At 41.2% G+C, this 144,179-nt stretch overlaps 3 protein-coding genes and 1 long non-coding RNA gene across 4 annotated transcripts in view; 3 read left to right on the top strand and 1 right to left on the bottom strand.

Annotated features, from left to right (window-relative positions):
- Positions 1-37,156: 37,156 nt before the first annotated feature.
- Positions 37,157-100,859, top strand: LHFPL2 (LHFPL tetraspan subfamily member 2). The gene is made up of 3 exons (XM_081213227.1): positions 37,157-37,215; positions 85,391-86,164; positions 95,824-100,859. The coding sequence occupies exons 2-3, from the start codon at positions 85,735-85,737 to the stop codon at positions 96,078-96,080; spliced, it is 687 nt and encodes a 228-aa protein (XP_081069353.1). The 5' UTR covers positions 37,157-37,215; positions 85,391-85,734; the 3' UTR covers positions 96,081-100,859.
- A 1,820-nt stretch (positions 100,860-102,679) lies between these two features.
- Positions 102,680-133,916, bottom strand: SCAMP1 (secretory carrier membrane protein 1). The gene is made up of 9 exons (XM_081213155.1): positions 133,703-133,916; positions 121,613-121,690; positions 115,389-115,487; positions 115,181-115,292; positions 114,110-114,238; positions 110,982-111,141; positions 109,566-109,667; positions 107,904-108,021; positions 102,680-106,235 (listed from the first exon to the last, which is right to left on the bottom strand). Exons 1-9 carry the CDS (start codon positions 133,757-133,759, stop codon positions 106,071-106,073), a joined length of 1,020 nt encoding a protein of 339 aa, XP_081069281.1. The 5' UTR covers positions 133,760-133,916; the 3' UTR covers positions 102,680-106,070.
- On the top strand, positions 116,808-129,547 carry LOC308597436. The gene is made up of 5 exons (XR_014012982.1): positions 116,808-117,000; positions 119,160-119,237; positions 120,410-120,599; positions 120,711-120,824; positions 129,270-129,547. It is a non-coding gene; the product is annotated as an uncharacterized lncRNA (long non-coding RNA).
- Positions 133,917-135,986: 2,070 nt separating the features above from the next.
- AP3B1 (adaptor related protein complex 3 subunit beta 1) overlaps positions 135,987-144,179 on the top strand; it is a 161,606-nt gene continuing 153,413 nt past the window's right edge. The window contains exon 1 of the mRNA XM_081212701.1: positions 135,987-136,005. The gene's annotated coding sequence lies outside the window, so the exon portion shown is untranslated. The remainder of the gene's footprint in view (positions 136,006-144,179) is intronic.

Below are 144,179 nucleotides of genomic sequence, written 5' to 3'. Positions count from 1 at the left end.
ACAGGTTGAATACACGTAAAGGAGGACAGAGCTAAAGTATAGCATATGTCCATAAGAGGGGATTTGGTAGGTGTAGCTTGTTTTGCAGAGATGTTAAAAGTTTGATGAAATTTCCTTTGCTATAATGAAAACACAGGTTTTGTTCTGGTTCCCTTATGGCTATGTGCTCCTGTGATTAAAAAAGGGCCAACAGACAAGCCATCCTGCTTTTTGCCTTATTTTTATTTTGGAATGGAATTCTGTGGTTTGTACCAGACTATGGGAAGTGGTAGCATTCTTGGCTGCTCTTTCTACCTGTGCAGTTCCTCTTTTCAATTTGCATGAAAAAACACCTGATCCTCACAAGGCACACATGCTTTGAGCTACTCTTCTGCTAGCACCTTGTGAGTCTGCGCAGTAAGGCATAAATGTTGTGCACTGATGCCATCTACCTACCTACCTACCTACCTACCTACCTACCTACCTAATGTGTGCTTTTAAATAATAAACATTGGGGAAATATACACATTTTTCTTATTTTGCATAATTCTCCAGCATTTGCCATTTTGCACAATATGTTTTGATTTTGCTCAATGTGGGTGGTCAATGTAGCGCTCTAAAGTGATATTCACAACTACTGTTTAAGTCACCCAGCGGCGGAGCCACCCATAGGGGCGAGAGCGGGGTGCACCGTGGGGCCTCCGGAGTCTGCCTGCCTCCTCCCACTCAGCTGCCCTACAGCTGGAGGGGAGGTAGCGGGTGGACTGTTTGGACAGCGCCGAGGCTGCACACACCCAAACCACCGCGTCTCTCCCAGGAGAGATGAGTGGCTCAGGTGCGCTGCAGGCCCTGCATTGAGTGCTGCCCGGCATTTTGTCGCCCCCCTCAGTGGTGACACCCGGGGTGGTCCACACCCACCGCACCCCCTTCTTCCACCCCTGAAGTCACCCTCTCTGGCTTCTGAGATTTCAATAGGCATTTGCCTGCACACTTTTCATTCATGTTTTTATAGTAGCATGAGTTAAAGTAGGGATAATCATTTTCATTTTCTTCCATTTTCTTAGGAGTAATATTGGTGGAGGTGGGGCTTCAAACTCCTAGGGGACAGGGATAGATGGGACTGGAAGGAGGTGACTTCTCACCATTTGCTTCAGGCAACAAAATGCCTTGGGCCAGCCTTGGATGGGACCTCAGTCAAAAGTGGATGGGGCACTCCCTATTCTGCACTAGTAAGCAGTGCTATTTTTCTAGAAAAAGAGATGCTGGAAACCACCACAAACGTCTCCCTTGTTCTCATATAATGGTAATGGCGCCCACCTGAGAGGTGCTGGAACTGCGTTTGGGTAAGTTCTGGCTGAAAAAAAGCCCTGCTAGTAAGGAACTGTGATATACACACATCCATGAGGATTATGAACCAACTTAATGCAATGACCCAAGTCACAATTAGGGCATTCGTTTTCCCTGCATATTTCATCTCTGCCTGCCTTCAAGGTGTGATGTCACAATTTTCACTAGGCACAAAAATGCTTCAAGAGCAGAATAGCTTCCCATGAGGATATAATCTTTGTTTGGTAGGAAGTGCCGTGATTTCTAGTAATCCTTTGTCACTGTTGGAGATAAATCCAGAAAAACAGGAAAACTTTATCAAAGTTCAGTTGAAGGGCGACTGTGTGTAGCATTACAAACATTAATTATTAACATTCATAGCATTATTAATATTCATTGATGTGTGAAATTCCAGCTACAACACAGGAGGCAATATGTATACAGAGGAAGATGTATATTTATTGAACACTCCTTTCATATTTACTCATTGCATCTTTTCATTTCACAACACAAAATGTCCCAGGAATGAATTACAGGTGTAAGTTACACCTTTAACATTGATGAGCCTCAAATAAGTATAGTTCATTTTAACTTTAATTTTGACTTTCAACAGCAATTATATTGTAACATCTTCACAAAAATGGCCCATTCGGAAGTTTACTGCAGTTTATCCCAGTTTTTCATTGTGGCCATAATTAGGACAGGTGTAGTGAAAACCTTTTTCTAGTCTGAAATGTAGCTGAAATGGTTACTTTGTATGTTGATCTGGTGAATATGCCTTAATGTAATCATAGCCATGCCTTCTGTAAATTAACAGAACTGGTTTCATTCAGCCTTAAGTAGACAGCTGTAGGTGACCCATTCCTTAACAGCCGTGCCGCTTCTTGCAGTATCACTGAATGCATATGAATTTTCCTTTTGGTTAATTCATTAAGGGGTATGCTAGCATATAAGATTTGGTATGTCATACCTATCTAGAAACAAATCAAGAGGCTTTTGGAAGAGCAAGCAGGGGGAAACAGCCTCTCAGTTTTATGGGGAAGTGAATTGTAAAACACATGCTTTTATTATCTGTGTCTTCCTCCAGTTGCATATGGCCAGAAGGTGGAGATAAGTGTGAGATATTATTGACTCTGTATTTACTTCCTTTTATCCTTTTTGGGTCGCTTGAAGGGTGTACTGCTTTATTCTTGTGCCAAATTCTCATTACTTTCTTGACACAGTTAACACAGAATAGAGTGTTTGTGATGAATGGCTGGAACCTGCTTGGTGCTTGCTTTATTGAGACTCGTAGCGATCCTCATAGTCAAAGACTCTAGAACATTTTGAACACAACAGATGCAGAAACCACTGGCAGGGACTGACATTCACATCCAGGTCCTAGGACGTGGTTTGAAGGCACATGGAGCCACTACCTTGCTGAAGCTAAGCAGCTTGGGGTGTAGTCATTGCTTGAGAGGGTGACAATTGGAGAACCACACGTACACCACCTTGCTTCCATGATGGAAGAAAGGCGGAATGTAAATGTAAATAAATAAAAACAGCTGAAGAGGAATGTCTGCAAACATGAGGTCCAAAAAAGGACATGGAGTTTGGATCAAGGTAGTGGTTAACTTAGAAAGAGATTCATCCGTTGAAGAAACACATGTGAAGATTTATTGGAAACCAAGACAGGACTCAGGAATAAAAAAAATATGGCATGCAAAGAAAAAGCCAGAACTTGAAAAGTCACAATTAAAAAGTGATACCATAGCAATGTACTTTCCTGTGCACTGTTGCACAGATAAGGCAACCATCTAATATACATAAGAAGTGCAGTCAGTCAAGAGTTAATGTTCTTGGTAGCCAATAAAACCTAGTGGCAAGAAACTGAATCTCATTTGTTTCTAGAAGACATGAACATTCTCCATGTAGCTGTAAGTAGCTAATTCACTGGCAAATTGGGAGCTTGCATCTGCACCATGGTATCCCTTGGGAACCAAGTTTTTCAAGCCCTTGAGAATCAAGAAACTAATGCTTGTGGTATGGATATGGTCTAGGTCAGATCCACATAAGACCTGTTGGTGGCATTTAGTGAGAAATTCTAAACCCAGCCAGGGCAGTTGGCTCCAGGATAGCGTACATGCCAAATTGCAGCACCTGAACATATCACAGTGTTCTTCTACCCTGGTTCTATGCTCCCCAATTACAGAACAAAATTACTAGCCAAAACCAAGACTGGAGCATGAATAAAAAGCTTGAGATATGGCTACCAGGAGCTCTGTGGAAGTTACACAGGCAATCTGCCAGCCTGACTGAAAGCATTTTTAGACACTATAACATTGTTGAAAGAAGATCCATGACATCTGGATCCACTTCTAGAACTTTGATCTACATGTTTGGCTCTTGGAAAAAGCTATGTGATGTACTTCCCCATGTTTCATTTTCATGGCACTTAAGATTGTTTCTATGCAGAAAGCAGATCTAAGCAGCTCCAAGCCTAAGGAACAAGGTAAGAGGAAGTATGGGATGCAGCCACCAGCGAACTGTTGCAGTTGTACAGCCAGTGTTCAGAATGACCATTTTTAGGAACTAGCATAGTCTTCCTATATAACTGAGAAAATGCAATTCCTTCAAGATAGGTCCAATGACCAAAATTTTGTTGTAGTTCCAGAATGAGTTCATTACAAGCAGCGGCTCTACGACCACGAAAGACAGCGCTTGTTACGTCATACTCTGAGATCCTGTTCTCCTGAGGCCTTAGGTATTACAACACCCTACAGAATCTGTGCCAAATATCTAAAGGATCTACTACTCCCTTCCCACTGAAGAGCCTTTATGCTCGTGAGATTAAATGCTTTCCCTTCTGCAGTGACCAAAGGTAGATTCTCATATACCTCATATCAAGCCTGTCTGTGTGCCTGCAACCAAGAAGTACCTGATTCAATGGACCACATTCTCTTAGATTGCTCTCTACACAGTAGACCTCACCAACTGATGCTGAGCAAAATGTTGGACCTCTGGCCTAAAACTCTGAGAAGAAGTCAAATGAGGTTTCTCCTGGCAGATCAGGAGAAAGATATCACTGCTTTAGAAGCTTCCTTATTAGCCACAATTTTACCCAAAAAGGTTCCCAACAAACCATCCTTTCAGGGAACTGACAGGGCGAAGCAAAATATCTAAGTGCACACGATCACAGTGTGACCTTATGTCCTCAACAGCTTCACTCTTGTCCTTTTAATTATCCCAGTGACCTGAAAAGTTTTATACTGTGATGCCAATAAAGGGATTTGATTTGATTTGACAAGTTTTTGATTTGTTTCCTGCTTGGCAGGGGGTTGGACTCGATGGCCCTTGTGGTCTCTTCCAACTCTATGATTCTAAGTTATACCTGGCCAGAAAACAGTGGTCTTCTAGTTGCTCCATTGTGAAGATGAATCCATCATTGTTACAGCTCCTCTGGAGAGAATAATCTAGCCTGGTTAGCTGGGAACAGTTTAGCTAGATGGAATTAATTTCAGCCTGAGAATGTGGATGAGGTTTTAGGAGAGGTTCAGCTTACCACCAATATTCTTGAGCCTTTCCTATCTTGGCAACTTTTGTCAAGCTGAAGTGAAATAATTAGATAAGTCCAGGATGTGACCAATGCCTCTTTAAGAGAGAAAATGGTTCAGGCCGTTCTGAAGGAGGCAGCGGTGAGCCCAATCCTGAAGAAACACTTACTTGACTCTGTAGAATGCAACAACCGTTACCTAGTTGCAAATACACCTTTTGGGATGAATACCTTGAGAATTGATTGTCTGTACCCATTTCAGTCTGGCTCCAGGCTAGGGTTTGACACTAAAACAATATTGGATGCATTGATTGCTTACCTTCTTTAATGAAGAAAGGCAAGAGGAGTGAGACTCAGATTATTTTGATACCATTGATTGTCATGAGACACATTGTTATGGTGGTTTTGCTCATATTGGAGGGCTGGGTCAAGCACTTTTACAGGTGTTGTGCATCATAGGTTGAATTATGTTTCATAAAACTGCAATACAGATTCACCCACCATGTGGAATGATCTACAAACCTTCTGTTACTGAAAAAGTGAATTCTTACATAGTTTCTTCAGAAGAGAATTCTGAGAGCTTTTGTGAGTTCCAAGTTGGAACAAGTGCTAACTTCCTGTTGATCAATGCAAGTTGATGCAATACATTGTGCTGAAGAAATGCCTTTTCTTTTTGTATATCTAAGTTGCAGAAATTGCAAAGATGCCTCTGAAGAGCTAGTGATTTACTCAGAGATATACACACATTTTCGGATTTACTGAGCCAAAAGCCTTCAATTTGTTTTCTTTGTAGTTTTAAGCTCCTGTTAGTCAATGTCTGCTGAAAATTACAATGTTTTCTTTTTAGAAATCCCAAAGACAGCTAAATTAGATCATGAAAATAGTATTGTGTTGAGCCATGATCATTGTCATCCTGATGTGATTGCATCTTTGATTTTCTCTCTTATTGAAGGCTTACTACTTACCTAAAATGACCCCCTTCTTACTATTTACAGTGGTACCTCGGGTTAAGTACTTAATTCGTTCCGGAGGTCCGTACTTAACCTGAAACTGTTCTTAACCTGAAGCACCACTTTAGCTAATGGGGCCTCCTGCTGCCGCCGCACTGCCAGAGCATGATTTCTGTTCTTATCCTGAAGCAAAGTTCTTAACCTGAAGCACTATTTCTGGCTTAGTGGAGTGTGTAACCTGAAGCGTATGTAACCCAAGGTACCACTGTGTTCTGTTTTTCATGAAGAGCATAGCTGAGTTTCAAGGGGGAAGTTAAGAAGGTTGCAAAGTTTCTTTTAACCATTGTTTGTTGAACAATCCATGGTCAGTCTTTCAGATGAGCAGTCCTGGTTTGCTTGCACCACACCTACTCTTCCAGGCAAGGGAGACAATGGAATGCTGTTGCATATTATTTGCATGCACGTTCTTCTTTGTAGAGCAGGGGTGGAGGACTGCATTTGTCTGGTTAGTCAGAACAAAACTCCCGCCCACCTCACCACAGGCAACTGTTGACAGGTGGGCAGGTCTATCACCCAAAGTCATTTGATGCCTGGTGAATCTGGGCCTGCTGGAAAGTGGCAGGGCTTACATTTAATGCTGACTCTAGACATTTGTGAATGCAAGCCCAGCTATAAAACAATAAACTCCTTTTGGAGTCATGAAAAAGTGCAGAGATAGGCTGGATATAGTATAAGACCATACATTTGCCATGTTCCACTTAATGTTTAGTCATAGTTGGTTGAACAAGCTATGAACAGTTTTGCAGATGAGCAGAGGAACAGTGGTAATTTCATTGTGGTTTCCTTTTAGGCTTTTCTAGCATTCCTGTACAGTTATTGCCACACTGTATTACCAGCTCCCTTATTATTGGCAGACTGTACAAATAGTGTGAGGAATTGTCCTCAGAGATTTTCAGTTTCCCTCTATCTCCTGCACAGACATACCCAACAGTGTCTTGAGATCAGAAATTCTTAAACTTTTCCCTCTACCGCAGTGGAATAAAATATTTTTTGTCTGTAGGACTCCTGCCTGAATCTCCATTTTTTTTTTTTGAAAAAACAAGTTATTTGCTGATCAAAATGTTGAATTTGTGGAATCAACAGGATAGCTCTCCCACTCATTGTTGCACAGTTAAGTGAAGTGTCTTGCACTCACAGGTTAAAATTTCCCAACAGTAGACCAGGGAGAATAACTTAAATATGAAACGTCAATAAGCAAGTATAACAATCAGAGTAGCTAGCTAAGTGTTAAGTTAGTTATGCTTTCAAAATTCCACCCTGCAGAATTTTTCATAAGGTAGCAGAGAGGCTCCTTTAAATGTCTTCTCCCTATAAAACAGCTGTGAAACTAGGTGAGGTAGCTTGAGAAGAAGGGCTTCCCATGGAAGAGTTGGGTGGTGGGGAAAGTCTCTTGTTTTTGGTTTGTTTGGTTTTTTTTGTTACATTTTGAGATTTATTTTAGTGAGTTAAATAAGAAAAAGAAAGAGTATACATAAAAACATTTTAAAAAACAGCACATTTTCCTCTGTTGTCAGTCAGAATGTGAAGAAATTACTCCCATCTATACAAAAACATCACCAATAGTTGTTTAGCCATGCTTCCATTTTCCAGGTGCTTTCGTCTTATACCTCTGTGCTATAAAGTGGCTGGGGTGCTGATACAAACCAAAATTAAACAGGAGTTCTGGGACTGGATATAATGGCATATTACTTTTAAAACAAGCTAAGATTTGTAAGCAAGCAAGCAACCAACCAACCATAGTTTCAATTTGTGATTAGTTGCCCGAAAATAAAAATGATTCTGTTAAGTTGTGGGCGAACATAGCAGATGACACAGTGATTTCTCCAGAGAAGCTCTTTATTGAAGCTGGACAGAACTGAACAGCAAACAGCTCAGCCGGCCTGCTTTTATAGGCAGCCGGCTATCAACATTGTAGCAACAACAACCCAGGGTTTCCCGCCTAAAATAACTGACGTGGACCTGAGTGAAAACTATCTACACTATCCCCCTGCTGGCCCAGGGTGAGAACTTTAGTACATAACAGATTCGTTGCCTGGGGCAGGTGTGATGTTAACATATGAGAGTGCTGGAGGTGAAATAGTTAAACAGGTTACCCAATCAGGACCCGGGGGGGTGGAGTCAGAGGGATTATAAAACCAGCTCTGGGAGGGGCAAAGGGGAGAGTTCATTGAAGAGTTTGTTGGGTGGGTGGTTGGAGTGGGAGTGAATTGGGATAGAGTTTGTGGGTAGGTTGGGTTAGTGTAGCAAAATAAGCTGAGTCAGGAACAGTTAGGGGCTAGGAAGACAAGTAAATATCTGAGAGGTGGTTTAGTGAGTGAGAGCAGGTAGCGGAAGTTATAGGTCTGGATAGGCCCCCCATGAATGTAATTGACCGATACCGTTTATGAAACCACACGCTTGTTAAACTGCAATAAATAAACAGAAGTTTATGTTCCAATTTAACCCTGACTGGACTCAATATTGTACTAGGTAGGGCTTGGGTGGTGGCAGTGAGAAATAAAGTGGTGGTACAGGGATCGATAGACAGTGAAACGTCAAGGGACCCTTGTGTGATCGTCACAGAAGGTTCAGATATTCAAAACCATAACAGGGTTAAATGAACCATGCCCTGAGGGTTGGGTGTGATCACAGCCATTAATTTGTCCTGGTGAAAGACAATGAAAAGTGGATGAGACAACTACTTACTTCCATTTAAACATGATTCATAAGCAATGTTCTGGGATATCTACAAAATAGATGAAAACAACATTTAAACATTTTGCACTTTTCCCATGGTAGCATATACTAATTCTACATCCAGAATTTTAAACAGTTAATCATTTGCTGTTAATTTCATACAGAATTTCCTGAAGATGGCAGTAGCTCCCTTAAATTATTAAGAAGTTCTTGGACACATATTTTGGCACTGGAAATATATAAGATATGATTATTCCCTTGGGTTTCTTTATTTTTTGCTGTTAAAAACCCTTATTATAATTTCAGATAACCAAGTTTACAGGTATTTAGGTAACTCCTACTGTATTTTTAATCTAGCATACTTTTTGTTTTTTATTTAATTTGCATGTAAGAATACTTATTTAATTTGCACACAAGTTATTCCATCAAAACACTGCAATAGTGTTTACCAAGCAAGTGAAAGATAAACATATATATATATATATATATATATATATATATATATATATATGGAGAGAGAGAGAGAGAGAGAGAGAGATATGTACCTTGTGTGGGTATTTTTATGGGCAATTAATTACAATTTTTTGTTTCACTGTCACCACTGCTTCCTTTTCACCTGTAAAAAAATCACCCCATTCCACTCTCAATGTACATTGCAAATGCACCAGTTGCTGTAATGTTCTGTGTCTAGAGTTAATTCTTGCTGTGACATGCCTAGTGAATCTGGGTTTTGACTTTTGCCACCAGCTCTTTAGTTTCCTGCGATCCTGTTAAATTGGGCATAAAGCATAATTAATCCAATGGGGAGTGAGTGTTCACTGGAGACAATGGATAAGGAAAGGTATTTGGAAACTAATGATGATGGCTGGATGAATTTGAATGGAACCATTCTGTTGGTGCATGTGTGATGGACAGCTGAGCTAGACTAGAGTCCAGTGATGCAATGCCTCAGAATTCCACCAATGTGCTGGAGCCTCTCTCCCTGATGGGCTACCAAGGCAGCTAGCTAGAGAGTGTGTGGGTGTGGGTAAAGACAGCACTTTGGGAGGGAAAATAAAAGGGAGCAGTTTCTGAGAGAGTATTCAGATGGTTTTAAGATGGTTTGAGAGAGAGCTGGAGGGAGAGCACTGAATGAGTTGGTTCTGTGTGTAACATCTACCGTACTTTGAGGAAAATATCTGCAGCTAGAGTCTCTGAGCTTGGATGCAAAGATGGTGTAGTGCCTTCTGAGTATTCGAACAGGGGTCAACTGGAGGGCTGAGTTTGAGCAAGGAGAAGCAGAGCTGTGAGGAGCCAGTGATCTAGCAAGAGAAGAATCTGAAACCAGTTAAGAGGGGGTGTGGTGATCCCCTGGTTCCATTACACCGCTAGAAGTACCTCAGGGGTGTGACTGTTAGAAGGTGGGGAAACTGCCGGAAAGTACCACCTTGTTTGAGAACCAATGTATTAGTTATTGAGGTGTTACAGTTTAATACTTAAGTTTAAGAAACTGAAGTAATAACTCAAAATAAACTAAGCATTTACCAACTAGTCCTGTAACATCTAACTGAAGAGTAATAACTAAATAAGCAACTGAAATTTACAAGAAGCTGTGTGTTTACTACCATGTTATAGAAGCCTGTAACAACCACTGGATTTAATACAATTATTAATTAGTTACCTGTTTCCTAAAATATCTATCTCTTGACACATCATTTGTTTTACCAACTTTGTTCTGTCAAATGAATCTTTTGTATTTGCTCAACTTTTGCCTGAGTATCCAAATATCAAAGTTTTATCTCACACAAAACCCCACAAGTTAACCTGTGGTAGTTTTAGAGTATAGAGTTATACAGTAGTGGGAACTGCCTCAGCATGATTTTGTCAAATCTGTTACAGCTGCTTCTGTAGAATCAATTGCTTTAGGCTGCAATTCTGTTCCCACTTACTTGGAAGTAAGCCTCATTGAACTTGGTGGCAGTTATTTCTGAGGAGACGTGTGTAGATTGTATTGTCAGACACCTTTGGATGTGATTAATCACTATGATGTCAAAAGGAGTACTGTCCTGTACTTTAAACATTGCTGTTGAACTACAATACAGTATTGTACTAGATTTTGTGGTTCATAAACTAGATTTTAACATAGATTGCCCAGTATTCTTTAAAATATTTTAGAATGTTTGGCTGCATTTTCCAAGCATGCTGACAGTTTTTGAAAAACAATATTTCTGTGTCTCCGTGTAGAATCATAAAATTGTAGTGTTGGAAAGGATCCCATATGTCATCTAGTCCAACCCTCTGCAATGTAGGATATGTTATATGCAAGTCTAAAATGAATAGATCTGTAAAAAGAGTATGCCTCATAATATATCATAAAGGAAGATTCTGTGGTTGAAGAATACAGTTCATAAACATTCCAAAACCTCTGCACATATCTGTGGCACTTCTCAGATATCCTTCAGTGCTTCATTTTGCATTTTGGATTTGTCTGAATATGACACACTTCTCAGAAATACACAAGTGGCTGTCATCATTCACTAGTTTAGTATAACCCTGAGTTTTCAGAGACTTAGAAAATTGGTCTAGAACTGTAAATATTGACATAATGGTTGACATTCACCAAATGTTGAACATATCAGACTCTGTAACATATACAAGCCTTCTCTACAACAGGCTCATCTTTGTGGTTCCAAATAATTTGTTTAACTGATTTCATCCTTGGATTTAATTAAATATCCAGTGTTTATATCTCTTAGTTCCCAAGTCCAAGCATTTTAATGTAAAAATACCTTTCTGAAAGCATGAATCTACTCAAGGTAACTTCAGGGTAGAAACTTCTAACTTTTCTGTTCTAATGTTTACTGACATCTATGAATACCTGTCATCAATTCAAAATAAAACGAATGTCAGATTTATGCTCTCTCACTCATCCTTTGACCTGGAAATGCATGTCTCTTGGTACAGCTCCCTGACTCAGAAGTCTGTTATCCTGACAGTTTGAAACTTTAGTTGTTCATCTTCACAAAAAAACTGATATATGTTTCTTTACAAATACCATTTTAAGAAATGCGGGCTTGCTGTTCTCTGTGATATTTCAGTTTACCAGTTAAAACATATTATGAGTCAGTAGAAGCAATCTCATTGGGCTCATTAGCTGCTGTGTTTGATGCTCAGCTTTATTGTACGTAATGATGATCTTTCTGAAATGAGGTGTTTTCCTTGTAGAGGACATTTTAAACATCAAGTTACCCTATTAAACAAGTATACTGTTTTTCCACTCATGAAAAAATATTAGCTCTAAAGGAGCAAAATTTGGAATTAGCCATGGTACCTCTGGTTACGAACTTAATTTGTTCCAGAGGTCTGCTCTTAAGCTGAAACCGTTCTTATCCTGAGACACGCTTTTGCTAATGGGGTCTCCGGCGCACAATTTCTGTTCACATCCTGGGGCAAAGTTCGCAACCAGGAGCATCTACTTCTGCATTAGCAGAGCTCGTAACCTGAAGTGTTCATAACCAGAAGCGTTCATAACCAGAAGCGTTCATAACCAGAAGTACCACTGTACTGGGTTTTTGAAGGTACTATTCCATCTTATAATCTGTGGGTGGAAAAAGTATAGGTCTATGGTAGTGGATATGTTTTCCCATTATAGAAAGTAAAAAAAAATAAAGTTAGATTTTTATGTTAACGTGGCCAGGCATCAATCACACCAATACAGTGGATTGCATCAGACCGCTATAGGCAAACACTCTTGCTTGCTGGGAAAGCGGACCAGGTAGGGGCCAGGTGTTGCAATGAGCCCCTCCCTGCAGAGTTCTCTGTAGGTCTACTCCCAACCCAGGCTCTGCTCTGCTTACTGTCTGATAGATCTGAAAGGAGGTGAAAAAAGAAAATAAGCAAATGCAAGTACCAGTTCTTGCATGATCATTATAATGACCAAATGGAATGTCACTGAAGGTGTCAGTTCTGGAAAAGTAAGAACCAAACTGCAATTGGCCTCAGCTTGGGTCGTTGTGGGGCATCACAATATGTCTCCTCGCCACATGGATGCCTTAGATGTGGATCAACCAGTCTTAGTGACCAAATGGAGACAGTTTGGTGCTACCACCCCACACCTTTCCTCACACCAGTTGCATCATTTCTGCTTTCTTAATACTTCACAAGTTCACCATTTGCTCAGGCATACCTCTTAAAACAAACCCAAAGAAAAAATAGGTAATGGTGGTTCAATTTTAAGCTCATATGCAGCCTGCCCTTTGAAGATAATTGCTTGATTACTGTCAGCAGAATCTACATACCTCATTGTTGACAATTTCAATCACCATTTGACCTCTTAAGGAACTTCTAAAAAATCAAAAATCTATCTCTCAATGCAAATTACATCCTCCCCAGTTGAATTGAAGTTCAGATTTGTGTGTGTGTGTTTTGTGGGGGTGAGGAAGTTGTTGGTGCATTTTGTAGAATATTTCTCAAAAATGAAACTGCCAGTAGGAAGAAGCACCACTGACTTCAAAATGTTTAAAAATTAAGTGCCGGAGTCTGCAAATGTTAATGATTAAACTCCATGCCAGAGAGTTTCCAGTGACTTTTTCCCCCAGACCGTTTAAATATTTTACCAATTAAGAAGCTATGGAGAGATTTTATCTGGTCCTCTTGAGAGAGGGAGCTGTTAAAATGCGGTCATTTGTAGGTTACATATGCTGCGAAGAGCCTGATTTCTTTATTCTAATAACAGGACCTTTTCTGATTCCTACTATACTTAAAGACATCTGATTTTATACCTAAATTCTGCTAAAATTATTTTTCTTTGTACTTATTAGCACACTGTATCATTGAATATTTGAAAATGTATAGTCTGCTCTTCAACCATTTTAATTTTAAATGCCTATGAAGTTTCACTCAAGATGCAATGTGATGCTATGTTTGTCACCCCTTTTTATCTAATGTCATCTGATTAAACATTTCTTTTTTATGTCAGGTACAGTTTTCAGGAGACGAAAATTATTATGTGCTTTTATTGTTACTTTAATTTGGTAAAGAGTGCATATAAATACCTGTATGATCATTGTTATGTATTGAATTTCTCACCCTGGCCACCAGGAGTATTGTGTATGTAGTTTTCACTCAGGTCCACGTCAGTTATTTTAGGCGGGAAACCCTGGGTTGTTGCTACAATGTTGACAGCCAGCTGCCTATAAAAGCAGGCCGGCTGAGCTGTTTGCTGTTCAGTTCTGATCCAGCTTACAAATAAAGAGCTGCTTTGGAGAAATCGCTGTGTCATCTGCTATGTCTACCCACTATTCAACAATCATGGGTGCTGCTGCTATTCTCTGATGTTAGAACTGCACATGCTTGCTGATTTCATCCCCTTAATTTCTTCTCTAATGCTCTGCTCTGATATATCCTCTTAGGTTGGCAGGAATACACCAATATATCATGAATCCATCTTTCTCTTTTGCATATTTCATTCTCTGGTATCTTTCCTTACTCTCAGCTGATCCTGCCTGAGTTTATCTCCAGTATTTGTTCTCTTTAAGTTTAAAGACAGATAATTGAATAGGTTTGTTTGAAGTAGAAGATGCAACATGGATGATTCATGAAACCGATTTGTAAAAAAAAAAAAAGTTACATGGGGGGAAATATGAGAGAGAGACATTGCACATACCTTTGTAAAGAAAATCTTTGATTTTTTTAAAAATTATTAATCTCAACTGATTGATTGATTGATTGATTGATTGATTGGATTGCAGGATGGCACTAGACAGAGAGAAACTCTTAAAGCAGTGAAACTCTTAAACAGTGTGTTGCTTAGGATGCCTAGAAATTTGAGGCAGTTGCATTGGATGAAACATTTTATTACAGATATGGCTTCCCTTATATTCATGGCTTACGACTTGATCAGTATGTTGGTTGCAAGTTCCAAGTAAATCGCTTTTTATTGTTGTGGTAGCATTTTTCATCCACCTTTACCTGAGAGACCAAGCTTTCTTTTCCACTTCCATCTAATACTTTCAGTTAACTAGAGGCTGTATCTCTTTGTTAACATTTTAGAAGAGATAAAAAGCTAGCAGTCAGGGCAGAAGGTGGAAGATTGTGAAACTAGGTCTGTCCTGCGGAATTTGCCTTTCCTTTGATCCACCAAGTCTGGATTTGTCAACTTTCAGTTCCAGGATTCTTAAGAGAAGTGTACGGGAAGGTCAAGAGGAAATCTTATGCAGTGGTGTTCTGCTGAGCAAAGGTATCTGACCTTCTGGCCACCTGCCTGGGCTATAACTGGAAATCTTATTGTACAATTGAATGGGGGCAGGAAGTCCAGAGTTTGGGATGGGAGAACGTTAGCCAAACAAGATAGGAAAGTCTGCCCAGTGGGTCTTAAGTCTGGCATGCTCCTGCATTGTCTCAAGGCTTAGGTTAGCACATTTTCAACATATTTCTGTTCAACTGTTTAAAGTGGAGAGGTGAAAACTGCAGGATAGATTCCCCCATACACTGAAGTGCAAAGGCAGTAAATGTCATTTTAGGCTTTCTAGATTGTTAAATCACTTTTTACAAAATATTATTTATTACACTAATATTTTGCTGTTACATGGGGCTCTTAGTGGTCTCCCATGAAATCAATCAGGTTCACACCCCGAAAGTCAGTTGCACTATATTATTTTCCATTCAGCAGCCTAACAGCCCACAGATAGAAACTGTTTTTAGCCTGTTGGTATGACTGATTATACTTCTATATCTCCTGCCTGAGGGTAGAAGATTAAAGAGGTGCTGGCCGGGGTGTGAATCGTCCCTGAGAATTTTTCTCGCTCTCCTAAGGCAATGATCCCTTGCGATGTCATCTAGCGGGCTCAGGGGACAGCCCATGATATCATGGGCTGTGTTCACTATCCTCTGTAAAGACTTTCTGTCCGTGTCTGTCAAGCCAACGTACCACACTGTGATACAATATGAGAGGACACTTTCTATTGTGGACCAGTAGAAGGAGGTCATCAATTGTTGTTTAACATTGTTCTTTCACAAGGTGGGAAGGGGAGGAAGAGTTGGGCAGCTGATTGCAATGGAGGCGTTGTCAGCAGCCAAGTCCTCTGCCTCGCTGGGCAGCCCCCGGCTCCCCCTGAACCGCTCCAACCCACCCATGATGACCATGTGATGGAAGTGGTGAAGACCCTGGATGAGCACAAGGGGGCCTCTGTTGTGGCCATAAAGTGCTACATCCTGAGCAGCTACCCCGGGGTGGACCCCATCCGCCTGAAGTACGGCCTGAAGATGGCCCTGGCCAGAGGCCTGCAAAGGGGCTGCCTCATCCGGCCACAAAACTCTTCCGCACTGGGGGCCACAGGGAGATTCAAGCTGGGCACAGAGGAAGCCAAGGGAAAGAAGAGCCAGGAAAAGCATTCGGATGGAAAAACAGCACCCACACCGAATAAAGCAGCCAAGAATCCCAAGGCAAAGGTTCCTGTGGAGAAACCGAGGCTGGGAGCAATCGCAGAAGGGGTGGAGGAGGAGGCGGCTTCCAGCAAGAGTACCAAGGCGAAAGCTAGCAAGCATCCAGGCAAACCTCCAGCGAAGCCCAAGGCAAAGAAGTCCCCCCCCCCGGGGGGGGGGGAGAAAGAGGCCCAAATCCTGAAGAAACAGAGCTCTTCCAAGGCCTTCCTGGCAAACACACCTGGTGCCTGCCAGAAAGCTGTGTCTAAGGAAAGCAAGACGGGGGGCCAACGACGAGGGCCCCCCCAGGCAGAGGCCAAGGCACCTGCAGCGGCCAAGAAAACCAAAGAGGCAAAGGGAGAGAAAGCCAAGGGGCGCAAAGAGGCACAAACAGAGTTCAGGGGCGCATCGTCAGCCAGGCAAAGACCCCCAAGGAGGGAGCGGCCTGGAGAGCTACGAGGATCTAAGAAGCAAGGTGGACAGCCAGCTATCTCAACACCCAAGCTGACCTCAATTCCACAAAATATTAAACACTGTGCGAGGAAAGAAACTGGTCTATGGCACACGGGAAGAAAAGAATGATGAAGGGCTTGGCAAAAAGAGAAAGGAAACCAAGGAGGAGAGAGATGATCAAGCCTACATTACGGACACAGGTTTTCACTTCCCTAAAAATACAATCTTTACAAATTTCGATTTGCTTTTGGCAACAATATCAGGATCTGGCAAATAAGAACAAGGAATTGGAGAAAGGATTCAAAAGCACAAAACACCTGTGTGGCAGGCATTCAACAATCTCCCCCCCCCCCCCAACAAGCTTAAAATGCATTTATTTCAGAGGTGGTTTTTCTTTTTTGAGAAGAAAAAAACATTGTTCTTTCACAAGACCCTGAGAAAATGGAGTCTCTGTTGGGCCTTCCTAACCACCTGAGTTTTATTGTTTTTCCAAGTGAGGTCTTCACTAAGGTAAACTCCCAGGAATTTAAAGGAAGAGACTGTCGCCACACAACCCCCCCCCCAATATACAACGGGGCTTGTTCCCCTCTTCTTCCGAAAGTCCAACACCATCTCATTTGTCTTGCTAATATTTAGGTGCAAGTTATTCTCTAGGCACCATGTAGATACCTTTTGAACCTCCCCCCTGTACGCTTATTCATCTCCACCTGTATTTAAACCCATTGTGGTAGTATCATCTGCAAACTTAATAATTGCAGTGGATGGATCAGATGAAATACAGTCATATGTATACAACGAGTACAGGTAGAGACTCAGCACACATCTCTGTGGGGTGCCAGTGCTGAGCTTCAGGGAGGTAGATGTAACAGGCCCAATCCTCACTGTTTGTGTCCGATCCCTCAGAAAGACTTTAATCCAGTCACAGACGGTAGAAGAAAGGTCTAGTTCCGTTAGGTTTTATATAAGAATGTCCAGAAGGATGGTATTAAATGCCGAGCTATAATCAGTAAACAACATTCTAACATAATTCCCCGGTCTCTCCAGATGACTCGCTGCAAGGTGGAAAGGCTGTAGCTATGGCATCATCTGTTGACCTGTTTCTCCTATAGGCAAACTGATGTTTATCAAAATCTGGTGGGAAACATGTCCTAAGGTGTTGAAGGACCAATCTCTTGAAGCATTTCATCACTACAGATGTTAATGCAATAGGTCTGTAGTCATTTAGGCAGTTAGTTGCTGTTTTATCTTGGGACTGGGACAATGGTGGCTGCTTTCAAACATGGTGGAACACAAGCCGTTTGCAGAGAGATGTTAAAAATCCTTGTCAGGACCCCTGCTAGTTGATCGGCACAGTTTTTTACCACTATCCCCAGCACCCCATCTGGACCAGCAGCTTTACTGGTATTCACGGTCCTCAATTCAGCTTTCACTTGATGGTCATATAGAATAAGTGGCTGAGAATTTGTAGGCTGGCAAGCAGGAGCTATGATACCTGATCTTTTTACCTCATAGCAGGCGAAGAAGATGTTCAGCTCTTCTGCCAACAAATCATCAGCCTTAACAGTGTTCCTCATATTACCCTTGTAGTTAGTTAGATGCTGCAGTCCCTGCCACACTTGTTTCGTGTTGTTATAGGCTAGGCAATTCTCCACCTTAAGCTTATATTGTTGTTTTGCCGCCTTAATGCCTTTCCTGAGCTTTGTTCTTGCCCCTCTGTATATATCTATATTCCCTGCCTTGAAGGCAGTATCCCGAGCTTTCAGGAGTGACCTTACTTCAGCAGTCATCCAGGGTTTGCAGTTCCCATAGACTCTAATGCACCTCTCCGTTGTTACATTATCGGTGCACACTTTATTATAAGAAAGTACAGCGTGTATCTGTGCAGATCTTGATGTTCAAACATGCGCCAATCAGTACTTTCAAAACAGTCCTGGAGCTGACTGAAAGCGCCCTCTGGCCAGATTCTAACTGTTTTTATAACTGGCGGAAGAGGACACTGCCTTTAATATATGGCACATAGGAATCTGGTGAAATCTGCTGAAACAATGAACATGGTATCACCCAATGCCTACAATTGTCCTTACACATGATTTCTTAAATTTCTTTGTAAATTATATATACACTTGGAAGAATGGGGAGGTGGGAGGGAGGAATAGGGTATTCCTTTGAGCAAGGCAGTTTATTTGTATTTATTACTGAAATGCATAAATAAAGTCTATGCAAAAAATATAAATAAAGACATGGATGTTGACAGCGGAATAAGTAAATAAAATTCAAACTGTACAGAAATATATGTATTTGCTTACTAAGTTAGTGAGGAAAATTTATCTTATTATTCTGATCTACTCTGTGTAACCTTGAGCTAGTCTCTTTGTCTACTTGTTCATTCCCAACTTTAAAATGTAAACAAAATATGGCTTGCATGCATTGTTGTCTCTGAAGGATTTGGGCAGTGTAAGTGGCATTGAGAATCCTGATGATAAAGATTGTAAAGCAGTCTGAAGAATGTTGTTTAAGCTTTTTATTCCCCATAGAAGCTTCAGATCTGTAAAGAACATGGTTCTGTTTGTGTATTTCAGGCAAATAATTATATCTGCTGTCAGTAGCTCAAAAGAGTTTAGTAACAAGAAAGCAAAATTTGATCCACTTGTTCAGCATGGGAAATTTGCCTATGCTAAGCAAAAAAGAATAGTGACCTAACACAGCAAAATTACCATTGGCAATAGGGGGTTTGTGTGAACTATTTATCTGTGATGTGGCTGGTTTTGTTCTCCTGCTGTGAAAATGACAGATATAAGAGTTCCTTGTGAAAGGTCAAGGGGTGTGTGTTTACTATTGCCCAGTTCGTGCCTTTAGAATTGATTTAAACGAAGTAGCTCTAGTAATTAAAAAGACTATGCAAAATCTGTTGGGAGTCAGCTGAATTATGAAAACAATCATAGTGATGTCTTCTCAGAAGACTTGTAAGACTTAGGTTTATGAGAAAGATTGCAGAATAACTGTTTCATTCTTTTAATTTTTGGGGGGAAACTATGTGTCATTTCCAGAATGGTAGGATAAAGATATACTGTATATTGGAAGTCAGTGAAGTTGGAGGATTATTCAAAACCAGCATTTGCCAACTTTATGCCCTCCAGGTGTTGATGGGCGCCACAACCCCATAGTCACCTTTGACCGGACTTAACCATCCAGGGGTCCTTTACCTAATAGCAGTAGCATCCCAAAATATTCATCCATCCATTCCTTTTATTTGTATGCTCCTGTTCCACAAAAAAGTCGTGTTCAAAGTGGATTACAACAAAGAAATAGGAGTGCATTTCAAGCAAAAACTACAATATCATAATAACCTGGCAAAACAAAAATACAACAACATACACAAACCACATTTCAGTACTATAAATATAACAAGATTAGTTAAATGGCATGCAGGATCCAGTAGCAAAAATAACAAGGGAAATTCACAGTTTCACCTTAGTCCTAGAAACATCCTTCCCATGATGTTGCTTGCAGTCCTCCTCCTGCAGCAGCTTCCTATAAGGCCGGAGGGTACCAGGTTGATGAATGCTGACCAATATCTTTTCATAAAAACTTAACATATGCCTCACACTCTTGCATACGAACTGAAACTTGTGATCCACAACTTGCAGAGGTTGCTTAAGCAAAATTCCAAGGGTAATGTCCTAGAAGGTTCACTTGGGAAAGGCATTTTAGGGAGGGATTTTGTTTTGCCCTGGATCGCCAGGAATAATGCTGTATATTATGCCCGTTTATTTTCTGTGGACATAAACGGCTTGGAGAATATGGTATTAGTTTGTTCTGAGGCTGGCTAATTACACTCTTTCCTCCTTTGGTTCCGCATTTCTGTTCTTCTTGTTTACTCTTGTTATGTGACACTTAATGCAGTCTTCAAGGAAATAGCCATGGTTAGTCAGGTGTATGGAAGGAGCCTCATGCACTTCCCTCTTGCATACTCAGAGTAATTCATAAGTAATTATTGATTTTGGGCAAACCATACTTTGTCATTACATCTGAAGCGGTAAAACCATGTTTTGTGTTGGCCTGCAAACCAGGATAGTAAACCAGCATTTGATCCTACTGTTGAACCCAAATACTGGCTTCAGTGGGAGACAACTACGTTCCTTCCAAAATTATCTTTAGATAATTGTTTTATGACTCTTACTTAGTATGGGCTTTTGTACTGTAAGGACAGTCTTAAAGCAACAGATATAATCATGATGGAATGTCAGTCCATTTTAAATGATTCTGATGAACAGTTAGCTGTAGCCCAGAAATACAGTGAACATGTGTATTTGAGTTTTCCAAAAGTGGCTTTATTAGTCAGTAGCAGCAAACAAACAAAACCTCTTACTGTAAAAAGAACAGTATCTCCTCTCTTGCCATTACCTCATCACTACTACTTCATTTCCACTCATGGCACATTGCATCTGCCTATTATGCCTTCTGTCTCACACTCATAAATGCAACCTCTATATGCATGGGTAACATCCACACATTTAAAGCACTCCTTAGCAGTCATGGCTTCCCCCAAAGATACCAGGAATTGAAGTTTGTTAAGGGTGCTGACCCCACATCCCTGTAATTTCTAACACTCTTAATAAACTACAGTTCCCAGAATTCTCCATGACTGTTAAAGTGGTGCAAGAGTGCTTTAAATGTATACTATGAACATGACCTTGTTGCATTCCACTGTTGATACCATGACTTCCCCTCTGGCCCCCTTTTTCTTTCTTGTCTGTTGAGCCTTCTCTTCCTCTGTCTACTTTCAGCCTCTTAATTGTAAAGTGCTGGGTCTGCAATGTAGTGCTTAGTGGCTATGGCACCCTGTAGTTCTTCAGAGAACAGCTGAGGCTGTGAAAGAACCACTCATGGTGGCTGGCACACTGCTACTTCAAGCAGTGTACATCATGTGCTACTTCATGTGTATATGCCTTTAAAGCACATCCTTTGCTTCAAAAGAATTTTTGGTACTGTAGTTCCCTCCCACATAGCTACAGTTCCCAGCAACCCTTAACAAACTTCAGTGCCCTGAATTCTTTGAGGAAAATATTGTGCATTAAAAGCAGTGCTTTTTCCAGGGTGGGGTGGGGTACGCAGGGGTACACATACCACTAAACATTTTGTGAATTTTTGTACTTTGGTCAATGGACCAAATACCTTATTTATTTTCCATGATTTGAACTATAAAGTGGTGGTTTTCTTGAGTCAAAATGAGAGTAGCCCTAAACATTTTTTTTTAGAAAAAAAGCACTGATTAAAGGTATATGGTGGGATTCACCTAATGAACCCCATCAGCAGACGCCTTGTGCAAGGGCTTCCTCTTGTACAGTGGGACATCCCAGTGTCCTCCCCCACACCCACCAACATGGGCTCAGGGGTGGAGTGGGAAAACTTCCAGAAAAGTGGCCAGGAGGGGAGATTGTTCTGTCTGGTAAGTCAATGTGCTTGCACAGATGGAACATTTGTAATAGCATGACATTGAATTCCACCACCTCCCTTGTGTGTACACAGCCTAGGTGCTTCTGAGAGGGGCTGCCAGACTACATTCCTGTCCCTGTAGGTATCTGTAAGTTATGCATGCTGCCTTTCCTTGCCATTAGTTCTTCCTATGACTCACAAAAGCAACACTTTTAACATTTAAGAAAAGCAAAACAGCACTAGCATCACAGATACGTTGCAATACACTAGTTGAAAGACCTTTTGTCTAGGATACAGGCATGCTTTTGCTCTATACAACTGAAATTATTTGCACAACTACTTTCTTAGACTATAGTCCTAAAGGTTACATAGTAATGACTCTTGATTCTGCAGCATTTAGGATAATTTGCAGGGTATTTGTAGAGTAGTTAAGAGTTTTCTTGTATGCTGCTTTTGGGAGCTGCATGCTAGTGGTGGGTTGGAGCCAGAGGCAAAAAGTAGGTGCAACAACAGCCAGTAGGCTACATTCCAGCTATAGAATCTAGGCAAGCAAGAGGCATTATTCAGTGTCACATTCCACTTGGACAGAAGCACTTGAGAAGGTTGCAGAGGAGGACTAGTTGAATTGTGTGGCCTGGTGAGAGAAAGTATTGCCTCAGGAGAGCCCTGTGGCCTGTATAGAAATGCCTAGAGGGACACATTTGACCCCTGGGCCTCACATGCATGTATCACATCCAAGAGCCCCAACTCAATACATTCCCCCCCCCTTTTTTTAGTTTAGTCTCATGAGTGTTACAGGCAGCTGAGGGTGGGCTGTGACAACCACGTTGAAGTCACCCAGAACACTGACTGTTCCATTAAAACATTTGTTTATAAAGCATGAGACCTGCAACATCATAAACAGCTTCTTTTTTCTCTCTTCTTCAGACAATAGCTTCTTTTTATCAGCCATTAAGCACTCTAGTAATTCATTTCCTTATTAACAGTGCATAAAACTTGCATCCTGAAAAGCTGATGAAACACAGTGGGCTTTGTTGGGGAAAAGAAAAAAATGTTTTTTAAAAGTGTGAATAACACAATGTTTGACATTTCTTATTTCTTGGACTGGCTAGCAAGAGGAATAAACATAATTCTCAGTTGTAATCTGAGTAAATATCCTTTGTTCTGTTAAGCATTCCTTATTTGACTCAATTTTTTGGGGGGGGTAGATTATCCTTTCCTGTCATTGCATGACACATAAACATTTGACTCAATAAGCAGTGGACTGAGAGTTTTCTATATGCACTGCTGAAGGCTCTCCTGCAAGGTGCAGTCAAACAGCAATATTTGGGTGGGACTTTTCGGCACAGTACAGGTATTCATTTCATATGCCTAACACTAAGGCCTGGTTTAATAGCAACAATGGTGCCCCTAAAGACTTACTTGTGCAAAGCCCCACACTTTAAACTGAAGAATGGCCTGTGGATGTGAACTTACTCTGTAATGCAAAAGATTTTCCAAGTCTGTATAGGTGTCATGTGGATAACTGCATACAAGACTCAACACCTGTACATGTATTTGTCTTGGAAGACAACACTTTATGTTTGGCAGTCGTTTTTACCTTATGTAGGCACATGAGAAAATGCCTTCTTTGAGGTGTCACCCCACTTGTGGAATTCCCTGAGGTATGATTGACAAAAAATCACTTAATTTCGGCACCGACGTGGCTGTTTTTTCTGGCATTTGCAGGATATTAGTTGTCAATTCAGGTTGATGCAGGTAGTTTCTTTGCAGTTTATTGATGGCTGGTTGAATCTGCAGTTTTCTCTACTCTCTTAACTGTTATGCTGGAACTGTTGTTTTAAAATTGATCTTTATTGTACACCACCGTGGAATGGATATGATGAAAAGCATTAAATAAATAAAATGAAAAAAAATTCAAATGAGAAAAAAAGGACCGTATTTGTGTGCACCCCAAGCCATTTTTTTATGTAAGATTTTTTTAAAAAAAAATATCTAAGAGAAAGCTAGAAGTGATGGAGAAATATATAAGAAATACATCTTTAGGAGGGGGCTGAAGAAGTGTTTAATAGGACAATATTTTTATCCACCTACCCATTTTATGTGGTTCACCTTATACAGTTTGAAAGCCTCTAATAGGCAGTAGGTCTATGAAATGATTGTACTGTTGTGGTTAGGAGAGAGGAAAAGTGTGTGTGTGTAAGTCAGGCTGAGGGTAAAGCAGAGTTCTCTGACAATGCAGTACAGTTTTATGCTTTGGAGTTGAGTGCCATGTAGAATAAAACAAGTAGAACAATGGATTTACTGTTTATTGAAGACAGATTTGGAGGGGAAAAGGATCAGGAATTAAGTTTTTTTATTATTTTTATCTGCAGCAAAAATAGAGCACTCATCTTAAGTGCCATCATGCAAATGAAGCTAAAAGAAAAATGTAGATTGCTGAATAAACTTAAGGCACCAAACATCTCCATATCTTGAAAGGAGTTTTCAATGCTACTCACTAAAAAGCAGGGGGGCGGGGGGGGGAAATGCAGAGTAGTACTGAACTCTTTTGAAAAGGCAAACTACAATAAATGAAACAGTTCAAACTTTTCACTAAAGCTTTTATTTTGATTTTTATAAGTCTAGTAGTGTGTGTGTGCCAAAAGTGAGCATATTGTATTTTCCAAACAAACAGAATTCCATTTTTGCTCCCTATGCTCCCTCCTTCCCACCCCAAGGGAACATACAACCTAACCTGCAAAAAAAGTTACTTCTCTCTTTCTCATTGAAAAACAGTAGAAAAAGTACGGCAGAATAGTTAAGAAAAGATACTTGGTTACATAATAAGTATTTTTTTATAGTCTACTTCCACTGCGGGAGGCAATGGAAGACAGGAGTGCCTGGCGTGCTCTGGTCCATGGGGTCACGAAGAGTCGGACACGACTAAACGACTAAACAACAACAACAACTTTGAAACAACTGGCATTTGCTCATACATAATGTTATTGCGTAGTAAGAATAATAATAATTGCGTAAACAATACTAGAGGAGATTTCTGGGGCTGAAGGCAAAAACAATTTGAATAGAATGAAACATCTGGAGAAGCATTTATGGCCAAAGCCATGTTGCTTGGGGCGGGGGGGGGGGGGAGAGCTTTTTAAAACAAATTTACATTTTAAAAGCCTGATGATTGGCACCATAAGGGCAGTTCGTAACCATATTGTATTTGCCATTGAACTACCCTAAAGATTGGGAATCTAAAATATATTAATTTTATCTTAAAAGGAAGAACAATAAATACAATTCTATACTTAATTCCAATTCAGAATTAAGTTCCCTTGAATTAAGTGGGACTTACTCCCAGGTAAGTAAGCATTGAATTGAAGCCTAAATAAACTTCAGTTGACAATGGTGAAAGTAAAGCTGTCTATAGAATGGGACTCTTTGTGTATTATGTATATTTGTGTGTAAAAATGTTCTCTTCAGTTTGCAGTTCTTGTAGATCATAACTGCAACTCAGATGCTTGAGATCAAAGTTAAGGAGTTTATAATAGGCTGAACTACTAGGCGTTTAGGCTTTGTTGATTATCTATACTTGAGACTTCATCTTAAAATATTTGTGTAACTGACCTTATAAACTTGTTGACACATTATGGTTCATTCAAATGATTATCATATTATAAGCAAGCTTTCCTTTCCTTGATAAGCAACAAAAAACTATTGTACCTGATCCATGATAGCTATTTCTAAGAATCAGGGAACTAGGCAGAGGGCCTTCTCAGTACAGTGGTACCTCGGGTTACAGATGCTTCAGGTTACAGACACTTCAGGTTACAGATTCCACTAACCCAGAAATAGTACCTCGGGTTAAGAACTTTGCTTCAGGATGAGAATAGAAATCGTGCTCCGGCGGTGGCAGGAGGCCCCATCAGCTAAAGTGGTGCTTCAGGTTAAGAACGGTTTCAGGTTAAGAACAGACCTCCGGAATGAATTAAGTACTTAACCCGAGGTACCACTGTAGTGGCGCCCACCCTATGGAACACGGTCCAGGGATGGGGAAGATAAGGATCTGGCCTGCTTGCCATAAAAGGTTCCCCTTTCCCCTCTCTGTTTGAACAAGTAATTTGTTACAGGGCTATCTGGTTTAAAAATAAAGAACCATCCAGTAGACACACAGGCCGTCTGCTCATTATCCACCCCCCACGCCAGTTATGGTGAGATGTCTTGTATTTCTATTTATAGTAATTATTTATAAATTTGCATTTGTACATGTGCCCTCCTTTATTCTATTTTATGCTAGTGCATAACTGGCCACAATGTAGGGGGACCTGGGCAGAGGTAGATGGAGTATGCACAATTATAACATAACACGTGAACCTGCCCAAATAGGTATATCTTCTCAGTAGCTAAATGTGGATAAACTGTTGTGTTGTTGTTGCTGATTTTGTATAATAGTAATTTTAATGGTTGGTATGCAGAAGCCTACAGGTGCAAAAGTTTAAAAAGTAATTTCCCTACAGCTTAAAAGGTTCTAAGACATATCTAGCCATCCCGTGATGTTTTTGGTGGATGAAGCCAAATTCTCCAAGGCTAGTCATTTAAAGCCAGGATGTATTAAAACACCATTACTCATTAGGCCTTCAGTCCTGCACTCTGTCAACACACACATGTCCCATTGATTTTCTGTGTATGTGGATGTAATTATGCACAAGATGACTGCTTAAATAACCTTGCCTTTGGCTGGATAATTTATATCTATCACCCCAGTGCAGGAACTCCTGTGTTCAACGTTCAAACTATGAACAACATTTTGTCATCCACTGTTTAGCAAGAACAAATCCTTGACCTTTCTTAGCATGGACAGGAATAGAAACAGCAGAAGGAAGGTTTATCAGAAAGCCCATTCTTAAAATTAAAACAGGAAAGAAATGGAAATCCCATTAACATTGTGCTGAACAAGGAAAATTGCACATATCCTTTGTGTTGAATACTGTAATGTGTTTGTTTTGCAAAATTGGGGTTTGTGTCTGAAGTTTAAAAGCTGTTTATACTTAAGCTAAGGAAGTGTGTTTTCACTGTGTGATATATTTGATTAGTCTCCCTCTAGGGAGTTTTCTGCGGTAGTTAAATGGTGGTAATTTATCTAATAAAAGTGCTAAGTAGTATAAACTGGAGGCGGTTAAAGGTATTTTTCCATTCCTTCATTGGTTTCCGTGATTTTGAACTTTTTCTTGTGGGTTACTTATTCAAGTCAGTAAAAATTTGCTTAATATTATTTTTCAATGTACTATCTATTCAGATATGTTTCTCACAACAAAGTTGTAACACATGTTACATTTAAATAAATTTATTACCATTTATAGTATTATAGGTTCCCCCTCCCCCCCCAAGCAAGTGTAACTAAAAAGGTAAAGGGACCCCGGACCATTAGGTCCAGTCATGGACGACTCTGGGGTTGCGGTGCTCATCTCACTTTATTGGCCGAGGGAGCCGGCGTACAGCTTCCGTGTCATGTGGCCAGCATGACTAAGCCGCTTCTGGTGAACCAGAGCAGCGCACAGAAACGCCGTTCACCTTTCCACCCGAGCGGTACCTATTTATATACTTGCACTTCATGCTTTCGAACTGCTAGGTTGGCAGGAGCTGGGACCAAACAACGGCCCGTCACAGGGATTCAAACCACCGACCTTCTGATCGACAAGTTCTAGGCTCTGTGGTTTAACCCACAGCGCCACCTGCGTCCCATAAACTAGGTGGGTGCTATTCAACTAAGTTTACTCAGAGTAGACCTACTGGAAATTAATGAACATGACTATGTTTGGGCCACTCCTTGATTTTGCTTCCTTCCCAACTGGCAAGTAGCAAGTGTGTGTGTGTGTGTGTGTGTGTGTGTGTGTGTGTGAAAGAGAGAGAGAGAGAGAATAAATATATATCCTGAAGCCAAATACCCATTTAGATAGAATTGATACTATGAACAATAAACTACTATTTTACATGGCTTTGGTTGTTGCATACTGGATTATTTAACCAAGAAACAGGCCTGCTACAAAAGACTGCAGACTTAATTTGGAAATCTACACTTGAAACTCAGACTCACAGATTGGCTATGCATCCCTTGAGATTTTGTTAATTAAACAAGTGCCCTTCTAACATTGATTTTGGGGGTGGTGGTACACTCTTAAGTACGGCTAGTAGTTGGTTAATAAAACTGTAAGTAAAGATATTGGTGTAAGTAACTGAGTTAACCATCTTAGTTCAAAAACAAAAAATTGACCTATGCATCGTTGTGGCCAGCAAACATTTAAAATATGGCATTCATGTGTTTGCATAAGACTAGCAGAATGTTCAGTAAAAGGACATGCATGCATGTGTGAGACTGATTCATTTTATTTTTATTCGGCCACTTTCTACAACAGTTGGATCCCTTTTGGTCTTTCCTGCCTCATCAACTTTCCCAGTTTCCCTTACTTTCTCAATTTCTTTTGATCCTCTGTCTCTTATCTTCAGACTTATCACTTAACTGCCCAGAGGACTCAGATCTCAGGGCACACCAGCTGCAAAAATAACTTCAAAAGGCATGTTAAAGCAGCTTGTGAAAAGTACTCGTTTGTGCACAGACCTCTCTGTATGCTATTCTGTTTTTTATTTTCTCTGAACAGAGCTAATACAGATTAAGGAAAGATATATAGAACTAATCCAGACCAGTTTTCCTTTATGAACTGACTTAATTCAGTTGCCTTGTAATTGATGGCTCTTTGTAACCTAGTCTTCCAGTTAGTTTCAGGTGTGTTGGAATGAAGGCTGCCAAATTCAGGTTTACGCAAGATCAGATAGCTCATGGATAACCATCATGAAATGCCTGTAAAATGTCAGTTTGGGCAAGGACATAGTTGAATGAATCCACCTTTATTCAGTTCATGGTTTCTTTAAGGAGTTCTCATATTCTGCCTTGAAAACTAATGTCTGTGAATCATTTTATGAAAATGTTGGATTGAGTTTCAGACTTCTGGTTCCCGGTGGTGCATTAAATCCTTCCTTCTATTGGCAAGGAAGAAAGGGGGATCCTTTGTTTAGCCAGACAAATTCAAAAACTGTCAACTCTAGATGTTCTGAGAGAGACTGCAGGCAGGCCTTGCTACAGAACAGAGAATAGCCCTTGGGACTCTACTGTAGATACTGAGTTTCATTTAGTATTTTAGCATCATAGTAGCAGCTGAAAGGAAAGGTGAAAATAAAGCAGTTGAATACAGTATACTATTAATGATGAGGGGTTGCTAATTATATATAAAATTTCTATCTTGCCTTTCTCCCAGTGCAGAAGCCAAAGTGGTTCTGCACTATAAATATTTTTAAAAGTAAGTAGCACTAGAAAACTATTTAAAGTGCACACACACACACAAAAGTACAACACCCATTCTCAGAAGATCCTAGCACAACAAGAGTTACTGGCCAAAGACCTGGTGGAACAAAAAAAAAAGTATTTGTCTGCCAGTGGATGGAAAGCAGAGAGAAAGCCAACCTAGCCTCTTGTGGAAGAGGAGCTTCACAATCTGAGAACAGAGAACAGCTACCCAAAAGGTCCTCTCTTGTGTCCATGCCTGTGAAGGTGGCAGGACTGAGAGAAAATCTACCCTCTCAGAAGATATCAGGCTCATACAGAGAGATATGGTCCTTCAGGTAGTATGAACCCAGGCTATGTTTAGATATATACTAGTTCTGATTGGAGGCCCTGCTGTTCTGAATGTATGTTTCCTTATTAATTGGGCATGAACAACCAGCAGTCTTATTTTCAGCATGGGGTGGTGGTAAAATTTGAAACTTCTTAAACTGGGAGAATGTATATCTCCATCTATGTCTGTCTGTCTGTCTGTCTCCCCACCACCACCAAAAGCTAGATTTTAAAGAGTGATAGAATAAGCATGTTTTAGAGCAGTACTGGAATTATGTGTGATGAGTTTTGTAGAGTATATTACTTATTTGTTGTGCATTATTTCTTTTTAGTATACTGTTACGAAGTGACCCTCTCCCCAACTTCTTCCACGGAGTTCCAGAAGGTGGTACTGGCACTGTTGCTCTCCATTGAAATTACCTTGTGGGGTTCCACAAGGTTCAGTTTTGTCTCCTGTACTATTTAACATCTGCAGGAATTTTTCTGAGTGAAATCATCTGGAGTCGTTGGATTTGATGCTTTCAGTATGGTGTTGACACCTAGCTGTTTTTCTTTTTCTCGTCCAATCTACATGTTGTAGAATCTTCCTTCATCAAGAATCTGGGACCAGTAATAGACTAGTTCAGCACTGGTTGCTAGTGTGTTTCTAGACCCATTTCAGGACTCTGGCTCTCCAGCTCATTGTTGGTCTATAAGTCCCATCAGCGCCCACCCCAGTTTGGCCAATGGTCAAAGATAACCAGTGTAGCCCAGCAATATTTGGAGGGCCACAGGTTAGTCAGTACTGTCCACCACTGTCCAAAATAGGTCCCATTAGCTCAAAGGAATTTTTCTTCTCATTGTGTTCCATCCCTATTCCTAGGATCAAGATCTGCTAATGAAAATCTGCTTTTTTGGGTTTCTGTCCTTTTTGGACTTTAGGTTAGTACCGTCTTCCCTAACCTGATCCTTCTCCAGATGTTTCGGACTAGAACTCTTGTCAGCCCCAGACAGCATGGCCAGTGTTCAAGAATGATGGGGGTTGTAGTCTTAACAATGTATGGATGGTGCCAGGTGAGGGAAGGCTGGGTTAATATTTAATAGGAGTGAAACTCCTTAAGTTGAAGCCTCAACATTTTGGAATGCTGTTCTCTGGGAATGCTGTTCACTGGGAGATCTGTCTACCTGTCATCTTCTCTTGCTATTTTTCAAAGGCAGGCGAAGGCATTTTCATTCTATCGGGCCTTGGAAGCTTGGCTTTTAGATTGCCTCTCACTGTTTTCAATTTTTCTCTTTGCGCTTTATAGATTGATTTTGTTGCATTTTTAAATGGGTTGGATCCAGAGTACTCAGAGCTTGACTCCTTTTTTTCCTTTTTGTCTCCAAAAGCTGCTTCAGGGGTTGGGGGCCTAGAAGAGTTGGGTAGATAATGCTTGGGGGCAGCTGGCCGGAAGGGGGAATTGGCTGCCAAAAAAGAAACCCTTTGTTCTCAGAAACCTCTGCAGATAACAAAAGGTCTGTAGAGAGCAATATAGGTCCCAGGTTCAGTCTTTGGTATCTCCAGCTGTCAGGAGCCAGCGTCAGGAGTAGATCAGCCATAAAAAAAAAAACCTGGTGTCAGTGAAGTTAACTCTTTATTCAAAAAATAAAGAGGCAGGCCTAGTGAACCCAGCAACTCTTCCCAGAAGGTCTTGCACCAAGGAGGCAGTTGCTAGGGATGAAGGTCCCCACCTTCCCACTTCTCTCTAAGATTTCCCTCATGGGTGTAGTTAGGGTTTTTGTTGGGTGGGGCAGGCTATTGTTAGAGGGGGCAGAATTTCAGATTTGTACTGATTTTTATTGATGGGGGACAGCTGTCCCCTCCCCCCCTTGACTATGCCCATGGCTTCTCCCCCAGTTACTTCCTTAGCAGCCTAAGGCTCTGGCGTCTTGCCTCTCTTTGTTCCACCTTCTTCATTTCTCTGCATATTTTGGGAGACCAGGGGGGAGGAGAGCTGGTCACAGCAAGAGGGGGAAATTCCCTGGCTTCTTCAACTGCCTGCCTCCACATTCAGCCCCTTGACCCTCCCTCCTGCTTCTGCACTTTGCCACAACCTTCTCCTGCTCACCAAACCCTGTTACCTCTTGAGTTTCTGACACTTTCTCTTCCCAGTCTGCCCCCTCTTCTCCCTTTGACCACTCACTGTTGTCCCGGCACCAGTCTCTTGGCTCTGAGCCTTCTTTCCTTGGGGGTTCTCGAGCTGGTGCCTTCCACCACCTCTCTGTGCCCAACCAGAAAGGAACAGGAATGACTCCTGTCTGAAATTCAGGTGGGCTGCTGTCAATCAGGCCACCTCACTCAGTATTGTATATCCTGATTGACAGACTAGAAGCTTCTTAATTTTTTTAGTTGGATTCAACAGTCTGTATTTAATTGGCATATTCACAATTCTCTCTTTCTCTCTGTGTGTGTGTTTATAAAAAGTAATACCAATAGTATATGGGAACTGCAAAACACAATTGCATTGTGGAGTGCTCCTGTTAATGGTGCCAGAAGCAAAAAGCCTGTTCCGCAGTGAATCTTAACAAATTTGTTGATTCTTCTGCAGAAAAGAGGCCTTTGTTTCAGGCAAACATATGCAAAAATCATATGGGAGGTAATGCACTCCAGCCCACATCCAGTGTGCTGTAACAGTTAGAGAACAGATAGCCAAAATAGTGTCCGCAGATGTGTTGGACTCTAGCTTCCATCTGGGCTCTCAGCCAGCATGACCAGTTGTCAGGGATGGTGGAAGTTGTAGTCCATTAACATCTGGAGTTGGTTGTTAGGCTAGGCCTGTGGAGACCTAGGTTTGATCCTTGGTTGGCTTTAAGTAAAGCACTTTTGGTTATCCTGGGCTCTTTATGCTGTTTAAAACCAACTGGTCATACATGGTTGTTGGGAGAATAACATAGAACATAACTAAGGCAGGGATTTAAATATGAAAAATAAATGAAGTATGCATATAAATAGTTGAACAGTTATAACAGACTTTTTAATATCCACTTGCCTTTTCATCTGGGGTGGTCAGATGAAACCAGTGAAGAATTCAGTATATAGGGCAGACTGCAGGTTTGGAATCAGTATTTGAATGTTGTTTTGCTTTGCCTACATGGAGAAGATAGCAGAGTAAGGCTCAGGCTAGTAAAATTGTTCCTTCCTAAAGTGCTGCAGGTTACTTGCAGGGAAGGTGTAAATTCTAAACACAAGGGTGTAAATTCTAAAATGCCACCTCACACATGCCTGCAACCTGAACCCTCAAATTCAATGCAGCCATTCAGTCAGGTGCTTGATAAATCCACATATTTAGTGGCCCAAGCAGGTAGCAAATATGGAAAGTTTTAAGTGAAAGGTGGGTAATTAATTCAAAAGCAACATCGTTGTATGCTTTGTGCACATGAGTCTTGGTTCATGTGTGTTCCATACCTTCTTCTCCCATGGGAGGAATGAGGACTTTGACCATGTTTCATTTAACTTTCCATTGTTTAGATAAATGGATAAACCAGAGATCATGGTGTAAAACAAACTCTGGTCAGTTTCCAAACAAGCTGCTTGTTTAACCAACCAGAGTTCGTTTTAAGCTACAGTATCTGAATTGTATGCAATCCAGGCTTCATGGAAAGCAAAACTAAATTCTTCTAAACTTATCCTCTTGACCACATGGAAGGAAGAGAGTGGGTTTAGTGATATTTGCAGTTGTTACTTGAGAAGCAGGCCTTCTGAAGTTTGCAAGTGCTTCTAAATTATCATGCCTAACCTGACAGTGTTTGAGATAAGTTGTAAATAAGCCAATAACTACTTTTACTTCCTACAGGCAATGCACAAAGAGGAAGAATTCAGAGAATCAAAAACAGTACTTTCATTAGTTTTAGAAAGATTTTAGGGTCAGGAAAACATCCCCTTTTGAGTTTCAGCAGAAAATTCCAGGAAGCCAAGGGTAACTTCCTACATGGTGTGGGGGCCCTTCGGAATTTCCTTTTTTTAAAAAAGAGAGCTCATGTTCCCATAGGAAAAAGTCATGTTTTAACACTGCGGTGATACTTGCACATGACTTAACATTCTGCAATAACTCCGAGATATATAATGGTGCATTTCACCTTTAATATGGGAATGCAGAAAGCTTGAATTTGGAAAACAAAACAGTTGAATCCACATGGCCCAAATGGCAGGCCTAGATATGCAGCTTCCATTTGATTCTATAAGAGTTGGGTAATCGCACTGAGTTCTCACCTGGATAAGTGGCCCATCTAGTCCAGCATCCTGTTCTCACAGTGTCCAACCGGATACCTGTGCGAAACCCACAAGAAGGAACTGAGCACCACAGCACACTTCCCTCCTATGGTTTGTAGCAACAACTGGTATTCACAGATAAGGGTGTACTTCATAAAAAAGACACAAGCTTGTGAGCTTGTAGAATTAGCCTACAAGCTATGAGTACCTAGTTAAGATTACAGGTACCTAGTAAATCTTGTTTTTGAAGACAAACTTGTCAAGATAATACAAAATGCAAAACAGGCTGTTTTTCTCCTCCTTTGTCATGTATATACATTCGTATTGTGTGCATATGTGATGACTATTCTTTTATAAACTATCAGTCTTTCTGAAACAATAGAATAGAATAATAGGAGAAGAATAAAACTGAGGAAAATAGCATGTCCTCATCTGGAGTACTTCATGTAGCCTGTTAGTCATTTATACAGCATCGTCTTAACTAGATAAAATGGCCAAACAAATCCATTTCAGAGAATAAGATTTAGCTTGGCAGAGTGCTCTGCCTCAGCTATTGAATAAGGGCATTTATCTTCACCACCTTTCTAAAGCTGATGACAAAGAGCCAATGAAACTATAAAGATTCTGTTTGTTTTATTACAAGAAGAACAGACTGTAATTTTTTATGAAAATACTGAATAGACTGTAGCAACATTTAAACACTCTGCTCTAGTGTGATCCTAGAATGACAAAAAACACATTAAAAAAGCAAAGAAAAGGTTCTTTGTGGTGAACTCTAAACCACAGTTAACATTCCCACTTTCCTTGCGGTTGGATATTTCTCCATCTACAAAAATGAGTGCAATGTTAACTCCTTCAAAACAGTGGCAAAAACCATCTCCAATTTCTCTTCATGGCATTGGAGAGCAACCATTTTTGCAAGTTTTGTTTTGAAAAACTGTTTGGGTGAGCGGTGGATCTCCCTGTTCAGAGGGCTATGAAAATCAAGGGCAGTTCTCTAGAGGCAGAAATGCCAAAGGGGTAAAACAGAGTATGCTGCTTTAGTTTGTTAAATCTAGTCATAACATCATGTAATTGAGACGAATGAAAGGCCTTCAGTTTTTCACAATAACTCAATTTTTCTTTTGTTCTTGAGATCTGAGTTGACTCTTGAAGTGTAATAGTTCTTGGTCAGTTAGAGGAAAAAATAAATTAGCACACACCCAGAGTTAAGTCTCATGCATCTCAGTGTTTAAACAGGCCTGGCTATTCTTAAAATATGTACCCAATATATTTAAACATTGATTCTTTAAAAAAAAAAAACAGCCCGCTGTATATGCAGTTATACTGAAGCTATGATAGAAGCTGAATGTAATTTAAAACTGCCACATTGGTGTGGTTAAAGGTTAGCCATTTTTCTGTTCTCTCATGGATATGAAGGTGTATATCTGAGGCAGTCGGCCAGTGTGAGACTTAATACCTCCAACTTGTACTTAGTGATCTAAAACCCAAGCTTCAAATATCCCAATAAAAGAACAGATGATCTTATTGAATGTTGACAGTCTAGCCAATGGTCTTGCCTAATGCAATTTTCAGAAGTAAAAGGGAAGACAGTTCCCATAATTCTTTGGAAGGAACCATGTGCTTTAAAGTGTGCGTTGAATATGCTTTAACTGCATTCTGTGGATCTGCCCAGAACTAGGTTGGGTTATGTCTTCTGGCAGCCTCATGGGGTCCAAAAGGTTCAGGCAAAGGGATGCACAGGAATCTGCTAAGCGTCTGCTACGTGACAGGTTCCTTAGACTAAGGAACAAAGCTGAAGGAAGCAATTCTCTAAGGACATCTATACCCTTCTTAGCTCCCCAGCTGTTCCAGCTACACTGATGAACTGCAGTATAATTACCATTATTTGGGCTGGGCTGTAGAGCAGGAAAGATCAGACCAATAGCTTCCTCTGCCAGAAAGCTGTTCCACTGGCACTGGTCCCTGGTTTGAATCTCCTGGTGACTTAACTGAGAGCTTAAGTAGTGATTGACATAGTATTGACATAGTATTTAGCTGCCTCTAGCTTTTGCTGCACTTCTCTATAAATCTCATGCTGTATATGAAATACGTACTTTCATACTGCGTTTTCAAATTAGCCTCTTTAAAGTCAGTGTTTGCTACATTGCTTTTTATAATATTTTTCATTGTTGCTTTGTTCTGCAAAGGTTACAGAAAGTTCAGTACTATTTCCTTGTTTGTTAAGTAAGTACACCAGTTGCCTTGCCATATCTCCTGGTAGTTGAAAAGAATATGTTTAGTCTGAGGTACATAGGTAAAAATTTCAGACAGATGTTTCCTATAAACATGGAAGCTGAGGGTTGCTTTTGTTCCCCTGAATACAATATGGGGCATATGCTGAGTTGTGAAATGATTTGCCCATGCAAACGGCTGCTTATTTAATGTAAACTTTTGTCTGGTGTGTGGGATTTCCTTGCTTGTTTTGTAATGTGGATTGCTGTGTTATAACAACAGAACTCATTTATTTTGTAAGAGGTAGGAAGTAAAACAAACTGCAGCGCAGAGTGTGAAAGCAAAGGAGGCATTTGTTACGGAAACAGACAAAGGTGTCTACCTTTCCGTTCCATATCACTTGCTTACTTTCATTTTTTAAAACAATAATAATAGAAGAAGAAGATAGCTCTACATTGTTGATAGTCTAAACCCACAGTCCTATGCATTTTTAGTCTAACCAAAGAACAGTTTGTATTTTCCTTTTATATGTGTATATTGATATTAAAATAGCCTTCAGTAGCCATCACTATTAGAAGAAATACATCAGTTGCCTTCAGCATAGTGCTAAGTAATTCCTTGTGTAATTAAGCTACTTCCACTTTGGCAATGGGACTCTCTCCCCATCACCACCACCATACACTCCTTCCAGGTGCATGCCAACATCTGTCACAGAGGTTCTCCCAACTCTCTAGATTAGATCTGTGGATAGAGAGAAGAGGAAAGGGTGGAAAGTCCTGTTGCACAAGTCATTCCCCTTATTTAAAAGAATACTGCCCAATAGTATTTGCGATACATGAATTAACAGAGAAAATATAGTTCTGGGCCAACACCACTGTGTCAGCTGGTGCTGCTCCTTCCTTTACACCCCATGACTATGGGTACAATCAACCATTGTGATCTTACAGCACAACTTGGATTCTTAAGATTGATCTTGTGCTCAGGAGTTGGCTGTTAAATCTTAACTGTATGTAAGCCATCTGGAAAATCTCATTACTGAAATCAAATACCTCAAAAGGAAGAACTAAGTTTAGCACTTCATGTGTTAAGTTATCATACATGCTGTGAAATATCCAGAATGTTAATTTTTCAGTGAAGTAAACAGGTTCTGCTAATGAAATGTTCTAAAATTTGGAGCATGCACTGTGAAATGCTGAGTGATTTCTTAACTGCTATACCTATATTTTTACATTGCATCTAAATTATTTTCCCGGGTATATCCTGCATTTATGAAGGGATGCAAAGTTTCAACAAAAGAAATACAAAACAGGTGAGTAAACTGGAGGGTACTTTTTTCATGTGCTGAATGTAACTTGGGGGATGATGTAATGAGGAACAATCCATCAGATTATGTGATAGCAGTAGAAATTAGACCGATAACATTTGCATTATCGAAGTCTTATGGTGAACGTAACATTTCTTTACTGAAAGCTGCCCACTACATTCCATTACCAGGTGCTGGTAGCCTGGGGGGGGGGAGGAGTTCTTGTTCTTGACATATGCAACTTGTTCAGCCACTGAGGGAACAAGATGCTGGACGAGATGGGCTGTTGGTCTGATCCAGCAGGCTCTTCTTCTGGTTTGTGGTGAGGCTATACAACATTGTGTTAAACAACTGTTGTTCCACACTTTCCAGTGCATTTTCCTGTCTCTTTCCTACCTCTAAAATATCAGGTTCTTTTTGGGGGGGAAGTGAGTCCCAAATCCACTTCAATTGCACAACTTAAATTTGCCAGGAGGTGATTGAGTCTCTCCCACAAAACACTGAAAGTCTGGAAGTGACCTAAAAATTTATTATGACATAAGATTTTATGCACCACAGCCTACTTCATCTGGTGAAATGTAATCCTAAATTGCGCAGCATTTGGTGGTGGTGGGAAGAATGCTTTCTGAGTGAAATGGAATGCTAAAAGAACACAGTGACAATTACCTGAAAGCAAGTGACCGTTTAATATTACGATGTCTTTATAACATTATTAGAAGGTTTGAAGGGTTTTTGGCAATATTGTTGTTTGAAAATGGAAGTGAGAAATGTAAAACATTAACACTCTGATCCCACGCATGTTTACTTGGAAGTAAAGTACATTAATTTCAATGCCAGTTACTTCAAAGTGGGTGTGCTTAGAGTCACATTCTTCTTATGAAGGAAAATCATAATAATGGCTTTTGTAACTTGTTTATTTGTTTCCCCTCCTCTGGTGTGCATTTTATTATTATTTCAGTAGAGGAGTTTGTTGATTTCTTGTTTCTTATTCTTACTGTTCTTTGAAAACATATGTTTTTAAAAACCCACGTATCTCATGTTTCAAGAACAAACATTTCAATATTTGGAAAGGAGTGACCTAAGCAATGCAGAACAGGGGTGATCTCATTACTGGACTTTATCCAATTTTTGTAGGCTATAACTCTAATATTTTAAGCACCCTAGTCTCTCCCGAGTATATTTCAAGCTGTGTTGTGTGAGATGAGATCAGCATCTTGCATCCAGCAGAAAATTACTGCTTAATTACTAGCAATAAATCAGTGTAGCTTTCTTTAAAAAACAAAACAAAAACAAAATTAAAGTTCACTATGTAGCCAGAACCACGAATATTACTTGAGTGATAATAAATGGACAAATACTATCTTTTTGGGGGTGGAAGGTGTTTTTTTTAAAAAAATGCTCACTTTTTAAAATTAAAAAGTCTATATTTAATTGTGATGTGAAAAGTATAAAAGACAAACACATTTAGAAATAATATTCAAGAAAACAAAGGTGCAATAATCCTAACTAGTTTGTTTTGTTCATTTGCTTTTTAAAAGTATGGTATGATGTATAGCCACTAGATAGGCAAGAGTGTTGTTCTAAAATGATAGTTGAGATTATGGAAGTCTGTTATTTATTAGTTTGTTGTTCATATGAGAGATAAATAGCTATCACATTTCAAAAAAATGAGCCTTGCTTGTTTGCACTCCCCAACCCCTAAGAGTCTGCTTTTGGTAAGTGATTTTTTTTCCTCAGAGGGAACCAAGTACTAGATCCTCCCATCTAGTACTATCACTTCTGCATTAAGTAGCTTGATGAAGTTGATGAAGTTTTCCAGGAATATTGAAAAATCATTAAGAAGTTAAGAAGAGCCCTGTTGGATTACACCATGTTGTTTCCCACAGTGACCAAACAGATGTCTATGGGTAACCTTGAAGCAGGACATGAATGGAATATCCCTCTCCTGATCATTGTCCTCATAGTCAGAAACATGCTGCCTCTCATGCTGAAGGTAGTATAGACTCCATAAATAATACTCATTAGGTTCTGATTGTACTTACTAGTGATTTGCATTCCCCATTGACTTCATTCATTAACTCCTGACACGGGCATGCTGTCCCATAACAGAGAGTTCTCTGGGCCGTTGCTTATCTGTCAAGGAACCTCTGCATGTTGCAAAGAATTCTGTGGATGGGAAAATGTTATGGGACATTTCATACAAGATAACTCAAGACAGCTTCTCCCCTTAACCTAACCATTCATCTTACCAAGGAGGCTTCTCTGGTGCTTAAACCTGATGCCTTTTTGGTGTGAGGTAAAGTCCTCCTTACTTACTGAGGCTTTTTAAAGATGTGCGTTTTTATGTTTGTTAAGAATTCTGCAGTTAAGTATAGTTTTTGTATGCAATTTTTAAAATCTGTGACCAGAAAAGGGTGATTGTGCACACAGAAAAATAATGCATTTGAACACGAAAGTTTAAGAACTTTTAAAGGCCTAAAACTTTCACTAAACAAGAGCACATTCTTTCCCACAGTTAATGTTGTTTTGTTTGTTTATTGGGAAAAGTCAGTGCTGTGAAGAACAAAAGGAAATTCAATACTTGGGAGGTAGAAAACAACTATTGAAATCAAACTGGTTTTCAAGATCAAACTAAGCATTTTTCTTCCTGGAGATTGGATGCACATCAGGTCACTTCCTGGAGCTGTCAGATTCATTATAAATGTAAACGGTTCTTGAGAAGGGGGACACATATGCTGAGGCAATATTTTTTTTACATAGCCATTCAAAATTTAACATTTTTAAAATGTCTATCCTCTGGTGACTGGCCTTTGGTTTTCCTTCCTGTGAATTGCCACATTTTAATCCCCCTTATTTAATTAAGCTGTCAATCATTTTGCTTCAGTGCTGGGGCAACCTGGTCTTATCCAGGGTTTTTGTGGCACAAGTTCCTGCTCCTGCTCCAGCTGCTAAAGCAGCATGCTGGGTGAAGTAAGTGTTCTGCTCCCATTCTTTCCTGAAGCACTCCAAACACCCTTCTTAAACAGGTTTTCCTGGTGCAGGGACACAGCCAGATATACAGGGAACCTTTTTTGGCCCTTAGGATGCTGCACAAGGGGCCGTGGGCAGCCTCATTTCTGTGCCATTCTGTGACATATAAGCACTGAAGGAGGAGGAGTCACTGCCTCAACAGGAGGACAGGAACGAGCTTTCCCCTTGTTAAGCAGAACTTGGAGCTGTATGGTTAACGTTCTAGGCATTTTGATCATGGCACTAATGAAGTTCAACTTATTAAAGATAGTGTTTTCATAGGAGGAAATCCAATGCTTGTGCCATAGCTTTTGATCTAGCAGAGGGAGGGAGGGTGATTCCCCTTTCCCCGATTCTTTCTTTGTACTACAACTCCCCCTGCCACCTTCCTGTGATGGCCTGGGACTCGGGCTTGGAACCAGAGGAGACTCAGTCTGCACTGGATTCTTTGCCTCAGGCATCACCTGAACCAGGTCTGGGGCCGGCTCCTGAAGAGTCCCAGTCTGCACAGGTTCCCCTGCAACAAACACCAGCTGGGCTGAGTCAGGGGCCTGAGCCTGCCCTGGCTCCAGATGCGGGGATTACCTCGTTGCCTTCAGCTGGGCCATCGCTTACAGCTGCTTCACTACCGGTTTGGTCAGGGGAGGCTGAGGTGACCCCTGGGTTTAGTAACCCACCAACGTCTCCCAAGCTGCAGAGACTAAGGTCTGAGAGAAGGAGAGACCTGAGTACTCGCAGGAGGAGTGCTCACCTTCAGGTGAAACAGGGAGGTGAGTCACCGGGGGATCAGGACCGGCCGCTACTCCGACAAAGATAAAAGGCTGTTAGACCCCGCCCCAGGTTGCAGGAGCAACATTGCTGTATGCTAGATCCTGCCTGAGATCCTGTACCTGTCCTTGCCTGGTTTCCTGCCTCGTGTCCTGCCTTGGCCCTGTTGGACTGACTCCTAGCGGAACCTTCGGATTCTGGACCGCGTTTCACGGGTTACCCCTGGGCCCAGCACACTTCCAAGCTGTTCTGGAGCATCTCCCAACTCTCTGAAATGGGGCTGTAGTAGAAAGGGGAAATAAGAGGATGTAGCCTCACCTCCTCCTATGTTAGCAGATTTCCCCACTGGATTAAAAGCCATTCCACAAGTGGAACAACAGCGCTGGATGCCACTCATTGTGTTATAAGAAATACACACATAGACATCTCATTTTGCTTGCTTTCACAAGCATGCTTGACAACAGTATTTACCAAGAAGAATGTTGTGGTCTGAAGGGTCTCATGAACATATAAATAGAAAAATCACAATAAAAAAGCTGTCTAGTCAGAATAGGATCTGTTGCATAGGTCTTGGAAAAGAAAGAGGGAGAACATAATCTGCATACCTCCAGGCTCCTTGAGACTTCAATTGGCCTCTGATTGCTGGAGTTCACTAATACTCAGGTTGTCTCATTCATGCTGAAACCAAACAAATTCTGTACAGATACACTCAGTGAGTAGAGCATCAGTCTCTTAATCTCAAGGTCATGGGTTTGAGCCCCACTTTGGGCCAAAGATTCCTGCATTGCAGGGGATTGGACTAGATGGCCCTCACGGTCCCTTCCAACTCTTCTATTCTATGAAAATAGGCCAGAATTCTGCAGCCAAAAAATTCTGTGCAGGCTCATAGGCACACATTGCCTTATTGCCTAGAAGCTGCACAGTTTCTATATTGTTCTCATGCATGGATGTTTTACTTAAGGATGGACAGACCAGTCTATTTCTGGTCTGTCAGTTTTTCATGTTTATTCAGAAGTCTGTTCTATCCCATTTCACCATCTATTGCAATTTATGGGGGGAATTGCATGATACTAAAAATTTAAATAAGTACCTCGATGCTTAAGTATTTTATAAATAAATAATATTAAAGTTTGTATTTTATATCACTGCATGGATTTCTAAAGTACTCTGTCCTAAAAAACCCCCAACAACAATGTTTATGCATTTGGGTACTTCTTTTGAGTTGACAACTTTATTGTAAAACTCGGGAAAGTGTGGGATTTGAAGGATGATTACATTCCAATCTGTGCATTAATTTGGGAAGTGTGAATTAGGTCAGTTTGTTTAAAAACATAGATCAATACTTTGCTCCATCCCTAGTTTTATATACAGTTCTACATCATTGTAAATGTAGCCTGTTGAAAGGCATGTATAAATTTTGCATTCCACCCCTTCCACCAATAGATTTTTGTAATTTAAGTGCCGATGTCTGATGTCACACAGCTGCAAATGAGAGCACATTACAGGGCGTGGATGGGGTCCTTTCTGCTACTAGATGGCTCATGCAAAAGTCAGTCTTCCTGGAGGCTTCTATAATATGTACGGACTGGGTTTCGTAGAAAATGCTCCAATTCGTGTGAGCTGGCCAGTGGAATTTTCAGCAATGCGAGTGTCAGTTTTTGATTTTATTAGACTGACCCACCATACTAAGCAGAAAATACTCTGTTGCTGCTGCCACCATTGATTTTCTCTCAGCTGTTAACGGCACTGGCCAGAGTTTCAAGTCTTTACGCTTGTTCCAGGTGACTGTGCCACAGGAGCTGCTGATGAGTAGCACCAGGCTCATACTTTTCAGCCAGCTCCATTAAGGCCTCATTCTCACTGTTTAATAATTGGATTTCAAAGAGAGTCATTGCTTCAGATACAGTCCATCTGTTTTTCCAAATGCCCAGCTGTAGACATGTGACATCCCCCTTCTTTCCACATTGCTCCCTGCAATAACAGGTTTAATTGTCCCAGGCTCCTAAGAAGCAATCTGATTAGCAGATGTTAAAAGGGGACGGTTTTCAGCAGGTTCTTGGTGTGAAGTGGTAATTTGAGAGGTCTTGTGTATGGGCTTGCAGAGGTCTGATTGATGGGTTGCCTGGCTTTGACTCTGCTAGTGCTTTGGAAATTACATCATTTCCCACCCCCTCCTCACTCCATTTGAGGCCAGGTGGAAATGTTTATGTGGAGAGCAGCCAGAGTGCCATTTGTACAGCTGGAAGCCTGCTGCTTCCCATAGCAAATCAAGACAAAGTACAATAACTCCTCCCTCAGCACAAGGAACACCAGCTGCATTCAGGTCTTCTCACTGTATGAACGCAAGCCGTCTTAAAACATAAAAGCCCCTAACTTTTTAATTTCTAAGACTCTGCAAAACATTGCAACACTTGATGCTTGCTTTTTTTGCTATCCTTGCACTTGCTATCCATTCTTTGTATTTGTTTACCTTGCAATGTCTTGTTTTGCACGGGCTTCTGAAACAGGGTGTTGTTTTTAAAAAAGTTTTAATAGAATGAGATTTGATTATAGCCTAGGTGCAACGCAAACATATTATTATTTATTAAATGTGTATACTGCCCTTCATCTGAGGGTCACAATACAAAAACATTTTTTAAAATTGCATAGAAACAAACAAAAACAATACCCCTGCTCAGGTCAAAAGGCCATAGCTGGTTTAATTAGTCAAAGGTCTTGGGGGGAGAGAAATGTTTTGGCCTGGTGCCCAAAGATATGTAACAAAGGTGCCAGAGGCAAGCCTCCCTGGGGAGAACATTCTACAAGCGGGGAGCCACTGCAGAAAAGGCAGTGTTGTCGCCCTCCAGACCTCTTGTGGAGGAGGCACACAAAGAAGGGAGTTGTGCTAATGATCTCTTGAACATTTTGGATGCCTTCCAGAGTGCATGTCTGACTGCACTCTGCTTTCCGTTGCCCTTGTAAAATGAAACCCAAGAGGACATCCTCCAAAGGTCCCCAGCTGCATTCGTATTGGCTGCATTTATACTGGAGAAGGTATTGAAACATTGAAGAAGTTGTTGGAAATTTAATCATACCCAAATGATTACATTTGAACCTATTTTTCACTTTTCAAAAAATAAGTGTGGGTTTTTTTTTTTAAGTCTGGCATTATGATTTTCTATCCCGAAAACTATCTTCAGTGCTCCTTCCAAATAGCCCCCATAAAATGATGGAATTGCAATTGACTTTCCGCTGTTTTGGACATGACACTTCTTCTGTATGTTCTTTCCACACTACTGGCAATGACATAGCTGCTGTGCAGGTGGAAGGGGAAGGTTTGATTTCCCTGGGGAAGCCATTTGAAAGAAAAATTCCGAGCGAGCCTTGCTATTTATTTCACATCAAGTGTTTTCATTCCATTGAAATACAGGGTGCATCATTCAGCGCAATCTCCTGCTTGATGTAGGAAATCCTGAGCATCTCTAACAAATGGCTGACTAGCCTTTGCTTAAGATTTCCAGCAAGGATGAACCCAGCACTGCCCCTAGGTAAATAGTTCCATTGTCAAATTACTCTTGCTTCCAATACATTTTTATTATTTATTATTTATTAAACTTGTATACTGCCTTTCATCCATAGATTTCAGGGTGGTTCACCCCCCCATAACTCATCATTTATTTCACATTCATGAGATGGCAAGAAATACATATGCTACATAACATTTTTCAAAAATGAAACTAAACACCACCTTCTTTCTATCAAGAGCAATCGGGAGCAAGCAAGCTCCAAAGTTAATCTGCAAGGTCAGGTTTCTGCCTCTGCAGAAGATCCAGGGTTGGAACACCTGAGGTCATTCCTAAAGTCACAGTCCAATGGAGTTCCTGAAGCAGCCAAGCTGTGGTCCATTAACAGAGAAACTTGAGCAGGCACGGAGTCTCTGCCTTGCTTCCCTTTTATCCTTCCCAATCTTGATAGCTTCACCTGAGTTTGCTCCAGTGGAGCCTTTCCACTTAACAAAACATGTGATCCTCAGCTACTCAGCTGAGTGACCAAAAACCTCCTCCTAGACCTAATGAGCCCCATTATCTCCACCTGGTCCACTAGTGAGCTGGGCTGTGTTCCCTTGTCTGTCTCCTGGAGTGCATTTCCTGTTGTTCCCAATGCCTCAGAGCCCACTGTGTCTGCAGAGATGGGGGTACCTCTGCTTCTGGTGATGTGTCACCTTCTCCTGGCTCCCCTGAACAGTTGGCTTCCCCTGCCATGTCCTCAAATGTCCTGTGAGTACCTCCTAAAGCCCTAACCTCCCATTCCCTATCTTCATCTTGTTCTGGTGTGTACCAATAGTGGCTACACCCCTTGCCAGATCCTCTTCCCCTTCCTCTGTGTTCTGGCAGTTATCAATGCAACCCCATCCTTTACTAAGAAAAAAAAATGTGGTCCTTAAAGTAGCATATTGGTCTGTTACCACTTTCTCTAGGATAGGCTTTTAAGAGTCCTCTCTGTCTTTTTTGTTGCTTCTTCCATTTCTTCAGGCTCTGAAGACATTGCCATTACTTCTTCCCGAATTCTCTTGCTTAGCTTGTGCCCCCTCAAGAGGAGGATCTGCACTGGGACCAGCCGCTCCCTTGTTTACAGGCCCAGGTTTTCCTTCTCCCTTGCTCTTCTTCATTCATTCATTCCCTGCTCCCGGAATTGCTTCAGTTGCCCATCCGCTGTCGAGTCAGCTCAAACCCGAAGTTCAGCTGTTCAAGATGTTCATCTGAAAGCTACCTGTCTTGTCAAAGGCAAAAGGATTCTTTGTTAAGGATCTTTGAAGCAAATGCTGGACCAAGGGAGGAGAAAGTCTCGATTTATTGAGCAAAATCATTTCATACACATGAAGAGTACAGAAACCCTCCAAGGATGAAAACAATTCCTCCTTTGCACAAGGATAAACCGGCAAACAATAAATGCAATAATACCAGGCCCTCTTTGCATAAGGGTAGACAGGCAGACAATAAACAACCTTAACACAGAACACTAACCACACAACCAACAACCCTTCCCTCCTCACCAGGGAACAATACCAGACATATGCCAGAATCCCTCCTTCCAGCTGCAGAGACCCCAGGGGTAGCAGCAGAGTAGATCTCAGTCTGGCCAGTTATGCAGCAGTGTGGGTCTGCATTGAAGCTCTTGGCCCAAGCCCTATGGTTTTTATATGCTCCAGGTTATCAGTTTATTACATGGTGTTCACCATGCAAAGGTTATAACGTATGATAGGTTCTCCTATCGGATCTATCATTACCCACATAAAACAAGCGCCTCTACTTTCATTTTTTTAAAGTTGAAACTGTAAGGCTAATACATATACATCTTTGAAGTTTGCATGACTCTTCCATCCTCTAAAAGCTTGGGCTTTCTGCAGGAATAAGGAAAATAGAAAAAGAAAAAAACAAAGAAAAAGAAAACAACGGAGGATTGCAAAAGGTTACGTTGTTTGGATCCCTGTAACCTGAGTGTGAGGAAGGCATAGTGATTCCAAACTAAATGCCTAGTGTGAAAGCTGATGTGTTTGTGGAACTCCCGAACATAGTGCCCATGGGCTACTGCTATTAGAACCCCTCTGCCCACCAAGATCTCTGCCCTACCCATTTTTTTAAAAGTGAAGGTTTTTTTTCTTTCTTGTTTTGCTTTTTGTTTTGAGGACGGGGTTCTGGGCACCACCAGCATCACTTCTGTGAAATGTGTATTTTGTGATGCCCAACACATTTTCTTCGATTTCCAAATATGCATTCTGGCCCCAAAATGTTGGGGAAACCTTGCTGTAGTATATTCCATAGAATGTGTAAAATGTAGTGATATTCCATTCATGAAACAAAGGTATTTACAAGATATTATACTCCTCTCCTAAACCTGACACCTTCTATAAAATACACTAAAATGATCACTCAAATGTTATAATGTTTAAGTTTAATTTCTTATAATTGTAGAAGTATTTTGATTTCTTTTATAGAGTTTTTGAAGGTTGTAAATTACAGCATGAAAAATTGACCATGGGAAAGGTGTGATAAATTGCATAACTTAAAATTATTTGGGTGCTTTTTTGGGGGGGGGGAATGCAGGGCTGTGAAGGGATAGATACATAGCTACCTAAGTCATCATTGATATATCTTCCCTCTTTAACAGAAATCTATTTAGATAAGAAAATATTGTAAATGGCTGTGGATATTATCCAGTGTCCATTTATTAATTTTTTAGAATTCATTTTGGAGTTTCTAGAGGAAGATGATGGGGGAGGACATTCTGACTTAATTGACATAGGCTTTAGGACTGCGCATTCTAATCTAAAGGAAGGGAAATTTATTGCAGAGTAGTTTCCTATCTACACATGTTTTAATATTAAATCTGATTCTTTACTTGGATTACTGTCTAATTAGTGTAGGATTAAGTAGCTCAAATATTAATTAACTTTTGGATATGCTACTATTTGGTCTTGTGTTTAATCATCATCTTTGTGCCATAAAAACAGAAAGCCTGTAGCTTAGCAGACTGGTTCTAAAATCTGTTGTGAGAATTTGGGATTATTTTGTAATACTCTTTTCTAACATTTTGCTAGATATCTTGCCCACAAAGATCTGTCTTTGAGGCTGTACCAAGAGACATTGTGCTTTCCTTTAGCTACATGTGCTTTTCTCTCTGCCCCCATGCTCCACAGCCAATTGGTTGGTAAGGCTGGTGGCTCTGAAACTAATTTTGGGTATTGGGTATAGACTTCTTAGAATAAAAAAAAACCCCAACAATTTATAACTGTATAAATTTAGAAATTAAATGTGCCATTTTTCATAATAAAAATATGCTGAAAGCAGTATTCCAGCACCAAAATGTTTTTTTTTAAAAAATTACATTTATATTACCTTTCTTCCAGGGAACTCAAGGTGGCATACATAGTCCTCTCCATTTTATCCTGGCAACAGCCCTGTGAGGAAGGTTAGGCTTAGAGGCTATGATTGGCCCAAGGTCACCCAATGAGCTTCATGGTTGAGTGAGGACCACGAATAACCATGTCTCCCAGGTCCTAGTCTGGTGCTCACCACTACATCATGCTAGCTTAGCAATCAAGGATTGCTTTAATGGCACAGAGCGATGGTTATTACATTTCATTTTGTGCACAAATGTTTTCTTAAGTTTGTCAAAATGAAAATGGGTGATGTGAGCATTTGAATTGAAAGTGGGAGACAGTTTCCAGATAATTAATAAGTAATGCAAAAAAAAGTGGGTTTGTTCTGTAGTGGCACTCAGTACCGGGACCACATTTATAGAACCAGATCTTCAGATTGTCGTCCTCTTCCCTTCCATTTCTGGGGACAAGTGGGTAGAATTAAAGAGTCCTGCTGGCCACAGGTGGGAGGCACAGCTCCATTTTAAAGGACAGCTGAGTGGTTCTAAGTCAGGCATATCCAACTCCTAAGAGACTGTGATCTACTCCCAGTATAAAAAAAAACTGGCAGTGATCTACCCATTGTCATTGGACGGAGGAGGAGCATGCATGGGGTGGGTGGATTGCCCAGAATTGTTGAGCTTTTTGGGGGAGGATTGCACAGGGCTTTTGAGTTTTTTCCACATAACTTTTTGTACATGATAAGGATCCTGTGATCTACCAGGATCTGCTGGGGATCTACTGGTAGATCACGATCTACTGGTTGGACATCCCTGTTCTAAGTGATTCATTTTCTCCTATGGGCAGGTGGGAGGAAGCAGCAGCAGCAACAACAATAGAAGCTGCATTGCATCTGGTTCACTGAAAGGAGCACTGGAATGGTGGAGTGCTCAAGAGAGCAGTAGCAATCCCCATCCCTAACCCAGCCTTTCCTCCAAGGGTGGACTTAAAGTTCTCATGATTCATGATGCTTGGAGGCAAAGCAGCTCAGAGTCTTCTGCTTCTCCCAACCAGGAACCTCTGTTCAGCAGACTGACCACCATGAAAAGCTAGTTTTCCTCCAGGGAAGGAGCTGGAGCAGGTTTTCTCTTATTCTGTTTTCCAATTGCTCTAGACTTATTTGCAATACTCCTTGCTAATACTTAACCGTGTTTCTTATACCTGCTGTTTCATATTGTACATTTCCTTTAAAGTGGCACTTAAAGCAGACAGAAGAGGAAAGCCTTTCAGCTCTTTCAGTGAGGGGGCAGCTTATTGAAGGGTCAGGGTGCTTGTAAAGCTCTTACAGCGAGAAACCTTTCTGTTCGCATATGAGTTTTCCTCAGTCAGAGAATTGTTTACATTGGATAATGTTCAGTCATGACTTTTGCTACCTGCATTCTTAAGTTGGTATAGTTCCCGGAAAGCTGTACCATGTAATTCTTCTTAGAATGCATAGATCAGTTCTGTGTTGGAACCATTAACTTCCCTTCTATGAAGGGCCCAAGGAGGTGTATATTCTATGCAAGTTTAGGGAGGGGCAATCCCCTGAATGAGATGCAGAATTCAGCTCTTTGGTTTACATCTCTCCCTCTCCCTCTCTCTCCCCCCTTATAGGGAAAGTTTCTTTCTATTGCATTGCTGAAAATAGGCTTGAAAACAAATGGATCTCAGGAGCTTTAAGGATGGCAGACTGGAACCCCTAGTGATCAGGAAGAGGGGCTTCAGTGTGACACAATATTCCTTTCCTCTCCCTTGCTTTAAGTAGCATAAGAGAAGTAAATTGAACTTTGGCAACATGAGTAGAATTATGCAGATAGGTATAAAGGTATAAAAACATTAATAAGTATGCGCTGGTAGCGTTCACACATCATGGTTAACTGTAGTTAATGATTTACCACGAACAGCTCCTACTTCACTCCATTCCCAGTACAAGCAAGAACAACAAACTGCAATCCCTACTTAGTGTTACAGCCAGACCAGGGATCATGGTTAGTTTTGCTCCAAACAAACCATAGCTAGTTTACTTGAACTATGGTTTACTATGTTGCATGAATTGGGCCACTGTATGCTGAAACAGCAGCACAGTACTGTTTTTGTGTACAATGGAAAGAATACAGTGGAAAGAATACACACGTACATTACAACAGCCTTGAAACCAAGTTTATCCAATCCCCGGGCCCAGAAGACCAAAGTTGTGAAAACTGATTCCTGTTCACCCAGCCGGTTTTATACTGCCCTAACACAGCATTATCTGAGGGCAAATAATATAGTACTTGCTGAAGCTGAGCAGGTTTAGCACTAATCAGCGCCTGAATGGGACACTTCTTAGGAACCCTACATATGCCATATTGAGCCCCATTGAAAAAAGGCGTGGTAAATGTGTAATAAAACCAGGTATGATGTTTAAAACCTTTTTTTAATCTTGTGCTGAGAGTTCACTTCCTTTAAAAACAACTAACAGCATCTTCAGGGGATATGGTCAGAACTGGATGACCAGTTGGGATGAACTAGGCAAGGTGGGGTTTAACATTTCCCCTGTACCTTTTTCCTGCTGACATTTCCGCCCCCAGCAACTACTTGAAACATCATTTACAGAAAATAAGAGCGACTTCTGGGAATTTTGAGGGGAATCGTTCATTATGTAATCGGAAGAGATAAAACTAATCCTTCACCCACCCCCACACCTCATCGTGGAGCCAGGTTGAGCTGCTCCACATCAGCTATAAATTTTAAGAGAAAAGCAGCTAAATCCTAAATACAAGAGTCAAAGGTACTTTTAACATTGTGTCTCATTCAAGTCACAGGGAAATGTATTAATGACTAATCAGCTTTGCAAACAACAGTATCTTGAATTCTACTTAGTAAGTCTTTGTAAACATTTCCAGCAGCTGAAAACCCTATGGGTATTCCCTACAGCTTCATAAAAGAAATGTAGGTCTCCCAGTTCCCAGTACCTGGAAGCAAAACATTTTTGTACTGCTGTCGGAACAAGACAATCCAGGGCCCAGAATGTCCACTAGCAGCGTATGTACTTGTCAGAAGGCACCTTCTATCTCCGTGCTTTGCTTGTTAAAAATTTAAACTACAATCATATGCACACTTACTTTAGAGTCAAGTTAATTAAACTCGGCAGGACTTGCTGTGCTTACTCTGGAGAAATCATGCAAAGGATTGTTCTTAAAATGTTTCACCAGTGAGTGAAACATACATACAAGCTTCTACTCTTTTTCTAGTCTCTGACACAATGCCTTCCCCACAGTCCTAGAAATTGGTTATTCCACTCACTCTGATAATTTCTGGGTAGGAGGATAGGTCAGCAGTTTTGTGAACTAGCTATTGTGTGTATTGTGATCCTAAATGCACTTACAAATAGTATTTACTTGTGAAGAAATCTGAAGTTGGCTATCACATAGCTGTAGTATTCATGGCTGCTATGTTGGGGGACCCCAACTATAACACATCAAGTTTTAAGCCTGAAGCTGTTGGATTCTTCAGATTTAACATACGTTTTCAAGCAACTTTTATAGGAATAAACGTTGAATGTTGAAAAATATTTATCTGCAGATTATTGGAAATATTTTTGGATAACACAAATATGTGCCTACAGAAATAACTGAATGGTTGAGTGATTCATTCTGGATCACTCAGTTTAAACAACTTGGGACCTACGGTATTGAATGAATCAGAGAATTTTAGCTATATCGGCTGCAGGCCATAACTCTTGAAACTGGCATGCTCCAATGGGATTGGCACACAACTGCTAGATTATCTTGTCTAATGTATCAACCTACAATGCTTGTTCGGGACGTGGGTGGTGCTGTGGGTTAAACCACAGAGCCTAGGACTTGCCGATCAGAAGGTCGGCTGTTCGAATCCCTGCGACAGGGTGAGCTCCCGTTGCTCGGTCCCTGCTCCTGCCAACCTAGCAGTTCGAAAGCACGCCAGTGCAAGTAGATAAATAGGTAACGCTCTGGAGGGAACGTAAATGATGTTTCAGTGCACTGCTCTGGTTTGCCAGAAGCGGCTTAGTCATGCTGGCCACATGACCCAGAAGTTGTACGCCGGCTCCCTCGGCCAATAAAGCAAGATGAGCGCCGCAACCCCAGAGTCAGTCACGACTGGACCTAATGGTCAGGTGTCCCTTTACCTTTTTACAATGCTTGTATAAGATCCCTGCAATGACAGTGTAACATATTTTGTTGCATTGCCCTAGTACAGCAGTTGGTATGCACTCAATTGTAAGTGCATATTGACTGGCTCTACAAGTCTTAGGATCAGAAAGTAAATCCCCTTAAATCCATGTGTCTAAGCTTAACTGGGTTACCAATCATAGTAATTAGCTGTTACCTGGAGCTTTTCATCCATTTGGGGAAGGTATGTATTTCATGGTTCCTTTCTGAAAGCTGATGTATTTACTCAGCACCATCATGTTTTACATCGGTAGTATTAGACTTTCTACTGTTTTTCTTTGCTGGATGTTAAGTGGAGATGTGGCATTACTGAAGTCATTCTATATACATTTTTTTTTAATGTGCATAATAGAAACCAGAACATGATGACATCTCTTCCCTTACGTATATAGGTTTCAGGCTGGGAAAGACAAACTTTTTCCAGATTGTTGTTAAATGCTTCAAATGTCTCAGGATGAGGAAGCTCTTGAGTGCTACGATTTTATTGCAGTGTTCAGAATGATTCGTAACAGCCTGATTATTAATTGCATGGCAGGCATCCCTGCAATAGGATTCAATACTGTTGTTGACTAAGTAAGTGCAGGCATTGTATAGATAGCTGTTTTCATGTTCTCTTGCAAGAGTCCTTTTTGGTTGTAAAGCAGAAAGTGGTGTGGAGAAGCTATGTGATTGGAATGTTGCGATGTACCATAGGGCTGCCTTTGAAAAGTCCCATGCATAGTTCAGCTGATCCAGAATTCTGTGGCCAGGCTTCCAAGGTCAAATTACCGTATCTTTTGCTCTATAAGACTCACTTTTTCCCTCCTAAAAAGTCAGGGGAAATGTGTGTGCGTCTTATGGAGCGAATGCAGGCTGTACAGCTATCCCAGAAGCCAGAACAGCAAGAGGGATTGCTGCTTTCACTGCGTAGCGATCCCTCTTGCTGTTCTGGCTTCTGAGATTCAGAATATTTTTTTTTCTTGTTTTCCTCCTCCAAAAACTAGGTGCGTCTTGTGGTCTGGTGCGTCTTATAGAGCGAAAAATACGGTACTTCCTTTATTTCAACAGTTTCTCCATTTGCTGTTTAAAGTTCAGGTGGAAATGTTAAACAATTTGGAATCAAGGCTACTTTGTTAAGGGTGTTGGGGATTGTGGTTTGGTGAGGCATATACAGTTCCCAGGAATCTCTGGAGGAAGCGGTCTGCTTTGAATGTATGGTGTGTATGCATCCCCCTGCCCAGAGGCCACTCTAGGGGAGTGCCACTGGTGCAGCTGCATCTGGCATGGAGTGCTGGAGCAGGCTCCACTACTTTTACTTCAGTGGAAGGCGAAAGGCAGGGAGATGCTGTATTTTGGGGGAATTTGATACGCCAAGGTCCACCACTGCCCTGTCATTAAGATTTTCTGAAGAGGCTCTCCTCTGTGGCCTTTTAACATCTAAACTCTCTTGGACATGGGAGAAGACTTTCTCTGAGGTTACTCCAAAGCTATGAAACTTCCCAGCTATTGAGGGCTTCCTTGCATTGTCTCTGCAGTCCTTCTATCAGTATGCAAAGATCCTTCCTTCTCTTTCTTACTAGGTTGTCACCCTGGCACTTGATCTGTAAATTATGATCTGCGATCTCTTATCCTAATTTTTTTGTATCCAATTTTTTTTATTAGCCTCTTGGATTTGCTTGTTTTTATATTGAAAAGTGGGTACAGATAACTTTAAGTAAATAAAGTAATAAATACATGTACAGATGCACAGATGTAGATGGATTTCATGCTAGTGCTGATTATTGGAGAGAGAAAGTATTGTGTCACATATATGTATCTATTGGGCATAACATGTTCCCAAACCCTTATGCAGCCATTTATGTTAGCAAAGATTATCTAAATGAGTCTATATAAGTTTTCAGCATCTTGAGCTATAATCACAGATACAGGTTTTTTTCCTGTGAAGGCAGAATTACATTCTAAAATCTAAATGACTATCTGGTGAAGGAACAAAGGAAGTTGGAAGCTAATTTGTGCCTTGGCACCTTCTTCAGAGGCTTATGGAAGTCTTTTGATAGTTATATTCTGTTAAAAGTTAGTAGCCCTAATTCATAATTGTCCTTTTGAAATAGTGGGTGGTGAGAGAAAACATCAAAAGGAACCAAGGACGAGATAATGGTTAGGAAGCATCAAATGGGCGGAAGTATCAAATGTGATCTAACACATATTCTGTGTGCTGAATGTTTTTTGAGATGGCTGATGCTTTTCAGATGGTTGAATTTACAGTGCACATATCATCATATAACTTTTCCCATTGACTTTAAAGAAGTCTAGAGATAGCTTCTATTGACTTTGCTAGAACAATATGCCACAAAGGATTCAAGGCTGCCATCAGAACATAGCTACCCATCAACTCCTCCTAGTCTTTCTCTCTGTAATGAGTAGATGAACAGAACACATTTCATGATGTCATATTCTGAGTTTCTTCTCCTTACTCCAACTCACTGGCTGCTTCTTATAAAGGTAAGGAAATGTGGAACATGCTAAGACCATGTCACACATTTTGTTTTTTCCAAACTAGAGGGGGTGAACATAGTGTCCTCCAGATGTTGTAGACTTGTACAACTCCTATCATCTTCAACCATTAACTGTGGTGGCTGGGGCTGATGGCATCTGCAGTCCACAACCTCTTGTTGTCTGTTCCTGTTTTAACATTAGTGATGGGGAGACATTGCTGTTTTAGGCTGCAGCCACAAGTCTCTTGATATTGTCTAGCTACACTCTTAGGATGTCAACAATATACATTTATGCCAGTTTCCTAACTCCCTTATCTATCATTACTTCAGCTAAGAAATCCTTGAAACTTCAGTTCAGTGCATGAACACAGGATCTCTAATGGAATATTTTCAATAACCTCATAAAACTACAATGAGCAGGTTCCTTTGAGGGAAAGTCCAGCAGCCAAATCTGTTCAGGCAAAGATACATTCTTAGTAACATGACTAGACACTGAACTTAGATCATTAACTGCTTTGTTTACTGCTTTTGTCAACAGAGAGGCTAATTGATCAGTTGCTTTAAATGCAAGTCTCCAGTTCTTGCCCATTAAAGGATTCTGTTTTGCTTGTGATACTGCTGTTTTCAACTTGCTACTGATCCAAGCAACAGGGATGAAGCTGTGTTGCTTTTCTTGGAGGTACTGGAAATTCCTCTTCTCTGTGATGAGAAAATGAATGGTACCTTTATTTGGTTCTCTTTATCCATGGTGTACATGTTAGCATTTATAAATTAGAGCATTTTTTATTTACTGCTCATCTGAATGGACTTCAGCTGTTTTTATTTTTCTCTTTTGCTTTACATGCTTTTTTATTATTTTCTATTGTACTTTTATCATTTCTTGCTGCTTTGTTACCTACCCTGTGAACATAAATTTGTGTTGAAGGTGCATGATATAAATTATGTAAATAAGTGTATGCATGAATGAATTCTGGGATTTAAAGCTAAACTAAACGATAGATATATATTTTAACATGTATTATAAACTTACATTTCCTCTCATAATTCTGGCTGTGCAGCATAATTGATGTGTAGCCTCTGAAGTCCATTTGTCTTATTTGGGAATTGCTTTTTTGTTGACTATCCAAATGGCTATAGAGTAGATTTTGTTTCTTAAGCAATAAAGAAGGTGTGCTTCTCTCCCGTTCAGTGTGGTAGTTAGATCATTTTAGCCTGTAGAGTTAATGGCCTTATGGGGCACAGGATATTTTTATGGTAATGTGCATTACTTCACTTGCGTCAACATGTGCTGCGCCAGCCTTCCTGCATTTGGGAAGCCCTCATGCTAATTCTGCAGAGTGGAGCCCTGGGTTTATGCCCCAAAGTGATGGCTTACACACAACCCCCCAATAAAGTTCTAATTTCTTTTGTGATGCACCCAAAATTTAGGAGGAATTCACTAAGTTGGCTAAGTTCTTTTTCCATTATGAGCAGAAAACTTGCTTTCATAGGGAATTTTATGAGGAATTAAGTCAAGGGAAGTGTCCATTTGGACCCAAAGGCCAGTGCAGGTTCAGAAAAAAGTGTTTCAGAATTTCTGGACAACAACCATTGGTAGAACAAGCTCATACCTGCAGACAAGACAATATGTTATTTGGCTCTGATTTCTGTATGGACTGCAAGTTACAGGATGGATTTGGATCACATGGGACACCTAAAAAAACACCATTGTCTTAGTATTAGTCTGTGGTGTCTCTCCCCATTAAGAGGTTTTTGTTTTAGGCTGATAAAACTGTTTTCCAGACTGATGATGAAAAAGAAAAATAAGACTTACTCATCATCTTAAGTACTTTTTCAGAAGATTGCTAATCAGAGTCTCACATCCTGAATACCAGACAAGCTGAGAAAAGACCTTAGTAACAGAGTGGGTTTGTTTTGTTTCCAAGACACATTCATTTTATCTGTGTACTAATCCTCAAGACCCAGCAGTACTGTGAAAAGATTGTTACTTAGACTTAACAGTGAAAATGCCCTTCTGGGAATGAAGACTTGATAAATGGTGGCTTTGAAGTTTGATACATGAGTTTTCTTTCCACAAGTTGTTCTTCCCTTGATCTAAATATCTTTCTGATTATTTCTGATTATGAAATTTTAAGTTGAAAGCATGTTATTCACATCTAAATGTCCATTTAGCAACTACACCAATAAATTATAGGGCAGAGTACAAACTTAGATAAACTTTATTCGCATTAGCCAACAGCCATAGCAACATAAAACAAGCAATATATACAATTTAAAAAAACAACAATGGGTAAAAGAGGCATTCAAATGACCAAGATTATCGTTCAGATAGTGGCCCTTAATCTCTTTGCACCCTAAACCTAGCAACCTTTGCTGTTGTCTGATCATTTTGATCTGATAAAAGAAAGAACAATGTACATGGGCGGCCTGGGATGGTAAGTAAGAGTGGGGTGATGATCTAATTCCTCAGATCTTTATAAAGGGGACAGGACAGGAGAACATGAGCCACTGTTTCCAGATTGCCATCTCCACAGGGGCAGAGTCGTTTTTCAGTTGGAATCTTTTGATATCTGCCCTCAAGTACGGCAGAGGGCATCACATCCAATCTGGCCAGTATGAAGGCACGTCTGTATTTTGGGATAGTTAATTTATACAAAGATGGTGCCAGGGAATCAAACTGAGAAGGGGGGGGGAGGCATACCAAGGAGAGCGTTTCTTTATAATGGCCAGATTGTTCTGTTGCTCTAAGTCCTTCAGATGCTGTCCAGTTAGCCTTTTTGCTTTAATAAAGCCCATCATGAGAAGCTGATGTGGGTGGAGTCCGCAGGAGAGGAAATTTTGGTGCACAATTTTAGACCACACACTTTTATGGGGGTCTTTTGTTACTAAGGGCAGTAGACTGGGTGGATTTAGATTTAGACGGAGCCACTAATCAAGAGTTCTTTGCCAGGACCGAGCTTCTACAGAGGGAAGACTTGCCTCCAGCCGTAATGCTGCATTTGGGACACAAGGTGATACAGAAAAAAATCTGCCTTAAAAATTTGGATTGGACAGTTTCACGAATTCTACAATGATTACCCGTCCAAATTTGGGCCCTGTAAAGTATCTGCACCACAGATTTGGCTTGAAAAACTTCTAGGGCTGCTGGGATGTATTTGCCGCCCTTCGTATGGAAAAAAACGGGACAGCATCTTAGCACTTTGGGCTGCTTTTTCTTTAACACATTTTTGGTGTACATCCCATGACCCCGATGACTGGAAGACTATGCCCAGGTATTTAAAGGCTTTAACCTGTTCAATTGGGTGATTGTCCATACTCCAGCTATGTGATCTATGTTTCCTTGCAAAAACCATGACTTTGGTTTTCTGATAGTTTAGCACCAGCTGTTCTCTCCTGCAATATGTTGAGAATTCTCCTATCAACCTTTTAAGGCCTATTTTTGTTAGATTTTGTCTTAGATGTGCCCGCTTTGAATGTCTCTTTAATACCTTGTGAGTTGGCTTTATTTGTTCCAGTTGTGGCAGGAGATGATAATAGATTAAAAAGTTTCTGCCACTGCTTCTTACAGGTGTGGTGAATTATCCTGGACATCCTTAAATTTTGTAATGTTTTTGCTTCTCTTCTTCTTGGGCTCTGATTCCCCCCCCCCATGGTTTGTTGGTATGTAGTGTGTGATTTATAGCATCGGGACCAGAGGAATTGTTCATTTTGTGGTCTGATGCTCTTTCATGTTGCTTAAAATTGTCCACTAGGGTCAAGAGGAGCCCATTTGTTATCGCTAGAAAAAAAAATATATTGAGGAGGTCCGTGCATATCTGATGTATCTGATCCTGCAGGTACTTGCCCCACACTTCTATCCTATTTTCTTTAGAAGTGGGGCACTGACTATGATGGTTTTTTCCAGGATCCGGGGATGGCCTTTGAGGCTTAACATTCATTGTATTAATTGTTTTTGTCTTTGTGACATTTTCTACTAAGGCAATTTCTTGAGCCAAGCTTGTTGAATGGTTTGTACTCTCGTGGTCTATTTGTAGTTCTTTGAGCTGTATTGACCAGTCCAGCACAGGGGGAGGCAGGGGGATAACCTCGTCTAGGGAGCTCTCATTCTGAACTCTCTTGCTCACTTCTTTTTGGGGGAAATAACTGGTGATTTTGCTTTGCCTCCTTCGTGGCTCCGTAGAGCTATGAGGCAAGGTTAGCGTGATTCCCAGGTCCTTACAGTTCTTCCTGGTACAGACCATAATAGATATAGGGCATGGGGTAATTGAATATCAGCAGTTCTCTGATGACCCTCTGTTCCAGGGGAGTTTAACCTTGCCTTGGCAAATGCCAGTCCAGGCGCTAACACTTAAAGAGAATCACTAGCAAGGGCAAGGATTTACAGTAGTTGCCACTGAAGCTTACTGATATCTCCAACAGATGATAAGATAATAGCTGATGCCAAATAAAAATTATTGAGCCAAACTTGCTTTCAGTTCCTCAGGTAATCAGCCAGTTCTAGTTTCTAATTGCAACAGAGGACTTGGCGTCTTCGCATAGGGAGTGTTTTAGTCTCGTTTGCTAATAAGCCTCTTTGCAATATTTATTACTGGAGGCAGGTTGTTGAGCCTCGCTCAAAATGACGTTGTGAGCCTTGTGAGGCTATAGAAACTTACAGAGTTTAATAATGCCTCTCATTCGGGGGGGCTGGAAGGGAGCTCAGCTTGCTGCAACTTCCTGCAGCCTCACGATGGAGGTTGTTAGTCCGATAAAATAGCAGGGTAGAACAAACTTAAAGAAGCAGCCTGTACCCATTTGGTTGCAGTAGCACAGTCTGAATAATTGATCAAAAATTGTACAATCCCTGTTTTCATTTGTACAAACTCTTGTGAGAGCAGAGTTTTAGTCAGAAGAGTCTAGGGGTTCTCCCATGGTTTACTATAGACCATGCTTAGAATTTCAGTTTGGTAGAGCGGCTGGGTTGGAGCACTCTTCCAAGAGATACTTAGGCCCTGACCAAACTACAGTTTCCAGTCTTCCTTTGGGGAGTTTCTGCACTTAAATGTAACACTTTTCAGAATGTGTAAATTAGCTTCACTGGTTTATTACAGAAATCAGACAAATTCATGGAGGATAGAAGGGCTACTAGACAAACCAAGCATGCCTAAATCAGTATTGTCAACATTCTGGATTAATTAACCATGGTTTTTTTCAGTTTTGGAAACAATGGTTCAACAATCCTGGAAGCATTCGATTGTGACACATAGTAAGAAACTATGGCTTACTGGGACCACGAAAATGTGCAGGTTCCCAGAGAGGAGGTCACACATACTTTGCTCCTTTTTGGTCCTTAGGTCAGCTGATGTTTGACTTAGCATGTCATCTGAACCTGGGTTAAACTCTCCTTAATGACAATCAAGAACAAATCAGATTCTGCATTCAAGCAACATATTGCTTGGATTAGCTGCTCTGCTGCACTCAGCTAAAAGGACCTGGAGAAGCAGCCTGGCTTCTGACTTCTCCCCAGGAGCCAGCATATTCACATGTTTGGCTTAGCATTAAGTGCAGATATGGCCAGACAAAGGAGGAGGAAAGGAGCTGTGTGAGGATGGAGCTTCTGCATATCTGGGCTTAATGAGAAATGTTATGTCTTAACTGGGCCACCATGGTGTAGGGAGATCCAAGATTCTCACTAGATGACCCCGGCCATATCTCTTGCAACCTAACCTACTTCTCAGGGTTGCTGTGAGGGTAAAAACAGGAGTTGAGGCAAAGCAAATGTATGTTTCCTGAGCTCTTTGGAGGAAAAGCAGATGTAAAATGTAGTTAATTAATACGGAGATGTGATGAGAGCAGCAGATGAATGGAAAAAAGTTATGTCTCATAGCTGTGGTTTTGAAGGGTTGGGACTGGTCCACCCAGTTGTTAATTTGCCTGTGTTTCAGATTTTGATTTGCAAGTGGTGGGTTGCAAGAACTTTGTGTAGGTGGGTTGCTATGCCTTCAGCACATGGGAATACTGAGCAGAGGTTTCTAGTAGAGGTAGAAGGATGGAGCCAAAAACCATTTTCATTGGCTGGTGTCCTAAAAAATGGTAGGGTGTATTCGTAACAGAATCAAATGTACCATGAAGCGCTCTGATAGTGAATTAAGTTCCTGAGCACCTAATTTAAAAATTTAAAAATACAAGGCTTAGGGTGCTTGCTCCCCCAAACTGTCATCTGCACCTGAAATGTCCTCTGATGTCCCGTGAGTACCTCCTAAGTCCCCAACCTTCCATTCCCCATTTTCAACTTGTCCTGGTGTGTACCAATTGTGGCTACACCCCTCGCCCGGATCCCCTTCCCCAGTGTCCTGCCAGTTTAGTATACTCCATTATCCCCACAAACCCATTCTTTACTAAGAATGATACATGATACATGTGTGAACCGTGGAAAACAAAAGAATTTGGATTAGTCACAAGCTGTCAGACCAGGTGCAGGTGCAGGGCAGCACTGTAGACGCAGAGATGAGCAGAAAATTTAATTCTTTATTCAGGACAACAGCCTACAAGCAGAGAGGCCTCCAATCAGGACTGGCCCCTATGAAGCAGTTACCAGGACTGAAAGTCTTTATCTTCTACTTCCCACTAAGGCTCCTCCCCATCCAGATGTTTTCTGAGAAGCCTCAAACTCCGCTAGGGGGAGGGGAGGAAGCTGTGCCTGCTGTTCTGCTACATGCACAGCTCTTTTTGTCCTTGGAGACAAGGGGAAGGGGAGCTTAGCACAGCAGGAGTGGCTTGCTCCTGAGATGTTTGTATAGCATCTGTCCTGTCCTTCTTTCCATCAGCTTAGTCTGAGCTGCTTTCCACCCTTGGCTCCTCTTGCTCGCCAAAGCCTGTTGCATCTTCAGCATCCAACCATTCCTCCTGTCCCACCACTACTCCACTGGCTCTGAGCCTTTCTGCTGGGGAGGTTCCCCAGGTGGTGCTTCACACCACTTCTCTTCTGACACAAACTTAAAGAAGCATATTGGTCTATCACCACCTTCTCTAGAATAGGCTTTAAAGAGTCCCAGTTCCTCTGTACGTTTGTTGTTGTTGCTGCTGCTGCTGCTTTGTCCATTTTGGCAAACTGAAGAAATTGCCATTGCCATTCCTTCTTCCCAAGATGAATTCTCTTCCTTAACTTGTGCCTTCTCTTGCTTAATTTGTGCCCGCTCAACAGGAGGATCAGCACTGGGGCCTGCTGCTTCCTCATCTGAGGATCATCTCCCTTCCTCTTTTCTCTTCTTCACTCATTCTCTGCTCCGATTCCGAACCACTGTCTCCTGGTGCTGCTTCAGTTGCCCATCGGCTGCCGAGTCAGCTCAGTCCTGAAGCTCAGCTGTTAGAGACATTCATCTGAAAGCTACCTGTTTTGTCAAAGGCAAAAGGATTCTTTGAAGCAAATGCTGGACCAGTGGAGGAGAAAGGCTGGATTTATTGAGCAAAATCATTTCATACACACACAAGGGTACAGAACCCCTCCAAAGGATCAAACAATTCCTCCTTTGCACAAGGATAGACAGGCAAACAATAACCAAACCTTAACACAGAATACTAACCACACAAGCAACAACCCCTCCCTCTTTACCAGGGTATGATACCAGACAGATGCCAGGATCCCTCCTTCCACTTGTATAGAGCACAGGGGTAGCAGCAGAGTAGATTACAGTCTGGCCAGTTACGCAGCACCTGCAGCAGTGTGGGCCTGCATCAAAGCTCCCCCGATGTCCTGGCCCAAGCCCTATGGTTTTTATCTGCTCCAGAGGTGAGGCTAAATGACCTGGCTATCTGCACCTGTCATGACTGGTACTACCTTCACCTGGTCTGAGATTCCCATGATCCAGGACAGCAAAGCAATCAACCCACAGTAGGCCATCTCCAACAAATAGGAGTGCTCCTGCAAGCACTTAATCCACCATTGAATGAAGGGTTAATTGTGCAAGACTGCCTACACCCCCTTGATTACAATTCTTCCGCATTTCCATTACACCAGTCTCCTACAACTTAAGCCTAACCGTGCCCTCAGGTGCAGCAGAAAACAAGTCTTTGCCCTGACAGATTTTGTGGTTAGATTTTGTTTGGATCAGAAATGTAGATTGGAAATGTTTAATTGGCAGGGTGGTGGGAACTACATTGGTTAAATGGTGGTGAGAAAAGGTTCACTATTGTAGAATTACACTATAATTTTGCAGCACTATAGCACTCTTTCCTTTACATAGTAGTTCACTATTTTTTTAAAAAAACCAACATTAGGAAATCAGTTCAGTGCCAGTTAAAAGACTGATTTTTAAAATGAGATGATTCAGTGGTGTCCACTTTTATGTGTCTTGAACTATGATAGGTTCTCTGCCCATCACTGCCCACATAAAAACAACCCTCTTCTTTCCTTTTCTTAAGGTGAAACTGTAAGGCTAAGTAAGGCATATGCATCTGTGGAGTTTTCATGACTTTCCAGCCCTCTAAAAGGTTGGAATTAGAAAAACCATTGTGAAAACAAAGGAGGACTGCAAAAGTTTATGTTGTCTGGACCCCCATAACATATGAGTATGAGGAAGGTGTAGTGATTTCACACTAAATGCCTAGTGTGAAAACTGACGTGTTTGTGAAACTCGGGTCCCTGTGCAATAAAACACAAACATCTGTAAAATAAATCATATTTCAGAATAAACCCATTTACAACATGAAATGAGTTCATGGTAGATTTTCAATATTACGAAAGGGAATAGCGCACACAACATCTAGTGTTTTTTGCATTATTAGGGTGACTATGTCTTAGGTCTACAGAGAGAAACAAGTAAGGCAGAGCTTTTTTAACTAATTGTTTCCAGACCTTCTGTGACTTGCGGAAGACTTTGGTTCTTCCGCTGTATTATTAACTTATGAGTTAAGGGCAATATAATATCTATAAATCTGATTTAGTGTTTGACTTTATCCTAGTTTATGTATGCCCCAGTTCTCAAAGCACAAATAAAAATGGGCTACTTTCTAAAAAGTCAGAAAGAGTTTCCTTTGTGTTTCTTTGTAAGTAGGGTAGATCAAATCAGATTATTTTTTTTAAAAAATTACATTTTAAACTATTTCAAAAATAAAGTTTGATAGAATAAAAACATGATGCAAACGTGTGTAACGAAAGCTCATGCATACAAACAATGGAGGAGTGCAATCCTCCACCTGTCTACTCTGAAGTAAATCTCATTGCATTCAGTGGAACTTATTTCCAGGTAAATAGATATGGGATTGCAACCTTAAAGATAAATCCTCGACTGAGGACATAGTGCAGTATCACATACATTGGGTTAAAAACTGCTATTTCACATGAATAACCAGTTCCTTTCAGGTCACATTATAAATATGCCATTATAGATTATGATTATGGGCTTGATGCTGGGAGCTAGGAATCTGGCTCTTAGATTCAGGCTTTGGAGATATCTCTGAAATATGAACTCATTCCATCTGGACAGTTTTGTACTCCTGTTATAATGCCCACCCTGTCAACTCATCCTAACTTCTGTTTTGAAATACAGACACACCCACCCACCCATTAAAGGTTTAGGGCTGACGTGCCAGTATCTTCCTTCTTTAGGAATCCCTAGCTGATTTCTTCAATGACACTTAGTATATTTAGCACACTCTCCTTCCAAATGGCTCTTCACTGGAATTTTAAAAAGAGAAACAATACATTATGTTAATTGCTTTGCAAACACATCATTGTGTTCTGCCCTTGGAATGCTGGTTCCTGGAGTCTCAGATCTTTGGTCAATCTTTACTGTATTGTACACAGCTCCATTTAATCTCAGACAAGTGTCCTTGTGAGGTAGCTTAGAGTCTTCTAAATTACGTTTATCTAGTTAAGAGTGGGTTGCATGCTTGATTTTGCTTCCTCTCTGAACCACAGCTGTAGTTCGCAATAACCCACAATGAACTGGGCTTACACATAACCTCTCCTCACTCATCTACCTTTGTGGGCAAAAGAAAATGAAAGCTTCCACTTAGAACAGACCACAGTCTTGTGCTACATATGAACTGGCGAATGCAGATTTTTTTTCTTTCAATTTTTATTATTTTCATTAAACTTTGCAAACAACAAATATAAGCCACATAAGATTATTTCATTTCCAAGCTTGTACATAACAAAGCACAATACAGAAGCAAGAAAATCATGTACCAGCGAAATATTATGAGCACTCTGCTCCTGTGCATTTTGAGATTCATCTTATCACAAGGATTCTGTACTGTTATGTAGTGTAGTTTCACCCTGGGCCAACAGGGGGATACTGTATATAGTTTTCACTCAGGTCTGTAGATAGTTTTCACTCAGGTCCACGGCAGTTAGTTTAGGCGGGAACTCTGGGCTGTTGTGGTTACAATGTTGACAGCCGGCTGCCTATAAATACAGGCCGGCTGAGCTGTTCGCAGTTAGTTCTATTCCAGCTTATCTTAATAAAGAGCTACTTGAAGAAATCGCTGTGCCGGCTGCTATGTCAACCCACTATTTAATACTGGCGACGAGGATGGGATGGATGGACATCAGAGCACAGCCAGATGCGGCCAGCCTCTGAACTGAGCTGAATCACAGAGCGAAATCACTGAGCGAAATCACTGAGCGAAATCACTGGGCAGAACCAATTCAGAGCTGACTGTTCTGGCTAGAGCACTGTGTTCCATCCATCGCCCTTCACGCCGGCATCGGAATCATGGCTTCACTTGTGCCTCTACCGCCGTTTGCGCCAGCCTCTGAGTCATGGGACTCCTACCTCGCTCGGTTCGACTGCTACCTCCAAGCCAACGAGCTGACAGCAGTATCAGTGGATCGGAAGCGGGGCCTATTTCTCAGCCTCTGTGGGCCTGAGGTATTTGAGACGGCCCGAGCATTGGTTGCGCCTGAAGCAGTCCAGGCAACACCATGGGACACGATCCAAGAGAAGCTCCGCAACCACTACGCACCAAAGCCGTCCAAGATTGCTGCCCGCCATGCGTTCTACCACCGGAACCAGGCAGAGGGGGAGTCAATCAACAACTACGCCACCGCCCTGCGACAGGCTGCAATGCACTGTGAGTTCCGAGACTTAGACGATGCCCTGATGGATCGAATCGTCTGCGGAGTCCGGGACATCCATCTGCAACGGCGTCTCCTAGCCAAGCCAGACCTCACGCTACAGAAAGCCATTGAGGAGGCTGTGGCCTCCGCGTCTGCCCAGGATCGCACCATCAGCCGGGTGCTCAACTGGGTGTGGAGGGGGTGGCCACAAGGGCCTTTTGCATCGGAGTTCCAGCCCTTCGCAACCAGACAACATGAACTCTCAGCTCATCGCGGCTGTCTGCTGTGGGGAGACCGCGTCGTGATTCCCCAGGGACTCCGTCAGCGCGTCCTGGAGGCTCTGCACGTTGGCCACCCGGGAATTGTCAAAATGAAGGCGTTGGCTCGGTGTTACGTTTGGTGGCCTAATATGGACGATGCCATCACTGCCTGGGTGTCCGCCTGTCAAGCGTGCCAAGAGTCGAGGCCTGCACCACCGGCAGCTAAGGGACACACCTGGGAGACGCCAAAGACACCCTGGTCGAGGGTGCACATCGATCTGGCTGGCCCCTTTCACGGCCGGACCTTTATGGTAGTGGTGGACGCCTATTCCAAATGGCTGGAGGTCGCCCTGATGCCCTCCACCACTACCGAAGCTGTCATCCGGGTGCTGCGAGGCCTGTTTGCAACGCATGGGTGTCCTGATGTCCTTGTCTCTGACAACGGACCGCAGTTCACGTCAGGCACGTTTGAGCGGTATCTTTTGGGACTGGGCATCCGCCATGCCCTAACGGCACCTTTTCATCCATCCAGCAACGGGCAAGCGGAAAGAATGGTGCGCTCGACAAAAGAGGCACTAGCGCGCCTGGACCGGGGAGACTGGCATGAGCGGGTCGCCGAATACTTGTTCGTGCAACACATCACTCCTCATGCGGCCACAGGGAGGAGTCCTGCTGAACTGCTTATGGGCCGCCGCCTCAGGTCACCGCTCGACCGGCTACACCCAGACTTTGCCGTGGCTGAACCCCCAGGCTGTGACAACGCACCACGGTCATTTGTCCCAGGAAACCAGGTCTTTGCCCGGAACTATGTGGGGGACATCCCTTGGGTGCCAGCCACAGTAGTGGGAGTCACTGGACCTCGCTCGTACCAGGTGGCACTCGAAGACGGACGTTTGTGGCGACGGCACATAGACCAGCTTAGGCGCAGGGTTGGCGACTTAGACACTACCGAGGTGCCCCCAACTGCGCTTGCGGCTCCAGAAGAGACACGTACAGATGGCGAGGCCCCACCTACACCTCCCTCGCAAACTGCCAGCGTGGAGCCGAACCAAGCCGTCTCAGAACAGACTCAGACCACTCCACTTGCGGAGGCTCCACCCACAGCAGCGGATCCAGGGGAGTTGGTTCCAACGCCACCTAGGGTCGCACCACAGCCTCAGCGAGAACTGTGTGGCCCTCCGGACTTGGCTACCAGTCCCCGGCGGTCTGGCAGAGTTTCCAAGCGCCCAACTCATTTAAAGGACTACGTTGTTGGACAGGTATCACTGTTGGTCTAAGTATGGGAAATGTAACCGATATGCTTTTGTGCCTAATTGAACCATTACGCGTAGTGCTGTATATAAGGAAACCATTACGATTGTAACTAACGCCTTATCTCGGGGAGGGGTGTTATGTAGTGTAGTTTCACCCTGGGCCAACAGGGGGATACTGTATATAGTTTTCACTCAGGTCTGTAGATAGTTTTCACTCAGGTCCGCGGCAGTTAGTTTAGGCGGGAACTCTGGGCTGTTGTGGTTACAATGTTGACAGCCGGCTGCCTATAAATACAGGCCGGCTGAGCTGTTCGCAGTTAGTTCTATTCCAGCTTATCTTAATAAAGAGCTACTTGAAGAAATTGCTGTGCCGGCTGCTATGTCAACCCACTATTTAATATGTACCTCATACATTACCCCACTTACAATGACCCCCATGTGGCCTCTTCACCTGAGACTTAGGGATATAGGATATGTTGTCCCTTATTTTGGGGAAAACTGTGGTTTTCTTTGGAGTAAGAGCAGAAGCCTTCATTCTCCTGCTGTTGTGTGGAGAAGAGGGAGCACACAAACCTAAGGTTTTCTGTGGTTTGTTCCTGATCACCTGAGCCATGTTTTATGTGATTAACTGAAGTAGTCCCTTTGCGCTTTGCCTTTTCTTCTCTTTGATGAAAGCTTACAATACCCCCCCTTCATAGTATCTGTATTATTCCTCTCATCCTTTATTTACTTTAGTTCTGTCATAACCGCTGTAGACCTTCACCTCTTGTATTCCTGCTTCATAAAAAGGCAACTTATCTCCTAGTGCTTTGTTAATTAACCCTCTGGGTGGTCCTCTGAATAGGATGTGTCCTTGGCATTGCAGCAAATCTTTGTTTCCATTAATCTCAGTCAAATGACTACACTACAGATCTGGCCTCTTTTGAGTGGGATGCAATACTGTTGGTGACACCTCCTTCTTAAATAACATGGAAAAGTTATTATGACCTACCTTTCAAATTAAAGTTACCAAGACAGCTATGAATTTTGTTCGGTGTATTTTACTAGGCTATTTCCTCTCTCATAGTTTTGTTATATTAGTGGAGAAGTTGTAAGTTCCTTTCAATTCTGTTGCCTTGTACTTCTGCATGATTTCCTTTTGTCATGCTATGATAACAACTTGGAAGTTTAAAATCATATTAGCTCCATTGGTTCTGAACACTTCATTGCAGGGAGTTGATAGAGCGGTGTGTGTATGTCTGGGGTAGATGTGAATTGGTTGAGGCACCTTTTAGTATCCTGCATAAAATATTATCTGAGGACAATGTTGTTGCACCTGCCCTGTGTATGTTAGGATTCCTCTATGGGTAAAGTTCTATTGAAGTAACACTGCCCTCATGTGGTGGAGGGTAATGGGTATGCTGACTTCTTTCTTTCCTCTTTGTCAAGATTTACTCTCTCCTTTTACTCTTTCCATTCTCCACAGACTTCCTGTAAATACTGTTTTTTACTTGAATACTTAACTCAGCTCTGCATCTTCCTGTGTACTGTATTGCAACACTGGCTAACATTCTGTTTCAGATTTCTGTTTGGCAGTCTCTCTTAATTGCTCTTTACTACCTACTATTGTTTCCCCCCCATTCCTTGTAATTTGTTCCACCTTGTACCAAGTGCTTGCTGCAAATATTCACTGCTCCTCTACCACCCACATAGCTGCGTGTCTTATTTATTCTTTGTTTCTTCTCTTTAACAAACTCAAGCTTTAATTGCTTTCTGTATATACTTCTATCCTGACATCCTATGAGTGTCTTTCAGAACACACTGGTTTAAAATTAAGAAGACCGGGTTTGTATTGCAAATTTAAATATCAATCTGTGCATTTACTGTTCAGATGCCTCTCTTCACCCTCCCTCCTTCCCTCCCTCCCTCCCTCCCTCCCTCCCTTCCTTCCTTCCTTCCATACATCTCTTGAAGATGACCACCCAAATATTTACTAAAACATCATTTTCCTATCAAGAGAATCTAAATTATGAGATGATGAATCAAAAGTATAAATAGTACAAACCTAGTGTCTAAAGTCTTTTTTAAAAATTGGGGCTGAATAAATTGCTCAGAGAGGGAAGGATCTTTTTTCTTCTTCTAGACTGTCAGAAGTGTGAGACCGCATTCTCGCAGCACAGCAGTACTAATGAGTTTGGGTCCTGACCTGCAGTTTCTCTGTGCCCTAATAACATCCACAAGGCTTTCATCAGAAATACAGATGCAATTTCTACTTCCTTGCATCGCATATCTCTTCTTTTTGGAGATAGAATAATAGAATTGGAGATGTGGATTCATTTGAAGTAGCTAGGTTTTTGCCTCTCTTCCTATCTTGGGCTGCAGCTCCCTCCTTACATCATTTATTCTGCTATCACCAGGTTGGACTCTTGCTTTCCTTTTGGGTAAAGACAAAGGCAAAGTAGGTGTTGAGCAGTTCTGCCTTTTCTCTGTCGCCCAATAGCATTTCTGTATCTTCTCCACACAGAGGACCTACTACCAGTGGCGTAGCGTGGGTTGTCAGCACCCGGGGCAAGGCAAGTTATTTGCGCCCCCTAACCCGTGGATTTGCGCCCCTAACCCTAACCCCCAGATGTTGCGCCCGGTGCGGCCGGCACCCCCTGCACCCCCCACGCTACGCCACTGCCTACTACAGTACTTGCTTGTTCTTCCTCTTGCTTCAAACATAGCCAAATAAACCTTTTAGAATTATTTTAAAATATTATCCCGTATTATTTGGTGGGATTAGATCTTGTCCACAAATAGCATAGGCACTACTTAAAACATTACAACAACCAGCCAAAATCTGTGACACCTACATCCGATCTCCAGGGAAAGAGCCACCATCCTAATATGCTGATAAAGCCCAAACCCTGGTCTCTATGTCTCTTACTCTTAAAACTGCAGTCTCTCTTCAAGGATGTCTGGATTGCCTCTGGAAGGAAGGAGAAAGGCTTGCCTGCTTACCTGATGGGGTTCCTTTTCCAGTTCAGAATATTCAGTATTAAGAGCAATTGCCTAGGCATTTTGTTTCCATGGAAACATATCACCTGTCATGGAAGAAGGCATGTGCCAACTTTGCCAGGATCACCAAGGCAATTCCACTAGGCTTCTCCTATCTAAATGTCCAGTTATAAAAAAGGAAAAGAGAATGTAGCACAAAAACATGCAGGGGATAGAGAATATGTTCATGGAAGGAAAGCCTGGAAAAGGTGAACTTTCAGCTGCTTGCTTGTCAGGAAGCAAGGTGTTCCACAGGAACATACATAGTACAGAAAAGGTGAGGAAAGAGGGAGATTAAGGGCAGAAGAGATTGTAAGCTCTTGAAATCAGGGGCCAGAGGTTTAAAGATGAATGTGATACAGAAAGGGAACCCAGTGAAAAATGGAAAGAATAGGGAAAATATCAAACTGAGAACCAGAGGAACTAAGAATCACAACAGATTTTGAGAACTGAAGAATGTTGAAGACTGATCAGGAGAGAAAAAACTAGAAGGTCATTAGTGTAAAAACTATGACTAATATTAATTAAATGAATAATAGTTGCAAGGAAGGAAAGATAAATACAGTAGGAGGAAAGGGCTGAGAGAAACAGATTTTTGGGGGAATCCAAAGAGAAAGAAAAGAGGAACGATGAGACAAACTGAAAAAGGAGGAACTCATGAAATAACTTTCCCAAGAAAATCTAGAGAGTTCAAAGAGGCAAAATGGATAATGTAGTCATCAGTATTGAAAACTGAAACAGTTGAAAAAGGAGAACTGACTGATGGCCACAAGTTCTAACTGAAAGAACACCATAAGTAACTGTTGGAAAAGATGCGGGGGGGGGGGGAATTGGGTGAATGAAAAAAAACAACAACACTGGGGAATAAAAGATTATGAGGTGGCAAGGGAAGATTGGAAATAGGTCTGGCATATTTTTTCTTTTTAGAATTGGAAGGACAATATCAGTTTTGAAAGGAACAAGAAATGAAGGAGTCACCCATTTTGAGAAACGTAGGCAGAACAGAGTCATATCAAGGGGATTCTTTTTAAAAAACAAAACAAAAACCTGAAACATTAGCAAAATAACCTCAGTCAGGGTTGCATGAATGAGAGAGGAAGGGAGAGAGGATGCAGGGTTGTAAAACAAAGTGAAGAAGATGAAGTAACTGACAGAGGAGACACACAAATTGAATTGATTTATTAGTAAAATATTGAGAAAAGAAATGAAGAGAGAATGGGAAAATATTAAAATACTTACACCCTCATCTTTCTGACCCTGAAGCAGCTAATGGTCATCATAAAAGCATACATGCCAGTTAAGTAAACATCACTTGTCCTAATGCTGAACTCAGTCCCAGCATGATAGCTTTGTAGCCAAAAGAAAATTACTGAGCAAGAAGAAGGTAGTACCTGCATGCTTAGCTAAATCCTGAGGTATGAACTTTTTTAAAAAGATAGCCTTAGGGGACAATTCCCCTTCCATAAAACCCTTTTAAAATTATTGTTTTTAAGCAAACATAAAAACCAGAGTGGTATTAAACCAGCAGATGAAGAAAAGCAAATTCAGAAATGGTAAACTCATTAGAGTTACTTGTTAGAGTGTCCTGTACAAATGTACATCTACACAGATATGTTTTGCCTGTCCTGTTGCCAGAGGGAAAAATAAAAGTAGTTCAGCTGAATCTCCTGGACTAAGAATTCTACCACCTGACTGTCACCACCAAAAAGGCCCTGCCGCATGTGCCATGGAGTAAGGCCTCTCTTGACCATCAAAGCGTATCTGTAGGGTCATATGGGTTAAGACAGGCTTCCTCAACCTCAGCCCTCCAGATGTTTTGAGACTACAATTCCCATTATCCCTGTCCTGCTAGCAAGGGATCATGGGAGTTGTAGGCCAAAAACATCTGGAGGGCCGAGGTTGAGGAAGCCTGGGTTAAGACAACCCTTAAGGATAAAAAACAATGGGACTGAGATATTTTAATTGTTGTTAGGCACTAAGTAATATGAATGCATTGGAAGAGTTGCATGTAGAACTTTGAGTAAATAAGTAAAATTAAAATAAGTAAAAGCAGCACTTTAAATTGGGCCTGGAAATAATTTGATCTGAAAAACAGGCTCGTGTTAGCATTGATTTTGCATTAACTGGAGTTCTGGATATTTTTCAGAGGTGGCCCAGTGTAGAGCATGTTATAGCAATCTAAACAGAATATTACCAAGCCGTGCATAAGGACACATTGGGTGCACCAGAATATCTTGGAGTGATGCTGGGTCCAAGAATTCTCCCAAGCAAAAGTTGGGAAGAGATGACAGGAAAAAGCATAAGAAATTACATGGGGAGAAAAGTAAACTTACTTAGCCAAAAATAAGCAAGTGAAAACGAAGGGAACACAAACTTGAAGTGAGCAAAACCTGTAGGAGAGCAAATCTTGAGCCAAAGTCACTTGGAGGCTCATGTGCAGGAACTGTGATAGTGGAGATTGTGACAGAGCCAGAGCTGAGGGGAGAAGGAAATGCAAGAGCAAAGAGACAAGGGCGCAAAATAATCAAATGAGAAAGAAACAGCTGGGGGAAAGCTGCAAAAGTGGCTGATGTAGAAGCAAACAATAGGCAGCAGAGGAATGAGCTAGGGTTCTTTTAATGAAAATAGCTGCTCATAGACTGCATAAACAATGCATACCATATTACATTTACACAATGCATACTATAGCATTCACACATTTGTAGATGCTACACCTAAACTGAAGCATGTGAATGGAGTTTGAAAACCTGAAGAGTTGGTGCCTATCAACTTAAAAATAAATAAAAGCACTTGGTAAAGCATGAGCTATAAATCAGTAAGTCATGTGATTTATTCTGCATGCTGCTTTCTCATACATTGTTCCCGACTGAGATGCTGTCTGTCACAAGTGGCTGTTAAGCAAGTTTCATTTCCTGCAGTTCATATCTCATGATCTGTCCGCAAAATACCGACACAACATCTTTCTTGTAACTGACCTAAAATGCGACATTTGTGAATTCAACAAAGAATGATTGTATTCACACAAGTCCTAGTCAGGATGCTGGGTCTTTTACTCAGGGCGCTTCGGAACGTATACATTTCCTATACAGAAATGTGATTGTGGGAGATGGGAGTCTGAGAACAACATGTAGCTTGTAATGTGTGGTGATAAGGGAATCTAATTGCCCAGCTGTGTCAAGTCCAGCTCCAACTGGTTTGGGTTGCTAAAAGTTCAATAGCCAGTTTAGCACTTCTGAACCAACTGGTTTGTTTATGGTTCATGTGGAAAAATTAAAATGCCACCTGCATTATTTATTTCATTTTTATCCTGCCTTTCTTTCACATAGCTCAAGGTGGCACCCACTGTTCTCCCCTGCCCTTCCATTTTATTCTTACAACAATCCTGTGATGTAGATTAGGTTGAGAGATAGGGAATGATCAAATGTTACCTTTATGGCTGAGTGTAACTTAGAATACGGATCTCACCAAGCATAGTGCAATCAGCACATTGGCTCTCAATTAGGATACTGAATTGCATGAGTGAGGAGAGATGTTAATATCCTTCTACATGCTGCTTCTCCAATTTGAGCCAGCAGATAAAGGAGTTGGAAAATCCCAAGGAATATAAAATTCCTGCCAGTATTAGTGATTTAATTCTGGTTGGGTATGTATATTAAAAGCCTGTTCAATCATGCATGTTCAACACTTGTTGCCTGCAGAGTGGCGTGTGTGAATCAGATTCCCAATGCAAATCTAGTTCTGCAGAAAGAACTTATGTATCCCCTCAAAGCAAGGGATTATCAATGCTGCAAGTCACTGTTACATGTGCATCTATTTTATTAGAAAGTTGTGACCAATTGTGCACAGATTCAAGTAGCAAAAGAGAGGCATGTGAAGCATCATATGAGATGAAATACGTAAAGGTAAAGGACCTCTGACAGTTAATTCCAGTCGCAAATGACTCTGGGGTTGCGGCGCTCATCTCGCTGTACTGGCCGAGGGAGCCAGCATTTGTCCGCAGACAGTTTTTCCGGGTCATGTGGCCAGCATGACTAAGCCACTTTTGGCGAAACCAGAGCAGCGCATGGAAACGCTGTTTACTTTCCCACCCGAGCAGTACCTATTTATCTACTTGCACTTTGATGTGCTTTCGAACTGCTAGGTTGGCAGGAGCTGGGACCAAACAACAGGAGCTCACCCTGTCGCGGGGATTCGAATCGCCAACCTTCTAATTGGCAAGCCCTAGGCTCAGTTGTTTAGACCACAGCGCCACCCGACCGGTTGAAATACATACTGTTGTGTATTTATCCCATACAGATGTAGTTTGTAGGAAAGCAGAAATATTTACCCATGTATACTAATGAAGCACTATAACAGAGCCACAGTGGCAAATTGTTCTTCCTCAACTAACAACACAATTCTAGTCATGTCTTCTCAGAAGTAAGTCCTATTGGGTTCAGTGGAACATATGGTCTAGTAAGTGGATATAGTACTGAAGTTTTTTGGTTTTGGTAATTCCTGGGTTTTGTGCTCAGACTGGCCAAACAATCCAGATTTTAGAATAGCAATGCGAAGTTGATTTATGGTGAAAGTCTACTATCAAACCCTTTTCAAGAGAAAAACAAGTCTGTAAATTTAATTTTCTCATTTTTCCAAGTATTAAGTTTAGTTCTTCACATTTCTACTTTAATTTGAGGATTTCTTTTTTTTTGGGGGGGGGAATCCCTCATAAAAATTCATCAGTGTTTAAGTGCAAATTTCCCCAATGTACACATTTTTGCAAGCAATTTTTGCTGATATAATACATTTTATCTAATATTTTCACTAATAGATACATTTTAATACATACTTTGTCCCAGTATACAATTTTTGAACACATTATTTGGTTGGAAAGCTGCATCACAAAATTCAGATAACATTGAATTTTAAAGGATAGCTGTGTTTTGGTTTTCTTATTGTTTCAGAAAGTGCAATTTAGGTATTAAAATTCTAACTGAACCAAATTTCTTCTCCATCACTACCCTTGTGTTGTGATTTTTTTGTAGTACCTGAAAGCATGTGCTTTTTAACAAAATGTGGGTCAGCAATACAATTGACCCTGGGATGTTAACTCTTACAAAATGCCTGACTGACTAGCTGGAGTTAAGTAAGAAGTCACTTTCAGACATCTCAAAACTGGATCACAGTAGTTCTCGGCACCAGATGTATTTACTTTAAGCTTTGAGAATGATTGTAACGCAGGTCAGTTAGAGGAAAGCATTGCCTTATTTTGTTGTGACTGTGAAAAAGTCATATGATAGTTGATGTACCATATCTCAATTCAGCATCAGCTGGTACAAAATCTGCTTGGGTGGATAAAGCCAAAGTCTACATGTGATTCCTTCTTGGGTGTATTTCTAGCTTATTTCTTCAATCTGTGCAGCTGAGGAGGAAAATTTAAGTCATATATCAGGAAAAACTTCACACCCATAAATAGATGGAGGAAACTATTAAGGGAAGTTTTCAAACACTGGTAGTTTTAAAAATAGGCTAAACACTTGTTAGGGGTGGCTTGACATAACTGGCAGGCACTGTTACTTAAAAGTAAAGAAAGTAAACGACAAGAGCCTTTTATGTTTCTGGGTTCTTCTAGTTCACTCTTTGCTTTTTAAATTTTGTATGAGTTAGGGAATGTTCGGATGTTTTGAATGGCTGAAAGAGTAAAGAGGCAGTGAACATCTTTGCTTTGGATCAATCCCAGTTTGGCAATTTGTAGCACATATTGAAATACTTTATTGATTTACTTATTTGTAAACTTCTTCGTAATTTTTATAGGTCACCTTTCAACCAAATATTCTCAAAGCATATTCCACTTAATATTTTAAAGGTAAAAATGAGCAGCTTGGATCAGACCTGGAAATAAACTAGCAACCACTGAAGCTGTTTCTAAGTAGGCATTATATTTTTGTTTGTTTGTACTAAAATTTCTACCTGTCTTTCTGTATCAACTATAATCTAAGTGGCATTATAATTGAGCCCTTTAATATGTTCATACCAACCTATACCCATCAACAGTAAGATGCCCACGTTATGTAAACAAGCTGAAATTTCCAGTGTCTTCAAGGGCAGCCCCACATAGTGGATGTTACAGTAATCTAATCTAGAAATATCCAGTGCATAAATGGTGGTAGCCAGTGCCTGTCTTGCAGCAACTGGTGCACCAACTGAACACAGAAATAGATCTACAGTCTTCCATTCAGCATGGGCCTCCTGACACATAGATGCATTTTGGCTTCCTATCTCTATCTAAAATCTGCCCTGTGTATAAAGTGATAATAATAATACAGCCCACTATTTATCTGCCTGTTGATTTTCCTCAGCATCTACCATCTAAAGACATAGCCTGTGAGGTCAGTAGAATGGGGTTCTTTAGGGGAACTCTCAGAATATGTTGAACTGTTCTTTATTCAGGAACAGTTTGTATTAATGCACATATAAAGCATTAATGATCCACACAGCAGTTGGTCATCTGCCTCCCCTTTTTTTAAAGTTCAGTTTTAGAAGTCCAGATTTAGAGCAGGAGAAGAGCATTCCAAGGTTGTCCTAATTACAGGAGAATGAGCATTTGGCTCTGGTTGGGAGGATGATGTTATTGTATGCATACAAGAAAGGGGGTTTCATCTGGGACTCCAGGACTTTGAATGATTTCATCTAGAATGATTTCATCTGGTACAAAAGAGTGAAAACTCCTCATTTCCCTCCCAACTGATACATTCTTGAGCAGTTACGTTACGCCAGTATTTGTGGCCAATGTTGCTCTGGGTAACAGCTCTCCGTACCCCCCGGGGACTTGCACCTTTCTTTTGAGATACCAAGAAATACCATGCTGTCTACATTCCTTTTCCCATATAGAAGATTTAATATGTTTTGCAAGTACAGCAAATCTTCAGTAAGTTTTCAAAACACAATGCTATGGCCACGGGCCTAAGGAATTTGAAATGCAATAACAAAGAGTAATTGGAACAAACCCATAGTCCGGGAAATTGGAGCTTCGATGATGTTGAAAAACATTACGAGTGTGACCTCTTTACCACTGAAGGACAAAATGTCAGGTTTTGCTGACATGAGATTGTGTAGCTATGAATCACAACCTTAGAGTGTTAGGAACATAGGAAGTTGCCATATACTGAGTCAGACCATTGGTCCACCTGGCTCATTATTGTCTACATTGACTGGCCGTGACTCGAGGATTTCAGGCAGCGCTACCTGAAGATGCCTAGGATTGAACCAGGGACCTTCCACATGCAAAGCAGATGCTCTAACCTGGAGCTGCAGCCCATCATCTAGTTCAATGTTCCCCAAGCTTGGGTCTCCAGCTGTTTTGGGGCTACAACTCTCATCATCCCTAGCTAGCAGTGGCTGGGAATGATGGGAATTGTAGTCAAAAAACAGGTGGAGACCCAAACACTGGTCTAGTTGATGTATATGTACATTTCATGTTGTTTCTCACTTCACTTTTCATGTTACACATAGAGCAGGGTGGCATATTTCCTTTCTAGCATTAGAAATCACTATCGATATCTATCTATCTACACTAGTTTTATGCATGTAATTGTTGCCTTATGTGTCAACCATTTGGAAATCCAGGGAAGCAGAGGTGTAGTAATGCTTGGTCAGGTATCTGCTTGTCCACCCAGTTTAAATAATGATAATAATAATAATAATAATAATAATAATAATAATAATAATAATAATAATAATACCCCACCCATCTGGCTGCATTCCCCCAGCTACTCTGAACGACTTACAGCACATATTGAAACATAATAAAACATCAAACATTAAAAACTTCCTGATGCTGGGCTGCATTCAGATGTCTTCTAAAAGTTGTGTAGTTCTTTATCTCCTTGACATCTGAAGGGAGGGCATTCCACAGGGAGGGTGCCACTACTGAAAAGGCCCTCTGCCTGGTTCCTTGTAACTTCACTTCTCACAGCAAGAGAACCACCAGAAGACCCTCGGAGGAGGACCTCAGTGTCTGGGTTGAGCGATGGGGGTGGAGACGCTCCTTCAGGTATACATGAACCATGTGGCATACTAAGGGATAGGTGACCCAGGGATTTCCTTTCTCTGGCCCCTGCAGTGCCTACTAGTTCTAGGGATAATACATCAGCTATTTTCTTGATGTAACCTGAAGCACAGGCTAAGGCTCACTTGTGTTCTTTCCGCAGTTCAACATCAGCAGAGGTTCTGGCAGATTTCTGCATTTTATGCGCTGCAGATGCTTGCTGCTGTATGCAAACGAAGGCATGAAGCAGCTGAGGTACATAAGGGGAGGATTCTTAAAGAAACCATGTAGCTACTTGGTTGTGGTGGTGAGGTAAAGGACTTAAAGATCCCTGTGCCTGGAGAAGTGATTAACCATGTAACCCTATACATGTCTAATCAGCAGTTTGAGTCCAATGGGAGTTTACTCCTGGGTACGTGGGTATAGGATTGCAGCCTGACATGCATAGTAAGGCAAAATCTTTGCCAAAATCTTTTTACTGCCCCCACACAGTAGGAAGGTGTTAAAGAGCCCTTTGCCTGGGCCTCATCCTGTGTAGGAGTGAATAGGGTCGGTATTACTGACTCTTCTGGTCTCCAGGTTGTAGTCAATGCTAGTGCTTTTCAGAGTAGACCCACTGAAATAAATGGGCCTAAGTAATGCCTATCAGTTTCATGGGTCTACTCTTAAATAGGACTTGTTCAGTTAAAATTAGGGGCCCATTTATAAGTGTAGTTATCAGCAAAAGGTATCATTTACCTGCTTCTTATCCTCTCCTGCATTCAGTGGAATACTGAGATCTGCAGTGGAGACCAGAGAGAGAATGCTGGTAAAACAAGAGTAGATCTATTCTGAAAAGACTGAGATGTCAGAATTTTGATTAATACTCATATCTGCTTTTTTAAAGCATGTATGGAAAATACATTTGAAGCATGTTCAATGAGACAGGAAATAGCAGCAGTTACAGCCAAATGCACTAGTATCCATTATCTAGTTTGCTCTTCCTCTGCATAGAATAAGCTATAGGAACATCTCAGTAGGAGGCGTAATGGAAATGAGAGCTTAGCCAAGTTGTACTAAGCTGGCTGGAAGCCTCCTATTTTTTTTCATGAGCACAACCAACATGAGTTCGTATGTGTGTCTTTAAATGGCAATAATTTAAAACCATCAGCATCTAAATAGCCACTACCTCTGTTATTCATCGCTCAAAGCATTCTCAGAATGAGGTAGATCCACTAATGAATAACAGCTCATGGAACCAGTGCCAAGGCTCTAGCAGCCCTTCCTCATTTTAGACATCAAGATGTTAACCTTGTGTTTGGTAAACAAAAGATATACAAACCCCTCTGCAGGATTTCATTGCAGACTGAATTGAGCATGAGAAGAAAAGGACTTGCTGTGCCTGCAGCTGCTGCTTTCTTTCCTCTCTCTCTCTCTCTCTCTCTTTTTTAAAAAAGGTCCCGTTTCAGCTGCCTGTGTGGCCCTCACTTCAGCTGTTTATTTTAGTTGAGCCAAAAGGCACTTTTCTAAAGATGATTTATTAGTTAATAAAACAGGGGAGACTGCAAAGTTTAGGGGACTTGTGATACACATTCAGGCTTGTGCTTTCTTTCAATAGAAAATAGAATTGTAGAATTTGTACTTCTAGAATGGGATGAAAGCCTTCTAGTTATCCCTCTTCCCCTTGCAATAGAGGCCAGATTCTTCATATCCCAAATAACCTTAAAGAGATTAGCCTACTACATCCTTCTAATTACCATATGCTCTAAATGGAGAGGAGGAAGGATGACTGGATCTTCTGCCAAGCAGGGAACTTGAGTAAAACAAACACGGATGGCTTAAGCAGACAATCTGTACTAACACTGTAGGCCCTACAGTAAAAGAGTGTGGTGGTGGGACCTCCAGGATTAGCAACCAGTCTAATCTGAAGGTAATTCCTGTTCCAACTATGTCAATCCAAAACTCGGAATTCAGCCTTTATATCAGTGTTTGGTTTTGGTTTGTTTGTTTCTGCAGTTATATGTCATGCTTTGTGATGCAAAACACAGGGCAAGAAAGCTCCTCCAGAAGCTCAGAAGCTCTAATGTTCAGAAGTATGTGTACTTTGCACTAAAATGAATAAAAATTCTGTGTGAGTAAATTAAGGGGAAAGTGCATATGTTTGCTTATATTTTGTTCCTATAAATACAGTGGTACCTTGGGTTAAGTACTTAAGTCGTTCTGGAGGTCCGTACTTAACCTGAAACTGTTCTTAACCTGAAGCACCACTTTAGCTAATGGGGCCCCCTGCTGCCACCGCGCCGCCGGAGCCCAATTTCTGTTCTTATCCTGAAGGAAAGTTCTTAACTTGAAGCACTATTTCTGGGTTAGTGGAGTGTGTAACCTGAAGCGTATGTAACCTGAAGCGTATGTAACCCGAGGTACGACTGTACATACATACATACATACAGTACATACATACATACTGCTTCTCATTGGGTGCAGGAAACACTAAATGCATGTCCCTAACCTCTGGAAAACTTATTGGTTCCCCTTTGCCAGTGTTTGAAATTTCACCAGTTGTCACCCACACACTTTGAAGTCTACACTGCAGTCATAAGGGCTAGAAAATCTTGAGGTTACTGTGGCAAAAGAAATGCCTTTTGTGTGCCTTCATGGTGAACACTTAAGAGTGTTAATGCGCATAGTAGTCACAGTTTTGTGTGATTTCCACTCTTGTGTCCTGAGGAGAGAGAGAAAACAAATTACTAGGATGAGGGCATTTATCACAGTGATAGGCCACAGGTTTCAGGTCAGCATCTCCAAGTGTACTGGGTTGGAGGAGACCCCTCCCTAACACAATCTCTGATCCCATGTTTTGGACTACAGTTTCCACCATCCTTGATCACTGGCCATGTTGGCTGGGACTGATGGCAGTTCTGGTCGAACAGCATGAGGAGGGCACCACGTTGGCTATCATTGAGAATGGCTGCCTATCACAGTGAAAAGAACTGCTAGTATCAGGCAGTTCCTGAAATCTTTTATTGTTCTTAGCAAAACATTTGGTGCTCATTCTGCTCTGTGGAAATGTAAGTGCGAACTGTTGTCAGCTATAAAACATTTAAAAGGAAACCGTGCAAAGAATAATAGAGAATAATTCAGTTTATGTTGGATAAACTATTCAACACATTGTTAATCCTAGGTTTTCATGATTTCATGCAGTTGTTGCCATTTCTGAATTAGCTGTTACTGAATGTCTCCCATAGACTCTAGATTGTTGATGAAATTGATAACTGGGGAAAGTTGTCTCACAACTCCAATTAAATGCCTTTTATCATTTTCAGATAGAAAAACAACTTTCTTTGTGGAATGACTGCCCCTAGTATTCATGTAATGTAATAAACCTAGACAACACTGGGATTTTATTCAGGACAGGATTTTGCCTGAAAGGGAAAGTATACTCCTTTATTCTCCATGGATTATGACACTCATAAAAAGGACATTTTGGAAAATAAGAAGCTCTGCCATGGATTATAAACTGGTTGAAACAGCCAAGCTGATTAGCTAGCTTTCACCACAACACAAGGCTAACAGATGATATATTGAAAGTTCCATTGAACTGATTGGGACTTGCTTCTAAATAAGCATGCATGCAGTTGCACTCCTGTAATAAGGATGACAATAATAATTTCCCTATTGATACTGATCATCACTGTGCTAATGTTGACTGTATTGATACAAATGCTCCTGTTAGTAATGCTGTGTAAGAGGAAACGAATCAATTTGCAGGGAATATAGCATCATGTCATGCCTTAGCTGGGTACAATCCAGTGTTCTTTTGAAATGTCTCATCTATGTTTGTAATGCAATTGATGGTATTTGATATAGATTAGGATATAAATCCAGGGGACCACATGGCTGCCCGGATGGTTGTTTCTGTCAACCCTTAGACCAACCTTCCCTTCCTTGATTCCCTGCATATATTTTGTACCACAGCTCACAATTAGCCCCACTCAGCATGGTGAAGGCTCAGGGATGATGGGAGTTTTGCACTGAAAGATTTAGAGGGCATGAGGTTGAGGAAGGCTGTCTTACCCTAGAGTGAGTTACAGGTTTAAACGCTTTATTTCCTGTTATGGTCCCAATTTGGATCAGAGACCCATTAGCTCCAGAGTTTTGAAATCTCCTCCCCACCACCCATGGTCTCAATCCAGATTTCCCCTGCACTGAAGATTTGTGCTTTAATAAGAACAAAAACCCTGCACTTAAGGAACTAATATTACCATCTACTTTGAATGAGTGTATGACCCACTAGGAAATATTTCCGTGTGCTTTGCCTCTGCATGACTCCACCAGCTACAGCCTGTCTGTTGAACCCACTTGCCTGCAGCCAGGCTAGGAATGGTAGATATGATTGGTGTCTGTTCTTATTTTAATGCAAATCTACCTAATTCACATTTCCAGTGCATAAAATGAAACTCTGCTCTCTATGAAATTTGCATTTCAAATTTTGAGATACAAGTTTTCAACTAAAAATGCATATTAAAATGTGCATACTAGTGAACATAATGCATAAAAATGCATTACGTTGGGGGAAATGGCGTGCAGAAGGTTACAAAAGTTAGTATATTAGGAGACCTTTTGTTTCTTTTCTTTCTTAAAAAAAATTGCATACTTGATACAGAAATAGGGCAAACCAAATTTAACAGGAAAAATGAGATAATGCAAGAAATCAGAACTGCCAAGATTCCACCATCCCTTAGCCAGATCTGTATGCTGTCACAGCAATAATGACCTGAGTAGAAATGATGGCTTTAGCATACGCTGCTAGACGCATAGCTGGAAAATGCAGGGGGCTCAATTTTTTCCTTGGCACCACCTGAGGATCTCACCTCACATGATTGTGACATAGGGGTAGGGAATATTGCGTGTGCATTCTGCTCCTGGGGCTCAATGCGGTGCTGGCAGCTCCGTGCATTCAGCCTCTGCGTGGTTTTGGCTTGTGCACCCTGTTTTTTGCACACTAGATGGGAGCTGAACCATATCTGGAAGCTTTGGACTTTGTTATCCTTGTGCTGCTCATAACAGATGATTCATGCTTTTATTACTTTTCCTTTCGGCATTCCGATGACATCCACACCTTGCAAAGTTAGTATGAACCTTGCTTTTTCCTGTGAACAATTTCTCTGCAGAAACTGTTCAGATTATTCGTCTTATACCAAACCAAGTTCAGTAGCTGTGTAATGTTTCTCTTCCAAACTTAACAACTTGTTCTGATCCATGTTGAAAATATTAATTGCTTTGCTTCCTGAGCAAGAGTTAAACACTTCACCTCCTTTTTATAGCACGGGCAGTGTCAAAAGAAACTATTATTACAGTTCCTTCCTTCCGGTGTATTATTGAAATGGGGCATGCTGAGAGAATTTGCTGTTTTGGCAGCTGATAAGTTATCTCCCAGCTTTTGCTATTTACAGAGGGTGTGTTTGCACCACATGCCCATCAGTCTGCCTGACGATAACACTGCTTGTCCTTTAATTTCTGCCAGAAGTCAAGTTGTGAACTGAATTAGCTCTTTGCTTACTCTCTTTGAGTGTACCAGAGGTTGGGACATTTAATTCCCTTTTAAAATTAAGAAAATACACCAATCCCTAATAAAGCTTCACTATCTGTCATCCATTATAAAATTAACTGGTGCCTATCTTAAACCAACCTTTTTTGGTTCCTCTCTTCATAGGCTAAGAGCATCCATCCACCAAGTCATATAAGATCAGCCTTCCCCAACGTTGCACTCTCCAGATTTTATTGGTCTGCAGCTTCCATCAGCCCCAGCCACCATCGCCAATGTTCAGAAATAATAGGAGTTGTAGTTTGGCAACATATAGAGGGCCACAGATTAGGGAAAACTGATGTAGAGCATGCCGCCTTTTTAGTATTTAGTGGTGGATGGTGCACACAATTTTACTAGATCCTTGTGGCAAACCTCTGAATGATTTGTTGTGATGAAATCCCCTTGCATGGTTTCTGCTTAAAGAGCAACTACAACTTATTTATTTAAATCACACTTCTCCCCTCTCTTGCTCAAGGAGTTCAGAGTGGTCTCAGGTGGTCTCCAATACAGGTAATCTACAGGGCCTAAACATACTTAGTAACTTCAGTGGCAGAAATGCATCTTCTGCCCTCTGGTTTGCTCAAGTGCACCACGCTTTATTCTGTAGTGCAAACAAAATTAACTATTCCCACTCGTCCATTGTTATGTTATGTGCTACTCTACCACACGAAGCTGTCCAAATGATAAGATAAAACTTTCAAAGTCCTTCTATAACAATGGTTCCCAAACGTTTCCCCCCATGGACCACTTGAAAATTATTGATGATCCATTTAATGATTTTCCTGTCTCTTGTAGCAATTGCAATGCACTGGATGCTGTATGATTTTTTATTGCTTCTTTTATTTCTTATATTTTTATTGCATTGCAATTTGTATTCTCAGACATGCCATGAACTACCTGAATGATGGTTATGGACCACTGTTGGTTCATGGACCACAGTTTGGGAACCCGTGTCCTATAGGTTGTCCCACCTTCAAAGGTCAGATCAATGGTGGCAAAAGGGGACTCTTCAGCTCTAGCCACCCAGTCTGTGGAATGCTTTCCCCATGGAGGCTTCCCTGGCACAAACTCTCATCCTTCCAGAGCCAGAGGAAGATCTTTGCATTCACCCCAGCTTCTGCACTATTAGATCAAGTTTATTTTCTCTGGTGCTCTCTGTTGATTTTTATTTTTTTACAGTTTCTATTTTGTCTTTAAATATTGATCGTAAGCCACCCTAGAATTTGTCAAGCCTAAATAAAATACTCTGTTAAAGCCAAAGAAAAACCTTCTGATTGAACTATGCCTTTGTGATCATAGACGAGGCAGTTCAGTCTTTTTATTTTCATTCAATCTTCCTTAACCTGGACAGCTACCACTGGCGTGTAATTTCCAAGGAGGAGTTTGAATGGATGGGTGTGCTTGGGAGTTTCTGTGAAACTTGTAAAGCTTTTGACAAACAACTGGTAAATCGGATGGTGTGGAACTGATACTGTAAGTACAGGCGCTGCCTCAGGAGATTAATAACCCTGCTGAGGTTAAAAACTGGGAAAGCCTCCAGCAGACTGCATTTGACAAGCCCATGTTAAAACTATTAGATGTTGATTTAAAAACTTGGATTGTTCACAAAAAACGTGGGGGTATAGTTAAAACATTTTTTCTCCCTTCAGGGCTAACATTCTCTCTCCCCACACCCTTCTTCTTTTCTCTCTTTTAGGTATGTGATGTCAAACCAGTAGGCTGTTCTCTGGAGCCTCCCACACACTATTGTAACGTCATGTGCCAGTATGAATATTATTAACACAGACACACATACTTCAGTGCTCTGCAACGGAAGAGGAGGAAAGAGAAACTAAACGTTCAGAATCAATGAATGGACTGCCTGCAAAATGTTGCTTATCTAACTGCTGAGAATACCTCCCATTTCTGCTACTGGAGAAGAGCTGAGTGGAAACAGGATCATACCCACCCCCCATTAATTTCCATTCATATATACTTATCCCTTTTTATCTTGGATTTCAGGCTCTGAACTGCTTTGGCTGCAAGCACTTGGACAGCAATATGTGTCATGTCATTGTCACTTGCCGCTCAATGCTGTGGACGCTCCTGAGTATTGTTGTGGCATTTGCAGAGCTCATAGCCTTCATGAGTGCTGATTGGCTGATTGGCAAGGCAAAACCTGGGAATTCTGAGGGCATGGACAATGGGATGGGAGGATCGCTGGAGCCGTTTCGTCCAACCTTAGGGATCTACGGACGTTGCATCAGACTCTCACACATGAAATCATCGATGCCCGACACGCTTTGTGGCCCTTATGCTGAAAACTTCAATGAGATTGCCAGTGGATTCTGGCAGGCGACGGCTATTTTCCTTGCTGCGGGGATCATGATACTCTGTGCTGTTGCATTTGTGTCTGTTTTCACCATGTGTGTACAGAGCGTTATGAAGAAAAGTATTTTTAATGTCTGTGGGCTGCTACAAGGGATTGCAGGTAAGTGTATGAAAAGGCAAAAAGTGAAACATATTGGATATGTTTGTGGTATGTGGATAAGGATGCATTCTCAACAAGATTTTCTTTATGCTAAATGTAAAGACCTGTTCAAGTAGTTTAGTCTCCAGAAGACTGCATTTAACAAGCCCATGTTATAATTCAGGATTATGGTCAGGGTAAAACTTAAGACACTAGCTAAAGATATTTCTCAGAAGAATGACTATGTTGTAGTTTAGTTTAAAGTACCTATATCTTTTCTGCACTGTGAGAAGCTGTTTAGATACCCTCAGACCCTCCTCCTTAACATGACACATAGTTTGAATCAGCAAATATGGTTTGTCATCATCATCATCATCATCATCATCATCATCATCATCATATGTTTTATACTCCACCTATCTGACTGGGTTGCCCCAGCCACTCTGGGCAGCTTCCAACAAGAATACAGGGGGGTGGGGGGAAATCACACCAAGCATTAAAAGCTTCCTGAAACAGGGCTGCCTTCAGATGTCTACAAAAGTTATATAGTTGTTTAACTCTTTGACATTTGACGGGAGGTTGTTCCACAGGGTGAGTGTGACTGCCGAAAATGCCTTCTGCCTGGTTGTACATTGAGGGAACCACCAGAAGGCCCTTATAGCTGGCCCTCAGTGTCTGGGCTGAATGATGGGGTGGAGACGCTCCTTCAGTTATACAGGGCTGAAGCTGAAATTATACTACTCATAGTTCTAGAAGCCACCATTTCATCTTTGATTCCAGTCCTTAGCTGTGTGACTAGCACAAAATGGCAAACTGATTTGTCTCAAACCAGGAAGCAAGGAAAGAAATCATAAGGTGTGAGGGGAGGGAGGGTACAGGAGAAGGTTGTTATCTATTTATTGCATTTATAACCCTACCTTTTCTCTGAAGAGCTCTTAAATACATTATGTATGAACCATCAATTCATATCTTTCCCCACCACCACCTTTTTTCTCTTAAGAGAATCCTAAACAAACCAGATAAGAAAATGGTGGGTCAGCCACAAACCATTATAAATCAGAGAAGGAACCACTTCTGTATCTGAACCCTTTTGGTTGTACTTTCGTTCTGAAACAAACAAACAAACAAACAAACAAACAAACAAACAAACAAACAAAACTACGACTAATGTGAATATCATCCGTAGATGGAAAGCAACCAATCTTTAAACATTTAGTTCCTTGTAAATTATATTGTGGCTACAGAATTAGTAATCTCGAGATGACTCTTTACTGAGTTCAGTGATTCTTTGTCATGGCAGTGCTATTGCACCTGGAATGTTGCCAGTGTTCTGCTGATGACGTTTGACAGTCACGATGCACAAGTTTCTTAATTCTTGCTCTTGCAAAGTGCTTAAGCAAATGGTTCAAGTAGTCTGCCAGCATGGCTGTAAACAGATAGGACTATTAAAATATTCCCTCATAGCTGGATTGAAGCCTAGCTTAAATACATCCATGAAGTTTTATTTTTCAGAGTTGTATCTGTAAAGTGCAAATATTTTGCAGAAGCAGACCTGGTTTTGATTGGTTTTTTAATGTGTACTTGGGACACAGATGGTACTCTTTTTCTTATCACCTTACATTTCCAACAGCTGTCAAAGCACAAGCACTTTCAATCATTTAGAATATTCTTGATTAACAGGGCAAACTTATACATATTTACTCAGAAATCCAATGCTATATGCAGAGTTCTCACACATCAAGACTTCACTTTCCTCTTTGCACCCAAGGCACCCCCAAAATCTGCTCCAGAAGGCCCCCTAAACCTCTGGAACAGATTTTGAGAGTGAGTAACGGGGGAATGCAGGAGACGAGAGGAAAGAAGGGACAACTCCTTTGCACAGGGGGAATGGTGGTGTGGGATATAGCATAGCTCAATATCAAAACAAAAACCAAAGTGCTGGACCAACAAGCACAAAAAAACCCTCTGCAGTGCCACAAATCCAACTTAACGGTGTAATGTTGGAAAATGTCGATGCCTTTTCCTACCTGGGCAGTTATCTTTCCACAAGGGCTGACATTGATGCCGAAATCCAGCATCGCCTGAGCTCTGCCAGCGCAGCTTTCTCCTGATTGTAGTGCCAAGTGTTTGAAGAGTGGGACATTCACAGGGAAACCCAAATGCTCGTTTACAACCAACTTTACTGTACTCTTGCGAAACAAGGACCACTTACAAACACCATCTCCAACTCCTCAAAAGATTCCATCAACGATGTCTCTGAAAAAAATTACACATCACTTGGGAAGACAGACAAACTAATGTCAGTGTACTGGAAGAAGAAAAGATCACCAGTGTCAAAGCAATGATTCTTCAACATCAACTTCATTGGACTGGTCATGTTGTTCAGGTGTCTGATTATTGTCTTCCAAAGCAACTACTCTATTCCCAACTTAAGAATGGAAGGCGAAATACTGGTGGACAATAAAAGCGGTTTAAAGGTGTTCTCAAGGCAAATCTTTAAAAATGTAGTATAAACACTGACAACTGGGAAACACTGGCCTGCAGGCGCTCCAGTTGGAGAACAGCCTTTACCAAAGGTGTCATGGGTTTTGAAGACAAAAGGGAGAAATGAGCTAAAAGGAAGGCACGCTTGGCAAACCCTCACTGTGATCAACTCCCACCCAAAAACCTATGTCCCCACTGTGGAAGGATGTGTGTGTGCATGCAAAATTTGCCTCCACAGTCACTTACAGACTCACTGTTAAGACTGTTTTCATGGAAGACAATCTTACTCGGCTACAAGTGATTGCCAAAGAAGAAGAAGTCCAGTGATAATTACCTAGTAAGGATTACTGCCCAGGTTATCTTTAAAATCTCAAAGAAATTGTGATGATTAATATTTAATCTTTTTCCTGGAATTTGTGGGAAGAAGATAACTGTACACAAGTTGTTGAATTTCTGACCAGTTTTGTAGGCTGTGACTTAAATAGTGCGTAAAATGAAGATTACAGAATGTCCTTCTAAGGGTTTAGTCCATCTGCATGAGCATGTAGGGCTGCCAAGTCACAGTGAGCCCACACACATCTTAGGCCAAGGAGCTTTTTAGTCTGTCTGCAAATAATCTGTCTTCTGATTAAAAGGTTCCTTTTGGGATTCCTGTTATCCTCCAGTGCTCACAGTTCCTTTCTGTTCTTAAAGTGGGGAAGCAGCAATCTTCATTTTGTAAACATTTAGAAGCCATACTGTTAAGGAAAGAATAAGTCATCAGCTTCAAAGGGCCATAGACCAACACAACCATATCATTAGATCAGTAACTGCTGCTTGACAAACAAAAGGGGCTGGACAGGCAGTCATTTGTGCATCTTTTGCGAGTGCTGGAGCTATTTTTAAAAGGCTGTGAATTACTTGAAAAACCTGAGTTTGAGCAATTTTGTTCCTAAAATACTAACAGGGAATTAATTTTAAGTGGATTGATTGTAATAATAGCTTCCTCTTTTCTGCCTGTAAATATCAGTAGTCTGTAGTATCCAGTTGGGTGTTTAGGGACTGGGATTCAGAGGCACACTAAATGCATTTGCCCACATTCATCCCTTGCTACCCTTGGCTCTCTTTTTCCTGCCTCCATTTCTCTCTATATTATATTAGACTGTAAGTTCCTTGGGGGCACAAAGCTTAATATTTTTTGCCTATAAAACTCTGGAAGGTGCTACATATTCTGAAAGAACTAAATACATATTAAATAATAACATGGGGTTGTTGTTGGTTGTTTTTTAAAAAAGGTTGTTTCCATGCTTATATTAAAACTACTCTCAAAATATTTTCCAAAATATTTCAAGTGCATTTTTTGTGCTAAGTTTCCACTTAGGTTTGTTTTTGGCGGGTTTTTTTAATTATTATTTTATTTTAGCCATTAGTGCCAGCCCTTCTCCATTTCTGGGAAAATGCTGTTTGGTTTATAGTGGAAATCCTGACACTGTCTCAAGTACATTTGCACTTTGAACAGCATGGTACATGAGTTCCTGTATTCAGATGGCTGCATTCCAGCATGACTGCTGAAAGTTAAAGTTCGGGAAAAGACTTGGTGGGGGCAGGAGGAGGGGAAATGAGCCTAAGAGCTCATGCTAAAAGTGTGCTCATGCTAAGTATATGTGCCAATCAGGCATTGAAATATGGTAGAGCCGATTTCAAACAGTACAGGATAGTACATTAACAGTAACTATTTTAATTCCGTTACAGATTGAGGTTTTGCCTAGCAAAGTGGGCAGCTTAGAACCTCCTGTGCCTCTGGGCTTGCTTAGACTTCAGGCTGAGCAGTAGTCTGTGTAGTGTCATTGTATGATATGCACTTCAGTCTCCCTGTGAGATACATAATGAACATGCCTTTATATGTAGCAGGAGATGAAGGGCCTGAGCTGATGAAAGCTGGTAGACAGCTCCTGAGAGGAGGCCATAAAATTGCTTCTTCTTGTCGTTGCTCAATCAATTCCTCGTCATGCTTCCTCTGTTGCAGGGCTTTCTTCCCAAATCGTTTTTCTAGCCAAGTTGGTGATGCATCAGCCTCCTCCACGTTCTTGGCATGTCATCTGAAAGAGGAGTCAGATTAGGACTGAGACTCAACGCAATCCTAACAGTTTCCAGAAGAGGCAGGCTAGAAAACTTTTCTAACCAGCCCTACTCAGGCACCTGCGTGGACGGCTTGTCCTAGCTCATACACTGCAGTAGAACAGTAATGGAGGAACACTCAGCAAGACAAATTGGAATGTTTCTTGAGTTTAGTTTTGGAATGGTTTTAGGAAAATGCTGCACAACATAGGATCAGCCAACAGGACTGCAACTAAAACTTATAGGAAAAGTAGCAGCTGCCCTAACCTTTTGGCAACACACTTTGCATGTGATTTTCATTTTTAGTCTGAGCAAGACTGAACTTGTATAGGTGATAGTCATGAAGACAATGTATGACAAAGTTTGTGAAGTGTCTTTTCTTCTTTCCTTGTCTTCATCTGTGGGTTAACATTGCACTCCTGACTACATTTACTCACAAGAAAATACCATTGATTTCAATAACGTTTAGCTTCAGTTAAACCTGCAATCCTATATACATGTGCCTGGAAATAAGTATCATTGAACTAAATGGGACATACTTGTGATTTTTCCTAGGATTGCACTATAAATTTGAATGAGAAAAGAGGATAAAGGTCTTTTCTGTCAAAAATCTGCTAGCAAAAGATAGGACATAACTGTGATTAAGCTCTTTGCAGAAAACTGGTCCAGCATTATTGATATCCTTTTTGATAGACCTAATAACTATTTGAAAATCGCTAGTAAGCATGCAAAGGAAAGAATAACAGACTAATCATATGATTTTTGTGCTGCCCATGACTCACTGTATGTGGGTGTTTTTCGGGTTGGTAAAACCAAGAACCCAATTTCAGTAAAGTTTCTGTAAATGCAACTGAATTAGGAAAGAGGCTGGAAAAACCCTGGTGTTGCCAACCAGTCCTTGCGGCTTTTAGTTTCAGATCCTTCCAACACATTTTGTCATTTTCTTTGGCTAGTTTGTCTTTTATAAGTATTTATTCAGGGAGCTGAACTTATTGAATATTTCCAGCCAATTGCTGAAATCTAGGGCTGGATCTAGACACATCAAATAAGTGTTTCAGTTTAAAGCATTGTAAATTTAAACAGGAAAAACAGGTAGAAAACAACAGGGCTCCACATTGCCATCTGGTGGCAAAATGTTATATCACATATACAACACATATAAATTGTTTTTTCTTTACCAATCTAGCTGAATCCTAGGATTGGCTTGACTAAGTTACTGCATTTAAATAGCTATCTATATCAGGTTTGCATTTTTAGGAATGGGTGTGTCACATGTATAGTTGGGTCCAAATACAGTATCTTGTCTATGACATCGAATGGATTCCCTTGGAAAATGGTGGACTCTCCTTCATTGGAGGTTTTTAGGCAGAAATTGGATGGCCATCTGTTATGGATGCTTTAACTGGAGTCCCGCATTGCAGGTAAAAAAAGGTAAAGGACCCCTGACAGTTAAGTCCAGTCGCGAACGGCTCTGGGGTTGCGGCGCTCATCTCGCTTTACTGGCTGAGGGAGCCAACGTTTGTCCACAAACAGTTTTTCCGGGTCATGTGGCCAGCATGACTAAGCCGCTTCTGGCGAACCAGAGCAGTGCACGGAAACGCCATTTACCTTCCCGCCGGAGCGGTACCTATTTATCTGCTTGCACTTTGACGTGCTTTTGAACTGCTAGGCATTGCAGGGGATTGAGCTAAATGACCTTCCCGTTCTACAATTAAATGACAAGAAAACAGACAAAATACTTTCTGAGCTGTTTTCTGTGTTTCCCCTTCATTTTAATAATGCAGCATGGTCCTTGCTTGTCTACAGCACTGACGCTCCATCCCATTTGGCCAATTCTGCTTTCTTCAGAGGCATTTTTGACAGGCAAACACCCCTTTGTTTCAGTAGGAAATGCAAGGGTGTCATTTCTGGATTTGCAGACAGCATTCATCTTTGCCAGTATACTCTGCTGTTTAATGTGGCAGAACAACAACTGTACAAGAGACTAAGTTAGTCTCCCATTCCCACCACCCTTCTGAGTAATACCCCTCCCCACCTTCTCACTATATAGAAGGATCTGGCAACTTCTGTTTCAGTGTATCTGAAGAAGTGTGCATGCACACGAAAGCTCATACAGTGGTGCCTCGCAAGACGAAATTAATTCGTTCCGCAAGTTTTGCCGTCTAGCGAATTTTTCATCTTGTGAAGCACGGTTTTAACGGTTTAACAAAGTCGCGAGACGTTTTCGTCTTGCGAAGCAAACCCATAGGGAAATTCGTCTTGCGAGGCAAATCGAAAACGGAAAAACCTTTCGTCTAGCGAGTTTTTTGTCTTGCGAGGCATTCGTCTTGCGAGGTACCACTGTACCAAGAACTAACTTAGTTGGTCTTTAAGGTGCTACTGGAAGGAATTTTTTTATTTTGACTATGGCAGACCAACACGGCTACCTATCTGTAACTGTACAAGAGACTGTCAGAACTAAATATCATGCTTCTGGCTTATCCAAACAAACAGCTGGGTAACCATGCTCTCTGAAGGAGTTGTTTCCAAGATCAGACCAGGGGGATCTGCTTTATGTTATTCCAAAGCTGCCACTGCTGCTGGTCTGACATTGCTCAGATCCAGTGCAAGGCAGAGTGATGTGTGACGCTGATGAATTTTAGTACTGAACTTTGAGTTTTTGGCTTTCAACAATGATGTTGTTCCTTATGTTCAGTGGCTATTAGCCCTGATAGCTAAGTGAAACTTCAGTGTTTAGAGGCAGTGCATATCTGAACACCAGATGTTAGGGCCAAACAATTGAAAAGGATTGTTGTCTTCAAGCCCTGCATATAAGGTTTCCTTAGACGTATCCCATTAACCACAGTTCTTGTTACATTCCTGGAGCTCCAAATAAAACCTTTGAAACCAAAATAAAAAGGCACATGGCAATTAACTACCTAAGCTAGAACTTAGCTCTTGCTACTGAACTCCCCTCTCTTCAAAATTATATGGACAACTTCTTTTTATTAATTTGTGTCTAGAGCACAATATACTTCTCTTTTTCCTTTCTGTTTTTGGAGAGATGGATTGTGTCTCTCTGCGTTAACTTTTTTTAAGCTAATCCTTTTTTAGCTAATCACTTGGAAAGTGGAGGTGCCCCTCCAGATGTACCTCCACAAAACTTAAATTGAACACCCTCTCCAAAGCTGCCTCCAGCCTCTGAGAGTCCAATTAAAGGCACCAAATTAATTAGCTACTCCATTTCTCCCCTACATTTGCACTGTACAAGACTTGCACAGGGATAATTAAATAGTAAGTAGGGGGTACCTCAATACTTAAGGATTGAAGGATTTGTAATTTCATGTTCTTCAATTAAATTACAGAGGCATACTAATTGAGTGGCAGATATAAAGGTGGAAAACGAAAAAAACTGGCTTCTTAAAATTTGTCTTTAGTGAATTCTTTGATTTACGGATAGAATGGATGCCTGGACACACCTGTTTGATAAGTCTGTGCTAATAAGTTAATGCAACACACAGTAGTATCTTGTGGTATTTGCTAGCAAACATTTAAGCATTTAAATCTTATTTACTCAGTTGTCTGATAAATGCATATAATGCAGAATTAATGATGACAGAAGCCAATTTTTTAAAAGGAATCTGACTATGAGCACATAGCCTACATTTTAAGAAGCAATCTGTCCAGTGTTAACAAATTTTAGGTGAAGTGATAAAATGCACAGACGTCCCTCCGCCAAAGCTGCCAGGTCCCTGGTAAACAGCAAGCCAGGATATAGCTATACCACAAGTTTAATCATCATCTCCTTTCCTCAGGGAAGTCAAGTTCTGGGGTCAGCTCACCAAGGTATAAGACAGATGTTTGGTGTGTACATACACCCTCAGAGGTTATGCTCAAGTTTTGTTTTCCTTTAACACGTGTGCATAAAATGTTTTCTGGTAAGAGAAGCTACACTTACATTGGAGCAGTTTTAAAGCATCCTGGTTTTGATAGATAAAAGCCATTTCAAATGAAATTTTGGTGCTAAAAATTGAAATTTTCAAACGGCTGCTGTGTCAATAAATCTCCTATTCATAAAAATGATGCTGTATAGCACACTGACAAAGGAACTTCTGATGACATCAGGAAGGGGATTTCTGGTGTTTAGTCTGTCACAGCTGGTGGGCTCAGAAGGATGAAAGCCCAGTTTATCCTGGTCTGCCCAAGATGAAGCAATACTTTATAGTCTCAGTGACAGAGGCATACTGGCAAGGAACACTACACAATGTTTTTTGGCTGTTCCTGACTCAGTACACAGAGAAATCCCTAATGTTAAGACTGGAACATAATTCACATATGGGGTTTTGCAACCAACCAAATGATAAAAGGCTACAGATAATCCAGGTTCTCTCTTTTTGTTTAAGAAATGCTTGTTAAAGGACTTTACATACAGGGTCTGATGCATTTTGAACCTTCTCATATGTCCAAGTGCAGCTTTATGTAATGTGGGATACTGGGGTGTTTCTCTCAGCTGGCTGGCATTCTGTCCCAATAATTAAGAAACAGTAATGTGCTGGAGCATGTACAATCTTAATTGCCGTGAATGAGACAGAAACTAGCACTCACAGCTGTTCCTGCCCTCAAGATTTACTAAGAAACAAACCGATACTGGCTGTGATTTATAACTTAGAAAAAACTTCATCCTCGGTGGAGATGGGGACGAATAATAGGAATATAGTTAAATACTGTAAACATTTTTCAGTGTTGTCATTTGATTCATTTTACATGCGACTGTAATTTGTTTTAGCTGTTTTTAATGCTGAATTTAATGTTGCCGTAACCCACCCTAGGATCTGCTGGTGAAGGGCAAGTAATAAATTTAGTAATAATTCTCCATTTGGGCATGTCCTGCTGGGTTTGTATTACTTCATAGCAGCAACTACATTCAGGATGTCAAACCCACAGTTGCACTATAAACAGTGCATTGCCTGTCAGTCCCTAAGCCTGCAGGCCAAGTGATTCTGCATTGTAGTTACTGAATCCTCTCCCCTTTTGTCATGATAAACTTCCTTTTTTGCCAGTTTGGTTTACAGTGATGTGTTTGCACTTTTGTTCTAACTACTCTTTCTTTTTCTTGGTAGGTCTCTTCCTTATCCTAGGCTTGATCTTATACCCTGCTGGCTGGGGTTGTCAGAAGGCAATAGACTATTGCGGACATTATGCTTCGGCTTATAAACTTGGTGACTGTTCGCTGGGCTGGGCTTTCTACACTGCAATTGGTGGCACTGTTCTGACATTCATCTGCGCAGTCTTCTCCGCCCAAGCTGAAATCGCCACCTCCAGTGACAAAGTACAGGAAGAAATTGAAGAAGGGAAAAGTCTTATCTGTCTCCTTTAATGACTCAAGAGAACCTTTACATGTCTCAGCAGAATTGGCTTCTAAGTGGACTTCTAAATGAACTGATGCCAAGGCACACACAAAAGCCTTTTGGAGCTCAAGCAGTATAGTGTCACTTAATAGACATGGAGGACTATCAGCAGCATAAGAAGAAAACGTTACTTTGTCAGCTTCACATCACCTGGCTGCAGTGGAAGGATGCTACAACATGCTGTTGGCTCCAAGTTTGTATGAACAGTGCCTAATGGTTTTGGAAATGCTCAGTTCTACTTGTATGTTCACCACTATGAAGGATTGCAGAGGAATCCTTGGAAGGATATTGCTGAATACAAGTCAATATGTTTCCACTATGTACAGAAAGATAATGTAACCAGGCTTCAAGTTCAAAGGTTTTAGATGTCACCTTGGTGCCATCCCTACAGCAGTTTCTTCGGGATGCATTTAGAAAAGCCTATCTTGTTGAAATAGCACATGGGGAAAACTTGGGTACAGGAAATATGCAGGGATTCCAAATGAAGCTTGCAAGGAAGGGATTTTCATAGGCTGGGGCTTGTAAGCAATACTTTGCCCAGTAAACATGTGAAATAGATTGCTGTAGTCAGAACAAGTACAGTATACAGCAGCCGCCAGAATGAAAGCTAAATTATTTTGGGCTCATAAGCACAGGTAGTACTAGTAATATGCGATTGATTTAGCTGTATAAATGTAGATAGGTGAAGCAAGTCTTAGGAAGTAGTAATGGTAGTACTTAGGCCCCAAAGGTGTACCTCCTAGTGGAAGTGTAGACCTTAATCCACCTTCAAGGACAGTAGCAAGCAGAGTACCGGTGCCCACAGGGTACCTCCAATGCCTCTTCTCGCCATTCCAAGTACAGTGCCATTGCGTTCATCTTGCCTGAGATTATGTGCCTAAAATAGCCGCATCATCACCTAAGGACAGACTCTATTAAGGTCTGATGCTTTTGAAATATCTTTTTACAGCTATATTGCATGCTGATGATTATAATCAGCTCAATGATTTTCCAGAGGTGATCTTTTTCTGCAAGACAGTGCATACATACACTTCTGTAATTTTTCTACAAGCCTAAGAATTTTTGAAACCCATTAAAACAAAATATAATGGTGCTGTCATAATGACGGGTTAACTGATGGCTAATATTCAGATGTTCATGTATCAGATTAGCCTTATTAACTTTGATCTCTCATATTTTACCTTTTGATAGGAAGAACGTGCAGCAGTTGGAGGCCAAGATGCTAGACTAAAAATTTACATCAAAACCACTAATGATAACCACTTATGTCTACCATAGCTTCTAAAATTAAGAAAATTGAAATTTCCAGTAACAAGGAATGTATTTTAGAGTATCTACCCCTCTAACTCAGGTTTATTGTGCATGGCTGCTGCTTCTTTAACCACTGCTACAAAAATGAGTAACAACTATGTACATACAAATTTTGTGGGGGTATTACCAACTATGCTGATATGTTCAGTACCAGCAGTGCCGATTAAGACACTATCTTGGACAACGAAAGTTTGCTTTCTTTTGCAGAGCTGCTGCTACTTCTTCCACAATTTCTCCTGTTCAAAAACTTGTGGACATTCCAATTAGCAAGAGCATAAAAGGGTGATGCACTACCCACACACATTATGATTAATACAAACATGCATTAAGACTTTAGAAGTGTGATGACAACAGTAAGTCTTCCTACTATAAAGATAGGGTCTTATAAAACAACTACCAACAACCAAGTTCACCTAACCTGAAAACCCAAACATTGTAAACACTGTTCCATCGTTTGCAGAGTGGTAGATTACTTGCGACCCAAGCCAAATGCAGCCTACTTTTGTGTCTCTGCCAGGTGCTTAACAACCCTTGTTCATTTTTGTAGCTTTAAGCAGGTAGCACATAAAGAAAGGTTTGCCAGGTCCTAGTAACCAAAACACAGTTGTGGACTATGCTTGGCTTGATAGGTCACAAGCTGCACAGGTCTGAGGAAGACTCTCTCATTCTAGAACATGGTGGGCTTCTCCTATTTAAAAGGGCTCCCTCTTAATGCACATGGAGTGTCCATGCTGATGTTCTTTAGTTTGCTCTCCTTTTTGGTACTGCAGCAGCAAAAAACCTCTGGATTGAAATAGTGAGGTTCAATTAGAGCTAACCTTTTTAGCTCTAAAAATAATGCATATTCAATAAGGACACAGGGCTAATGAAATATTTGTTTGGCAGAATCAATTTTATCACAGGATATGATCTTGGCACATTTCACATGGATAATTTTTATATCTGAAGCTGCCCCCCCCCCCGAATACTGCTGTAATTATTGTGGCTGTGATCCAGGTGTGTAGTTACTCCAAGTCAGAATATGCATTCTGTTTCCCCCTTTTAAAAATACAATTGCTCTCACAATTTTTCTTTAATTTCCTTCTCCCCCAAATGGCAGTTTGGCGATAAGAGCAAGAGCTGTTAAAAAGAAGAGTGCTGGTTCAATAATTTGTTTCACATCTCTTCCCCATTTATTGTTAAGTTGCTCTTGCACTTAACCTCCATACTGATTTTTGAGATACAAACATTTGAAGGTAATTGAGGGATAACACTAAGATTTCTATCTCTTTCTCTAGGGAAACTATCATGGGATTTCAAACTAACAGCTTCCAGCCTAGAATTGAAGTGGTAAAATCAGAAATTAATGTGTCTAGAGAGTGAGAGTGTGCACAGTTTAGAGAGTGAGAGTGTGCACAGTTGAAATTAAAGCTTTTATGGAACAGATTAGTAGTATATGGGGCTCTTGAAAAGTGTTTTAAGGAATTCATTGATGTAACAAACCATTATTTACTTGGTCTCTCACATTTCCAACTGCCCTTTTAGTAAGGGTTCCAAATGAGCATGCCAACTTTAGACAATACACTGAAGTGCTGCAGTGTTTAAAGCAAAAAATGTCATCTTAAAAAAGAGAAAGTTTCCCCCCACGTTGAATTGAACAGCAGTTAAAATAAAATCATAAAAGCTGCAGTTGGCAAGAACTTCCTTGCAAATAGGTTTTTACTCCTGTTGGAAAGTAATAGAGGGAATGCTTCTAAGACACTTCCTATGACTCAGGTATGTATCTAAAACCAGCAGCTTTTTTGCTTTGTAAAAATAAATCACATGCACATATGATTGAGCAATGGATCAATCCTATGTGTTTTAGACAATGATTTAAAAGGTAAAATAATTCTTTAGTTGTGCAATGGCTAATATTTCAAAATCCAGTATGGTAGATACAGCTTTAACCAACACTCAAGTGGCATTTGGTCTAGTTATAAACTCTACATTCTAATGTACATGAGCCACAGAATTGCAGACTATAAGTGAAGTTTCTATAATAACATGGACTGAAAGCACAGTAACCTAGAAGTGTGTGCATTATGAAACTTAGGCCCTGGCAAATCTTACCACATAATTGGGAAGTTTAAAATGAATTTAACATCCCATCCTACTAAGATGATGCTTTACTGTGTTATTACAGCTACCACCTAGCAAGAACTTGTATTTGTTGCTTACCTATAAAACACGGGTATGAATGGTTCCATGGTCAAAAACAAGCCGAGTCCTGCCCATCATGTATTGTAATAAGCTCTAAAGGGACAAGCATTTTCTCTGCTGGAAAGCTTACCAGAAAGTCCGATCTCAGTAATACGCAGGCACAATTCCTTATGTGAGGCTATATATTACAGTATTGTGGAAAGAGGGAGAGAACTCAAGGAAAATCTAGTTTAAACAAAATTTCCAATGGCATAGTTCAGATTTCAGCCACTGAAATAGTTCAGCCCGTTCTTTTGCAAATAAGCACATCAGTAACCAAACACTGGCATTCCTTACATGGCATAATGCATCTTTCTTATGGTTGAAATATATCCTAAGTTTCATATAAACTTATATTTCATAAATTCCAAGAAATATTTCATAATTCCAAGAAAACTTACAGCATGGTTTTACACCCATTGCTATCAACACAGCTTTGTGTTTCCTTGGATAGAAGCTTTATTGCCAGTCACAAGGTTTAAATCTATGTACAAGGAATCTTGAAAGTTTTCCAGACTACATCCTGTGGCTTAAGAAAGATTTTGAGTTTTACCTCTAAACAAACTGCAAGGACCCCTTTTTATAAAGTATTTTGCCTTCACAAGATGACATATATGTGAATGCTTCTTAGTGTGTGCTATATTAACTCAAGAAATTGTGTTTTAAACCTGTGTTCTAAACAGCTCAAAATGTGTAAACAAAACTTAACAAATTATTTCTTAAATAGCTGCGGCTGAATCATTTTTGTAAACATTTACTGTATTGTGTTATGTGCCACTGCTTTCCAGAGGGTAAAAATTTAAAGATTCACATGGCGTGAGATGTGCAATAACAATAAGGAAAAAGAGAGGTTGAAAGGGACAAAGGTATTCCAAAGGCAAATACAGCTAAACTAATTCTATTTCATATTTATCAGATGCCAACCATGTCCTGTAAAATCCCTCATTGGAATGAAAGTGGGGTTAACAATAATTGGAATGATGGATTTCCAGCATCTCCTGAACTCTGGGAAATCCAGGCCTACTTATTTATAGCCTAAATGTGAAGGATTGTTTAGCAAGTAGCAAGCTCATCAACATAAAAGGAACAAGAGAGGAATGTTTGAAGCTCTATAGTCAGCTAAACATAGTAAAGGATGTTGTTGAGCTGTATTGCTAATTTAATTTGTCTACAATATAGTAATTTCTTTGCCTAATAAACAGTTATTAACCCTTTAAGTTTTCTGAGAAATCATTTCTGATTTTGACAAGCCTGATATTACTAGTTTGGGAGCATACAGTTGTTTTTAAAGTTTGGTTTAATCTGTATTTTTTAGAAATTTAAATTGTATTAATAGTGATGTGTTTGCCACTCAGTGCTCATTGGAAGAAGGTGAGGAATATAAATCCAATTACTTAATAATTCCTGAAAGACACACAAGCCAAGTTATCCATGCAACAGGAGAGGAACTACAAGAATGAGATTGCCATTGGCTTCTGATTGAATGCGAAAGGAAGAGCAGGTAACTTTGTACCAGTGAATAGTTGTACTGTTGGTTGTAACCATTGAAAACCAAAAGAGAAAGAGAACAAAGGCAATCAGTTGGAGGCATTTAACAGTTGTATTTTCTAGTACCAATCTGATAACTAAAAATTGTTGGTGTAATTAGGAGAAATGGGTGAAATTGCAGTAAGTGTTTGGACCATGTCTAGTAGCTACTGATAGTTTCCACCAATTAGACTACATCTCCTAGCACAACCTTGGCCAGAAGCTTAGTGAGTTTCAGAGACATACTCTCAAGGAGCCTTTTCAGGCCAGCTCTAGGGAAAACATATCAAAAGCAGCACTCAACCTGTCTTCCCAAAGACCTGTGGATAAAGAACTTGAACAAAACCTTGTGAAATATTCCTAGACATCTCAATAACCATGCATGAGGAATATTTTAGTGAGGAAAACTCATTTTTAAACCAATGAAGCCAGATGTCCAAAGTATTTAAAAAAAAAAACATTTATTTGAGAGAGGGAGGAAGAAAAATGAAGGCACCAAATCAAACATACTTGAAATGAAAGCAAAAATTTAGTTTAGTTTAGATACATGTTAGCTTAGTTCAATTTAGTTTTGATATGGGTTACCTGCTTGAGCAGTCTTGGGTTTAGGAGCATGCACAGAATTCTTTGCAGAGTAGATGATGAGGGAGTACCTTTGGCCATCTGGCTGGATAGCTCCAAAAGACAAAAATGAGGTTTTTGGGAGCCCATATTTATGGGAGCCTGAGACTAGTACAAGCCAATCTCTTAGTTGTCACTGTGGCGTTCTTTTGTCCAATCATTATATACACTCAATCTCTGATGTTAGTTGTCTTTGCAGAATGCAGCAGTTATATATAGCAACAAAGAGCAAGAATTGAGTAGCTGAACAATGAACACATTTTGCTGCATCCTGTCCAGCAACCTGTTCTCACAGTGGCCAACCAAATGCCTGCAATCCCCTGTAACTGGTATTTAGAGGCATTACAACACCATCAGGCTTACGTAGCTACTGATAGCTCTATCCTCCATGAATCTGTCTAATTCCCTTTTAAAGCCATTCAAGTTGGTAGCCATCTCTATATCTTTTGGGGAGTCGGTTCCACTAACTCAGCCATCTGAAGGCCTACCTGTTCTGACTCTCCCACCATTCTGCTTTATTGGATCACCTCAACTTCTATTGAGGTATTGAGGCGGCGGTCTTATTTTCTCCACACAATGCATAATTTTATAAACCTCTGTAATGCCCCCCTATATTTCCCCCCTCCCCCAAAGTCCCAAACACTGTAATCTTTCCTTATAGTGGAGTTGCTCCAGTCTCCTTGTTCCCTTTGGTTGCCCTCTTCTATACCTGTTCCAGCTCTACAATATTCCATAAATTGTACAGCTTATTCCAGAAGTTTCCCACATATAAAACTTGTGACCCACCTGTAGCTGCTCAGTTATACACTGTGACCTGTTATAGAAGACACCAGAATAACAGAGCACTGTGAATTAATGATGATGTTAGTTCTGTCTTTATAAGGTCTCCATAGTATGCACACAGAGCCTCTCGTCACACAGCGTTTAGAAAGACACAATCAGGGCTTTTACAACATTTCCATAGCACCCAACCCTTGTAAAGGCATATCAAACATGGCTTTCAATTTAGCTGTAGCTTGCTGTGTGGCACACAAGGCAGGTTTTGAAAAGTGCAAACCAAGGAAAAAAGGCCCACAGCTGTATCTGGTTATATACTTTCCTGCATTGTGGCCACTATCAGTAAACTTTATTGCTACATTCATAAAGGACTCACAGTAGAGAAATTGACCCTCCACAGCAGTGACAAAGCGATCCGGATATAAAAAATACCAGCAAAGGTTTGTTTTCAGAGGTTTCAGTTTACTTCCAACAAGTTCCCAGACAAAATTTAATACTCCTAGTTTTCGTCAGTACCGACAAATCATTATCTTTAAAGTTTCCAATTTACATCACAAAACCAAAACACACCAACTATTACTGGGTGTTCTTTAAACCATTCCCAGTTCTAATTGTATCAGTTTGTTGTTCTGGTAATTGACATATTTTTCCCACTGCAGCAGATCACAGAATTTATATACAGATTACAAAAAAAACAACCCCGATCCAGCTCTAGTTGTGCATAGTTACATGTGACTAGTAGTGCCAGAATCTGGATCAAATGCACAGTCACACATCAGTTTTTCAGTAATGTGCCAAGGTGACTTACAACATATGAAATAATGAAATAAATCCGTAAGGCATTAAAACCGCAATAAAACCAATCAAGTAATTTCTGCCTCTGTGTAACTACATATGACTAGAGCTGGGGGGGGGGGAGAAATATGTGATACATTCTGTACACATTAACCCTCTTGCATTTTAGCTTGCCTTTTACAAAAATTTCCTACTTGAGTTTTAAAACTATACAGAGCAAACAATTAGGAAACATTTTTATTCTATATCACTGAGTTAATACAATAAATATGTAGAACCTTTGAACTACCCAGACATGCAACATCAGAGGATCTGTGTGCATTTGTACAGAACCATGACATTCATCAGGATGGCAAAGCATTGTTAGGAATTTACAAAATATACAGATACCCCTCAGATAATCGACTCCAATGCCAAAACTATAGCGAAGAGTACTGACATTCCAGTGTTGAAACTCTGTATTTTGATCTAGCCACAACTGGATACTACAAAATGACTTAAATAATAGGTATATGATTTTTAACCGACATATTTTAATTCCGGTGCTAAATATTTTAACATACAACAGCCTTTTGCCAAAAACTAAAAATCAGAAGTTTTTGATTTAACCTTGATGGTTAATTTTCTAGATGATAATCTGTAAAATGGTACACATTAAAATCAACATATGTCGTCTTGTTTTCGTGAACCAAAATAGCTACAAGACTTATGCAAACTAGACTTGCATTTATCTATTTCAAGTTTCATTCTGCTTTATCCCCTGAGGAAAAAAAATATTCAAGAACAATTTATTGATTTTTAAACTATAATTAAAATTCATCTCCAACCCCAAATACAAGTTACAGGATTAGCAACAAAAATGTTATAGGGCAACAGAAGTAGGATGAAGGATTAAAATAAAATGTACATTAAAGAAAACTAAACTTTCTCTTACTAATCAAGGACTAAATACGTCAAATTCCTCACAACATCCATGATATGACTTGCCCTCTGTGTTAGGTATAGAAAACTGTTTACAAAATGTAATTCCCATATAGTCTATTTTCTAGTATTTGCTGTTGTGATTAAGCTGTCAAATTTATCCTGTTTATTCATATAAGGTAAAGTTTGTAATTTGAGATATATGAATATACCCCAGACATAGCTTTTAGACCATGCTGAATATTTTTCCAATAGTGGGTCAGATGAATAATACTTTTCCCAAATAAATATTGGATCAGAGTGTGTTAAGATTAGGACCAATATTGCAATACCTTTATGCAGTATATAAGAATTAAGAGTCTTTAATGACAGCAATTGAATGCTATTTGAAAAGTTAATCCAAGATATGTTCCAAGTTGCAATCCAATAATTCATATACTTCAGAATGTCAATGGGGGGATGACGACCTTAAAATGAGAGCTGATTACTCAGGATACAAAGATGAATTAAAAATGAAAAAACCTCTGTAACAAACATAGCTGATTATTACTGCACTGAAAACTCATCCTCAATCTGCATTTTATAAAATGCATTTATTCAGATTAAAAATCACACATAAAGGCTGAAGTATGTTAAAAAGAATTCAAGTACATAATTAAATTCCATTTTTAAATGCCTGATTAGAGACCATGGTTGTTTTTAAAGATTTCAGTAAGATACTGTATATTCAGATGTTTGTACAAGCAATAAACAGAGTGATTGACAAGGCTAAAGATTTAGTACCATTGTTAAACACAAGTGCACACTTAAAAAATGCCAGACTCCTTAAGCACAACAAAAATTCCACTGCATTTTAACACAGGTCAAAAAGGACTAGCTATGGGAGTGTTCTAAATATTGGTTAATGGGTTCTCTTTATCAGTATGTTTTCCAAAGACATGAATACTGAAATTAAAAATAGCATATATAATCACTCAGATTCTATTAAACGTAATTCTCACTGCCTGTTGCATCACATATTATTTTGGTGAGACTATCTGTGCTCCAAAATTTCTGTAAGAAGACCACACACCATGAAAACAGATCCCAACAAATACTGTGACCATAGTGGTAGAGACAAATTCTGGACCAAAACACTAGCTCAGCATGGTCAAAACTGTTTCATGCAAACTCAGATTTTTATCAAAAGACCTATTATCCTAAAAAAAAGAAAGAAATTTACATTATCTATCATACTTATTTTAAGCTTACATTTGTCCTTCATCAGCTGCTGAAGCTATAAAGCAGCAGCCAAAATTTCATATTCAAGACCATCAGTTGCCCCATTCCTTACGTTAAGAAAATAGGGAATCAAGTTGTTATGAATAGAAGGAGTTAATCCAAAGTGCTCGTCTCAAGTCAAAATGAAAGTTTCCAGGGACAGCTATTGACAAGAACCCACCCCCCTTCGCCAAAAAAAATTAAAAAAAAAAATTCATTTGACGCCAGAAGTTGCCATATCAATTTCAGATTCACGGTTTTAAATTTTCACCAAATATAGCGTGCCTCCAAAAAGATGAGGAATAATAGAACCATTTTCAGTTAAGAGTAGTAGCCAGGAAGTACCTTTGATTGAATAAATAAGTGTACAAAGTAATGAAACAAGGACCTTTTCCTGTTTTAGCCCATGCACAGCCGAAGAGACATACATGCTGTGTGCATTTTTAACACAAGTCTTTAGGGAATATAAGTGACTGAAAAAGAAAATACAGCTGAAAATGGTAGTGATTTTTTTTCATTTCTTTTCGCTATATTTGGTTACCCTTGAAAGCATTTTGAGCAGCACTAGTTGCTGCTGTTGACGCAGCATTAGCTGCAGCAGTTTGTACAGTTTTGTTGGACATCACCCCCGTTGCAAATTCTTGTTGGGCCTTCTCAAAACTTGCTCCAGTTGTGCGGTAGAGACCATGTACCTGTGGAAGAAGCCCAGAGTGAAATGATGAGGCGTGTTTTCCAAAAAGAAAAAATCTTGCATACAGCACCTAGCAGAGTTTTAGGCACCAACATATTTGTAGCAAAAACAGCAATTCTGAAGATATTAAATCACTGGTTAAATTTCCCTTGCATTATGTTTCGTGTCTTTGCTTCAAAGCCCTCCAGTGTACATATTTGTTTCCTAGTAATTGTATCATCTATGATTTGAACTCCACAGCAGGTATGCAAAAGATATAAAGTGTGACCCCTAGTGGTTACAGAAAAACGACACACATGATTTCACAGATGCTGGACAGTTCAGCCTGAGTGGAGAGCTAAAAACTCAACACTTGCGAGGAATACCATGGGTGATTTTTGTCTCCATACGTCTCTCTGGTATGCTTTGCTCACTCTGGTTCCTCCTCTAACATTCATGGTCACTACTTTTTAGTCTCAAAATGAAATACCATAAGCTACTTGGGCACACACAGGGCATACTGATGCATTTCTTCCATTGAAAAAGCTCCTGTACTATTATTAACAATTTATGGGACATCAGAACATGTGTGTTGCCATCTGTTTCAATGATTATAATACCCAAATATCCCTCATCTATCTTGCCTTATTTTCATCTCATTTCTTTCAATGTAGGTCTTTCAGGACCTACATTGGCTCCGAGTACATTTCCGAGCACAATTCAAAGTGTTGGTGCTGACCTTTAAAGCTCTAAACAGCCTCGGCCCAGTATATCCTAAAGGAGCATCTCCACCCCCATCATTCAGCCCGGACACTGAGGACCAGCTCTGAGGGCCTTCTGGTGGTTCCCTCTCTGCGAGAAGCCAAGTTACAGGGAACCAGGCAGAGGGCCTTCTCAGTGGTGGTGCCTGCCCTGTGGAACGCCCTCCCATCAGATGTCAAGGAAATAAACAACTAGGGAAGTTTTTAATGTATGATGTTTTATTCTGTTTTTAATCTGTTGGGAACAGTCCAGAGTGGCTGGGAAACCCAGCCGGATTGGTGGGGTATAAATTAATTAATTAATTATTATTATTATTATTATTATTATTATTATTATTATTATTATTATTATTATTATTATTATTATATTTTTTGCAGCTTCTAAATGTTCATCTGCTCCCCCCCCCCCGCGCGCAAACAACCAGAAACCTTCCCCAACCTTGTGCCTTCCAGGTGTTTTGGACCACTACTTCCATCATCTCTGACCATTGGCCATGCTGACTAGCACTGATGGGAGGGCACCAGATTAGGAAAACCTGGCCTACACTCACAGAACTTTTATGTAAAATTAAAATGAAAGGCACTGAAGCATAAATTTTACTCTTTGATAATATATTATTTGATAGAAATCTCTAGGATCCTGATGTGCTCTTTTCACAAAAGCCATAAAAATAAGATAACTTCTACAGCTGGAGAAGAACAAGGGTGGGGAGTGGGGAGTGAAGAATCAAGCACATTCCAACTCAAATGAATTTGCAACAATTAAAATATCCATTTTCCAAATTTGATTCTGTGACATTTCTATCCATGACAATCTGCCCGAGTTAATAGAAATAAAGAAAGAAGTTAGCAGACTCCTTTGATTAACATCTGTGCGCAAACACAAAGCCTTCTATCAACAATATGGATTCAACAGACAGAAAACTTACCTTTTTAAACATTACTAGTGAGATGACAGCAGATGCTGTGAAAAGCGCTGCTATGATTATCATCATAATGCCTACTGGAATGCTAAGATTGAGCCCAGTGAGGGATGAAATCCATCCACTAAAGACAGGAGAGAGGTAAATAACAAAAGAGAGGTAAATAACGTACACATGCCCCAATATGATACATCTTGAAATACCATAGCTATTGTTTCTTTCACTAAAATCCTTACAGGAAATTACTGGAGTATTTGGGGAGCCAAGCACAACTAAGGTTTTGAAAGCATTTTAGGTTGACTCTAGAAACAGTAAGGCAGTTCACTTTGAATTATCTTGAAATTCACTTTTCACTATTCCTTGAACAATCTTGTGGAACTACTGTTCTCTCTAATTATACAGAAAGTTTGGCAACCTTGATATAAAGTTTCCTTCAAAATCTCTTCACAAATTGCCTTTCAAAAACAGAGGTGGTGGTGTTTTCTAAGTTTTGTTTTGGCTGCTACCAAATAGGTCAAAACGAAACATCAGCAGGAAGCATCTAACATGCTAGGTGCAAACGTCAGCAGACAGCTGGACATTATAATTCACTCAGCACAAACTTGTCCTAATGGACAAGTCCAGATACACTTCAACAACCTTAGTTTTTTGCTCATCAACTATGCCAAAACTGTGCCTCCTCAGCCTCCCACCTGGTTATGGGGCTGGGCTCTTGATGCCTCCGGCCACTTTGTTCTGAATTTGCAGTGAGGGCTCAGCAGGCAGACATGTTATAGCCTATCTACATACAACTGACAGACCAGTTGTGATGACAAAGTGCTTGGAATGCCCAGGATCAAGGTGCACTAGGACTGGGATTTGAAATTCTCTTATACAATTCTTAAATTGTTTATTTAATTTATGAATTGCTTACCATAAAACATTCTGAAGAGATTTAACAATAAAAGCATATATAAAAACAGAATGGGATGAAAGTCTCCACTTAAAGGGCTTGTTAGAAAAGGAAGATCTTAAATAGGTGTTGAATAGACAATAGAGATGGTCCCTGTCAGACATGTAATGGGAAGATGTTCCAAAGGGTAGGTATTGCACCACTGAAGGTCTAATTCCTATGTTATACAGAATGGACTTCCTGATGGTATGATATCTATAGGAGGTATCTAACCTGCATAGGTATCTATACCAGTATTGGCACCTTGAGCTTAGCCTGATAGCTGGTAGCCGGTGAATTCTTTCAGCAGTGATATTCTGCCCTAATGAGCAGCTGAGCCACTGCATTTTTGTACTAGCTGCAACTTCCAAACCAACCTCAAGGGTAAGCCACACAGAGCACATTGAAGTAAACCGGCCTGGAGATTACCAGCACGTAGATGACAGTGGTCCAACTATTCTGGCTGAGAAACAGCTGTAACTGTAGGCATGTGGCTTAAGTGTCATCTACACACCATGGACATCTGGATGATATATTGTTGGTGCAAATCAATAATGGACTTTTTGGTACACATTTGCTGGCTAGATGAACAATTGCTGCTTATTAACAATTGCATAATGGTTCTGCTTATCCCCCATAAAACTTTCAAATGCAAAATGTTTCTCTGTGCATTGTTGAACTTTGTAAAGGTGGCTTGTTATTGCACTCTCCACTGAATGATAAAATAAGCCACTTACCAATTGCCCCATCCTTGGAATCCTGCAGCCTGAAGTACATGCACAGCAAATTGACAAATGTACACAAAAAAGAAAACGAAGAATCTGAAAGAACTGTCACTCCTAAAAGAGGGAGGGGGGAAATCGTCAGGTGTTTTCACAATATTTAAGAAACATTTCCAAAGTTTATGTTTAACGTCTCTACCAGGAGAGCAAATCAATAGCAACAAACAAAACCATACATACTGTATATCTTTTACAAATAAAACAATTTTTATGAGTACAGCTGATCTCCATGGGAACAGAGCTGCCTCCTGTACCCCAACTATCAATATAATCCAATCAAACTACAATAATGTAACACCATAAGCATAGCAACAATTAAAGAAATGTCAAGTATGAGAAGCAATCCTCTCCCCCACAATCTGCCCCCAAAGCAAACCTACTAACATAATCTAGCAAGTGCTGTGAACTCTGGCTGCAAAAAAAATGACCTTAGTGTCCTGCCTGATATATAATAAGAGTTTCTCCATCTCTTTTTAATTCCAATCTTTTCTTATTTGATGATATGGATAATTAACTTATTTCAGGATTATTAACTTGTTTTCTTGCACAGCTAGCGGGGGGGGGGACTTGCTTTGTTGCTTTTAGCTTTAAGACTAAAAAGATTAATGTTCTGCCAACAAAACAAGGTGCAGGCACTGAGGCCGTTTATACCATCTCCGTGGAAACTGGGTGCATGAAGAGGAAGTTTTAACAAGTAATAGTAGGGACTAGCACATAGCAAAGCAACTCTCTTCCAGGGAAGGGAGGTAACAGGTCAGAGTCCAATTACGGAGTACTGAGAAAAGGAGATTAAAATGTGAAAAAGAACAGTTTAGAAGTGTGATCTGCCTAAACTGCAGAATTCATAAGTGAGTGAGCTTGTGTTCCATTATGCAGGCAAAACAGCCTCTCCTTATTCCTGTCTAGTGCATTATATTAACTTCACCCACCCCATATTTAAAAATAGATGGATTTTGAAAGCCTAATTCTGAGAATAATAGACTCCAAAAAGCAAGCAGCTTGCCTAATTTAGTCTAAGAGACACAAAGAGAGTAAGCCTTGCTTATGAGAAACTCTGTTCATACTAAACCATGGTTTGACTTAGCATGGTGTGCTAACTGAGCCACTATTTATAAAACATGGACACATCTAGCTAGCCTATCACACTACTTACAAGAAACAGCGGCTACATTTGCAAGAGACTAATATATTTATCAATTTGCTAATCTATGCTTTGAGGCCAGTCAGCTACTCTGAAAATTGCCAAACCAGTACAAGAATTCACATTAAAAGTTGTAAAACCAAGTTAAATGAAGTGCTGGATGATTAAAAAGCAGTTAAATTATGTAGCACCTTAATAGCATTAATTTCACAGTAGGTGGGAATTGTTACCTGAAGGCTCCATAAAGTGGTCTGTACCAGCAGACAAATGAACAAGGAGTAAAAAGCAAGAACCAGAGAATACTCAATCCGAAGTCAACTCCTCGAATGGGCTGTAGGCAAAACCAGGCCAGACATCCAAAGATGTTAAGAAACAGCGTCACTGCATGAACTATAGAAAACAGGTATGATAAAATTGAATTGCCACAATTCTAAAAATATATAAAAACTTAATAAGCTATCTCTACTGATTTTATATCAGGATCTGATCACTGATCAGGGTGGATCAGTGATCAGTTCTTACATTAAATAGCCACCAGATTCAATCTGCGCCATCTCCAGGTATAGCATGGAGAGACTGCTATCTAGATCCCTGGAGACTCGCTGCCAATCAGTGTAGACAATACTGAGCTGGCTAGATCAAGGGTCCAACTTGGCATAACGTAGCTTTCTATATTCCTAGGCTGCACCTCAAGTGATTCATGGGGTACCTTGATGGGCGGGGGAAACTTTGAGAGGCAGCTGCTGTAAAAGGTGAGCTGAAAAGTTCTCATGTGCAGCCTGAATACTGTGTGAAGAGCTTTGGAACTGAGCCACTGATTTAAAGTCTGCTTCTATAAAAGATTAAAACTAGGGGGTGGGGGAAAATATCCGACTTGATCCTGGGTATGAAATAATAGGTATGTGTAATATATATGTTACTGTGGTTGCCAACTGAACAACATGGCCAATTACTTTCCGTCTCATGGAGAAACACAGTTTTTCTCAGTATCTGTCAGCCCCAGGTATGACTCTAAGGGTGGCAGGTATTCCCTTTACTACTACATTCGCTTCACCAGCTTTTAGTATATTATGGTTTTCTGTAGACTGGATTCAAATTCTTTTCCCCATAATAATGGTCAACACTGTTTCTTTCCTCCCTTACATTTTTCCTTTAGCCACCCACAATCAGCCCTTACATCTTGAAAGTTTTGTGCACTTAGTCCTCAAGAAAGTGCTCTTAGTGTCCTTGAATGTGTACAAAAAGCCAACCAGAAACCTTTCACTTCAGTGTTTTTTCAGTGTCTTAAGTGGATACAAATTAAGTGCAATTGGAGTGCTGCCTATAACACCATTGGTTTCCGGCTATGATCCTAGGCAGAATAAATGCCTTTCTGACTGCAAACCAATGTGTTTTAATTGTTACAACAACTAGTTAGTATGCATTTTCAGGAAATGTAATTAATAGGATATTTAAATCTATCATTTAGATACAGTATTTTGCTTGATCCACCTTGATTTTTAAAAATGAATCCACTAAAGTTTTCTGCATTCTTTAAACCTAATGTAATTCCCACCCACCCCCTTTTTATCAGCAGCAAGTATCAAATCAGATTAGTTGCAGTGAGGTAATAGAGTGTAGTGAATGCCACAGGACACCATCTTTCTCTGGCCTGGTAATTTTTTTAATCTATTGCCAGATTTTCAAGCAAATGTAACAAAGAATCACCACAGCATTTCTTGTTTAAATAGCTGACACTTCTACAATAATTACCGGGTACACAGATTTTTGCAGATACTATTTAATTATCTGAGAGTCAGACTGGTAAATACATACAGGAACACTACAGTATCCTATAATTAGTTATACTGAAACACTGCTCAACTCATTTGCAAGTTCTTATAAATTAGAAGAGTTACGCATGAAAGATGGTAAGCAAGTACCATGTACACTTATCCCAACTCCGCTCTTGGTGCACAAGTTTAGAAAACAAAATTGTCAGTGTTACTTAGTGCCACCTTAAGGTGTTGGAGGCTTTCAGTTCTAAATGTATTTACTAGCAGCAAATTTCACCGTTTCCAGTGACATTTCAAATAGCTGTTTAGGCTCACAGTGTAACAGTCTAACCCCAGGGATTGCTGTACAAACCAAACAAAATTGGATTTAACAGTTCCCTTACGAATGTCATACTTCCACTACCAACCTAATGATGCAGTGTTGGCGATCGCTGCTTGCAATTGCACTGTACTGCCTTGCCACACAAGACCACCATGGAAAATGTTAACACAGGAGCCAATAGGCACCTGAGGTGAGAATTTAACCAGGGCGACTTGGTAGTAAGCAGACTGGCAGGCTTAGCTGGCAGAGTCTATTCCACTTGCTGAAGGCATATTAAGTGGACCCAAAGGTGATCAGGTTACTAGGGTCACATTTTTTAAAAAGTGTTAACTTTTTAGAGAAACTCTTAAAACAACAAATCCCACCAAATTGGAAGTAAGAAAAACAGCCAACAGGGAATTCATCCATCTTGCCTATCACCCAGTTCCTTCTACTCAGGATGTTGCCATACCGCTGAAGTTTGAAGGAGAGAGGTAATGAAACAAGCCATATCCTTTCGTCTTGCTAACCAAGCTCCAACTGACATATAAAAACTTTCCGGTATGGATAACTGTAAATTATTGGTTGATCATCTTCTAAAAGTTAAGAGTGCCAACACAGAAGTGTACTTGTAAGAGAGGTTATTCTGGAATTGGGAAAGGAAGTCTGAATCAGAAGTGCATGGAGTGGTGTGCATATGTGTGCATTAGGTACAACATACCAAAATAAGGAAAATGTAATTTGAGATATATCCACATCATATGGATGCCAGACATATTTTTGCAGCTTACTAAACTCAAGTGTGTCAGTCTATGCAGGATGTTAAACTTCCAAAGAAAACTGCCGAAAACTTGGGTCTCTATATATTGTAAGTCATTGGTGCCCTTTTTATTACAGTAATATTTTCAAGGAGATAAACAGCTCCGAAGTGATTTTGCCAAGCATTTATGACATGGGTAGGAATCCTGTGGCGCTCCAAGTGTTGTTGGGCAATTCACATCATCCCTGACCACTAGCTATGCTTTCTGAGATTTACAGGGGTTTCAGCAACAACCTCTGGAAGGCCACAAGTCCGCCATCCCTGGTATATAACCTCAAATGCCTACATTTGGTAGTAATGATGCAAAGAGTATGTAAATTGAGTACTAAAATTATAAAGCTCAATCCCATACTTGCTTAGCTGGAAGCAAGCCCCAATGGATCTGAATGGAACTAGCTCTCAAGAAGATGTGCCCAGGATTGTGTTGTCATTGTATACACATATTCTATAAATCTTACTCACACATCCACAAGTAGTACATAATCTTTACTGTCTTCTGGAATTCTACAGGAATGTCTACGGAGAAATCCTGGTAAAAACAGGGTCCCACTGGGAAATTCCCAGGTAGTGGAGGCCAATTGTTCTTTCTTCCTGGAAGAGCAAAAGGTAAATATTTTGCTGAATATTAAGGGTCACTTCAAACAATTTTTAAAATAACAGTTGAAGAGAGAGCTGTGGATCTTCTATCACATGCCACACACACACACACTTTCCTACAGAGATATAACTGCAGCAGCCTTGAGATGCTACCAGTTAAGATCTCAATCCTGAATCCAAGCAGTAGTGATAGCTTCATTCACTTCCACTTGACACTGCTAACAAGGAATTAAACACAGATTTTAAAATAGTGAAAACAAAATTTAGTGCTGACACATCCTATTTTATCAGCACTAATACAGAACATGTGAAAACAAAGTCCAGCTGCTTACTGAATATACAAATAATAAGGCTTCCAATGTAAGAACCTGAATTTTACTTAAAAAATAAAAACCCTGTCTCTCCACGAAGTGATGGATGCACTTTCAGATTAAATGGAATGCTTATCAGACTGCAATCCTATACAAACTTTGCAGGGAGCAAGCACCACTAAACACAAAGTGACTTGTATCTGAGTTTCTCTACTTAGAGGTTGCTATTTCTCCTGCTAATCTTGTTTACAAGGAAAGTTATCATTGGTTTTAAGGGGTCTTCTATGCAAGTAAATGCTGCACTGACTAGATTTTTAAGGTTATCATCTCTCCTGGCAACTGCTTCTATCTCCTTCAGAAGACCAGCATTACACTTCAGCTTAATTTAACACAGATAATAGAGGACAGTAATGACCCAATAAAAAACAAACTCTGTATTTCCCATTTAAATCTCCAAGCATATATAAAACTGCAGTAATTAAATTTTGTCATTTTTGTTTTAAGAGACAATTGGCAGGAACTTCAGAGCTCCAGAAACTGCATTTAAACTAACTCTAAGCACTGAATTAAATGGTTTCCATAAGCACAACATTTTGAAAGCTGTTGAGGTATGTTTAAGGCCTACCTCCCTGCTGGTTGAGGCTCTGTATCTCTCTTTCCCTGCGATCTAGTTCAGCTGCTTTTCTTTCTAATTCTTCTTGACGCTTAAGGAGTTCAGCCTGGGCCAAGGCATGCTCCTGATGGGGGGAAATTGAGATATAAGGAAGTAGCACCATATTATAAATATATATCAATTCCCATTTTGATGCTGAAATCAATAATATTAAATATACCTTTGCAATCTGTGTGTAAGCAGGTGGTTCCTCAGTTGGTTTCATTATAGCTGGCTGCGTACTGGGCACATTGGGAACTTTGACATTTCCTGGTGGTGGCTAAGAAAGGAAAAGAACAGAACAATTTTACAGTGGCTCTTGGATACTTTCAGAAAATATCTTAAAGAGGCATTCAAGATGTACAACAGCCCTTCTAATTAGTTGACTGGTCAACTCTCTACATTTCCTAAACTTTAGATATAAGTAGAAAAGTTGCTACATACAAATGATATCTGTCCATATCACTATACATTGCCAAACCATTTATATTGTTTGTGTATTTATTTTACTTCAGTGTAAATCATTTGATATGATTATTATTGTATTTATTGTGCTTCTATATATATTTATTTAAAACTGCTTTGAGGTTTTCAAATAGTAAGTGGCTTATAAATGGAAATACTACTACTATACTACTATCAATAATAACAACAGACACCCTAAGTACCTCATCTACATTTAAAATAGCTACTGATATACAAGATAGGTAAAATGTTATATTACTGTATAGTTAGAATAATAGAATCACAAATTTGTAGAGTAGGAAGGGACCACAAGGATCATCTAGTCCAAATCCCTGCTGTGATAGCATATTTTGCCCAATATGGGGCTCAAACCCACAACCTTGAGATTAAGATTCTCATGCTCTACTGACTGAGCTATCCTTCAGGGCATCAAGTTGCTTGCAAGCAAATGCAGAAAATGTACTACTGCTGCCACATGAAATGTTAATCTTTGTCTATATTTGCATTACAAATATGTTTACATGACATTATGTTCTCTTGCCCCTTGTTCAATGTGCCACGGGCAAATTTGTTGGGATCAATCATACAGAAGCTAGAGGGTACCCCACCAAAATTCCACCTTGCCCAAATCCTGCAGGATAAGGATATCCATACGACCCTGAAAGTGGCTAGGTTTCTGGTCGCTGTCCTTACCCAAAAGCGCTGCCAAGGAGCACTACAAGCTAATTAAGGCGCAGTATGTCATTCCATCTTACAGTATTTTATTGTTATAGTGATGTTTTAGTGGCTGTTTTTTCCCACGTGCACAAGCTGTTATCTATGTCTTGTTTTTATCTGTATGGGCCTATGGCCGTAATAAATATCTAATAAAAAAAATGTTTACATGTGGAATTGTTTTATTTGAAACTTTTGCCTTTTTTACACTTTTCTTTGTTATTATTATAACTGTTTGATTTATTTTATAATTGTATATTTTATTGTTGTAGCTCACCCTGGGACTTTATACTGAAGGGCAAGCAAGCTATCTTAATAAAATAAACAAGTTAAATAAATAGCCTGAAACAAACAGGAACTGTACTCCATTTCAATATACTGTGTTAAGTAGTTTACAAATTTTATATATTCACAGCCAAAGAGCACTGCATGAGAAAAGTGACCCTAAATGCTAAATTGGTTGGAACAGCCCTTCCATGAGTGGAAGAGGTTTTCTTCCAACGGAGAGGCACCTTTGTTTTGGTTTCTAACACATTCAAAATTGAAGCCATCATTACAAGTCCTACTCCTAGTTCGCTGCGGTATGTCATGAACAAACAAGAGACAAGACATCAGTAAGCTGAACAGTTCGCTATTATCTTCTTCTGTCTGAATCTATTCCTTTAAACCAGGGGCCGGATCCGGCCCAATCGCCATCTAAATCTGGCCCACGGACGGTCCGGGAATCAGCGTCTTTTTACATGAGTAGAATGTGTGCTTTTATTTAAAATGCATCTCTGGGTTATTTGTGGGGCATAGGAATTTGTTCATTTTTTTCCTTTTTCAAAATATAGTCCGCCCCCCCCCCCAAGGTCTGAGGGACAGCGGACTGGCTCCCTGCTGAAAAAGTTTGCTGACCCCTGCTTTAAACAATGAAGTACAATATCAAGTACAGCAAAATGTTTCAGGCATGGAACATGCAAGTTTAATACTGAACACAGACTAAATGACAATGACTTAGATGCAAGAGATATTAAGTTTCATAGCCTGTTCTGTAGTATTTACTTAAAATAGCTCGGCATAGAAATTCCAAGAACAATCAAGATCTTTTGGTTGCATTAATTAGCATGGTAAAAAGATCAAAATTCTGCTTTTCGTTTACTGCACTCTTCCTCATGCTTCTAAAGTGTTCTATTTAAACTCAGGCCACAGATATAAACTTCTAACTACTAACCATTAAGTAGCTGTTGAGAAAATGAAATATATTTCTCTCAAAGTGCCACAGTATTATATACCTTGATGGTCAGTTATTACTTGTGTTGCAGCAGCACAGAGACCCTTCACAGGATCAAAAAGCACATACCATATTTTTCCGTGTATAAGACTAGCTCCCCCCCTCAAAAAAAAAAAAAGGCTTAAAATTGGGGCTTGTCTTATACACGGGTAGTGATGAGGGGTGTTTTCTTAATTTGGAGTCTCCCAAAATAGGGGGCGTCTTATAAATGGAAATATACAGTAATATAGATTGAAATTGTCCCTGCCATATAATGTTTACATTGCACCAAGTTATTGGGGTGGGAGGAGATCTACAGGACATTGAAATTAAATGTAGCCAATTTTAAAAATGTTAGAAGCTTGCTGTTGCATACAGTCTTCTTTTAAGAACAAAGCATTTCCTCAGTTTCTTCAATCAACCAACCAACCTTATGGTTGTTACACAAGTAACCAAAATTTGGAGAAATATAGGATGCTTGAGGATGGTATAGTGGTATAAAAATAAAGACAGCAATCGCGTGGTTAGGTCTGGAAAATGTTGTAAAATACTTTACATCGGGCAATCCAGAAGTTAGGAGACCTCTATTGCATCTTAGGTGTCTGGCAAAAGGCATTTCCAAAGTTCAGAGGTGAGCTCAGATCTATGAGAAACCAAACCAACACCACTCCCACAAAGAAGATGAAAGAGGAAGCAGGCTTGTGGGAACTCCCAAGGTTTGCAGAACTGCAATAATAATTAGGAAAACCTGTTTGGGGGAGGGGGTAGAGACTTCCAAACCAGCCTGATGATGATTAAGCAAACTCAGTGGCCACAGAATCCTGACCAACTGTTGAGGGTTGAGATGGGGTGGAGTAGGCAGAAAATGTGTTGGGAAAGGAAATAAAATGGAGTATACAGTGGTGCCTCGCAAGACGAAATTAATCCGTTCCGCGAGTCTCTTCGTCTTGCAGTTTTTTCGTCTTGCGAAGCACGGCTATTAGCGGCTTAGCGGCTATTAACAGTTTAGCGGCTTTAAGAAAAAGGAAACAAACTCACAAGAACTCGCAAGACGTTTCGTCTTGCGAAGCAAGCCCATAGGGAAATTCGTCTTGCGGAACGACTCAAAAAACGGAAAACTCTTTCGTCTTGCACGCTTTTCGTCTTGCGAGGCATTCGTCTTGCGAGGTACCACTGTACTAGATGGAGAAGGCCTGGCTAGCACACTGAATGGAAGTTTTTATTACAAGTCTCACCTGTCATTACAAGATTAGCCCTAGTTCAGATTTTGAAGTTTATAATCAGTACTAGAGGTTAAGATATAAAGTTTTCTTTCTGTCTTTCTTTTGTGTGTGTTTGTTTTGCTTTCTCCTTTTTCTATTTTTATTTAGATTAGTTTGGCTTTTATTATATTGTAAGTTGAAAAGTTTCAATAAAAAATATTATAGCAAAAGAAGAACTATCCAACACATCATAATTCTAAAGAAAAGAGGATTATAATATTAAGCAACTTTAAGTAATGTTTCTGCATTTGTGCTGTAGGTAACAAATCTCATATTTCTGGCAGCTCTATCCTACTTAGAAGCAAGTTCCTCCAAGATCAATGGGATTTACTTCCAGGTACGTGCATACAGAATTGCAACTCGCCTGCTATTTTTACAGTAATGATTCTAACTGACAAACAATCCTGTGTACCTTGAAAGCACCAGCAACACATTTTCAACATGGGAAGCACAAAAATGTAAGATCAGCAAGCCGGCTCATGTTCATTCCAACACACACAGATAGACAGCCTACTCAATGTATGAAATTTTTGGTGGAGCCAGTGAGGACAAGGGCAGAGATCACAGTCCATTCCCCCTCCACACAGTCTTGGGACAGGTGGAGAGGATCCTGAAGGGAGGTGGTCTAAATACAGAGTCATTTTTCCTTAAAGACATATGGAGCGCTATGACACAGCTTGCAGAGTGATTATAAAACACCTGCCCACTGAATAACTCCACCGGTAGCAATTACATTCTTCAGCTGGCAAGTTAAGCAATAGCAGGAGGTTTCTTTTCAGCAACAAAGCAGTGATTGGTAATGAGAGTACCACTGAGGTATAAACACTTAAGACTAATGCAGTTCTCATTTTCACACACTTCTCAAAGTTGCATAGATAGGTTAAGAACCAAGGCACAGTGGTGTAGCAGCTAGCGTTGACTTAAGACCAGGGCAGGCATAGCCAAACTTGGCCCTCCAGCTGTTTTGGGACAACAATTCCCATCATCCCTGACCACTGGTCCTGTTAGCTAGGGATGATAGGAGTTGTAGTCCCAAAACAGCTGGAGGGCCAAGTTTGGCCACGCTTGGACTAGGGTAAGCACATTCAAAATCTTACTCGGCCATGAAGCTCATTAGATGGGCTTGGGTTAGTCGCAGGGTTGCTATGATTAATAAATTGGAAGAGATGCATTGTGTATGCCACCCTTTGGCTTCCGGACTTGCACTTTTATTTCATGTTGTCCCTTTCTTAGGGCAGGTTTACTTACACACACATGGAAGCTGACACTTTAAAAAAATCTAATCTCTGCCCCAGGACAGGACTGTAATAACATAATGAAAATTGTGAAAGGGAATGGAATATTTTAAGAATAGCAATGTTAAGATGCCTCTTCTAGTCATTAGCTTTTCATGAATGACTAGAAGAGGCATCTTAACATCATGAAAGAAAAGTTACTTCTTCACAATCACTCAGCTGCCCACAGAACTGAACATTCTCTCTCATTTAATTTCCCTTTCCACTGACATAGGATTTGGTTTATCTCCGGTCCCTGTTCCATTCCCACACAGTTTCTCGGCAGACTGCGCCAATAAATCACTCAGGGGGGAGAAGTTCTTGCTTACATCTCACACCCACCTCTTAGAAACATCAGCCGAATATAAATGAAATGGGACGTTCCCCAAAGAGCCAGCAGGCTACAGGGCATCAAGCAGCTACAAGTAAGTTATTTAGATACAGTGAGTGATGAAAATATCTACAGCCGTTTCAGTCTCTTTGCCTTTACCTTTTCATGTGCTCTTAAAAGCATTTTCTGTCTCATTTAATCTTAGGTGCACCTTTTACTGCCAGATTTCCCCCCTTATGTATTCAACAGAAAAATAAGATGCAATTTTTATACTTCCAGTTTAAGCTACATGTAATCCTCAGCCACATTACGTGCCAAGGTATGTAGAAGAACAAAGCACTTTTAAAAGAACATGGGACATCCCCCAACACACCACAGCACAATGGAGGGCAAAGCATGCACATTTTTGTTCTCACATACACACACCAACCACTCAGCAATTACTAAAAATCATCACTGGAGTGCCGGCCATGTTAATTCTTCCCTTCTTTTATCTCAGTGCACCAGTTTGGGCTTCAATCCCACCAGCCCTCAATCTCCTCTGTTCACTATGAGAGAAAACTGATACTTGTAGAATGCCATAATTTTTAAGAATGGCATCTTTACAGTTGCCTTCAACAGGCTACTATAAAAATGACTGGTCATAACATAGGTAAAGGTAAAGGGACCCCTGACCGTTAGGTCCACTCGCAGATGACTCTGGGGTTGCGGCTCTCGCTTTACTGGCCAAGGGAGCCGGCGTACAGCTTCCGGGTCATGTGGCCAGCATGACTAAGCCGCTTCTGGTGAACCAGAGCAGCAAATGGAAACATCGTTTACCTTCCCGCCGGAGCGGTACCTATTTATCTACTTGCACTTTGATGTGCTTTCAAACTGCTAGGTTCGCAGGAGGAGGGACCAAGCAATGGGAGCTCACCCCGTCGCGGGGATCCGAACTGCCGACCTTCTGTTCAGCAAGCCCTAGGCTCAGTGGTTTAACCCACAGTGCCACCCGCGTCCCTTGGTCATAACATACACAAGCTTAATTTGTAAGTTTATAAAGAAACTGAAGTGTCACATAGATTTCCACATGAGAAAGGTTTATTTGATATTAAGAAGGATGCTTACTGTTCTTGAATCTGAGAAAGGGTTGTATTCATCTAATCCTGGAGGAACATTTCTCGTCACTTGTGTAACTGAAGGATCCTAAACAGAGAGAGAAGTAGGTTACAGAAAGCACTGTGCACTGCATGCGCTAATACTAATCCCAGCCCATCTACATTTAAGATAATAACCTTCTAACCCAAGTTTGTAGCTGTTGTCCAAAATAAATTACTGCTTTCCTAGAGCTCACAACACAGCTATCTAAACTCAAATAGTCTAATTAGAGAGATCCCCTCTGCATTCCTTTTATTTAGATGAAGTTGCAGACGTTCCAACGTTCCATCTTTGAGCACAATCTTAAAACAAGCAGCATACTTCTGGTTCACTAGCTTTCTAATCACCCTGATTCCCTCCCTTTATGTCTGCTCTGTAGTTCAGTCCCAGCAAACGCCAAGGAATGTACACGGCACTGTTAGAATTCTTAGGTTAGTTTTCAGTACAATAATGACTGAGCAAATATCACAGTTGTATTTGACAAAATAAACTACCTATTAAGAGTTATATATCAATTCCTACAACAGAGAAATTTATGATACCTTGCTTTAAAAACTAACAGTGCTAGAAGCTTGTAACAAATGTTAGTAATAAACAGAAAAATAGTTATTTTCCCAATATGATAATATTTTCACTTTTAGACCTGCCTTTATTTGATGTAGAAATAGAAACTCATTCATGTTTTCATTCTTCCTATTCTGTAGGTCACCTCATTTCACCCTGATCTTCTTACAAATCTAGATTAACATGATTTGTGAGATGCCCCATCTGTCACACAGCTGATTTATGAGGAATGCTGCTCCTCCTGAGCATATAAATGAGAGCTCAATTTTCAGCTGCACACTGTCACTGAGAAACTGAAATATAAAACACATATCCAATGAAATTTTGGAGGCAATGAATAAGCATATTTTCTCCTGCCAAAGCATACTGGGCTCCTTCCTGCCTGTCACAAGAGCCATCATTACACTGTGCAAAATATGAAATGTAGGAGACAGCACAATGTTATCTTCATATAGGGCATGAATCCGTCAAATTCTAAGAATGTATACAGATCAGAGTTTTTAGCACTCAACCACTGGGGACCCATACACACACACACACACACACACACACACACACACACACACGGAAGCAGAGCTCATATACTTCAAAGCCATTTTTAAGTGACACCCCATATAGTCCACTGCAGGCTAAAAAATAAATAAATGGGGTGAGATATGTGGACCTGGCTCAGAGGAAGAATACCTGAATGTGCATATCCACTATGCAAACTCCTCCCTCCTTTTACCCCATAAGCTGAAGTCAAAATAAAAAAAATCCTGGTATCTGAAGAAGTGTGCATGCACACGAAAGCTTATACCAAGAACTAACTTAGTTGGTCTTTAAGGTGCTACAGGAAGGAATTTTTTTATTTTGCCCATAAGCTGAAGTTAAACTTAAACCACATTGGCTCCCATACATTTCTGAGCACAATTCAAAGTGTTGGTGCTAAACAGCCTCGGCCCTGTCTACCTGAATGAGCGTCTACACCCCCATTGTTCAGCCCGGATACTGAGATCCAGGTCTGAGGGCCTTCTGGTGGTTCCCACACTGCAAGAAGTCAAGCTACAGGGAACCACCAGAAGGCCTTCTCAGTAGTGCTGCCCACCCTGTGGAATGCCCTCCCATCAGATGTTAAGGAGATGAGTAATTATATAACATTTAGGAAACATTTGCAGGCAGCACTGTACAGTATAGGTAAGCTTTTAAAGGTTTAATGTTTTCCTATGTTTTTATATATGCTGGAAGCTGCCCAGAGTGGCTAAATTATTATTATTAATTATTATTATTACTACTACTTCCATTATGCCTAACCCAGGGCAGCCCAACTCTTCACAGCAAGTAGGCTGCAAGAGTATTGTGACACAGAACTTGCAAACTGCACACTGCCTTGTGGCCTGAGGGTGCGGGGGGGGGGTGAGGCCAAAATTTGAGCTCCCACCCCCTGCAGCCCTTGAACTGCTTTCCCAAAGCTGGCTAAGTGAGGCACCAGGGCTTTGGGAAGGATGCGCAAGGCTCTGGCAGGGTCCTAGAGGAAGGTTACCAGATTTTTTTCAACGTCAATGGATTTTGTCAGGGGACTGATTTGTGAATCCGGGGACTGTCCCCGGGAAACAGGGACATCTGGTAACCTTATTAGAGTCCTCCCATCTCCTTCTCAAAGCTGGGAAAGAGCTAACTAGGCTTTGGGAAGGAGAGAGGAGGACTTTAGGACCCTGTAAGAACCACCATGCCTCCTTCCAAAACCCAGCACCTCCCTTACCTGGTTTTGGGAAAGAGTGGGGTGTCAAATGCTGCTGAGGGTTGTCAAAAAAGGTGTTGAGAGCCACATGCAGCTCTTGGGCTATAAGTTAGACCACCCTAGCCTAACCCAAGCCCATCAGCTGAAGCATGCTTGCCCGCTACTTTCTGCTTTCAGTGTTCTCTGGCAGCCACCAGTGTTCAAAATTCCCACTGTTCTAGGTGCATTTAGTGACAGGGAATTTCATTAGCATGAGCAGTTTTTGAGCTATCGGCCCAGTACTGTGCCTAAAGTTTCAGATTAAAACTGCAGAGTGGAAGGAAAGGAGGACCTTTGTCTGCCTCCCCACTTCCAGCTAATCTCTGAAGACTGGAGAAGAGACCCTCTGAAGAATATAAGGGGGGTGGGCAGGGGAAGGACTAGACCATGTGAAAAATGAACGTAATATTTTAGCTGCAGTTCATTCATTTTCAGCTTTCTATTATCATTATAAAAAAATGCATCTAGACATTCTGTTGCTGCACCCATAACCCAGGTTTAAGCTCCTAGCTTTCCTATTTCACTTTCTAACACTGTGAGCAGCACACATACCCCCCCCCCCCCAGTTTTGACATTTAGAGGGAAGACACAGCCAATGCCATCTCTCCACACAGAGAGATGCATATGTGACAGGGATAAACTGAATTAATTCAACCCCTCCCCCCACTGCCAATTTAGTCCTTATAAATTCCTTCTATAAGGAATTTTCCATCCACCCAAGGGTTGCAGCAATTGCCAAATTAACCAAGCACAACAACTTCACCAAGGACACCCAGTGAGTTTCATTAACCTAAATTTCCTACCTTTGAGTGCAAAACATTTGCCACTACCCCATACTGCCTTCTTATGGCAGTGGTGTTCAAAACATCTGCCAATTTGAAAAAAACAACAACCATAAAACATGCAACACATACTAGACTATTTTTAAACGCTCTAGTATATCAATTGTTTGTGCAAGAAAATAACCTCTGGAAAAGTGACTAGGAGGAACTTATTCTTATACTGTGCTAAATAAGAGATCTTCAAGCTTCAGTAATGAAATTCTTGTGACTTTCCCCTGCAAAGTGCTTTGCAAAGCCACCTTTGGGTGAAAGCAAGGAAGCTTTTAAACTCATCTAGTTTTGGTTGGCAGAAATACTTATGACACTGACTTAGGACTGCTTCACCATGCAAGGAAAAAAGAGGCACAAGTGATACATGCTTCCCTGCCATGCTTCCAGGTATTGTGTATAACAGCTCCTTGTGAAATAACATGAACCAGCTTTACTCATGCATTCTCTATTACTGCTTCCTTATAGCGTGCAAAATGGCTCCTAGACACTTCCAATTGCATATTCTAAGGACTTCAAGAGCTACCCTAACAGGAAGGGTTTTGACATTGATTACAGTCACCATGAAAACATAGCAGTCTTCAGTGTTATTTTTAGAGTACAAAGACAAAAGATTTTCTTAAGCTGGTTTTGATGCTTTGGAATTTGGCCAGAACTCCAAAGATGCATTTCAACACTGAAGTGATCCATTTGTGAATTATTGTTCTCTTGAAATTAACACAAAGCCCAAAAACTACTACTTTCAAATAATCTGAAAAACACGTCCCATCCTCTCCTCCTACTTCTTTAAAAATCTGCCATAACAAATTTAAAGAACATAGAAGTGCATTCTACACACACACAAAATTGGAAGCAAATCCCAGTGCAACTCTGAAGTAACAGAACTGTCTGCATATTGTAACACTAACCCAGATGTGTAGGAATCAAGATCTACAGCTGCTGGTACTTAAAAAGTTTTTAGTGCCAGCCAAGCACTAGGTGCTTTTACACTGCAACAGACCATGTGGACTGCCAACTCTTCAGTGCAGTCCCATCCCAGGAAGCTTTCTTTGGAAGCTTCAATTCTTTTTCACATTCCATCTTGTAATTAACTTGACTTCTGCACTAACTTGCAATTCAATTAGTTTTATCTGCTAGAAATACGGAGCTTGCATTAAGCGTTTCATTCAAAGCCAAACCTGACATGGCAGGCTAGTTTAGAAAGTTGAATAGACATTATAGCTTACACTGGGGATTCTAATTTCCCCTCTACTCTATTCTTCCATGGCAAGTGAAATGGGGCAGCATTACCTGAAGGAAGACTGCATTAGACCCCATTTTACCGGGGGGGGGGCGGGCGGGGGGGCGGGGACGTGCATTTTTGCAAAATACTCGGCGGTGCAGAGGGCATCCACCCAGATTAGTTCACCTGAGCTGTCAGTGTGGGAGCTGCTATTACACACCACACAAATACACCACACATCCTTCCACAGCTCTTACAAGATAAGGAAGAGCCAGGAAGGAGAATTGATATCCAGAATGTGTCATTTTCCCACAATGCAGTGCAATTAGCAGCTGTTCCTTTCCCCCTTCTGACATCTCATCTAAAGTCTTCAAGATGGGGAAATGAAAGAACTGCAACCTGCAGTCATATATCCTTAGCATCACATTCTCTTTCCTTGTTTACCAGAGACAGTCAGTGCAAGAACAGTCTGCCAGCTAGCTTCGCTCCATTAGCCAAGGCAACTGCAGTGCAGTTGGCTGGACTATTTCTTGGCAAACCATAGGTTGTTGTTTCTTCTTCTAGTTTCAAGGCAAACCAACTCATGGTTTACACTCCTGATTAAAAGGCCCGTCATAGCCTAAATTCAAGAAGGAAATCAAAGTCCTAAGGAGGAATTGCATGCCTAGGAGCTAGATGCAGTTATTAATGCAATCCAAACTATTGTGTCCCTTGTGTTCTGTTTCTCCCTAGATGAAAATAAAATAAGGCAGGAATTAGCTCCATTGCATTTTATTTTTTGCCCATTTCACTCCAAGGTAAATCTAGTAAGTCAAGGCACATGATTTCAAATGGTTTTTGGTAACATAAAGGAACTGAATGCACACAAGTGTCTTTCTTCTGGTCTCCTGCAGGCAATTTATACTCTAGACAAATGGCTATTTCCAAGCCCAAAATGCTCTTTGAAGATAATTTTCTTTTGGAGTTTTATAATCTTAAAATGATGAATTTAGAAATGAATTGAATGAATTATTTTTACTGACATAGCTATGGCAATTTCAACACAAAACAGAATAGGAGCATACAGGGGAATCAGATACCATTGTGCTTACCATGTACATATCTAAGCGAGTTAAACCATAATAAATGTAACTAAATAAGGTGGTCATATGCAAAATCAATAAAACTTTGATTCATGTAACTTCTTCCCTTTGGCTTGCTAAATCTGCTTCTCAGGCTTCAACAGTCCTTGTAATTTATTTTTTTCTTCATCTTAAAGCTAAATTTAAGCAAAATATCAAAAAATGCTAACAGATGTGAACTAAGCTACAATTTAATTATAATTGTGTACCCAAGCTATCAGCCCACTCTGTCAAGTAGCAAAGATTATTTTAATGGCTTAATACAGTTTGGTTCAGTCCCATAAACTTGGATACTGTAGCTGTTATAGATGCAGCCCCATAGCTACGGCTGTTAAAAACAGTAATTGCTTGGAAGCATATTTGGGCATGTTCATAAGGCACAGAACTCTGCCACGAATCCAGCACAACAAATGATGTGCTGTTTAGAATTTTAAAATCAACCCTGATTGGAAAAACAAGTGTGAGGTTAACATCTCTTAGGCATTATTAAAGCTTCGTTTAGTATTCCCATACCTGTACTGTACAGGCACAATTGGTTTATCCTTTAATGAAGTGTAACACAGTATCATGGCCACTGGTCCCATCACCTCCTGGCAAATAGAAGGGGAAGAAATGGAGGCAGTGAGAGATTTTACTTTCTTGGGCTCCATGATTACTGCAGATGGTGACAGCAGTCACGAAATTAAAAGACACCTGCTCCTTGTGAGAAAGGCGATGGCAAACCTAGACAGCATCTTAAAAAGCAGAGACATCACCTTGCCAACAAAGGTCCGTATAGTTAAAGCCATGGTTTTCCCAGTAGTGATGTATGGAAGTGAGAGCTGGACCATCAAGAAGGCTGATTGCCGAAGAATTGATGCTTTTGAATTATGGTGCTGGAGGAGACTCTTGAGAGTCCCATGGACTGCAAGAAGATCAAACCTATCCATTCTGAAGGAAATCAGCCCTGAGTGCTCACTGGAAGGACAGATTGTGAAGCTGAGGCTCCAGTACTGTGGCCACCTCATGAGAAGAGAAGACTCCCTGGAAAAGACCCTGATGTTGGGAAAGATGGAGGGCACAAGAAGAAGGGGACGACAGAGGACAAGATGGTTGGACAGTGTTCTCAAAGCCACAAACATGAGTCTGACCAAACTGCGGGAGGCAGTGGAAGACAGGAGTGCCTGGCGTGCGCTGGTCCATGGGGTCACGAAGAGTCGGACACGACTAAACAACAACAACACAGTATCTAGCAATGAGAGTTTTGCAGCACAGTCTAAACCATATCTAGTCAGAAATAAGTCCTATTTAAGTCTGACTAGAGTGTCTGTTGAATTCAATAAGACTTAGGTTCACAGTAAGTTGGTTCAGGATTATATCCCTAACAACCATCATGGAGGATACACTATAGCTTCGGTATCACATAAGCATTCAATAAAACTTGTAAACAGAAATGAAATATAAAGCTTGAACATTAAGTAAGCATTTTCCCAAATCATTAAACCAAGATGATGCATACAGCAGGCAGGAAAGCTTCAATGAAAAAAACAACCCTTCATTTAAAATCTACTTGCAATCAATTTTAAACACAGCTTTAGGTTTAATTAATGGAGACCAAATTTGGCTGGTAGAACCGTTGGTTCAGATGACTGAGGGGTTTACATCAGGCTTCCTCAAACTTGGCCCTCCAGATGTTTTTGGCCTACAACTCCCATGATCCCTAGCTAGCAGGACCAGTGGTGAGGGATGATGGGAATTGTAGTCTCAAAACATCTGGAGGGCCAAGTTTGAGGAAGCCTGGTTTACACTTATCTAACAAAACCTAGTGCAGACAAGGTATAATGAACACTACATAAAGAAGTGGTTTATGTGTTTTGAACAACAGTTACATATATTTTATCAATGTACTTAATGAAGCTTGGAATTCCATCAAAAAGACACAGCTTTTGACTTTATATATAAAAGTAAAAAGATTTCTGCTGAAACAAAAAGTTTCAATGGAAAAAGAAAACTTAGATTTTGTAGGGATCATGGTAGCACTGTCCATCTTAACTTTCAGTTTGTTGGTGTTCAATGGCAGAAAATAGACTATCTACATCGTACTTATAACCTATTAGAAAACAATCTTAACCAGTTTTTTATCTTTGCCTAGGAAGAAAGAACACAATTTGGATGTATGCTCCTTTCTGTGAATTATGCCTTCTTCCGCTGTAAGATCAGAAGGATGGAACAGAGAGGGAACAGCAACTTCTAAATTTATTTATTTATAATATTTCTTACTTGCCCTTCAGTGTAAGTTCTCAAGGTAGGTCACAATAATAGAATATACAATTACAAAAACAAAACCATAAAACAAGTAAAACCACAAAAATAGAAGCAAATATGATAAATTCAGCAAAAGAGCTGGGTTCCAAAAACAATAAATTTTAACTTTTCAAGGTGTGTCTTCAGCATACAGTGAAAGCTGTATGACCAAGATGCTGGATGCACCTCTGTGGAGAGGGATAATGCAGAAAAATAACAGAAAGTTGCCACAAAGGGAATGCAGGCAAAAGGCACGTACTCCTCAGAAGTTTGCTCAGTGGAAATTGTAGGAACATCATCATTACAACACATGCTAAAACATACAACTACACGTGTAGTTGAATTTGAAACCTGCAGATGGAGGTCTTGTCTGACTAATTTAATATTGACAGCTAGACTTTTGATAATGTAAGCAGTACACAACAAAAAGAACTGGGGCACTCTCTAGTAAACTGTACTATATTATACCCATCTAGATACTTAGCAATTCCTTTGTTTTGCACATTCAAGGGCTTGGAGAACTTGGAGTAATGACCTTCAGAGTTTCTTCCAACTCTACAGTTCTCTGAGTCTATGATTCTATTCATGAGTTGTTTATCTTGACTTTTATAAAGGAAACCTAAACCTTTTCATTGAAAATGAGAATTTAAAAGTTATCGTGCAACTTAGGCTCATTACACAACCTGAGAATGAATTAAATCCCGTAAACCGCAGTTATCAAGCAATATCACATCACACCAGGGATTGCAAATCTGAAGCCATCCAAATGTTGTAGCAGTCCTGAACCCAACATTCAGATATAATGCGAGTTTTTGTCCAGCATCATCTGAAGAGCCAAGGATTAGCCATCCTTGCCTTACATTGGTCCTACAAGTCTCTACCATGGGCGTAGCCAGGGGGGCAGCTGCCCCTCCAAGATCAAGTAAAACAATAGAAATACTTAACTAACTGACCAATCACGTTGGTTCTGCCCCCCCCCCAACAAAAATCCTGGCTACACCCATAGTCTCTACTGCAGTCTTGAAAGTAAGTTCACAATAGAAAAGCCATCCAAACATGTGGGCTAGGTAAAGGAGCCCCTGACCATTAGGTCCAGTCGTGGCTGACTCTGGGGTTGTGGCGCTCATCTTGCTTTATTGGCTGAGGGAGCCGGCGTACAGCTTCCAGGTCATGTGGCCAGCATGACTAAGCCGCTTCTGGCAAACCAGAGAAGTGCATGGAAACACCATTTAACTTCCTGCCAGAGCGGTACCTATTTATCTACTTGCACTTTGACGTGCTTTCGAACTGCTAGGTTGGCAGGAGCTGGGACCGAACAACGGGAGCTCACCCTGTCACAGGGATTCGAACCGCTGACCTTCTGATCGGCAAGTCCCGGGCTCTGTGGTTTAACCCACAGCGCCACCCGCGTCCCTATATAACATGTGGGCTACTGGCCTATAAAAACTCAAACCATAATACAATTGTTAGGCTATCAAGATGTCATGATTTTTAGGATGATCTGCATCACAGACTTAACCCGATTTAATAGTTACTCCCTCTTCCCAGGCAACTCTGAGAATTGTAATTTAGAGGTTGTGAGTTCACGGGAGAATTTTTACAAGCCTCACCAAATGTGCGGAAAGAACCATAACAATTGGACTTGTTTTTTTAAATATTAGATTTATTTAGGTTGGTGGAGAATCATGTTTTAGAACCAACATACAGTGGTGCCTCGCAAGACGAAATTAATTCGTTCCGCAAGTTTTTTCTTCTTGCGAGTTTTTCGTCTTGCGAAGCACGGTTTCCCATAGGAATGCATTGAAAATCAATTAATGCGTTCCTAGGGAAACCGCCTTCAGACCAGGTCGGGGGACAGTCTGTCCCCCGACCTCTTCTGAAGGCTGGGGGGGAACAAGGGCTTCGCTGCCGACCCCCAGCATTTTAAAATCTCCCCGGGACACGGGGAGATTTTAAAATGCTGGGGGTCGGCAGCGAACGCTTCGCTGATCCCGGGACGGCAGGCAGATCTGCACCGCCATCCAGAGCGGGGCGGGACTTAGCCCCGCTCGGGATGGCAGTCCCGGGACGGCAGACAGCTCTGCGCCGGCATCCAGAGCGGGGCGGGACTTAGCGCCCCGCTTGGGATGGCGGCACAGATCTGCCTGCAGTCCCGGGACGGCAGACAGCTCTGAGCCGGCATCCAGAGCGGGGTGGGACTTAGCGCCCCGCTCGGGATGGCGGCACAGATCTGCCTGCAGTCCCCGGACGGCAGACAGCTCTGCGCTGGCATCCAGAGCGGGGCGGGACTTAGCGCCCCGCTCGTGATGGCGGCACAGATCTGCCTGCAGTCCCGGGACGGCAGACAGCTCTGCGCTGGCATCCAGAGCGGGGCGGGACTTAGCGCCCCGCTCGGGATGGTGGCGCAGATGTGCCTGTAGTCCCGGCAGGGCAGACAGCTCTGCGCCGCCATCCCGAGCGGGACTTAGCGCCTCGCTCGGGATGGTGGAGCAGATCTGCCTGCAGTCCCGGGACTGCAGGCAGCTTTGCGCGGCCATCTGGAGCGGGGCGGGCTTCGCCCCCGGCTCCCGATGGCCGCGCAGAGCTGCGCTGATCCCGGGACGGCAGACAGCTCTGCGTCGCCATCCCGAGCGGGGCGGGACTTACCGCCCCGCTCGGGATGCCGGCGCAGATCTGCCTGCTGTCCCGGCACGGCAGACAGCTCTGCGCCGCCATCCCGAGCGGGGCGGGACTTCTCTGCTGTCCCGGGGAGATTTTAAAATGCTGGGGGTCGGCAGTGAACGCTTCGCTCCCGCCCGCCAGCATTTTAAGATCGCCTGGGGCAGCGGAGAAGTCTCCGCTGTCCCGGGAAGGCAGGCGGGGGGGGGAGCAAAGACTTTTGCCCCCCGCCGGCCTTCAGAAGAGGTCCAGGACCTCTTCTGAAGGCCGGCTGTGGGCGAAAGTCTTTGCTCCCGACCGCCAGCAATTTAAAACAGGTCCCCGGAGATTTCCCTATGGGCTTTCGTCTTGCGAAGCAAGCCCATAGGGAAATTCGTCTTGCAAAGCGCCTCCGAAACAGAAAACCCTTTCGTCTTGCGGGTTTTCCGTCTTGCGAGGCATTCGTCTTGCGGGTTACCACTGTAATAGCAACCATGCATTGAATTTATTTTGAAAGTGGACTTCACAGCTCTGCCTTTAAACTTCAAAATTCTACATAGGTTAACTCTGCTAAGGTGTTCTGTGCTATATTAGGGCCGGATTGATTAAGTTTATGATTGTCTAAATAAGAAAGCATGCTTTCAAAGTTAGTAAGGAAAAAATATTTTGAAGTTTCTATTTCAAAAGCCTTTGGGGAGGGAATTCCACCAGAACCCATAAAAACTGTTTGCTCACCACTTTTCTATAAACTCCATCCACAATTAAAGTCCACATGTACATCTACTTTACTCCAGATATTACATCAATAAGCTGAATACAGACACTGCTCAAAAGAGATCCCAAGACACACTGAAACTAAGCTCAGACGATTACTCCAGCCTTCTTCAATCCTAGTTCAAACCAAACCAGTCGGTGTCAGACCTCACATCCTGACTTCAGACCTTTTCAGCAGCAAGGAATTGCAACGGCAGCTAAAAAACAAAATTTAAAGCAAAGCCTTCTCTACAGAACATTAACAGGTGGCAGGCAAAGGAGATGATCGCCTCTTGGGAGACCTTCAGTCCTAGCATCCCTTTTAGGAACCTATTGGCAGCTTTGAAAGCGACTAGGAATTATTTTCCATTACGGACCGTGTGTGGCCAGATAAGAGATCGGAGAGGAAGATGCTGTTACCGGCAGCATCTATTGGCCAGGTCTGCTGCCTGAGGCAGAGCGCATCGCCGGTCGCCGTCCCTCTTGGGACGCAGAGCCACCCGCCCCTCCTGCCTTCCGCCCACCTGGACACCAGAGCGGCGGACCCGGGAGACCCTTAATGGGGAGCCCTTTCCTCCCGCAGGGAAAACAAGGGAGGCCCGGAGCGGGAGCACAGAAGAGCCGAGAGGAGGAGGAGGACTCGCCCTCCCGTTCCCAGCACAAAAGAGGCGCCTCGGTCTCCCCGGCAAACGCGGCGGGTCCAGGGGGAGGGGGGTGGGGCACGCCGGAGACGAGGCCTCCGCGGCGAGGGGGAGGACCTTGCAGGTCCATTCACGGGACTTGGGGGGGGATACCTTAGCCCACGGGCCTCCCCGCCACCGAACCCGCGTCAACGCGACACGCCCGGCTTCTCGGCCCGAAGCGTCGCCGCCGCCTCCCCGCCGCTCTTACCTTGAAAGGGTTGTTGAGGTCCGGGTCGGCGAAAGGGTTGCTGTCGAAGTCCGACATGGCGCGGGGAGGGGGGGTCTGTCGGGCGCTGCGATGCGCGGATGGCGGCGGCGGCGGACAGCGACTCCGGCCGAGCGCCCCACAGGCTGCTTCGTGTGGCTCCCCCCTCCCCCGCCAATGTCAGCGCAGGTAGATCCGGCACGAAGTGCCCGCCCCTCCTCCCGAACACGGAGCAAGCCGATTGGGCGCGAAGGCCTCCAAAATGGCCACCCCGGAAGTGACGTAGAAAGCTGCGCCAGCACCTGATTAAAATGGAAGGGTGAAAGGGAGATGGGTTGGCGGAAAGAGAGGCGGAGGTTCAAAAGAGGGCGGCTAAAGTGTGTGGGGAGGTGGCCTGCTCTTGCTTTCCGTCCCATCCTCTTCCTTTCCTGGAAGAGTCGCTTATTCTCTTAAGGGTTTTGTTCTCGCCTTATAGGTGAGAGAGGAAGGGGCGGACTTTTCATAGGGTCATGATAGAGTCATGGAATTGTAGAGTTGGAAGAGATCCCGAGGGTCATCTAGTTCAATCCCTCGCGATGCAGGAATCTCAACTAAAGCATCCATGGAAGATGGCCACCCAACCTCTGCTTAAAAGCTTCCAAGGAAGGAGAGTGCACTACCTTCCGAGGAAGTCCGTTCCACTGTCGGAACAGCTCTCACTGTCAGAAAGTTATAAAAAAATTGGCCAGTAGCACCTTAGAGGCCAACTAAGTATGTTCTGGGTATAAGCTTTCGTGTACAGTGGTACCTCAGGTTACATACGCTTCAGGTTACATACTCCGCTAACCCAGAAAAAGTGCTTCAGGTTAAGAACTTTGCTTTAGGATGAGAACAGAAATCGGGCTCCGGCTAAAGTGGTGCTTCAGGTTAAGAACAGTTTCAGGTTAAGTACGGACCTCCGGAACGAATTAAGTACTTAACCTGAGGTACCACTGTATAAGCTTCTTTCTGAAGAAGTGTGCATGCAACCGAAAGCTTATATCCAGGACATACTTAGTTGGTCTCTAAGGTGCTACTGGACAAATTTTTTATTTATTTCGACTGTGTCAGACCAACATGGCTACCTACCTGAATCTTGTCAGAAAGTTATTCCTGATGTTCTGAGGCAGATGTTCTTCCTTTTTTCTATTTGTAACACATGGGGATTCCCTGAGTGCTGTTCACAAACACTTCAGTGGTGATACTGAATTGAAATGAGTGGTATTCAGCTAAGTTCCACTCACATTAAACCTGTTGAAATCAATGGATCTTAGTCATGTTCATAAATTTCAGTGGGTCTACTTAGTTGAATACCACCCATCATGGTGGTTGTGTTTTAATCATTAGTTTAAGAAGTTATCTCCACAACCTTTCTGGATGTCCTATGAATTTCAGGCTCTGGTCTTATATTGCTTAGGAATAAATACAACTGGATTCCTTGTGGATCAAATAAGATAGTGCATGAGAAAACAAGTGTTTAAAAAGTAGACAACAATTTTGCAGGATGACTGTTTCAAAAGAGTCTCCTTTATTTCAGGGATCACTTAGTTCAGTATGACTCCTGAGTAAAATGTGGATAGGTTTGAGCTGCATATACCCCCCCCCCAATTTAACCCTATTTGTAATTGTTTTTCAGATTATATTTTAAGAATAACTTTGCCCTTGTGGTGTAGTGGTTAAGAGCGGTAGTCTCGTAATCTGGGGAACTGGGTTCGCGTCTCCGCTCCTCCACATGCAGCTGCTGGGTGACCTTGGGCCAGTCACACTTCTCTGAAGTCTCTCAGCCCCACTCACCTCATAGAGTGTTTGTTGTGGGGGAGGAAGGGAAACGAGAATGTTAGCTGCTTTGAGACTCCTTAAAGGGAGTGAAAGGTGGGATATCAAATCCAAACTCTTCTTCTTCTTCTTCTTCTTGGGAATAGGTATTTGTGACCAATGTGAGCAAAGTCTCGGGCTTTGGATGCTGTTCTATCACCGCCCCCCCCCCCCCCAGTCTGCTTGGTTTTGACAGTTTTGTACTCTGGTAAAGTGAATTTTGCTTGCTGTTCAATTTCATCAAAATTAACCCAAGTGTTTGATATGAACTGCAGTAGTGAGCAGCAAATATTTGCACATGTGCTTAATGAAATTTGTGAACTTTGGAGTGCCTTTCTAACTTTATGAAAGTGTGTCCCAAACTAAAACATGAAAATTAATTAAAATCCTTCCATTTTTTGCAGATTTTCAGCCTGTCGTCTAGCATCTTTTTCAGATTCATCACAGTAAATATGACTGAGGGCTTCAACAATGTAAGTAAGCATAACTTTCACTAATAGCTGCAGTAGCTTTGGCGTTAGCCTCCCTTCTTGCATATGATAAATGTTTAGGAACTTTTGACTCAAGAGGCTGATATTTTTGCAGAAGATGAGAAAAAACAATAAAGCTCATTTATTACGGCAAAAAAATTCACTGCATCCAGGGACAAGTCAGCTGTGGTTTGTCCAACTCGATTTAGGGAATGTCCAGTGCAATGGAATAAACTTTGCAAGCTTGTTCCTTTCCAGAATATTTTGTGGAATGCTGTTATATTTTCCGGCCATATTAGCTGCATTGTCATATGATTTACTGAAATCATATGTACTGAAATCATATGTTCAGTGAAGTAGTTCAGTATCGGTTCAACCATACTTTCACTGGTGTGGTATTTCAGTTCAAAAAACTCAGAAAGCATTCAGCTGGTGATCCATCGCTAGGAGAAACATATCTAACCATGACAGTACGTTGATCAACATGGGAAACATCAGGGTTTGAATCAACAGATAAACTAAAATAACCTGCCTGTTTGATGTTGCTCAGTATTGCTTCTTGAACTGTATAAGCCATCAGCTGGATAACCTATTCACATATGGTTTTGGAGAAGTATGATAGCTGACCAGAGCCTTTACTTCCATACTGATTTATGTGAGCACACAGGAAATGATCAAATTTTGCAATTAATTCAAGCAATCTGAGAAAGTTACCATTGTCTGGTGAACCAAATGTTTCATCATTTCCATGAAATGCCAAGCCACGTTCCCCCAAAAGGGAAATCACTGCAATAACTCGCTGAAGTACAGGCAGCTCCAGTAATCCTGCTTTGATTGGTTCTTTGAGTTTTTATGTGAGTGTTTGAGCACACTTTCTTGTTAAGTATGTTAGCAGAGAGTTTGTATGATTTTTAGAGTTTCCATGGGTTTGAACAAGATAAGTGTGATGCCAATCATCAAATCCAGTAGAACCTAAAGTTGTAGTTGAGGTAGTTTGGTTAGAGAAAGGTTTGTGCACAAAACGGTAGACACTTCCTTTTGTGGGGGAATACACTAGCCATTCTTGAGGATAGATTTATCCATTTACTTTGGTGGAATAGAATAATTTTTTTAACAGATCCAGACTTGGTTTTTAGATGTTTGCTTCAAAGTGGTAAAACGTCCATCCCAGTGCTGACATTCCGATAGACCTTTCTCAACCCAGAATGATATTTCCTTGTTATTTAATGTGGACCATAAACCTATGACATTATTGTCTCTAAAATCACTAGTAGCATGAACTATTGGTATTTTTGTGTCTGCAATGTAAGGGTTTTCACTCAGATAATTTGCTTTATTTTCCAATACTTTAAGACAGTAAAGAGCTTGAACTGCAACCCTCTCACTGTATGTTCCTTCAGCACCTTGTGTTAATTCTTGGGTCATAGGTCCTATCACTTCGTTGTCACTTTCTCCAGTTGTTTCTGTACTTGTAGTGGTTGTTACCGACAACAATTCTCCTTGAAGGTCTTGGGAGGCTGTGTTCTGTATATGAACTGGTTGTTATTCAGTCTGCTCAGACTACTCAGTGTAGTCTACTTTATTTTCTTTTGTTTGTAAACATGAATGTTCTATATGACGGATTATGTAGGACTGTTTCTGCTTGGTGTACAAAGCCATATGACATGGTTGGCTTTAAACATTTGAGTATTTCCTTCTGTTTGTTTGTTTGTTTTTTGCTTTCATTTATTAGCAGCACTTTCATAGCGCTTACTCATCATTTTTTTCACAAAAAGTCAAAATTAAATATTGTGATTCACAGTGATATAAAATACAGTGATCAGAACACCTTGTATTGCTTTATCATTTGATTCTGAGTAGTTTTAAAGCCTCTGTGAAATTTACTAACAGTAGAGTATGCACTTGTGTAACTGTTATACAGTCATACAGTTATACACCACATGTTTAATATTACTAAGCAACTGGGCCTATATAGTAAAATCTGCCTGTTTAATTTTTTATTTTGCAAGAGGCCAAGGCCCCCCTAGATTATAAGGCCCTGCGCTGCAGCTAGCTCAGCCCATATGTAAATCAGATCTTTGGGCCTCAGGCCTCCATGGTGAGGACCCCACCCAATGGGGGCTTTATGCATAAGCACATGCTCTTTATGCATAAGCATCCAAGAGTTGTCCATGATGGCTCTGTCCCAAGTTCCCTTCTTGTTAGCTTTATTGCCTTTTGATTAGGTTGCAAGTTTTAATTGCAGCCTAATCAAAAAGCAATCAAGCTAAAAAGGTATTTAGGCAATTAATAATCTATCATTAAGGCTATGTGGGCCAATCCAATGCATTGAATTTTATTCAGAAGTAAGCCCTGTTAAATTCAGTGAGGCTTGCTCCAACATAAGTGTGCCTAGGGTTATTGAATCCTTAATTTCAGATCAAAATCTGCCCCTTCCCTTTAGTTAAATAGGCTTGATAATAAAGCATGTGCCACTGTTCCTATCATGCAGGTCCATCTCCATATAGTAATTGTAACAAAACAAAGATGGGTGAAAAAAGGAGCACCCATCTTTTTGTTGTGCTTGTAGACACGACTAAAGGGCTAAACAAAAACAACAAAAAGATGGGTGCTCCTTTTTTCACTGTATCTAAAAATAACACATTTACAATAAGGTAAACCCACAATCCTTTTCCTAATGGCACTAGAAATTACAGGTAAATCAATCTGATGGTGCTTAGCAGAAATTGATGTCCATACTCATGTTAAATCTTCATCTGCTGTGATACTGATGAGATTACATGCTCATTTTTAGTCATATTTCTTCCTGGTATGTTGAGGTATTAGACAATATTCTGTATTCCATACAGTGCTCCTAATTTGATAGGGGGAAATTAAAATACAATTTCTTTGTAGCACCAAGGGCAGCTTTTGTTTATTATGCTTAAGTTGGTTTATTCAATGAAAACACCTGCACCACAACATACCCACTCCTCCCAAACAAACTAACGAAAATTCCCACAACACTTAACAGGTACACACAGACCATGCTCAAAGCATGGAAAACACAAATAGGCAAACTATCCCCAACCCCATCCCCACTAATCCCCCTGGCGTACCACCCATTATTACACCATGCAGCACAAAACCTCAAGATAAAAACCTGGCGAACCAAAGGCTTATATCGCCTAATAGACTTTTATAAAAATAACAAACCCTTGTCAACACAAGAAATACAAGACAAACTAGAAGACACCCAAATGCCCTGGTTAACACAACACCAACTACATGCCCTCTTAAACAACCCAACAGTAAAATCAGCAGCAACTAGGCCCCTGACAACCTTCGAAAACCTCCTCCTAACAACAAAGGGAAACGGTAAAGGGACGGTATCCGCAATATACAAAATGCTACTCCAAAATCCCGCAAATCCCCTAGACGCAATCAAAAAACAATGGGAGAATGACATAGGCTATGAGATTAACCCCACTCAATGGACCAGAATGTGGTCTAAACCCCACTTTAAATCCATATCAACGAAAAGAAAAGAACTCACACTGAAACTCGCCTACAGGTGGTACCTAACACCAAGGAAACTAGCGCTAATACACCCAGGAACCTCACCAAAATGCTGGAGAGGGTGCACCTCCACAGGCACATACCTCCACATGTGGTGGGAGTGTCCCAAAATCCAACTATTCTGGACAACAGCCATACAAGAAATATGTAAAATAACTAAGCAAGTAATAGACATCACCCCAGAATTGGCCCTACTAAACATCTTCCAAGACAGCAATGCCCATTTACACCACAAAGAACTCATAACCCACCTGCTCTCAGCAGCCAGAAACACCATAACCAGACACTGGAGAGACCTGTCAGGAGTAAGCATGGACCAATGGTACCAAATAGTATGGGAAACAGCCCTACTAGAAAAATTAACTAATAAACTGAAACTGACACGGGGACAAACAGAAGAAGACGCCTTCACCCCGGCATGGCTCCCCTTTATCACATACACAGCCCAACAGGACAGTGACAATAATCCACCAACAGCATACAAATCAATATGGCTAACCTGATCCAAAACACCCACCCACCTCACCCACACACGAAAACAAAGATCACCACAGCCAATCACAAGCAAACAATCACACCCTAGGCCAACCCCAACCTCTCTCACCACCAAAGGAACACAAGTGAACAACACAAGCAACGCTGACACCAAACTCTACATACATTAAACATAATAGAAACACCGCCACCCGACCCCACCCCTATCCATCTTCCCTCTCTCCACCCCCCTTTCTCTTTTCTTTTTTCTTTTCTTCTCCCCCTAATGCCTCAACAAATGAAACGGATTTGTAAAAATATTACATGAAAAAAATACGAGGCACTACACTTCTGTAAAACAAGAAAATCCTGAATAAAATATATATTAAAAAAAAAGTTGGCTTATTTAAAAGGAATATTCTTTACAACGTACATAACCTAAGTCAAAAGCCACACTTTAGCTTTTGTGCAATATGCCCCAAACCCCATTTTTATGGCAGCTAGCTTGTCATATTTGGTCTGGCTAAGTTGAGACAAAGATCTAGTCCCTGTTTACCTCCACATTCCAGCCCTTCAACCCATCGTCCCCTTACCATCCAAGTCTCATTGCCTGACCTCATCTTCTGTCATGTGGCAACTGTTTACCTGCTTCTGTTTTACAGCTCCCAGGTATACTGATTTTCAGCTTCTCTCCTGGTTAAGGGTCTGTGGTAATGAAGGAGTGAGGACCAGGGGTCCACCTGGGTCCACTTTGGAGAGCCAGGCTGGAGATAAGCTGAAAGCCATCTTAGAGAGCAAACTAAAAGCTAAAAAAGACATTTCTCTCTCTCTCCCCTGCTTGCCCCTGCTTGCAAAAACAATACACAGCGAGTTTGCAAGAGGATGCGGTCAGGGGATTTTGGAGCTGTTCTGAGAAACTGTTCGTTTGCCCAGGATGTCTAGCCCACCACAAGGTTCTAAGCCGAGCAACCTGTTAAAACCACAAGGACATTTCTTGGAAGCGGGGGGGTTCAGGGGCACTTCCTGGAACTAATAAAGAGGTTAAGTAGATTATAAGCCAGTAGCGCCACCTAGTGGAATAGGCAACTTGGAACCGAAAGGACACACCAAATTTATTAATTGGTTGGGCTTCAATGAATATGCATAAAGGGGAATGTTTGAGGGCTGGGTCAAGGGTTGAACCATTGTTTTGCCTAAGGGGATAAAAACTGTTTGCCCCTGGTGTTCGGGGGCATTTTTTCTCATTTTGGCAGCTGAATGACCCCTTTGCTTTACTTGTCTGACAAATAAACCAAAGTCAATAAAACTTTTGTAATTAAAATATTGCTGCCTGGATTTTTCCATTCTGGTCTGTATTCTGAAGTCTCTAACATTTCTGGTGCTTGCGTGACTCGGATAGGGACCTTAAGTCCTCAAAAAGACCAGAAGGCAGCTCCCTTGTCCTTTTCTAGGCAGGACACAGGGGAAGGGCCAATAGGCCGCTTATCCTGGCGCCACCGAGGTTTTTCTTCGGAGGAGGGCGAAGCCAATTTGACCCTTCTGCTGGATCCTGGAAGAGAAGGCAATGGATTGAAGGACCGAGGTTGACAGGACAGGGCAGAGTCCAGCCGGCTGGTGAGTACATGACAAAGGGCCCTGGGGACAGAGGAAGACAGAGACCCCCTTGTAATTAAAAAGGGGAAGGGGCATCCTGATCACATGCCCAAGCGTGTTTGGTGGCAGTAAGGGAAGGATTGGCCCCTGATACCCACCCACGCTTAAGGATTTAAAGGAAGGCAAAAAGGAAAAGGGGGGGGAACCGGGAGGCTAGTGTGTGTGGTACAGCGTCCAGTGAAAGAGGCACTTGGTGCGTGTGTGTGTGGGGGGGTAGAACCAATAAATACTCCGCTTCCTAGCAGCGTGAGTTCGAATGGGCGAGGAAAATTGGGAAGTGCATGTGTGTGTGTTTGGTGTTTGGGGACGCTGCACAAGGGCCATATTAAATATGGGAGGGAGTGGCTCAAAAGGTCTAATAACTCCCCTAAAGTGCATGTTGAACAATTTCAAGAAAGGATTCAGCGGAGACTATGGCGTTGTGATGACGCCAGAACACTTACACACTCTGTGTGAACTGGACTGGACACAGTATTGAACTGGGAAGAAACATAGGGGCCCTAGCTGGGACAGGGCAACAAGGAGTATCTTTTGAGGCTGAGTAGTTACTTAGAGAAGAGTTTCAGACTCAGATTCAGATTTGGGAGCGATGGAGGGGATCGCTCCAGAGATCCCTTAGGTTATCCAAGTTAGTATACAGAACCAGAGTGCATACAAAGCTTTCAGATCTCTGGACCTCAATGAAGGCAAGAGTTCAGCCAGGCAGAGCTGGAGGGTTCTCTGCTGAGCTGTAAGTTTGATAGTAAGGCAAGCCTCCTAGTTTCTCCAAAGCCCATCACTGAACTGGGAAGTACATGAGCCTTGCAGACCTCCAACAGTTTTGATCCCTATAGTAAGTACAGCTTGACCAGGGAGGGCAAGCTAAATCCCAGAACTTAGTTAGGGAAGAGCTGGGTATATATGTGACCAGCGGCAGTTTGGAACACATCAGGGAAACCACCAGTAGTGCCCTAGGTTCTCTGATGACCAGTGAGAGGTGGTCTATGGCTAGGAAATACGAAATGGTTTTAGACCCATAGCAGTTATAGCTGAGACAGGGAGGGCAATTTAATTGGTGTCCTTAACCAGGCACCAGCTGGATGGCTCAGTGCTCAGGTGTGTCTCAGAGAACACTGCAGCAGACCCCTGGTTTGAGACTCAGGCAGAGAAACCTCAAGAGAAGACCTGCATCTTTGTGGCCACCACAGTTGACAAGTTAGTTGCCACAGAAAAAGGATGAGGGAACAGATGAAAAAAAAAAAAAACAAAACACAAAAAAACTGCATAAAACTAAAAGAGGAAGAAGAACTTTCTCCATTTAACTTGCATGAGTTTGTGAACATGGATGAAGTTTTAGAGGTTCACGTGATAATAGAGAAACCCCCCCACCCCCCTGGCTGAAGAAATATAAGACTGATCAATTCAAAATTAAGGAGAATTAATACACAGGCTTTAGAATTTCTTGGAACGCCTGATGGAGGCATACAGAATTTGGACCCCCTTTGACTTTGAACTCCCTGCACATGAGTTAATGGTAAATGCCTCCCTCATAGGACAATGTGCAAAGGACATTAGAACCAAAAATCCAAAAACAGCCTGGGTTCCAGGGCATGTCCAGATTTCAGATCATGGCCATCGCCCAGAAGGTGTTTGAACAAAGAGGAGAGGCTGAGAAGAGGGAGAAAAAGCAGTGGAGGAAAGAAAAGGCAGCAGTGTTAGGCACAGGAATGGCTCACAGGCCAGGGACCCGAGGGGTCCGCCGTAGCCATTCAGAGACCCGCGGCCAAGGGGGAGGAAGATGCCTGTTCAGCAACAGCAAGGCCATAAGAATTACCCCTGTGAAAGGCTACATGGAGCCAATTGGGAAGCCTGGTCAAAACGCATGTATTACTGGCTGGCAGAAAAGCAACTATGGGAAAGTACACAGGCTGAAACAGGCTTTGCCCAGCCCATTAAGAAGTTTACAGGCGCAGTGGAGGCTTGTGAAGGAGACGTGGCTGATGCTCTAGAGAAGACCTGGGTTGCGTGGCAGGGATTGAAGACGGCATGTCAGGCTGCAGTGAGTACCAAGCCCAGAGGGGGCTGAGGCTGCTTTGGGAAGTTGTTTCTACGGTTCAACGCATCTGTGTGATGCACTGTGTGTTGGAGAAAGGCTGAAAAGGCAGTTGCAAGCTGTTCCTCAGGCGATGGAGCACCCAAAAGTGGGGGTGCAGGCCAGGCAAGCCATTCCAAGAGTTCTGAGGAGGCCAAAGTCTCCAAGAGTTATTTGTCCTCTGAGGTGAAGTCCAACAGCGAAAGGCATTGCCATGCAATTGGCAGCTGGATGCAAGGCTAACATCTATATTGATTCTAAATATGCCTTCTTAACCCTGCATGCGCATGGCGCCCTATGGAAAGAGCGGGGCTTGAGTGGAGCCCACGGGAAAGCTCTGAAATACGTTCCAGAAGTTGAGACGTTACTAGAAACTGTATGGGCCCCCAAAGAGATTGCTGTAATGCACTGCAAAGGCCAT

This window comes from Podarcis bocagei, assembly GCF_964188305.1.
Source record: "Podarcis bocagei genome assembly, chromosome: 11".
Lineage (NCBI taxonomy): Eukaryota > Metazoa > Chordata > Lepidosauria > Squamata > Lacertidae > Podarcis > Podarcis bocagei.
This window is presented reverse-complemented; position numbering and strand designations above follow the sequence as displayed.

Coding starts and splice junctions, on each gene's coding strand:
- LHFPL2 (XM_081213227.1), top strand. CDS start 85,735: ATGTGTCATGTCATTGTCACTTGCCGCTCAATGCTGTGGACGCTCCTG. Junction 86,165..95,823: donor GCTGCTACAAGGGATTGCAG/GTAAGTGTATGA, acceptor TTTTCTTGGTAG/GTCTCTTCCTTATCCTAGGC.
- SCAMP1 (XM_081213155.1), bottom strand. CDS start 133,759: ATGTCGGACTTCGACAGCAACCCTTTCGCCGACCCGGACCTCAACAAC. Junction 115,293..115,388: donor CTTACACACAGATTGCAAAG/GTATATTTAATA, acceptor TCCCCCCATCAG/GAGCATGCCTTGGCCCAGGC. Junction 111,142..114,109: donor TATGTACTACTTGTGGATGT/GTGAGTAAGATT, acceptor TGTTTTCTATAG/TTCATGCAGTGACGCTGTTT.